Below are 138,947 nucleotides of genomic sequence, written 5' to 3' on the forward strand. Positions count from 1 at the left end.
GATTAATTATTAATTAATATTCATCATGTTAATTAGTTGAATAACCATCATCAAAATTTTTTGTTTTGTTTTGTTTTTCTATGAAAATGAATAATAAGATAAAAATTCTGTTTAAAGAAGATCAAAAAATATGAATATGAAACAAATGAATGCATTTATCATTTTTCTTTTGATTTATTTTTCTAGTTTTTTTTGCTGATGAATTTTTATTTTCAAATTAATTATTCAAATCATATTACATTATTGTAAAAATATTATCATAAAATGATGGCTTATTATATAACATTGACTTTCCTTTTTTTTCATTATTTTCTATTAAATTATATTCGAGCCCTTATAATGAAAGAAAAAATTTTCCTGTTGTCGTTCCAACCCGTCAATCATTGAAAAAGAAGAAGAAATTTTCATTCGATGAAATTCTCTTTCATGATGACAATGATGATGATTGTAAACGATAGTTACGAAAAAGTAATTTTCACCCTCTCTCTCTTTCATCCATTCGTTGTACCGGAATTTATATATTTGTTTTTTGTTTAATATTTGTGATTGTATTATAAAGAAGAAAAAAAATACATTCCATTTCACAAACGAATATACATAAAACATATTACATTTCATTTCATTTAAAATGTTTCATGTTTTTTCTCTTTCTTCCAAAAAATAGATTACAAAAAAAAAAAAAAACAAAACAAAATGAAAAACAATATCAATGTTCTTAGAATTTGAATATAAAATCATTGGCCAACTTTGGTGTGTAAAGGAAAAAGGAAAAAAAACATAGCAGAGAATTTCAATCGTAATGGAAGAGGGCACTATTCCGTTGTTGATGTCAAAGAAAATTTTGTTTATAACAGTGCTTGTTGGTTTGGTGTTGATAATGGTGTCAAATACGTCTGGTGTAATGATACTTATTGTCATTTAATTCAATGAAAATGATCATATTGGCAATGATGATGATGATGATGATGTTTCCCCAACGACAACGTGGCGTTTTCCTTCGTAAACAAAAAAACAAAAAGAAAAGAAAGAAATGGTTCCATTTTGAAACTTAACAAAACTAAGAATAAAAAAAAACTATAACGAATTTGTCAACAACTTTGATCATAGCTTGATGATGATGATGGGGAGAATGGATATGAACGTATCAAAAGTTTGATACAACAAACTATACAAATAGCAACGAAGACCACATATTTGATCGTGGTAACAATGATGATTACTATAGACATTTTCATTATTATATAGAAGCCATCATCTTCATTCAATTCTCGATTCTTTTCCTGTGTGTGTGTGTGTGTGTGTGTGTGTGTGTGTGTCATTTAATCATCATCTTTTCAAAAGATGATCGTCTTTTATGATGATAGCAACGATGATGATAACGTCATTGTCATTTTTGTTAGTTGTTCTTTTTTTGTTTTTGTTCGGTTGGATCGAAAAAAGCTGTTCGATCTTCCGATTACTTTCGATTCTTATCCATAATCATCATCAACCGATGTTGGGTGTTCAACGATTCAAATGTGATAACATTAGAGGCTCGAAAAAAAAGAAATACATACAAAAGATAAATTACGATTCAAAATGATGATGACAATTTTTTTAGGTCGTTCTTTATGATCATAAAGAAAATTGAATGGGGAAAATGAAAAAAAAATTCGTTTATAGTTGCTACTTTTTGTTGTTGTTGTTTCAATAATGATGATAATGGTCCATAATCGAACCGCTATCGAGATTGAATTGATTTGAAAACTTTTTTTTCTCTTTCCACCACTATGAAGAAATTGTTTTTGGAAAATAGATTACGCCCACCTGTGCAGTGTAAATATGAAAGTGTTCGAGAGAGCCTGTTTTTATATTTGTCGCTCTTCTAATCTGGATCGACATAACACATGACATTACTTAATGTAAATTGTCTTGTAATCCTATTATCAACATCACAGCCATTATTTTTTTTTATTCACCAATTTTTCTTTTTTACCCACTCATTTACACAGTTGATGTTTGGGTTCCAATTTCATTTCTTCAACAGAATGAAAATTAGATTGCTTCCAATTTCATATTATTATTATTATTATTATTATTATGCTGAATATTTTTCTTCTTTTTTTCGAATATATAAACAAGAAGAATATTCTTTATTGTCGATGTTTTTGTTGTTTTTTCAATTCTTTGAACCATAACCAGAATTCATTGTTCTCCCTTAGCCTTAGTTATGAATGCAATTAATGGCTTCACATATATAGTCATAATAATCATAATCATAATCATTGCTAGCAAATCTCTTTCTCCGGTGGAATATTCATGTTCATGTTCTCTAAGTATCTCCCTTCATTTCTTCTTTTTTTTTCATTATATTTAGAATAATTCCACATATAATGTCGGTTAATCATAGTATTAACTACATCTCATGTAAATATTAGTGTTTGTATGTTAGGCAACAAAAAAAAATGTAGTCATATTTGCATAAAATACACCACCGCCTAAGTTTGACATTTTTGCCTGTTTTATTTTCATTTTTAATCAAATTGTTGGTTCGTTGTCTTTTGACATTTTTTCTTTTTTTGAATCGGTTATTCGTATAATCACTCAAATCTTTATCATTGTCAAGGTTTTGAAAATTATTTATCCTTTTATCGTTGAATAGATAACATTACAAAAAAATCTATTTGATTTTTATTCCAATCGAATTGATTTGAATCGATTTCATCTTATTGTATGGCTACCATTATTTTATTTCTAATTTTGTGTTTTTTATTTGTCAGAAATTCAAAAAAACTAAATTGCTAACCATTCAATGTTTTGAATAAAGGTGAAGAGAAAAAAAATTGATCCAATTTAAACACTATAGCGTTTGCTCACTCTATTTATTTTTGGTATTTTTTTTCTATTCAAACTATAGATGCAATCAATTTGAAAATGATGATGATCAAAAAAAAAAAAAAAATGAAGCGAATTCCTAAGAACAATGAACTGTGGTAATAGTAATTTAACCCGTCTTTTGTTTTTGAATTTTTCATCAATTTTCGTTGACAGCAAATGAAGAAAAAAAACAAACGAAAAAAATTCAATTTCACCATTTTCCGTTTTATCAGTATTACCTTTTTTTTATTTTCATTCCTTCATTTTGAAACAAGAAAAATAGATTATAATGTAATGAATAAAACAAGTCGATTTGGATCAAATTGCGAAAATACATACACACTCACAAACAATATATCCATGAAAGATCGTTTATCTTCCAAAGAATGATAGTGACATTGGCCGGTTGGACATCAATTAATATCATAGTGTTCAATGGTTTTAATGAAATAAAGGTATCATATAGTCAATTTAATTAAAAGTTTCAATCGTATTCCATCATTGTGGGTGGTCTCGTTGGGATCAATTTTATTGTCCAATGTTTATGTTGATGGTAATCAATTTCCCCGTCCATATCAATGATGATCCGTTTTGGATACATTGAGCTTGTTTTTTTACAACTTAAATCCCAATAATTTTTAATTACATGGATGATTTCACAAGATGGAAAACGAACATGTTGAATTTTTTTTATTAATTTTTTTTACAACAAACTTAATAATTGATCTATTGTTCATTAGTTTTCACAGGAAAAATAAATTATTCACCCTAATTATAAAATTATTTATTGGATATCGCTCAAATACGGAGCATTTTGACCGATTGTAGCCAAAGCGATTTTTGATTTCAACATTCGGGAGCCCAAACTTTTAACATCAGCCATGGTTATCGAATCAACTTGTTTGAGATAATCATCAATTGAAAATTTTTGTCCTCCCATTAATAATTGAGTGCCCATTTCATATGCCAATGCAGCTTCATCATCCAAAGCGATCATTGCCGAAGTTTTCAAATTGTTTCTAATTTCAATCATGGCAGATATGGGTTAGAAACACAAAATACACAAAAAAGATAGTACTTACTTAGCATCATTAAGTTCAGCATCCGAAACCGAAGTCATTGTAGCACGGAATTCTTTTACTAAGGATTTGACCAATACACTCATGTCACAGGTATTTGGTGCTACTAAATTCACGCCAAAAAGACCAGTATTTTCATAGTTATAGTTGAATGAAGCCACTGAGATATTCTCCGTGGATTTTCCACTAAGTTGAGCTTTGATTGCTTGACTAAGACGTTGTGCCTCGTTTAGATCATTAGAGTTTTTGATTTGACTACCCGAACCAAGAATTTTCTGTAATAAGGCAGCAGCAATATAATCTTTGGGAGATTTGTTGATGCTAAAATAATTTCATTAATCTAATGGAAAGTCAAGATTATTTTAAAATGAAAATACCTGACACCTTCACAGGCTATGGCAACATAAGTCAATGGTGAACATGAATCTTGATGGATTTCGCCACCAATAAAATCGCTAGATTCTTTCGTTCCTGACGATGCTGGCAATATGAGATTTTGTCCGACCAATTCAGTAAGCTGTTGATGATCCATACCGAGTCCGACAACTACTGTATTGGATCCAACAAATGTTTCGCGATGAAATTTTTTCAAATCTTCCGTTGAATGTTTTCCCACCATAAATTTCGGTACATACAGGGAGTTTCGAAGACCGCCTTTGTATGCGACCTGATGAATTAATTCAGTCAATTGAATAAATGGCGTATCTTCCATCAGAGACCGATCGACCATTAGTCGTTCAGTGTTGTCAGCAACTTCCCAATGTTTGAAAGCTGGCCGTGCGACAGTATCTGCAACCATGGCAAAATTTTTCGGTAAAATTTCATCATCGTTATGTACTTCCAAAAGGTAGGCGATTGAATCACGAGTACCAGCCACTGTCAATCGTCCGCCGTGATATTCGATTTGACGTGTTATACCGAATGAGCTGAATTGTTCGGTCCCTAAACCGGCAGATGAACGAACGACATGAGAAATGCCCAATTTAGATTGAGGTTCATAACGTGCCCCAGCACGAACAACAACAGCTACGCGAGCTAATGGTGATTCAGATTCAGCTGAAGCCAAAACGATACCAGATGGAAGTGTGGAAACTTGAATCGATGATGATGATGATTTAGCTTGAGTTTGACCAGCAGACAAATATCGTTTCAACTGGACATTGATCGAACGGATTGTCTTCAAATTTTTGCTCAACATTTTATCAAGTTTGGGGTATCTGATGAAACAGAATATTATTAAGAATTAGATAATCTCAGAATAATTTTTATACCAGAAAAAAAACAATAAATCAACGTGAAAAATCGTCGAATTGGTAAAAAAAAAGTCAACGACAACAGCTGCAAGGTGATTCCGAACACTAAAGTTTGACGCATGCCTGTCTCAGTTCTTTGCACGACCGTTCATATATGTGATTTCGGTTTTTTGGTTTGAATTTCTAAAGCAAAACCGCGCTTCAATCTTATTCGGAATTGTTTTTTTGGTTTTTGATAATAAAACTTTATTTTTTCGAACATTTTTTTATAATTCAATTGAAAATCAATAAGCCGCTTGCGTAACTGTCAATTGCTTACTAGGTCAATGGATCGGCAACTGATTGAATCCTGAAGCAAGTATAAAAAACAAAGAAACAACGAGAAAAAAGGCGGCGGTTCATTCAAATAATTTTAACAGCCGTTTATAATTAACTCTTTCCACATCAACAGTTATTATTAGTTGGATGCTTTCTATAGAAAATCTATTCGAAACTTCTACAAAAAAAAAGATTTCCACATCAAACTTAGTTAGTCAAAATATAGGCATGGTGATGATTATTATCATCATCAAAATAAATAGCTTCTTGCTCAATCGTTTTTGTTATTTTCAACAGGATCGGATCATCATGATTTCGTAAATTTAATCCTTGATCTTGGACTTGAATATTTTTTTCATTATCATGGTCGAGGCTATTTTATAATTACGAAATTTTATTTTTATTATTTATTAAAATAAGCTATTGAATAAGATATATGGCATTTGTAAGATTATTTGATTTGATCACATCCGTTTTCAATAATAAAACCAAAAATGTCCATAATCATTGAAATTGTTGCATACGTGTATGCGATCACGTTGACCACATCCATTCATTTACAAAAGTGACACATTTTAGTATGCTTGTTTCAAGAATTTTTATGTTGGAAAGATGTGAAAACAATAACTACAACAATGTGATAATTGATGTTATCTTTGCAAATATTTGCATGCGACCGACAATAAAACGATAATGTGTTCCAAATACCATATACCTTGACCTGAAGAATTTCGGGTATTTAGATTACATTATTTATTTGGTATATTTTATGAGATAAAACCCAAAATCTCTGATATTTTGTCCAAATTAATATAATTTGATAGAAATCGATCTTTATGTATTACGTAATCGAATTATCAAACACATAATTATCATCGGTGTAAATTCACACATGTTTAATGATTACATAATTTGTTGTCTTAAACATCATCATCATCATGATGATGGAACACACACACTTGACAAAATGATGTTTTCCAAACAGTATTTGTTAGTGGTATATTTCTGTGTATATAAAATTACGCAACATGACATTTTAACAGGCGAAAGTGCTTTCAAACAACAACAACGAAAATAAAAAGAGAAAAAACAAAACATATGCATGAGATACGGCAATTTTGCAACAAAACATTTCTTAAAAAATTACATCATCGTAAACAACATGATTTTGATTTTGACAAACTTTAAATATTGGCAATATAGTAAACAAAAGTCCGCGACTTATTTTAGCTTCAGGCTTTCGCTTATGCAATAAAATGATTCGAATGAAATAAAATGATGAAACATGATCCGTATATATATAAAAAACAAGAAATAATTTTATCACTCATGATTGGCGATGATAACATTGATCTTGAAATTATTTACATAAATAGCTTGTTGCGAAATATAGCTACAAAAAAAGAAAACAAAGCAAAAAAAAACACGAGAAATTTCTTTCATCTTCAAGATCGAACTATCTCTCTTGCTCTGGACCAATAAGATAAAATATGTTGAAGAGTCAGAGAATAAGTTGCAACTACTTTTAGCCGTTATGATGGGAGGAGAATTTCTAGTACGATTCTAAATCTGACATCTAATACATGGATCACCTCCCTTGTGTCATAATCATCTGTCAATTGAATATTGTTTTTTTTTGTTGTAAAAATGTGAGCATTTTCTTCTATCAAAATATTGATGTTCCAACATTTTAGAACCATCATAAAGACATTGACATTGAATATTTGTGTGTTTTTTTATCGTCATCATCATCATCTTTAATTTGTAACTTGAAACCTTCGAAAGTCAATTGACCATAACATTGACAATGACCACTCACATTTTTTCTATGTTTGTCTCACATGAAATATATTCTAAAAACAACAAAAATTCAACAACAACATCAATCTTGGTGATAAAGAAAACAAAAACAACAAAAATATAGCTATGGATCAATGATCATAGTTCTTTATTACAATGTTCTTGTGCATCTTTGAATCATGATATACATCGATCGATATAAATACGACATTCAAATTAATCAATGTCAATTCATTCTTGTGAAAAACGCTTATGGTTTAATAATAATTCAACATACAATTGATCTACTATTGTTGTTTCATTTGTAGACGATAACTATTTATCGATATTATTTTGGTCATCATTTCTTCCATTGAGATTATAATCGTCAAAATCAAAATGAATTTTATTAAGGTGAGTTTTTCATTTGATAAAAATTCCATCATTTCAAACAACCAAATTAATCGTCAAATATTCAGTGTTTTTGTTGCTTGAACATCTCAACTATGCTGATGTTGATAGCATTCATAATCATTACATTTTTATGTCCACCAAGCAATCAATCAATTGGTTATTTTGAAAATTATGGCTGGCCATCATACGGCATTGTGAAACCATTTTGGATGGCACCATTTTCTACATATCCTACCGAACAAACAAGTGGTTATTCTCGTTCAGCCAGAATTCTTTCGGCTGGTGTTGTTCGTAATGCACCGGGCACACGTCGCAATGTTATGGGCTATTGAAAAAAATCGAATTTTTTGAAACTTGTAAATAATTCATCTGTAAATAATCATCGAATTGTTTTATCAAATTATTTATTTATTACATATTTTTACAATGAAATTTATTTTATTTTATTGAATAAAATGGAATTCAATCAAACATTTATTGCCAAATATTTTGTTACTATTTCTCTGTGCAATTCGAATGTCAACATCGACATCGCCTGATACGATGGATTCTCAAACGGCAGGAAGTTCTAATCGATCAATTGGAGAAACTCGTAGATTCTGTCTATGCGATGAAGAACGATGGCCGTTTTCAAAAGTTCGCAGATACATTCTTCGAAAACAACGCCGAAATTGTCCTGATTGCCATGAACCGTTCCGTTATATTACGATTAAAGATAAACCGATCACTTTGTATCGATATTTATTTTGTTCGGGTTGGCATGGTTTTAGTCTCATCATAAATTCATTTTTACAATTTTGGTTACTGTTTTACATTGCTTTTTTGGCTATCGTTGATTACCAGTTAAGTGGTGAAAAAATAGCCATGGAAAATATTTTCTCTAAGTCCAGTACCGATATCCGATATGTATTTATTACCCTCACCATTATATTTATAATGTCGTCAACGTATGCGACAATCAAAACAATTCTACAACAGTCAATGGAATTTCTTATCCGAACTGGATATAAATTAATAATCGATGTTCAATTAGCTAGATATTAAATATTCTGAATTTCACAATTGCGCTAAAAAATTCAAATTTTGTGTCTCGTATTTTATGAACTAAGCTCGCTTTTTCATATGTTGTTTTTAGTTGCAAAAGCAGCTGTCAATCTGAATTCCAATCGGTTGCCAATTTATCATAATAAATTCAAATTGTTGCTATATAGAATATCACAATAAAGCGATCATGTTTACGGTAACTGATAAATTTATTTATGATATTTAATTTTCTAAATGTTGTTTGTAATTTCAGAAAATATTCTTATCTGATCTTGGCTTTATCAATTTGATTTTAAAATCATCGCCTTACCGAACATCAAAATTTGGTTGTCCACATCTCCGACATCGTAGGCCATTGTCTAATCATGCAGAAAATTCAATTATTCAAACCGACGAGGCCTATGATATTGTCATTAACGGTGGTGGAATTGTGGGTTTTTCAATGTTTGCTGCTATAAAATCCTCGCCTTTTTTGTCAGCCAAACGTGTTCTGTTGATTGAACAACAATCGCAGCCTCAGCCATCTTCATCGGCAATGCAAGAGAATCGTAAATTTAGCAATCGTGTATCTGCCATAACTCTTTCATCAAAACAATTTTTTGAACAATTAAAGATTTGGAATTCTTTATTGCCTTATGCGAAACCAGTTCATGCAATGTATGTATGGTCAAACCATTATCAAAATGGAATCAATTTTGGACACGATTCACCATATGAAGATGAAATGTGTTACATTTTAGAGAATACTCGTATGCTTCAAGCACTGCACGATCAAATTGAATCAAATTCGAATCCATTACAAAAAATTTCCTACAAAACTTCGGTTGTCGATATCAACCAAGATGTTGATGTGCGCGATTCGCAAGCTACTACGATCAAACTCAAGATTGTCGATCTGGAAGATACTGAACAACAGCAAAAATCAATTCAAACCAGGCTGTTGATCGGTTGTGATGGATACAAATCGATTGTACGCTCAAAATCGACATTGCCTTATTTCGAGGCTGATCTTGACCAAATGGGCATAGTGGGAACTTTGGAAGTTGAAACTCTTAATAAGGATAATAGTATAGCATTTCAACGATTCGTTAGTGATCAATTAGTAATTGCATTGCTGCCACTTGATGAATGTCATTCATCTTTGGTACTATCAGTACCTAAACAATCTGTACAAGATTGGATGAAGCTTTCTGATCAGGAATTCGTCTCTCGGCTCAACAATGAAATTATTCGTGAGCCAAAAATACAAAACCCGCTAGATAAGCTTGCATCTACATTTAATGTCCGTCAGCTTTATGGTAACGCTCAGATACGATCACCTCCAACAATTCGCTCAATGGTTGCTGGATCAAGGGCCGCATTTCCACTCGGGTTTGGTACGACCATACCATTCATGGTCGGTACAATCCAGGCAAAAGTTCCTTTATTACAAGCATTAGTTAATAAAGACAAACGTGTCAATACAGCAATTATTGGTGATGCAGCACATCGTGTTCATCCATTGGCTGGTCAAGGTCTTAATCTTGGTCTTGGTGATGCCAGTACATTGTTCTCATGTTTGGAATCAAAATCCTCTGCCGGTTATGAACTTTTTGCATCAAGATCCGATTCCTATGAAGCTCTCAGTCAAGCCTTATTTGATTTTGAAAGATGTCGAGTATTGAAATTGATACCGATGATGGCTGCCATACATTCGATGCAAACTTTATTCCATTTCACACCTTCGGTATTATTGCCAATAGTTAATCAGATGGACATGGCCAAAAAACTTATCGTATCGTTCGCTAATTCACGATGAAATCGAATCTTGTTTTTGTTTACTATAAAATCATATAATTATACTGTAAATTGTTTTTCCTTAAACTCATTTCAAATAATGGTCATTGTATGTTGTCCTCAATTCAATTAGTTATTTTCTAATAAATGATTTAAAGTCAAAAATAGTTAACGGAAAATAGACCATGAGGATGAGAATTTTTCCTCTTTTTCAAAACTTTGATCAAATATTGACAAAAAAAAAAATCTATAGGCAGCATAAAAATTTCGGGTTTTTTTTGGGTTGTGATTCGATAAATTCCTGTACCCAAAAATAGCAGTTTTGCGAAAAAGTAAATATACTCAAGGATTTGAGTCGGTTATATATAAAAGCTTTTGTCCGTGATGATTCGATGATAATTTTTTTCAGTTTTTTTCCAAGTGTTGATTCAAATATACCTTATGCGAGATGATTATTTTACATTTTTGCCATTATATTTTCTTCGTTACTTTATTATTCATATTGTTAATCTTGGAAAATGTAAAAGTTAATGCGGACGATGAAACCTATTCTAGTCACTCAGAACATGAACAAAGCAGTTCACCTGAAGACATCGATCCATTATCAACCGTCACTAATGATACACGTCACGGAAGAAGTAAGGGTATTTGAATTAAAATTTAAATATAAATTTCATTTTATTATTGTGCTGATAGCATTCTTTTCCGACCTTGGTTTTCTTCGTCCTACTTTGTTCAACATTGTTCGATTCCCAAACGAGGAATGTTTGGATGCAAGCAATCAAAGTGGGACATGTTATACAGCTTTAGAATGCAAAAAACTTGGTGGTAATCCAAGTTCGAAATGCGCTAAAGGTCTTGGGACATGTTGCATCAGTATGTGTTTTTTTGATCTATAAAGATTTTGTCGTTCTTAATGAATCATAATTTTTACAGTGTCCAGAACTTGTCATAATAGTACTTATAACAAAGTTGTCTATTTCAAAAATCCCAACTATCCATTGACTGATTCGGAGCAAAATTTCTGCGATCTTAGCGTTAATATTGTCGATGCTGATATTTGTCAATTACGTATCGATTTTCTTGAATTTCAAATTGATCCTCCAACTGAAGGAAATTGTTTGGGCGATAAATTCACTGCAACAGCTTCCGGTATGACACCAACAGCTATTCCTGTGCTTTGCGGTAATAATCGTAATCAACATAGTAAGTGGCATCATGGTTTTATATAAGAAAATTTATTTAAATCTTATTTTCATCTCACCAGTTTACCTTTCATTGCCAACAAATCAAGAAAAACGTTCTGTATCGATTGTGTTCGAGACTAACGCTCTTGGTGACTATCGATTTCATTTAAAAATTACTCAAATCGATTGTCGTGTGCGACAACCTCCTGCTCAAACAGGTCCATTTTCGTCAATTTCAACCTTGGCTGCGAGACAGTCGCGAACCATTTATCAAAAGATTCCTAATCAACTAACATATCCTGCACCCACTGGTTGTCTGCAATATTTTACACAACCAACAGGAACAATTGAAAGTTTTAATTTTGGTCATTATCTCAACAACTTAGATTATGCTATATGTATTGAACGTCAACCTGATACATGTCGTGTTATTTATTCGGCGACCGATTTAAATTTCGGTATTGAATCATCACAGACGGGGACAATGCCAGCTGCCGGTGATCGTTATTGCAGTAATGATTATCTATTGCTTATTGGCGGTTCCCAAACCGGCGAAGGAACAACTCTGGATCGATATTGTGGAGGAAAGTTAGCCTATTCAAGTCTGGAAACTACCGAAACTCCTGTCATAACCAAAGCCAACGGACCGATTGTCGTTCGATTTCATTCCGATGCGACACATTCGGTTACGTTGAAGGAAGGTTTCCGTGTGAAATACGAACAAAGTCCTACTGAGTGTTCAACCGCCACTTCGGCTTCAAACAATCCATTATTGAATAATCCAAACAGCCCAAATCCATTCATATCACCTGTAGTAGTTGCTCTGATGGAATCCAATAGACCCAAACCAGTAAAATTACCACCATTTTATCACAGCAATCTGGACCAATCAGAAACGAATGATGTGGCCAGCACACGAAAACAACAATCACTTGAAAGCAAAGTGGAAACGGCATCGCTTGAAATAAAATCTAGATCCAATGGCAAGCAATTAGTTTTATAGTTTTTACTTTTTTTTTGTATGGGTTAATAAAATTTCAAATAATACAAAAAATGAAATCTACAATGTTCTTTGCATTTAGTAAGGATTGGCACGTTGAGGCCTAGTTGGATCGAACAATTTAGGGTCATTGTTATATTTTGGATCGCGATAAAACATGGACATAAGTCCAAATCGAACAGCGCGTGAATGTTCCTTTCGTACAGCCCGATGTTGACGTTCACAAAGTCCGGTAATATGTTTGTCATACATACGTCCTGTATATGGTGACACAAATTGACTTAACAAACGAACGTTCTGTAAGCATAAAATGACAATTAGCAAACTCTCGCGAAAAAATGTATTTACCTTGTAATCAATTTCAATTCCATAACGACATAAAATGCACTGTGGTTTTTCCTTCAGATATGGATTGGTCATATTTGGATCCGGCTATGGCCAAAAAAAAACTATTTAGTTTAATTAACTATTCGTAACTATTGACTTACTAGATCTTCATCGTGACAAGATTTTGGTTCGGATGATTTCGAACACATCAAGCGACTAGTATTGAATATTGTCGATGTTGTCCAACATTTTTGTCGCAACACTGGGAAAATTAATAATGTATTAATATTTTCACTTTTATATTAACAGTACCCAAATCAGTACACAAGAATGCTCACCGGAAAAGGCCAGATTAGTTAAGATTTTCATTTTAGATTTTTTTCCTCAAAACTAAATTGAAAAGCATGTGTAATTCATTTGATTACGTTATCTATGTGCGGATCGTGTTAGTGGTTGAAATTGTACGAAATGAAAAATTTTGAGTGTTATAAACAACATAATGCATTATTATTTAATGATGGAAAAAATCAGTTGTTTTCATGAATGGATGTCTCAAGTTTATGAATTTTTTTATTTTTTACCATCATTTGTAGATGATGGCTTATGAAATCGATAAACGTCTTATCACACTGGCTGTACGAGATTTACCTTTGAATCGACGGCAGCAATTATCCTCATATTTAAACGTCGAACAAATTCTTATGTCGGAATGTGGTCTTGCTCGTGATTATCGAGGTATAGCGCAACAACTAAATTTATCATATTCTGAGATTGCTAGATTGGAAAAGCTATGCGATCCATGTGGATCACTACTGAACTATCAACAGGTTGCTGAACTAAACGTATTTGACCTGTTCGAATTGTTAGTATCGATTGGCCGATTCGATATTCTTGATGACATGATTCCGGTGATTTTGGATGATATGGCCAATCGGATTAATCGAGAGCATAATCAATCGGCACAGAAACTTGTACCTATTCAACATGAATCGATCATTTGGTATGACGCTTATGTTTGTTATGCTGATTCAGATTTGGATTTCGTTCGTCGTCTAACTGAATACCTTGAATCACCTGCTGTCGGATTTCGTTTATTTGTTCGCGATCGAGATCTTATGGTGGGCAATTGGGTGTACGAAGCATTTGCTAGACTAATTGAAACACAATGTCGTCGTATGATCATCGTATTGTCGCCAGATTTTTTTCAATCTCATGATTGTAAATTTCAATCTATGTTTGCTGCTGGTTTGGCAATCGAGAAATGTCAGCGTATATTGATACCTATCATTTATAAGCGTTGTGAAGAGATACCATCAATTTTACGGTTAATGAGTAAAATTGACATGAGTAGTATGGCCAATTCAATACCCGATTGGTCAATGAAACGATTGATAATGTCGATAAGGCCGGAACAATCATCACCTCAGCATAGACAAATTGGACCGCCAAATCATCATCATCAATCTATTGAATTAAATGATAATAACAATAATGACGAAAATCCTTCCAATCATCAAAATGTTTTAATGCCATTAGAAAAATCTGAAACAATAACGATAGATTCTTCGATGGAAAACAATACTCAGATTAAAAATAACTCAATCATATCTGTGATATCGAACGACGAAAATTCATCATCAACTAGACCTTTAATTCCAAATGCTACTGTCACTGCATCTAGTAGTAAAACAGCAATGAACAGCGTTGATAAAAATCGCTCCAAAAATTGGATCAAAACAATCAAAAAGAAAATCAAAGTTGCTTTATAATTTTTTTATATTTTTGTTAAATTCTAAATAAAATAATATAATTTGAACTGCTCATTTATTCATAAATGTTTCTATATTTTCTACTAAGAAAAATAACATTCCAACATAAACAATGAGAATCTGGTTGATTGAGAGAAAAAAAAATTAAATAATTTTTCTCGTCAAATTCAATTCTTTTTTATACTTACATTAAGAATAGTTCGATTCGTAATTGTGCCGAAAGGTTCAAAACTAGGTCCATATTTCTTTCCATTATTTAATCGATCATGCCAATTTTCATAACGAAATTTTAATCGGCTGAATTTGATTGCAGGAATTATGGTCGATAAATATCTGGCAACACTGTGTAAGAGATGTGTTTGCACAGTCAAATTGCCAAGTAAACTGATTAATGATGAGCTATGAATGAAAAACATCAGATACACTAGTATTCGTTCGGAACCATTGCCTAGTGATCTTAACGATAACAAGCTAATCACATTGATTGGAACACTGAATGTAATGAAAATGAGAAAAAATGGACCCCATAATTCTTGATAAGCTCGACAAAAATACACGGACAATTGTAAATGTTCACGGTGCATCGCACAAAGTTGCTTTAGAATTTTGATAGACAACCAACGACCACAGAAGAATGATGTGCGTAAACGACCAACTCTAATTGAAACGTACATAGAAATATTGCGCAATTGATGTTTCATTAGATCTATCTGACCATTGACATAGGTAAGTATCAATAGTTGTATAATTACAATGAAAACTGTGAATCTTAATAACAACCATAGGAAATAAGTTATCAGACAAACTTCTCCGATGAATAGTGGCAATCGTTGCCATAGATAAAGTTTGAATGGTTGATAAAGAATTTGATAAGAATGTATGGTAATTTGTAAAGATAATGGGACTAAAAATTATCGGTTAACGATAAAAAGATTTGTTTCAGTTAAAATTTCGCTTACCTAAAGCAATTTTGATGATTGAAAAAATATGCTCATAAATCGTTTGTAAAATTATTAATCTACGACGGCAATTGATCGAAACTGTCGTTATTGTTTTGAATTCTGGCAAGGATGCAAATCGTTCTGGATCAACATGTTCAAAATTCAGCCATAATTTGAAACTGACCCAATTACGATAAAACCATCGTTTTATATTGTTCGAAGGAAAATCAGCCAGCATGACATCAATTTTTTCCCTAAATTCTTGTTCTGGTAACAAACATTGATTATATGATTGTCGATTAATTACAATCAAATCATATGGAAATTGAAAGGAAACGGAAAGAATATTTCGTGGATTATATATTAATTCATGAGCTCTGAACAAAATTGTCACGATCATTAGAATTAATATCATGAAATTAATATAAAGATTTTTATGATCTGCATAAATGCAATGACTATATGGATCTAATAGCCATAATTTGTGATGAGATGGTGTCGAATCAATCGTGTAGCTTATAATACACGACACTAATCGAATGAAAACTATGCTTATTACGCACGTATTTATACGATATTTAATTTTATATCGATGATCATTATTATTTTCGATAATAAATTTAAATTCATTATAACAAAAACCAGAGAAATCCATACTGGATCACAATAATAATGAAATTAAATTATTCGAACCGAATGATAAGGCTTCAGATGACAAAATGTTAGCGGAACAAAAACATTATTCATGAAGTGTTTTGTTATGATCTAAAACATTATTCATGAAGTGTTTTGTTATGATCTAAAACATTATTCATGAAGTGTTTTGTTATGATCTAAAACATTATTCATGAAACGATAGTGTTTTTATAATGAAGCTTTAATTGATTTTTCACACATAACATTGAAAATAGCGTAACAAAATCAATTTGAAAAATAATGTACAAAATAATAGTAATAATTAAAAATTTATTATTTGATTAGCAAAGAACATTTTGATATGGCATTAGAAAGAATAGAAATACCGTATACAGATAAGATATTGAAACAGAATCATTTTGGGCACATGATATGAATCGAAATCAAAGTAAATTTTTTTACGAATGAATAACACTATTAAGTACTCTATGTGTGTAAATAATGACATTTCCCTACACGAATAATTTCGATCAATAACTAAAATTTCATTCAAGATAATTGAAAATTACAAAAAGAACGATTGTTTAATCAATCTATAGCAGTGATTCTCAACCCGTGTGCCGCGGCACATTGGTGTGCCGCGAAATTCTGAAAATGCAACTGATATATATTTTGTGCCGCTAAAATTGTGCCGCGACAACAAAAAGGTTGAGAATCAATGATCTATAGATTACATACACTGTCTTGTGACTTGTTGGTTGTTTAATTTAATTATTTTTATTTTTATTTTTATTTTTTGATGATGATAGATGATTAATCAACGATGTTGTGTAACAAGGTAAAAGGTAGATATAATCGATTATAGTATTTAATTATCTGTAAAACTTGGAATTTTTAACGATGGGAACTAGACAATTCTCGAAAAACATATAGAGATACCTTAATTTAAAATGATGATTACCGAACAAGAAGGCCATCAACAAGAATCATTAGTATGACTTTTAGTAAATGAATATATAATGGAAAAATTCCATTCGTTTTGATTAAAAAAAAGAATTTTCCAAATAACGAATATCATATCTACATTCAGTTATGTAAGCGAGTTAACTGATTTATTAATATTCAGACATGGTCTCCGGATCGACCACCATCGAATCGATTAAATTTTTTAATTTTATGAATGATAAAATTTACTTTTTTTCAGATAACATTCAAAAGATGGCGTATTGAGCAAAGATATTGTTTGCCGTGGATAGGAAATTAATTTGATGCTATCCTTGAAACATTCATTATAATTATTGTTCGAAAAGAGTCGACGCAATTCAATTTAAATAAGATGGATCCTCTTTCCTTGGATACAAAATGATTGGATTCGAATCGAAAAAAAATCATGTACTACTACCACGACAAAAATACAACTACATATTGTGTTTTTTTACGCTTTTCCATTCATATCTATCTTTTCACTAAATAATCATTTTTTGTATATTCAATGATATACATTCTTATATGTACATGTATAAATGTTTCCATCCGATTTGGCGCGTTTTTTTTCTATCACTGACGATTTTATGGATGTTGGATATTGTCGTCATCACCATCATCATCATGATCGTCGTTGTTTATTGCCGTCAGTTGGATTTTGAATCGTATACAGTGTTGAACTAAGTGTCGTTATAATGTTTGTTTCTTTCGTGGATGAAGGCCGTTTAATAAAAAATACCGTAAAAACCAACCTAATAATTGATACCAAAGAATTTTTCGAAAAAACAGCCATAGTTTTATTTTAATTTTTCGAAAAAAATCCTATTGTAATTAATCATTTCTTCCAAATTCTAAATTTTCAAAAATTATTACATTGTGATTCTTAACAAAAAAAAATCTTATTATTTAATCATCAAATTGCAATATTCAAGTCATTAAAAGAAAATTAGATTTTTCAAATTATTCAACAAATCATCATTTATTTGTGTGTACTTTTTTTTTGTTCGAAATACTGCTTTAATCATCATCGTCATCATCAATAACATTTTCCAATCATAAATCACAAGAGAAAAGGTATTTGATATTCATAGAATCATTTCAATCGAATATTGTTATGTAAGAATATTGACAAACAGAAAGTTGAATGAACATTATTCAAAAAAAGATTTGATTCATAATCCTAGCATAAAAAGTATTAGTGCAAAAAAAAACATTTTCTCATTGCTACCAACAATTTTATTTAATACCAACGAAGAAATGTTATCAATATGTTAGATAGGTATGATCATTTTGGATAAAATAAATATCCAGTTGGCATTTTTTTCTAAAAAATCAAATATTTTACATATATCAATATACTAAACGATGGTGAAACTAGAAAAATTCCTTTCCATTTAATAACGATCTGATTTAATCAAAATTGTTAAAGTTTGATAGGATTTTTTTTCAAATTATTATTATTTTGAATAATAATTCTAAGATTTTTTGATTGATCATTTTTTTGTTTGTTTGTTTCACAGATTATTTTAAATTATACACTCACATCATGCATTTATATTAAATCTTTCAATGTGTGTGTGTGTGTATGTCTTTGATGTCAAAAAATATCTAATTCATTGTGAAGAAAATTCTTTTATTCATCATGTTATTTTATGAAACAAATGCAATGTGACAATGATAATGAAATATCAATAGTGTTTTTTTTCAATGTTGTACAATGACAAACAACAAATAAAATAACATAACGAAAAAAAGAAACAAAATTAAATTGAAAAAAAACGTCAGCATATATTATATCAATCGAATCGGTCGAAAATGTTATGCCAAAATCCATAATATATTTTGCAGCTAATCAACCAACCAACCAACAAATTAACTCAACTACCTACCTACCTACCTACCTAAAACATCTTATATTTAATGAATCAATTAAATTACGACAATTACATCATATTTCGCCAAATCGAATCCATTATCAAAACCATTTCACATCTTATCTAATTTTTTTTTAAACAAATTATTATTATTTTCAATTTTTGTTTTTTTTGTTTTTTGTTTTTTTTTTTTTTTTTTTTGATTAAAAAAAATTTGATATTTTACAAATCATTCTATGACAAATATACAATTATACTTTCTATCCCATATTTTTCCCGGTAAATAAATAAATTTAAAAAAAAAACGAAAAATACAATCTCAAATCAATAATCTCATAACATACCATTTTGACAAAATTATATTAGTCTTATCTTTTTTCAAATATTTAATGTCAATTTTACAATTGTTGTTTTTGTTTTGTAAATGATCATTTCCGTTTTTATTATTATTATTATTATTTAAATTCCGTTTGTTAAGTTAATTAAACAATTTTTTCGTTATCATATAATTTGTACAACACTGGTCTTTCAAATGTATGTTTGTTTTTTTTTTGTTTTTCTGTAATGATACGATCTTCAAATATTTTTCACACAAATATATAAATAAATAGGTAAGTTCAAATAAAAAAAACTTTTAAACTGAATCCTTATCTTATTATTCATTTGTTTTTTTCTTTTTTAAATTTCAAATTTTCATAATAGATATACCATTTTTTTTCTTTCTACATTTACTTTAGATATTTTATTTTATGAAATTCTTCATCTTTTGATCATTTACATCATTTTATTTTATCTCATTCAAATGATTGTGTTCTCTTTTTTAACGTAAACGATCGACTCATAAACAATATTGGTGTTTTTTTTGTCTCTATATATACAAATTCTTTTAAAACAAATAATATCTTAGTCAAAAAAATTTATTTACGAAAAAAAATTATGAAATTTTAAATGTACCAAAAAACCAAACAAAATTATGTATTTATCAAGTTATTATCATTATTATTTTTGATAATATTATGGAAACATTGAGTTTAGAATTAGATTATTCTTCACCAACCACAACATCAACAACAACAACAACAACAAAAACAATTAAAAATATGACGAAACATTCAAATGGATCAATAGCTATCATCGAAACATTTGAATCAAATCAAGATGAAAAATTGGATGGTCATCCAAAATATCATCATGAAACAACTAAAACAATTATTAAAAATAATACAACTAGTCAATTAATAATCAATGATGATAATAAAAATGATAACGATAATAATGATGACAATAATGATTATGAAGATGTTAATGTTGTTGTTGTCGATAAAACGAAATCGGCCACTATCAACAATAAACATCAACAGGACAACGACACGATTTCAATTTTGGCCACAATTAATAATAATACCTTGATGTCGCCATCAATGACAACATCGACAAATATACGTAAAAAAGAAAATACGAATAAAAATTTTACAATCATGATTGATGATCTATTTATTCGTAAATTATTACATCAAATGTAAGTAATTTTTTTTTGTATTTTTCTTTTTCTCCATCAATTTTTGTTTTATGCTATTGATTGATTTTCGTTTGTATATATCGTCAACATTGTCTACAATATATATTACATTGTGTTAAAATCCTACAACTCGTTCAGCTGGTTATTTTAGTATCATTTGAATGATAGTAAATTATAAATTATTTTGATTGACCTTCACTTGGTTAAAATGAAGTTTGAGTTTCTTCAAAGCAAAAAGAAACTTTCATTTGTGTTGTCTGTTGGTTTAAAAAGAAAAATTTTTATCATAATTTTCTTTATATAGACATTTTGGGATGCCAAATGTTTGTTGAATTTTGGCTAGTATGTTGATTGTCATTGTGTACCGCTTATTGATTTTGTTTGTTGTTGTAAATTTTCCTCTTCTCTTTAGATACTTACAAAAAAACATGTGTACTTTATAAAATTTAGGATTTTGGTAAAAAAAAATTATGATTGATTCCTATGAATTGATTGATTGATCGATTGATTATGTATCCATAGTATATTAGTGATAAATGATGACGTATATTATATTTTGTATATGAAAGTTATAATGATGATGATAAATTTATCAATTTATTTTTGTTTTCATATATCAAAATGCGGCATCATTTCTATGTATGCTTAAATTTTTGTTTCTATTTTCTTTTTATTTTCTTATTTGGCATTAAATTTCATAATTGATCAATCATCATCATCATCATTATAATGACATTGATGACATTTCAACAATTCAATAAGAATGAATGAATTTATCATTCACAATGAATGAATATACACACACAAATGAGACATGCACGCACGTACATAATATATGGCACCAGAAATTAAAAAAAAAGAATGAATTGTTCAAAAAATATATCATTATTTAAATGAAAAAAGTCAAGTTTTGATGATATCTGAAACCATTAAAAGAAATTAACAATACAATGAAAATAAAAAAAAATGTTCAGATTGTGATATTCAGTATTTGTGATGTTTTTTGCTAATCACATCGATATGACAATCATTGAAAATAATCAAGTCCTTATATACTTGTGATACAATTTTATGTATGGATTTTTTTGCCAAAAGAAATTATTTTTTATCAATGAATTTCTGGGATAACAAACAAACACAAAAGCTTTGCGTAGCTTCTTAATATCAACATTAATACCAATGATATACATGGAAATAGAAAGAGTGCATATTGTAGGACAATTCAATGCCAAGGAAAAATATTGTTTGTCTTTCTATATATAAAATGCTTGTTTCGGTGCATAAATGATGCGTCTGAATTAAATGTGTATGTGTTCATATATAACACTCTTATATAATATTGATGCTATATAATAATTAAAATAAGCAAATTTATGAATGGTCATTTGTCCATATATTTTATAATTAGAAATTAACAAATGGAAATTTCATAATGAAAAAAATTTGTTGGGAATATTCCATCAAAAAGGAAAGTTTTGTTTTGATGAAAAAAATCTGTTCGATCTCATTGATTCATGTGCACTATAGATACTATTGTTTAATTTAATGATCTATTTATAGAATAAATTGATTGTCGAAATAGGGTTGATGTATTATTAGATTTTTTTTTCACTGATTTTATTCCTAAAAATTCGTATCCAAATTTCTCACGATAAAATGAAATTATTTTGAAAATTCTGTTTACGTTTATCGGATATTCATTTTGATTATTATATTCTTAAATCTTCCACTGACATTTGTTAACAAAGCTTTCAAATATGACGCACATAAGATCAATCAATCAAAAGAAAATGTCATTACAAACTGGAACAAATTAAACAATATTGTTTCTGGCACTATGAACGCCAAATTCTAATCTAAAGTCTCCATTTAAGATAATTCTGGAAAAATTTTGATTAAAAAAACAACATCTACCAAACATTTCTATGTATGTCATTGCACAATAAGATTTACTTGCAGCTAAAGTTTTTTTCCTTCTCATTTTTATTTCCCACATTTTATAGGGATATTGCTTCATTGAAAAAATATGTATGTCATGAACTTGACACTGAAAACGGAAACATGAAGCCAACAAAAATATCCGAAAAAATTTCAAGGTCCACTTACATCCACATAATGATATAGTCAATAATCGATCGAACATCAGAGATTCGTGCGTAAGCGCATACCATCATCGAATAAAGAAATAATAAATGAAAAACCTGAAACAAATCTTGGATCTCTCTTGCAAAATGATGATGTGTTGTTCTTATTGGTGTTTGTTTATTTTTCCTTTTTTTCTATTTATGTAATTTGTGGATGTTTGGGCGTCATTCATTATATAGCAAAATCAAACAAACACATTCTACATGCTACCATCATTCGATTGGCATAACATTGAACTAGATTTCAAATATTCTGTATATGAAAATAGAATTTTGAAAACAATAACTATGAAGAATCTTTATTTCAGATAGAAAATTGTTGATTTTCATGCGCTGGCGATTGTCGTCAATGCCGTTGTTGTCGCTCTTTCTTTGTTGCTAAATGTTTGTTATGCAGGTTTTGTGGCTAAAACTATAATTTTTAATTCGCTTTCGTCATCGCGGAAAATTCGTTGCCATTGAAATTCTGTGCACTACCGCTACTTGGCCTCGACCTTTAAGAATAAATTTGAAGGTTGCTTTTTCTATTCATGAACAACATAGTAATGATATGAATGAAAGAAAAAATCAAAAATGAACAAAAGTAGAACAGTTTTCGTGGATCTATTTGAAGTATCGCATTGAATTTTTTTTTCATTGCCATTTGAATCTTGCATGGAACATAAAATCCTTGGCATTGGTTTGATTGACTCGAAAAAGACAAAATGTTAATGTTTTTCATTGATAAGCATCCAAAATTGTTGACTTGGATTCACAATTCAAAATGTAGGAACAAAAACCAAAAATAAATGTATGCCATAGTCACATGCATGGACTGAAGTGAATTAATTTCACGATCACTTTTATTAAGCAACAACAAGGTTTATTTTTTTACCATTTCGGAATTTGACGTCTCAATATTAGTGTAGGTGTTTATTGACAATATTCTTATATCTAATATCATAATGTAAATATCGAATGGTCTCGTCAAACGATTCAAAATGTTTGTTTTTCTTCAATTATGCGTAGGTTTTTTCTTTTCATTTTGGAACATAAAAATAAAAAACAAAAAATAGGAAAAGAAATCATGTTCAACTGAAAACATCATCGTCATCAGGATTATGATTATTATTGTTGAACATCATTTCGATGATTGAAACGGATATATTCTTTTTGTCGTTTCAATTAATTCTAATGATGAACAGATATTTCTTTTTAAAGCTGTTTTCTTTTTTTCTTTTTGTTGTTGCTAACTATGATGGTTACAGCTACATTTTATTTATTATCGATGTTTTACATGGAATTTTTCTAGGAAAATAGGAAATGACATAGTGAGATATGTAGGATATAGTCGCTGCATTGTCACTCTGAATATATACATACTAACATAGATTTTTTATCGCTTTGTTAATAAATTCTTTTTTTCTTTTGTTGTTGACTAGTTGTCCGCAAATATTTGATGAAAACTGGCTTGAGCGATTCACACAGCAATATTTACAATCCTTTCATGAGAAAAAATGTACATTGCGTGTTCGAGAAATTCTCGATCTAACATTGTCATCTAATTCAATGACTGCTGTAGATGAAATATTTGTCTATTGGCCAATTCACCATCAATCTACCAATAATATTGATGATGAAAATGATAACGACCAAGAAATTTATATTGATTCATCATCAACATGGCTACAATATCGAGATGCGATGACCTATTTATATAATTTCTGTGAACTATTAATGTCAATCGAAGCTAAATTCGTACATGCTAAACAAAAAGATATGTGCCAACAATTGGCAAGAGAAATACGTTCTTATCTTTATTGGATTACCAATGATGACCGATTTAAAGTTTGTGGCAGCAATGATAATGAAGAAGAATCACCGCCTCTTTTTCAATCATCACCAGTTGATTTGATCGGCGGCAACATTGACAACCATCCCAAACCACAACGAAAACAAGAAGAAATGTCTTCCAATGTCATTAGCCATAATTATAATGATAGTTATAATAATTGTCAACAACAGCACAAATTATTCCATTCAATTTTGCAACATTTGTTGAGGATTTTGTATGAAATTCTAATGAAATTAAATCAATCCGATGATCATGTTAATAGCATTAGCAATCAAAACAATGATATGGTCGTAAATAATAGTTTGAAATTTTTTCAAATATTCAATAAACTTTTCGAACGATTTGAATCATCATCAACCGATCATACATCATTGTATAATCAATGGATGAGACAATTGAATTCATTATTGATGATGCTGATGAAATATGGCGCTAATTATCAAATTCAAAATAATAATGATTCTGACATTGATAACAGCAATGTTCTAACCTACATAAATGATGGTCATAATTGTAATCGTCAATCTACTTCATCTCAACAATCTTCTCCTCTTGCTCCTAATCGATACATGGAAACTATAACATCAAAATTGTCGTCCAATAATGATTACAATAAAGCTGCTTTATTGAATATGGAATCCAACAACAATATCAATCATGCTAACGATGTTGATGTCAATAGTGATGAGGATGATGATGAATGTTCAGCCATAGCTTCAGCTATAGCTAACATTCCCCCTTCAAATGATATGATCACTACTAATAATGATCATCTAACTGCTGCATCAATAAAATATTTTGAAAATCAATCTTTGTCATCGAATCGTTTTCAATCCTTCAAATCACCAATACCAACTTTAACTAAACTCACTGAATTCGAACTGAGTGATGCAACAATTTCACCGGAGACAACGATCGATCCTTCTTCGTTTCAACAACAACAGTTGCAGACACTTAACAATTATCCAAATCAATCATCTGATTGTCCTATAAAGATGGCCATTATTAATAATGATAGTGGATCGCAGGCAAATTCTAATAGAAATACACATATCGAACGTAATACAAATTCAAGCGCTGCATCAGTTTCGAGTGGACCTTCAAGCGGAGTAGGATCTCTCTGTGATTCCTATCCTCGCAGTGTTGGAATAAACGGTAGTTCTGGATTAGGCTTGATTGAACAGAATTCCAACATTCTTATCCATAACAACTTGAGTCCAGCATCTCAAGAATCATCATTGTCACCAAGCAAATTTCTTCCAGCCGGATCTGTTTTATCATCATCGGCTTCAATGACACCATCACCAGCCGATTTCGCCCCGGTGTCTACCGGTAATAATGGTTCTACTACCAATGAAAATGCTCTTTCGATGTTACTTCAATTGAATAAATGTCAATTGATAAATGATCTTGTTGATGGACTTCCTAAACTGATAACACCACCACCATCAGCTCCGCAACACCAGCGTCAATTTCCAAACAACAACAATATTGTAAATCAATCAAAAGATTCACCAACATCGAATGTTTCCAATCAATTCGGATTTGATTTTAATTCCCTGAACAGTACAAATCATAATGCGATTAATCGTAATCCTCAACGTCAACCACAACAACCGATGTCAGATGAATCATCCAATTTTGGCTTTAATGATAGTGATAGTTCCAATATTCAGAATGCCTCATCATCGAATGTTGGCAATAATAATTTTTTCAATGATTTCAACATAAATTCGTTGTTTTCATCATTTGATGATAACGTTTCCGCAGTCGAATCTGGTGCATTTATAACAAATCATTTCACTAGTCAGCCACAAATTCAAACCACAAATCAACAATCGACATCCATTTTAAAACAGTATCCAGACAATGATCCTAATATCCAGCTACAGAATCAATGCTTTACAATGACTATGCTTGAAGGAAACGAATCTCAACAACATCCGCAACCACAACAACAGCAACAGCAACAACATCGTAATCAGGCAGCGAAGTTTCCTATAACCCAGTCCACAGCAAATAAACAATTGTCCATGATGTCGAAATATATGTCAACAGCGTCTACAATGCCGCAGCAACATCACACATTGACTACTCCACCAAATCTAATTGCTGGCCAACATCAAACATCTCCAAATATTCATTCGACAATTGACCAATCGCAACAACAAGAAGAGCAATTTTGCGAGCGGCAAACGTTGTATCGTTTAATTATTAGGTATTTTCAGGTTTTTTTTGAATTCACAAGATTTCTAATAAATTTTTTTCTATTTCCAGCCAACTTTTATTCGATGGTCATCGAAATATTGCTTGCCATATTTCAAATGCGGAACACATCAAATGCGATAGTTTTCTAATTGGTCCTAGCCAAGAGCTTCACAAGTTGGTCACTTTTGCTAAAGCTAAAAAGAAGGGTTTGTTTTCAAATTTTTAGTTTTTTGATTGGAATATAATTTGTCTAATCTAAATATAGAAGACATTCTCATCGATAAACCGATTCAAATGACCCTGTCGAATGCAAATAATGCAGGATTTTCCGTAGCGGGTCGTGCAACTACCAATTCCGCTACTAGTCCATTCTATGATATGATTGATTCTAACTGTACGTCGGCACAAAATTCATCGTTAGCAGGAAGAGCATCACTTCCGCAACAAGCATCTCACGCTCTTCGTATGGATGATTGCAATCAATATGTGAAAAATATTTTCGATGATACTTCGAATACTTTGACTGGGATCGGTTCATCAAATCCCATGTTTTCTGCTAGGAATGAAAGCGTTGGATTAGCTTCCTCATCATCAATTGTTACACCTCAGACATCACAATCTCAATCGATTTTGGATTCCTATGCTGACCTCAACAGTTCTACAACAGGTTTGTTTTCCAATTGTTCTCTTTTGAGATATTTTTATTCTTTTTCTTCACAGATTTATATAGTCCATCAAGTGGAACAATTGATTATTTTTCAGCTAATCGAAGTCCAGAAGTTTCAGGAATGAATGCAGCAGCTTCTATGTTCGGAAAATCATCTGATTTACAACAAAGACAATTGGTTTTGAGCAATAGCCGGGGAGCTGGTTCTGTATCAGCTGCTGCTACCGGTTCTAATGAATTGGTTTTGACCGAAGCATGTCTAAAAAACTTGAATCAGCTTGCCAAACTGAATTCTGGTAAAACAATCTCATTGATAATGAGATTATTTGATCTTAATTTGTAATTCATTTATTTGTGTAGGTCCTAATAGCACTGCTGCCATTAATCATCCGTCATTGATGTTTGGCCGTTCAGCATCGGCTATGGCCACGATGTCTTCGCTTGGAAATGGAAACGGTTCAGCCTCTGCTTCAGCTTCCAACAGCAATAACGGTTTATCACGATCTCCTTTGACCATAAAATCACCCACAGGACATTCTTCTGCTTCTCATACGACTGGTCAAGGAAAAAGCCATCAGATCATGCAAATTGTTCATAAATTTGGCAGTCTTGGTCAATTGAAATCACAATTTTCGTCGCCACATGGATTCTGTTTGGGGATGAACGATGAGATTATTATTGCTGATACAAACAATCATCGTATATGTGTTTACGATAAAAACGGTGTCTGCAAACAAATGTTCGGAAATCCTGGAAAAGATGAAGGGCAACTTTGGTATCCTAGAAAGGTAACTAATTATTATAATATTTATCATCTCAAGTTGATACTAATTACTAATTTTTTTTCAAAAGATCGCGATGATTCCTCCCAACTTTGTCCGTTCGAATGCTAACAGTCCTTATTATGTAATATGTGATCGTGGAATGGAACGTTCTCGAATGCAAATATTCACTCGGACTGGAAATTTTGTTCGAAAAATACCGATTCGTTATATTGATATTGTAGCTGGTATTGCAATTAATAATCGTGGACATATAGTGGTTGTCGATTCGGTATCGCCAACCATCTATGTCATTACAATCGATAATGGCACATTAATCGAATGGCGGGATTGTGGCAATTATATGTGCGAACCATCCGATGTAGCAATTTATGACGAAGATTATTATATTTGCGATTTTAAAGGTCATTGTGTTGTTGTCATCAATACGAATGGAGATTTCATTAGAAAAATTGGAATGGAAGGTTTAACTTCGTTTCCAAATGGTATTGATATATCACCAGCTGGTGATATATTCGTCGGCGATTCACATGGTAATAAATTCCATGTGGTCGTATTTAATCGTGATGGCCGTTTGTTGGCCGAATATGAATGTCCCTATTGTAAAGTATCACGATGCTGTGGTTTGAAATTGACCAAAGACAATAATATCGTCACATTAGCCAAGAATAATCATCATGTGCTGGTCTTGAATCCAAATTTTCAACAACAATTGCAATCACAACCGACACAGCTGCAACAACAACAATCCGTATGAAATGTTAAATTCGTCAAATTCATTTCATTTCATTAATATCAATAATGGATTTAAACATATGAATTCATTGCGATCATCAACAATTTGCTGCAATTTTTCTCACATTCTTTGAAATGATAATAGTGACAATACCATCTACTTAAACTTATCAATCATTGTTTGATTGTTATCACAATTTTTTCTGGCTTTTAAATGCAAAAATATACGAATGAAAATGTGAGACACATCGCTTTTCGCACATTTTATTCATCACAATTTATGAAATTTTATATGTTGTCATTTTCTCCTATCTGAATATGATCTGTTTTTCTTTTTCAATTTGTATTCTCTCATACAAAAAATGCTTTCCTTTTTCTTTTCAATTTTTACTCCGACTTATTCGAATCGTATCGATGCATTCCTTAATTCAATATTATTGTTCTGGTTGTTATTGTTTTTTCTATACATTTAATCCTTTTAATAATTTTTTTTCATTCAATCTTAACCTTTTATTTTTCTCTATCAATGCTGATCATTTTCCTGTGAAACATCTTGTCTTTATTCAAGTTTGTTTATCTTACACAGAAGACTCGAAAATAGCCATAGTTTGCACCAAATTTATTGAATAATCTTTTTGAGCCATTTTTTCTGTCATTATAATTGCTTTTTATCGTCAAAAGTATTCTTGATTTTATCTTTTTCTTTTGAAAATTAATGATTTTCTTTTCATCTCTAGTCGAGTTTTTCTATTGAACAAACGATTCAATGACACCAATTGAATAATTAATAAGTATCTTCAATGAATTACACAATAACACAATATTCTGCATGGGATATCAATTATTTTCGGATTTTGATTTATTTTTTTCTATTGATTTCTTTATATACTTATTCTGTTTTTTTTTATTTGTATAATTAAATAAATGTATCACGACAATTAGTATGTTGGAAAAAAAGTCGTGCCAAACAACTGAAAAAAATTAACAAAAATGCCACCATCAAATAGTAGGAAATGATTTTTCTTCTCAATTTTTGTTTTGTTTTTTTTTAAATTCATTGTATATGAGACACAATGTGTCACAATCTGTGTACTTCCTTTTTTTAAAAATTTTGTTTTTTGTTTTTTTTTCTGAATTGTTATATTATTACGTATACACTTATAAACAACATACAACTTATGTACAACGAAATACACATCCACCAGAGATAGATCAAACAAAAATTAATTATTGATAATAATTACGAGTTACGATGTTTTATCAACACAAAAATAATAACAGTGATTATATACTCACAAATCATGCACATCGAATATTGAATAATTTTTAACTTTCAATGATAATTTGTATACCTCTTCCTATACAACCATATTTTTTCAACATATGGACAAACTTTTTTGTTTCTTGAATTGAAATCATTCGTTCATTTTGTTCTGTTTTAGCATCAATGACCAATCTTTAATTCTGATTGATTCTGATCACTTGTTTTCTTGATCAATGTTGATTATTTTCTTCATCATTTTTCATGATTAGATTATTGATTTATTAGCGAATGATGATGGCGGTTTTAATTTTTTTTTGTGTTGTTGTTTTTGAATTTTCTCAAATCATTTTTAATAGTTTATAAATTTTTATTCGAATTCTTAAACACTTTTAATTATTATATAATCTGTTAATTATATTTTCATCGTGTTATCATCTACTATTCTCAGTCATTCGTCGAGTGTTTTGTTGATTTTTCTTTTTTTACCAATTTTACCACAGCTTCTATACATGTATTACTTTTTGAATGTTTGAATTGGTTTTTTCCGTTGATTATGATAAATTAATAAAACATTATTTCCTCATTATCACAACATTGATGAATTGAAAAATTTTAAAATTCATTTTCATCGATTTCATTTATGAATTATTACGACACATTTTGCTAATTAGATTTGATTATTCAGTATTTTCAAATAAAATTAAAAATTAATTTCAAAAAACAAAACAATTGATTATGATAAATTATAATATAATATAATTAATATAATTTCAATCAGTTTCTTGAATGAATTTTTACTTCAAATTTGAATTTATTTACGAAAAATTTATTTTGAAAAACAATACATTATATAGCATTTTGATATACAATCGGCAACAATTACAATTATTTATTGCTTAACATATATGTAGCCAAAATAATCGATTGTTTGCCATTATTTGCGTATGAATTTTTTTAAAATGATGAATTCTTATAAATTTCGTATGCTTTCAGATGAATGCCAAAATGTATTGAAACCACCATTGTAAATTATTTACCTTATTTTTCCAGTACATCAAGTGATTTACTCAATTGATACTGTTGTCGTTTAACCATTTCTGGCTTGACTGGCAATCGTTTTAGTTGTCCATCCCATTCCAAATCGATTAATCCACCTTTTCGAGCTATTTCACTCTTCACACGATTGGCAAATTCGATTGCATTTTCATCTTTTCTTCTGTACATCGGCGGCAGAAACCTAGTGTCGGATGTGATTTAGATTTTCATTTGTTCATTTAGGCATTTAATATAAGTTAGTCAAACTTACCATACATCACAAACGATTGCCCAAGAAGTCATCATCATTATCATATAGCGCCCATATCCATATTTACTTGAATTCCAGAATGGATCCCCAAATCGAGCATCATATTTGATCGCTACAGGATAGATAGGTGCATCAATTTCAAAACTACCTTTTTTGAACATCATTACAGCCGAATTATTTATACAAGTGCCCTCAGGAAAAATCAATATGGGCAATTTACTTTTATCTTCGGCATGTTCGCGAAGTCTACGTGATACATAGTGACGATCATTAGATTCGAAACGATCAAACCAAATATGATGTGTAGCTCTATTCAATGCTCTTTGAATTAAACCGATAACACCGGGTTGACGTTGACCGACCAATGCATAGGCATTGTTGCAATGTAAAATGATCACATCGATTGGTGATGTATGATTAGCCACACATATACCACCAGGTTTAGCTTTGTTCTGTGAATCATGATAGGTGATGACTGCTGAAAATGAACGGGATAGAATTCGAAAACTCATTACTGATATATAATGATAAATCAAACGTTTCATCCATGGGATAGGAATAAGACCAACTAGAAATGTACAAGTCACAAGCCATGAAACTCCAATTAAAGCTATCGCCAATCTTGAGGGAAATAAGATCACATAGCGAACAATTAATCCAGCCATCCAAATAAATGCTAATCGGGCTGATTTATAGTGATAAATTCCATCAGTTCTTGTCAAAAGATTCCATGTTTTTAGTTCTTCAGCTGCGAATCGTTTTGTAACTGAATCATCGATGATTGCTCGTATGCCCATCGTTGTTAAATTCATGACGGTAGTTAGATCAAGTTTATGTTTGGTTTTATCCATTTCTATCGATAAAGCTTTATTGTAAGCAAATGCAGCAGGAACTATGAAATCAAAGTTGAAATTGAATAAATATACAAATGTTAACATAAAAGAAGATTTACCATCTGAACTATCAAAATCTTCACAGAATGCTGAATCGGTATCCGATTCATCTGAATCTGGCATTGTTGCAGCTTTTGCAGCTAATTCAGCCAATTGATTGAGATCAGCATTAACCGACATAGCTCGACTTATTTTTCGTTGAATTTTTCTTTCTTGTTGAATGTTTTGTTGAATTTTTTGGATTTTTCTTTTGCCATAATCGAAAAGTTTCAATAATCGGCTGACATATAATTGATGCACAAAAAAACGATGACCAACACTAGCCAGGCCCAAATATAAAATTAATGCTATAAAATACAGGATGATCATCATTTTGTTTATTTTTCTTTATATTTCACTCAATGACTCAAAAAAGTTTAGACAATAATCAATTGATTCAACCGTTTTGAGCAATAATGATCATGGCTTGTATCATCGAAACCTTATCGACAAATGATGATTGTGAATATGCGAATGAAATATGATCATCAACAACCAACATCATATTTGTGGTACGGCGGCAATTCATCCATGTATCACTTGTTGATTTTCAGAAAAATTTTTTATAAGAACCATATTTATAGATGTACCAATAAAAATGAATTTGTCCGAATAAACTTATAAGAAGTGTTAACTCATTCTTATCATATTGTTCGTTATTTGTAATGATAAGTTTAAAACAATCTTATCACATTCTTCTTTTCATGTAGACTTCGATTTTTTTCTATGGATAATAATATCGCGTGATTTGTTCCTGTCGTCAATCAATGATTTTGTACCATTAATATCCAAACACTTGTTCACTGGTAGATTTTTCTTTTCTGATAACTCAAAGAAGCAAAAAAATTCGTCGGCAATCCATCGTTGGATTTACCAGGAAAGAGATGCTTCAAATGCACAACATACAATTTTTTTAATCGCTATGGTTTTTAGCTTATGTACAATCAATAATTGATGATCGAATCATAATATGAATAAATCTTTCAAAATAAATCGATTAGTACAAATAATTCTCATTCATTTTGGAATCTAATACAATGAAAAATGTATTTTATTAGACATACGATAATGTCAATCATGTTCATTGTGCACTTAAAATGCCATATCATACTATATAATTGTATTGATTTGGATATATTTTGATGTTCATTATGATCATTAATTATAAACAGTATGATTAGAATGATGATGGCAAGCATCCAAAAAAAGTTATGCATTTTATTATCATCATCATCAAAAAAAATGAGGTGCAGATCACAAGTTCAAGAATTTTTTATTTTTTTAACTATTATTTTGCTTGTAAAATATCAGTTTAAATGATAAAAACAATGTTAATATGCTTAGGTTGAATTTAAAATTTCCAACACTTTTTTGTTGACCATTTCGCCCGAATTCTTTGCCCAAAACAAATCCATATGACTATATGTTTGATCTGGTATTTCATAATCGTCTAAAAGTTTAACTATTTCATTTGATAAAAAAAATTAGAATGATGTTATCAGGTTTCCAAAGCCATACATACCATTCAGTTTGGATTTTAAACTCTGCACACTATTTCCAATAAGAAAATCTTTCTTTGCATAGATTAGGGCTATTTTTGTCGAATTAATCTTTGCCACATCATAGATGGGTGGTGTTCGTTGTCCATAAAATCGTAGATTTTCTGCTTCACCATAATCAAAATATTCCAATTGACACTCCTTTGTTGTCTCACTATCAATACTACTATTCATCATATTGTCATTTTTTAAAATTAGTTGCATAAGATGCGCTGTGACCCATGTAGATGCTCCCATCGTTTCTGCTCCAATATAAATTGGTAAACGTTCCTATGGATTGTATTTTAAGATAAGATTTTTTTTTGTTTTGCTGTAGAATTAGTTATTTTTCTTACCGGAAATATAGTTCGTTTTTGTGTACCAACTATTAAATAATTGAACACGAAACACAAGTGTTTAATGAAATAATTTTGACATAATGTTCGCAATAATGATGATATAATCAAAGGCGGAAATCGTTGTGGATATGAAAGAAATACATTTCGCATGCTTGCAGAATATTTGAATAAAGAATCAACTTTGGAATGAAAACTACAGAATGCTGGAGCCAAAGCAATAAAAGGTTCAATTTTCTCCGCATATGAATTATTCATTGACATTAAAGCAAACATTATTAATGCTCCTTGTGAATGAGCTATATATGATAATTTAGTATGTTTCGTATAACTTATAATATAATCGATTTGAACCGGAAGATCATATTTTATCAATTGATCCATTGAAAATTTCCAATATTCACTACCTTGAAATGAATATTGATGAGGTATAAAATATATCAAAAATCTGGAATTACTTGCTTTCAATATCTAGATGAGTATGATTTCTCGAATAGATGCTTCCTCTATAATTAGCCAACCAAACATCATAACCTCTTGCTGTCAGAATGAAACCCAATGAATTTCCCATCTGATTACTACTGTTTGTTAAAATTTGTTTTTGTTCATCCATTTCATAATAGTTTCCATTATGATCTAGATGACCATTCATAGCAACAAGCCATATTGTTCCTGAACATTGATAACCATGATGTAATAGAATGGGACGCAGTCTGATACGATCTTCTATTTTGATGAATGGATTTACCATGCGCACTAATTGAAGAATATAGCCATCTGGCGTGGTAACAAAATGTTGTTCATATATGAAGCCTCTAGATTCAATTAATTCAAACTTTTAAAGTGAATTGAAAAATTTTACTATAATAAATGGATTAAATTTTTTTCTGTAAGGACAAACATACAATATTTCGATAAACATCATCACTGATTTGATATGTTCCAGGAATATTTGTAACATGAAACATATATTTATAAATTGAAAATTGTAAATATTGGATCATTGCGGCCAGCATCGCTACAGTTAACATCATAACCAAGCCAAATACTTTGATGAGATGGTTCATGTTTATTGAGTTATGTTATGAATATTGATTTATAGAATTGATCTGCAACCCAACTAGAAAAATCAAATAAATGTGAAATGTTTTTCCTGGATGAGTGAGATTTCAACAATGATTAACAATAAAAGGCAAGCGGATGTCTGTAATTTATGATATCATTGTTTTTTTATGATTATTTAAAAAAATGGCAATGATGATTTCAAATCTATTTTAATAAACATTTTCTATGAATTATTTCATTTTGTCAATTGGGAAATTTTTTGATCTAAATAAATGATGATCATTATTGTATTGATTGCAGTAATTTTAATACTCTTGTATTGACTAATTGACCAGAATTGATAGCCCATAAGAAATCATTATGATCGTATGAAGGATCAGCAACTAAATAATCATCCCATAATTTTACTTTCAATTCGTTTTTAAATTTTTTCACATTTTCGATATGATTTAAGCAATCGATTTCTGAATAGAACAATGCAATTTTAGTGGAATTTATTCGACTAAAATCATAAAATGGTGCTTCAGATTGGCCATAAAGTTTTTGGTTTTTCTCTTCTCCATAATCAAAATATCGTAACCAAAGTGGTTCACCATACAACTGAACAGTATTCCATGGGGATGAACCCATCATTATTGCATCAATGTAGGCGGGTATTCGTTCCTATTATATATTATGAAATCAGATTAATCAGATGTGCTCGTTTTGGATGACTTACATGAATCATGTTATGTTTTTGCATTCCAACAGATAAATATATTAAATATTGACAAAATGGCTTTATCAATATATTCTGACAAAGGTTGGGTATCAGAAGTCGAGTTGGATTTTTTAACACAATCAAATTGGGATATGCTCTGTGATTGTAAATATAAGTTAATTAATATTCAGTTAAAAAATTCTATCAATTTAGTACTTGAGCAATCCTTTTAAGTAATAAAGTAGTCGAAGAATCGATGTATTCTTAAGGCCATGAGTCACTGGTGACAAACCGATGAAGGCATCAATCTTTTTCATATAATCATCGCTTAACGACATCAATCCATACATCATAAGATTGCCTTGTGAATGACCAATGTAACTTAATGTAGGACGATTTGTTCTAGCTAAAATATAATCAATTTCTGCTGGTAAATCATATTTAATCATTTCATCAATCGAAAATTTCCAGAATTCAGGATCTATTTCATACGAAAGCGATATTTATGTAATATAGTTTGATAATCTATATAACACTTACCATCAGTATTTAGTGTGGTATGATTGGTCGAATAAATATTACCACGATAATTAGCAAGCCACACATCATAGCCATATGCAGACAAAACAAATCCAAGACTGTTTCCCACCTGTTGACTGCCATTTGTCAAAATTTTATTATCAGTATCGTAAAATTCGTTGAAAAATCCCAACTCATCAAGTGAACCATTTGCTGCTGTCAACCAAATTGTTGCCGAACAAAAATATCCATGATGAAGTAATACTGGCTTTAAAACAGTTTGATTATCTTTCAAATATGGATTGATTAACCGAACCAATTGTAGAATGTAGCCATCTTGGGTAGTAATAAAATGTCTTTCATATCGAAAACCTCTTGATTCAATTAATCCAAACTATTTGATCAATATCATTAATAAATTTAACCAATTTACAAAGATTCTCACTTACAATATCTCTATCAACATCCGGATGTAGTTTTGTACCAGGCATCGCTCGAACCACATTGATCCAAAGATTGACAGTTGTGTAGTAACGAACTAGGTAGAAAATACCAACCATAATAACAATAGAAAAGTTGAATTTATTGAGAAAGACATTTTTAGTTTTTTTTATTGTCTTTCGTTTTGTTTCTAGTTTTGACTCCATCAAGATCACTTATTTAACCCAATAACTTTATAAATGATGAAAGTTTGGAAGAATATTGATTCAATTGAAACGATATTTTTTATTTTTGAAAAATACGAATTTTTCTTAATATTTTATCACTATCAACATTGAATATCAGCCGAAAACGATCGATAAATGCAAGATAGCATTCATATCATTAAGTTGTCCTTGAATGAAAATTCATTAACGCGTTCGCTACCGGAGATTTCGAAAAACACATAGAACTACAGCAAATAAACGACGCATATATGCGTCGCTGGTAGCGAACGCGTTAAGATGATAACAATTAACGTCAACATCAATGATTGGTATTGAAAAGAAGTAGCAGAAAAAAGTATTGAGAAAACCTCTTTTCAACATAATTAATTATTTAGTAATTTATTTATCAAATTGTATTCAACGAATCCATCATTCAGGTAGCTTCTGTTAAATATTACAATCAAATAAAAACAAATCAATCAATTAGACTACATCGAATGTAGGTACATGTCTCTATCAAATATTTTCTGAAGTTTATTCAAATTAAACTGAAAAAAAATAAAAAACATTAAGCTGATGATAATATTTTTAAAATTCTTCTATTGACGACTTGTCCGACATCTTTTGCCCAGATTAGATCAAGATGATTATAACTTTTATCTGGTACGCAATAATCGTCCAATAATTTTACTATAATTAGAAATTTGTCAGAAACTAAAATCATGTTACATTGAATCATTCAATTACCTTTAAGTTTTGATTTTAGGAATTCAATACTTTCTAAACTATTCAACCAATCACCACTCGTATAGATTAAAGCCATTTTTGTCGAATTAATGCGGCCAGCATCATAGACTGGTGGTTTAAGTTGACCATACCATTCTAGATTTTTCCATAGTCCATGATCAAAATATTCTGGTTGTCCATTAGGAGCTTCTATCATTTGCATAAAATGTGCCGCATTCCATGATGATGAACCGCCTGGTGAGGATGATAAATAGACGGGAATACGATCCAAAATCATATTTTGTGTGAAAGATCCAAAAAATGGATAAGTTACTTGGAAACATAATTTTCGTATGTAGATATTCTGACATATATGTGCAACCAATGATCGAGTCGTATTTGAATACGGCACCATTCGAGGAAAAGCTCTTTTTATCAGAAAAATGATTATCAAAGAAACATTCTTAATTTATTTTGAAAACTCACCTCAAAATGGTTTTTATTGGAGTAATAGCTCTTATTGCCGATGACATATTTAGATTATAGAATACTGGTGATAAAGCTATGAATGGATTAATTTTACGTGCATATCGATCACTGATCGACATTAATGCCAACATCATTAAATTTCCTTGAGAATGGCCAATATAGCTAAGTTTTGTGCGCTTAGTATGTTTCAAAATGTAATCGATTTCAGCTGGCAAATCGAAGTGTATCATTTCATCCATAGAGAATTTCCAGAATTCTTCATCAGTCATATTTAATGTTGTATGATTGGATGAATAAACACTGCCACGATAGTTAGCCAACCAAACATCATAACCACGTGTTGCTAATACATAGCCCAATGTATTCGCAACTTCTTTAGTACCGTTGATTGTAATCGGACGATTTTCCGAATCTACAATGTATTCAATGTAGTTTCCATAACGATCCAATGTTCCATTGGCTGCAATCAACCATAAGGTCCCGGTACATTGGAAACCATGCTGAAGTAATATGGGTTTCAATCGTCTTTTTTTGGTTCCAGTCACGAACGGATTGATCACACGTACAAGCTGTAAGATATATCCATCTTGTGTTTGTACAAAATGAGATTCATATTTGAATCCACGTGATTTGATCAATTGATACTAATATAAGTATGTTTGTACATTAATCAAAACAAAACTAATATCAAACAAAATATAATCATTCATTGCTTACGATATCACGGCCGGTATCTTCATTTTGATATGATCCTGGTAAAGTTTTGTACATTGAATATGACCATAATGATAGGGTCATATATAATTTCCACAAATAATCATCCCAAAACATTATCGATGTATTTTTTATGTTTCATTCAATCACTATCAATGTACACTTATTGATCGTTTCATTAATATTGGTGAATTATGTTTGTTTTTTTATTTCATTCAGATTCTCTTTCAACGTCATTGATTATTTTCCTCATGACAATAATAATATTTACGTACATATGTGCTGCATACATTCGTTTCGTATTTATTGTTTTTTTCTGCAATTTTTTGCAAAATGCTCATTCAAACTATTATGATAATCGGATCCGATTATTATTATTATTATTCGAAGACAAAAAAAACAACAAATTCCTACAAACAAATATTTTTTTTTATGACAAAGAATAAAACCTTTGACAATGTAGCAGAGCTGATATCATATAGTTTGTCAAGGTCAACTTTTCCTTTTTGCTAATTGTAAAACAATTTAAGCAAAACAACAATTTATGAATGTTCATAGCAAATTTTTATTTCATATTAGATAATGAATAACAATGTTTTGGTTATAATGAGAAAAAATATATTTTTTAAATAAATTCTTTCTGAATGTTTCCAACACAATATGTGTTTCAGCCTTTTTCATTCAAATTGATTTTTTTTTATTTTACAAGTACGTTCATACAAATACTGTTCTTAAAAAGTTTGTTTTGACAAAAACTGATAGCTCAGATCGATTGATTAATCAATGCGAACAAAAATAATTAGAAATCGAAATTGAAGAAAAAAAATCTACAAAATTTATCAACAAAAAAATAATAAAAAATTCATTATATTTTGATATGATAATTTTCATTTATTTCAACAACTGTACAATTTTATCAACAAATTTTTCTAATTACACAATCTAATATAGAACAGTATTTAGGTGCAAATTGCATACGGACATTTGTTCAATCATAGCGTGATAAAAGTTTGATAATTTTGTGATTAACCAGTTCACCTAGTTTCTTGGCCCAAATAAATGACAAATGATCCCATCCGGGCTCTCTAATTAATAATTCGTCCACTAAATCGTATCTTAATTTTTCTTTTATTCCATTAACATCTTCCAAACTATCATAGCTATCGAATTCCGAATAATATAATGCAATATGACTTGAATTTATTTTTGATAAATCATATTCTGGAGCATCTTTCCTTCCATAAATTTTCATATTTTCTTCTTGTCCATAATCAAATTGTTTAACAATACCCAATGTTCTGTCTATTTGTTGAATAGCATTCCAGGAGGAGGCTACTTCTGGTAGCATTGAAAAATACACCGGCACTCGATCTAATCGTAAAACATTTGGATCAAAACCAATCATCAAATCTACAAACCATCGAACCACCCAAACTAAATATTTATTCGATGCTATGTTAGACATTATTTCTCTTGATATTTCCAATCCTCTTGGGGTTAACAGAAATGGTTGAGGACGTAATTTCCTTTTTTAAAACAAAAAAAAAAAGAAATTATTAATAAACAACATTAATTATACACATTACTTGAAAAGTGGTTTCAACACTGAAATATAAGAAATGGGAGCACGCAATTTCACATGAGTCCATGATGGAGCCAGAGCAATAAAAGGTCGAACTCGATCTTTGTAACTATCAGTGATGGACATCAAAGCCAACATGAGCGTATTTCCTTGTGAATGTCCAACAAAGCTTAATGATGAATGTTTTGTATGGCTAAGAATATAATCAATCATAGCTGTTAGATCATATTGAACAATGTCGTCGAGTGAATATTTCCAATATTCATCATCTGTGATTTAGTGAAAATTATTGAAAATTTCATTTTTCTAAAATGAAAATCTTACCTTCAGGCGTGTATAAACTATGATACGATGAATATGAATTCGCTCGATAATTTGCTAACCAAACATCATAACCACGAGCTGATAATACAAATCCCAATGTATTTCCCGCTTGTTCGGTGTTATTATTAGCATGACCATGCTCATCATATTCAATATAATTGCCATACTCATCCAAATGACCAAATCTATTACTAACAAAGACTCCGCATGAACTGACAAGACCATGAAACAAAAGAATTGGACGATGTTGTGTTTGGTTCTTGTTGAAAGGATTCACAATTCGTACCATTTGAATGTGAAATCCATCTTTGGTGATGACCATGTGCGATTCATATTTGAAACCTCTCGATTCAATTATTTCGAACTAGAAACAAAAAATCAATATATTAATCTATTTTTATCAATTCAAATAACTTACCGCATTACGCCCATGATCTTGATCTAGATTATAACCGGGCAATTTTCGCAAAATATTCACCAAAAGTTCTGCTGTGAAATTTGCGTATATTAAATAGAAAACGATAGCATTTATCACAGTTACTACAAATAAAAATTTGAAACGATAATTGATTTGTGATATTTTTGAATCAACTCGTTTATTGTCACTAATATTGACATTTTTGTCAACACTAGTAACATTTTTGAATCTCTGCATTTTGTCTTTTTTTAAAAACCACAATAATTAATTTATTTAATTGAAACTTTTTATTTAAATATTATCCATTTTGAATTGAGAACGGATGTTTTGTGAAATTTTTTATCGTATGTATTGATAAAATTCTCATATAATATGTAAAAGGAAAAACATACAATTTATAAGGATATGTAGTGAGGTTGGATGTTAGTATGAGGAAAATATGTTCTCAGTTGATAAATAATTTCTTGTTCTCAAGAAATACTATTATTGGGTACCATAAGAACAAAAAATGTTTGACATCAAATTCAACCCAAATGATCGTAAGATTAATTTTGCACTTTTATTCATTCGATTGATAAAGTAAATCAAATGATTACTGGATTTATTTCGTTATCTTTAAAATGTACCATTTGTAATAATTATTCACATACGATTACAAAAAAATTTCATTTATCAATCAAACCATATTTGACAAATTTTTATATGAAAAATGAATTTTATTATGTTTATTTATTGAATGAGGATTATAAAATGATGAAAATGCATTTTTACAATGAAAAAAAATCACTAATTTCATTTAAATAGAATAAAATGATTGTCATTTGTATATCATTCAGTAGATTTTTCATTGTACAATGAAAGAAGGCTCAAAATTCTCTGATTTACGAGAACACCCGAATATTTGCTCCAAACAAAGCTCATATGATCAAAATCTGGCTTATCAATAATGTAATCATCTAGTAATGGTTTTGATAAATGTTGCTTCAATTGTATATTGCCTTCAATCGAACTAATTCTATCATTTATCGCTTGGAAGAATGCCATATGTGTTGAATTGATACGTGAAACATTGTAGACAGGCGGTTCGGATTGATTATATAACAGTAAATTTTTCTCTAAACCATAATCATAATGGCTGACTTGACCTTTAGAACGTGTTTGCATATGATGTATAGCGTTGTCATTCGATGCACCCGATGGTATATTATAAATCTGAACGGGAAAACGATCCACTCTTATATCCGAAGTTTGATATCCAACTGATAAATCATAAATATTATAACAAATCCATCTTATCATACGATTTGAGCAAAGTGTTGACAAAACTGAACGAACAGTTTTCATATCACGAAAAAACAATGGACCTGGTGATAACCTAAAAAATAAATTACATGGAAAGTTATTTATTGAAAATGAGTTTTTTGATTATAATACTCACTTTAGATAAGGCTTCAATATATGAGAGGAAACTAGTATGGTGCGAACATTAGTCAGATACCATGTTGGTGAAAGTGCTATGAATGGTTTGACTAATTGCTGATAATGATCACTTTCGGACATCAAAGCTAACATAAGAATGTTTGCTTGTGAATGTCCAATATAGCTTAATGACGAATGATTGGTATGATTCAATATATAATCAATCATTGATGGTAGATCTATATGAATCATTTCATCCATTGAAAATCTCCAATATTCCGGATCATCGATGTCTAATCGTGTATGATTCAATGAATAAACTGTTCCACGAAAATTCACTAACCACACATCATAGCCACGTGATGCTAAAGTAAAGCCCAATGTATTCGTTATTGTTTCCGAACCATTGATTAGATTTTCATTTTCATTCCATTCCAAATATGTTCCATCTGAATTTAGATATCCAGGATTATTCATAAGAAATTCCGAACCTGTACATTCGATACCATGTGCTAAAATCACCGGACGATAAAGTGTTTGATTAGGTTTGATGAATGGATTTACTAGACGAACTAATTGCAATATATAGCCATCTTTGGTTTCAACAAAATGGGATTCATATTCAAATCCTCTTGATTTTATCAATTCAAACTAATAATAAATAAATTTAATGATATCAAGAAGAAAAAATAGATAAATTTATTTATTTAAAAAAAAACTTAAATTACTTACAATATCGCGACCAACATCGTCATCGAGTTCAATCCAACCAGGTATGCGAGGATAAATAGTATTGAATGTTTCTTGTATAGAATATTTTGATGCAGAATAAAAAAGAATCGAACCAATCACTAGCAATATAGCCAAAGTATTGATTTTATTTGCTAACAGAATCGATTTATGTTCAAGCATTATGAAATAACTATTTAGAAAAAATACATTCGAAAAAAAAACAATGAATGATTTCAATGGATTCATGCCTTTTTAAATTAGAAATTTGATTGCTGATAAAATGTATTCGAAAACATATTACGTAAAGGAAATATTGATACAGGGAAAAATTTGCAAGTACATTTCGTTAAATATCATATGGGTTTTTTTATCGCATCCATATACATCCAAATGACGATTAACCATCATTTAATTTAGATTTAAAACATGCGTACGCAATTTTTCTCAATGAAATGATCAATGAAATAAACAATATTTGTCATTAGTTTGACGTAGTGTCTAATAGTGTCAAAGACCAATGTTTTTGTTTTATCAAATCAATTCGTTTCTTAATTGAATTTTTATTTATTTATTTTTTTTTATTTCCTTATATTCTTGCGCTATCATTCATATTATAATGATGAATTTTGTTAAGATAATAAGGAAAGATTTTCAAAGATTTGGCCATAAATCAAAATGAACAAAAACAAACTTGTTGATATGCGTTTCGCCAGCCACCGGATGTAGGTTTTCATTCTTTTAACAATAACGCCATCTGTGATCGAAAAAATTTATCAATAATTGTTGCTTACATCAATTTTTTCAGAATACTAAATGTTGTCATGAACAATTATTTGTATTTCAAAAAGAAAAATCGGTTGATTTTTTTTTGACAAAAATAAAGAATTTCAATATCATATTTGAATCATTTTGTCTAATCGATTTGTTTATTAAAATCTTTTCAAAATCTTTTTCTTTATGTCTAATAGATGGCAATATGATAGCATTTTTCTTAATTTTTTTAGCCAAATAATCTCGGTTAATGATGATTATTATCATTTTCATAATAGCAGAAAAAAAGTGAACGGTTGATTGCATATGTTTTATCATTATTTTCTTTTGTCTTTTTTTCACGATTGAATAATAAATCTTTGATGGATACATCTTTATATGGATTTTATGCACATGGAAATCCAATCGAATTTTTTATTTGCGATTCAAATTAATGATTGTCTATATTTTTTATAACTATTTTATAAATGGATGATTTTTTTCATCTTATGACATTCATCGATTCTTCATTTGATATCGTTTATATCCTTGGGAGATATGTTTTGTTTTTTGTTTTTTTTGTTCATTTTGGTTGTTGTGCGTTTCGGGACGATTGAAAATGGAAAATTGATTGATTTTCAAATCGAAATTTTTGTTTCATTTTCTGCAGTAAACAAAAAAAATATAAAAAAACATGAATCAATTGAATGCAGATTCCGAAAAAAATGTGAAAGATGAAAAAAATTCGGCAAATGTTTTGAATTTTTTTTACAATTTTATTCTCGACGTAAACCATGGAAGGAGAGAATCATCATCATCAATGCCAGTAATGGTCATGATGTTTGTGATGGGCGATGATTTAATCGAAACCAAAAGAGAGAAAGAAAAAGGAGAATCAAAATGATGCACCAAACGATAATGATGATCATGGTAGCCGTATTGTGTCAGAATATCCGAACAACAACAACAACAACAGCAAAAATTCTCTTTTCATTTTCATCGGGTTCGCTAACATTAACAGCCTGAGACATCAAAAGTCATTATCATCATAGTTTCATAGAAACGATTTTGTTGGATAAAATGAATTTTGTATATTATATGTACGTTCCAGGAACATTCAACATAACAAATTTAGTCTATTTGTATGTTTGGGTGTGCATATTTTCAATTTAGTTACAGAATTCTACAGTCAATATATATTCTATAATTTTCAGAGATAAACTGAATTAACAATAAAAAAAATTTAAATCTTTATATTCTTTGCTTATAAAACAGACTCATCATCATGGAAAGAAGAGAGAGAAAAAAAATCAAAATAATAATAAAATGAAAAAGAATATAAAAATTTCCTGTCAATGGTTAGATAACTATACACCACATATGTAAATGTAACCAGTGCATCAAGTTCTCAGGAAAAAAATTTATAAAAAAAGGAAATTGACAAAAAAACTCACACGTTCATGGAATGTGATAATGTTATTTGTAATCACTGACAAATGAATGAATGAAAAGAAAAATCAAAAATTAAAATTAAAAACCATATTGAAATCCTCAGTTTCATTTTGTCATTCTTTACTATTCATATATGATAATTTTTTTCTCTACACTTATTTAAACCTTTCTAGTTTGGATGAAAATGATATTTTATTTATTCATTTTTTAATTTCAAATCTGTGAAGTAAATAAGAATTTTGTTTTTTCCTTCGTTTTTTATAGTTTAAATATTCCAAGTAAACACAACTAAAAACTGGAATTGAAACCCAATTTAACGATGAAATTAACCAAAAAAAAAACAAAACTGAATGAAAATTTACGATCATCGGACTATCGATATATCTTATGTATAAATAAATATATCGTATCGTTACAATTATTCGTTTTTTTCGATCAATGTATCATTATATCAATGAAAATGAAGTGAAATAAACGCGTGAAAACAACGTTATGCAACATAGTGATATATCACAACGATAAACGTTTTAATATTCGTATATATCTTTGTCAGCCCTCATTTTGTTTAGTATGTAGCAAAATAAATAATTTATTCAAACAAACAAATAAGAATCCAAGTAAAAGATATTCTATCCTATCCTATTTTCAAAACCATCATCATCATCATCATCATCATCATCATTTAAGAAGACCAGTGTTTGTTTGTGTTTGTTTGTTAGTTAGCTAGTTTGTTTGTTTATTTGTTCGTCATCCATTCATTTGTTCGTTTGAAAAATATATTCGTATTTACTACTATTTTTTTCTGTTTACAACAATTCATTCTTTGCTATCATCATCATTCTTGGAAACTTTGAACGTCGACCATCATAGACAAACATATAGATGTAGCAAACATTTACAATCAACGACCAACCAACCAGCTAAAATGTCTTGACAAACATTGTAAAAACATTCAAATTGTACATATGAGGATACCAAAAAAAAAGAAGAAAATTTTTGTCAACTACGACAATGATGAAAACGAAAATTCTAACAAAATAGATAAATAAATAAATAAAGAATGGAAAATACATTAGATTCACTAATTTGAAACTATTTGGTTCTTAATTTCGACGGATTCTTAGAATCAACCAAACAACAACAACAAAAAGGATATAACATGATGAAGATCCAAGAACATACATCAGAATTGATTTCATTTTGTTTTGACCTTAAATATTCGAAAGGGTTTTCATATGATTATAATTAAATTTGAACAAATTTAGCAAATTGAAATTAATTAATATAATCGATACATAAGAGGTATTATACAATACAACAATTAATTCGTATGGTATCAAATTTGATTGACAACAACAAAAATATATTATTTAAAGTAGAAACAAATTATCTTTGTTGTTGTTGTTGTTTTATCAGAAATTTCATTTGTAAAACTAAAACAAAATGAATAAGATAAACTCGAATCTTACTTCTAATTCTTTATCAGCAAACATAAGAATCTTGATGTCATGATGATGATGATGATGACTATCATGAGCATAATGATGAAGACTCATCGTTTTTTTGTTTCATTTAATATAATCTATTCTTGTTGTTCTCATTTAGTCCATTTGTCCATGTTTTTTTTTCTTCAATCATCTTGTTTTCTATTTGTATTTGTTTATATATGTTTGATGTTTGCATTAGAATCGATGGAGAATAAAAGTAATCGTATTATCCAATAAGAGCAAGAAAAAAGAATTTTTTTTTGGTATGTTAGATTCCAGTGTATCGAAGAAATTCAATGCATAATGATGATGATGATCCTGATGATGATGATGGAATCGATATGATAATCGCATACACCACTCACATGAACCATTGAAAACGATATGATAAATTTAGCCACAGCTAAGTAAATATATTTCTGTTTGGAAACTCCTTCTGTATGTTTGGAAAATATCCTCCCATCATCATCGTATCAATGATCATTGATAAACTCATGATGGTCCTGTAGAAACTGAAAAAAATAGAGAAGAAAATAAAATAAAATTGAGTACTCATCGGAAAGTTTTGTCGTATATTATCATTGTAATAATATTATTTTATTTTTCTTCAACCAAACAAACAAAAAAGAAAACAAACCTAGATGAAAAAACAACAATGACGAGAAAAAGGACGGAAATGAGTTAAAAAGAAAAATGTGAAGAAAGAGAGCGAAAAAACGTTAATTGAATTCAAATTGTGTACACTGTAAAGAATGATATATTCCACCCATCCAAACCGAAAAAAAAAGAAAACAGATACCAGAAAAAAATAAACAAACAAGCACAAGTTTTTTTTCTCTCTCTCTTTTACCTAACTATCATAACATCATCACAGTTGGATACTTACTTATTTCGGTGTATAGAAAAATTCTTTATTAGATCCCGATTCTTGGGTCGATATGAACCGATACAAACGGATCCAAATTGACACAAACTCACATACACACCAGGAGCCAATGATGGTAATCAATCAAAATGGCAACTAAGTAACTTATATAAAGAAAATGATCAAAAAAAAAATATCTTACACTGATGACAAGACAATGGAAGAAAATGATATTATTTTTTTCCCCAAAAAATCGAACAATTACTTATTGATGGTTATTTATTTTATATTTGTGACAAATCCACAAATAACATTAATCCATTTTGTACAACCATATACAGAATTTGTTAAAAGGTCAAATCATGAACTTATTCTCAGGGTGAACTAATAAATAAGAAAATAGTTCAACAGATAATTATAATAACAATCATTGGTTGTATGTTCAATTAAACGATACCCAATGGTTTGGGTTGATTTATTCAATCTAATCTAAACAGTAAATAAATAGGAATCCATCCCATCCACATCAAATACAAATTTATATTTGAAATATCAGCAATTTTCAATGTTTTCTTTTTATCTAATTTTGACCATGTTTAAAACTACAAACATACATTGTTATCAATGTGAAAAAAAATTGAAAACAATTTTACAATGTCAACAACTTCGTTTACAATTCTAATTTCGATGTAATTTTTTCTCTTTTTTTTCGATAGAAAAACAAAACGGAAACAAAAAAAAATTGTTTTAATTTTGGCTTATTTGGTGGGTAGAGAGCAAGAAAAAAACTGGATTGTCAAATTCCTGTGAGTCAAACAAATAAACAAACAAAACAAAATTTAAATTTCAAAAATTTTCAATCGAAGAATTCAAAGAACACAAAAAAAACGACAAAATGAATTTGAAAAATTCCTACAATTTTTTCTGTTTTTTGTGCTTACAGTGTTGTCTTTACTTCGTCAAAAATAATTTCCCATTTCCTATTGGTTATTTTTCTTCTATTTGGAACGACAGTTTTTTTCTCTCTTTGCATTTTTGACGATCACTCGATGAACCAGCAACAACTTCTTGATGGCTGACTTGCTGGTTGGTTGGTTGGTTGATTTCGTTCGATTTTACAATTTGATTTTTTTTTGTTCTTGGACTTTTTTTTCTATATTCGCTTTTCATTATATTGTTACAATGTGTGTTTGTACGAAAAAAATTTTCAAAAAAAAGTCACATCTGGTTACTGGTTCGTTTCATATGGAACACACACACACACACCGTTTTGGTACATTTGCTTGATTTGTTTCGGATTGTTGTTCATGTCGATGTTTTTTTTTCGTTTGGCAAATGAGAATTTGAATGCCAAATTCACTAATGCAAGTTTTTTTTTGAAATCACTAAACTATATTTCACCGATTCTTCCTTCATTCTCCTTGTATTCGAATCGGGTTGGAAAAAAAACAATGAAACAACATAAAGATAAAATAATTTTTTTTTCTCTCGATAATTCTAATCAATTTTAGTCAAATCAAATGACGAACAAAACATTTCAAACCAACCAATTCGTCAAACACACATTTGAAAAAGTATTAGAAAAATTATTACTATTTTTTTTTTTTAGTTTTAGTTTTCATGTATCAAACATGTTGGGCGTATCTCTGATTTCAATGATTACATTTTGATAATATTCATCTTTTTGATCAACGATTTTTATACGCATAATATATCCAATATTGAAATTTGTATTACATTTCATTTGTCACTTGCCTAAATTATTATTTTTATATATTCCTTAACGATTTATAACATTAGCATTAAATATCAAAAAAAAAAAAAAAAAAAAATCAATAATCAAGATTGAAATGATATTGTTTATGATGATGATTTCAATAACAAATTCCTGTTATGTTGACAGCCAAATATTCATTCAGATGGATAAATCAGAGAAAGTAATTTTATATGAATTTGATTACAAATGAAAAAAAAAATGATAGAATCGATTCATATTTGCAATCTATCTGCATGATATTTATTAAAATTGAAATCAAACAAAACGAAACAAAAAAATGACATTTTTGTTATTATTTTTATATTTTCATCATTATTCGATCGATTATAGATGCTTATGGCTAAAAATCATTCCTTTTCATTTCATCAAAAAAATATAAGAAAGGAATTTTCTTGATTCAACTAGATTGTCTTAGGATTTTTAATATTTGTTGGATTGTTATACACCAGAAGAAAAACAAATGATCAAACTAGGAAAAAAATGGTAACATCTGAGCCATGTACTATGATGATACTGATGATGATTATTATGATGACGACAACAAATTTGGATCAACATTATCATCATCATCATTGATATATTGAAATCAATCACAAACATCACATTCATTCATTCGAATGAATGAACAAACGAATTCAAAAATGTTATAAATGAATCACAAATATCAAATTTGAAATAAGGAATAAAAAAAATGGAACAAATAAAAACGTTTTTCTTATTCATTCATCTCTTTGCAATGTGTTTTACATATAAGAAGATCATACTAACAAACAAACAAAAAGATGGATAACCAAACAAGAAGAAAGTAAAAAAATGATGCCGCAAATCGTAACGGCTGTGTTTCAAACTTAACTTCAACATAAGATCCGAATGAATCGGAATGGGAATCGATATCCGCTTCATTTCATCCGATCTATAGACATTATTTTTTTCCTTGTTCCATTTTTCTTTTGTAAAGAAAGAAAATTTTAAAAATCTTTCAGTCTATCTATCTTTCCATCAGAAAAAAAGTTGATCGTCCGAAAATTGGTGATGAAATGAAAAAAATCCGAAACCAGAATCTTTATCATTGTCATCATCATAAAAATAATGATGATAAAATATTTGAAATATGCTGATTTTTCTTTAATAGAGAAGAATTCATCATCATATAAGAAATAAGGACAGAAATGATAATAAAATCTGTAACAGCTGTGTTTTAATGAAACAAATGAACATGTCCATTTTTGACAAAAAAAAATAGTTTTAGATAAAAACTAACAACAATGATATTGTTTTCATCAATGAAGAATTGTATCTATCTGAATTCTTAGAAATTGTTAGATTCTTTAGGTATACCTATCAAACATACCTATCGAATCAAAAGTCATTTGTGAAATTTTGTTTGACTAAATAATAAAATTGATTCGGTTTGGATTCAATTTCAAAACAACAATTTCTTCTGTTTTTTATTTGTTTATATATAACTGTCCTATGTTATTTCGATGATTATTTTGTCTCAAATCAAATAAGCAATACAATATATTTGCTACAAACTAGACAATATTCGGATATTTATCATTCAAAAAGTAAAATTCAGAGAAAAAAAATGCTTTTGTTAAATTTGTTATCTAACATTTATTTGGTAGCAAAACAAAACAAATAAAATTAGTCTGAATGCCCTTTGGAGGATTCATTTCTCAAGATTTTTTTTTCGTCTTCTTCAAGTCACACATTTGATCTATTCGATCTAGCCGAAGAAAAATTGTCAATCAATGCCTGAATAGTCAACTAAAGCGAAAAAAATTCTTAGAATATTCACACATTCTTGGATATTGACGAAGATTTAGCATTTTTTTCTATTTCCCATCAAGATATTATTCTGGACACACACACATAAGCAAAATATGTCAAGATTGAAAGTTTAGCTAAAGTGATTCTAAACCTACACACACGTACCCCAAATGAAACTGTTTTGTAAATTGTTTCCAACATAACTTTGTATCGGACACATATACACATATATCACTGTTTTAACAACATCACAACATTTATAACGACGAAAGATGACAACCAAGAACAAAATTCTAAGCACGTGACTTGAATGAACAAGAAAAAACAAAACAAAACAAAAAGTTATGGAATTTTCAAAATTCTCAATATAATATGTTATATGCGTGCACAAATGTTATATATAACTTTTTTTTTGTAGAACCGAATTTCCAAAAAATTTAGGATAATCTTCTCTTGGTTTATTGGCTCTTATCATCGTCAATGATCTTCTTGGTTGTTTTTTCTTATTTTTCTTATGAATTCTTTTTCGCACTTTTGTTACTCTCCCCTTCAAAAAAAAGTAAAAATTTATTAGTAGCCATTCATTTTATTCATCATTCATTCAACCAAAATAATAATAATTATATATAGGAAATGTATTGTAAAATCTATGAAATAAATTCTATTTCATCTAAATGGTTGAATGTAATTGTCGAGAAATATATTAAACACACACAAAAAAAATAATAATAAAACGAAATGAATGTTTGTGGGAAATGAATTTCGACGAATACGAATGATGAGAAAAAAACATCTTTTGAATTTCTTTTTTATTGTTCGTCGATGTTTCCGATGGAAATACACACTCATCATGATTACGTATCCAAAATATTATTGATAAGAATCGGTAATAATACTTATCAAATTCAAAAGATTTTAAGAATAAATGTGTATTCCGATTCTAAAAAAATACAATGCTTCAATATTCAAATTGATTTTATTAGTCAAACAAAAATTACTAATATAAGACATTTGTATGTGACAATTTTATACTATTGTATCATTTTATTTCCCATGTATTCTCCTTCAAATTCATTCAAATAGATTTATGACATTCCTAATGTTGATGATGATGATGATGAAAAAAATCAATCTAGGAATATTTCAATAATAACAACAACAAAAAAGAAGAAAAAAAGGAATTGAATATTCTACATCAGTGGTTTTCAACCTTTTTAAAACATTTGCAAAATCTTCCATCTCTCTCTTTCTTTTTCATTTTACATTTTCATCGTTTCTTTTCATCAGATTATAATATCCTGATTCTATAGATTTTACGAAACTGAGGTTTCCGTTAGGAAACCATTTTTGATTATATTTATTTTGAATGAGATGATGAAAAGTGAATGAATTTTGATTGAAAAAAATAGTGAAAAGAAAAAAAACATGTCCAACAACAACAACAACAAAATGTGAAATCAGTACAAAGAATCTTGTATTTTTTTGGTGAATGTATCGGTTTTTTTCACTGTTCGAATCGAAAAATCAAATCGGATATGTAATATCCGACCATGATGACAAACAAAATCATCAAACATTTCACAAGTGTCGACAATATGAAAATGAAAATCGAATCAAATCATACAAATTCTGCCATTCTGAATCAGTATATTTGGAAAACGGAGAGAGATAAATGAAAAAAAAGATGAATTGTAACGTACAAATTGATTTGAATCAGAAAAAAAATTCGTATGGGAATCCATATGAACGAATGGAATTTTCATTTTTTTCTCTACATTCATCGTCATAGAAAACAAAACAAATCATATAGATTGGAAAATTCTTCAGAATCAGAGAAAAATAATAGAAAACAACAATGATGAAAAGTGAAATAAAAACAATTTCATATTCATCATCATAAAATATTTTAATTGATTGAACAAAAAAAAATCTGAATATTACAAACAAACGGAAATTTAAACTTGCAATCACATGAATGAATCACGGAAACATGAATTACAAAAAACTAAAAGTAAAATTAACAATTGAATTTTTCATCAAAATTATCCAAAAGCGGAAAGGCCATGTCAGATTCGAGAATAAACCAACTCCAACGATTCTATATTCGGGAAAATTAAAATGAAATTTTAGTGACAAAGAAAAAAAACGGGCGTCATGCCGGCCGTTTTGATACCAATAATTTTTTTTCACTCATATAACCCAAATACTTTGTCACTTTGTTTTATTGAAAAATTATGTTTGTGTGTGTAGGTTTTCATTTCATTAAATGATAATTTAGCAACATTCGATCTGCCACCACAAAATTTTTGTTTTCACTTTACTGTGTCGTTTTCAAGATCCAACAAATATTGTTTTGAACTATTCAACCAGACCAATGAAAACAAAAAAATAGCCAAAGAACCAGAGGAAAAATCACAGCCAATGTCAATCCAAAAAGTGGAACCAATGGGGAAAAAGAAAGAGAAAAAAAATCAACCAGCTATCGATCGCACGACAACAACAGCAGCAGCAAGAACAATAACCATTGTATAATCAACATTAACAGCAACAACAACAAAAAAGACAAAATTGGAAAATGATCGTTTAGCGCCCGTTGCCATAATTCGATCCAATCTATCGAATATCAAACCAAAAATTCAAGACAAATTTAACATTGTTACAATGTCCACGCAATGATCCATTGTGTTAACCAGAAACAAAAAAAAAGAAAGAAAAAAAATGACATATGATCGTGTATCATCACGCCATAGTTGTTGTATGTTGCAGTATATCATATGTTTCTGAAAATATAATAATAAATATGCCGCCTATGATCAGTCTTTTTATTTTGTTTGTCCTATTATTTTAGACATAGATCTAATCGCCGGATCGTCTTTTTTCCCTTGTTGTTTATTAAATCAGAATATTATCAATCTTTTAAGATATATTCACTGGCATATTCACCTTGGGATTTTTTTTAATGCTTTGTTTTAAGATTGATCTATTTTGAAAGATGATGATGATGGTAAGTGAGCGAAAAAAAACAAGCAAACGATGGCAACATTTATAAAAATTCATATTAAATTAGTCAATTCCATGATTATATAATGGTGTCCATACACACAACAACACATATAAAATTCATGTGTGGTTAAATTCAATTGAATTTTCATCGAATTGAATTTATATGAATAAAGATTTTTAGTATATAATATATGAAACCATGACCAATTTCAATGAAAAAAAATAAAATAAATCGAAGTTGAACCATGAAAATAAAAAACCAAAAAAAAAAACATAATAATAATAAAAACTCGACTAGATCACGCAATCAAATTTTCTATTTTGGCGATTTTTTTTCTTGCTTCTCTTCATTTTGTTTCTTTTCGTTGTTGTTGTTATTCACATTATCTATCAAATATAGCTAGAAAAAAGTAAGAGAGATTATTATTGTTATCATAGAAGACCAGAAAAACTTTGAATCTTTTGGTTATAGTTATAAATCGTCAAGTAAACGTTGCATATAAAAATAACTATAGTGAGAAAATCGGGTTCAAGATCGATTAATTCTGGATATAGACAACATGTTTTTTGTATGGTTATGATGGTATATTAATTTCTATATGGGTAATAACTAGATTGTGTATATCAATAGTGGCTACCTAGCTGGGACCATTTTTTTCTATTCAATTTGGTTGATCAATTTCCGTTTTTTTTTCTTATTTTTTGAAGAATAAAAGGTGAAAGAAATAGCAGATTATATAAAGATTTTGAAAATGTAACTTTTTTCATTTGATAGAAAATGAACATTGAATAAACATATTATGAATGGTGCGATAAATCTATTCCAAATTGAAAAAATCCGCATCAACATCAAAAAAACAAACATTCTAATTTGATAAGGTGTATGTATGATTTGTATCAGTTGTGTTTGTCAATCAGTTGGTCCAACGAAAAAAAAATTGTTATTTAATCATCGTTATAATATGGCTCCTTATAACTAACTAATCAAATGCTGCTAGGACTTTTTTTTGTTAAACCACGCCGATATTTTGTTTTCATCCGATCGTCCGGTTATAAAGATAATTTTTTTTTGCTAGTGGTGTAATGTTAAAGCTATACGAATTATCCAGTATATACATAAATAGAATTGCGCCGACACAATGTTTCGAAATACCCGGTCTTTTTTTCCTACGGATTTCAGATTCGTTGTTATTGTTATTTTTGTTGGCAATAATTCTATACTATAGTTAGGTTTATTGGCGCCTAACGTTTCAAGAGAAAAAGAAAAATATTCGTTTGGGCATATTGAATGTTCAGTTTATGTTTGGAACATGAATCATGATGATATCATTTGTGTGTTTCTTCATCATGTATACACACACATATATAATACCAAACACTTGAAAAAAAATTTTCTTTATGTTTTGTTCATTCAGTGTCAGTGTTCAATGATTAATTTTACCTGCAATCATTTTTTTTGTTATGTGGTTATTCACGGCAAAGTGAAAATTTTTTTCATTGTTAATGTGTATGCAAATAGCGGCCCACATATATTTTAATAATCCAAATGATCATCTCTCTCTTTCTCTTTAGATAGAGTTCATTCCGTTTTCTTCGATAATTCAAGCAAATATATCATCAGTATATTTCCTTATTCTTTTTTTTTTTTTTTTTTGATAAATTGAATTCAGCGAAAACATGACCGATTCTTTATTTGACCTATAGAAAAAAATAACTATATTACATTGACGTTGTATCAAATGTTATATTTCATAAATTAACCAATAAACTTGTTTTGAGAAGCTTGTTATTAAATAATACACACAACAACACACTACCAACATTCAAGATATGATGAATAAATAATTTTTTTTCACCAAATAATTGAAAGCACCAATTCTAACAGTTGAATTCTTGTTGCCAATGATTGAGCAAAAGGTTGGATCGCTAATTTTGCCTATCCTGTGTATGTGTGTGTGTTTTGCTTCAAAAACCATCCATCTATTCTATTTATATCTATTTTTCATTCAATTTTTTTTTGTGAAAAAAACGTCAGAATTTTTTTCCTATTTATTTATTTATTTCTATTTGCTTGCCATGAACGGAAACCAGGTGGTGGTTAAACATTCCGGTCACATTTTTTGCCGCCATCGCTTATTTTTTCTTTCTTCTTCCTACTACCTATGTTATTAATATTATTTTGTTGAAACCGAGAGTGTTTTTATTCAATCATTCAATTCCGAAAAAAAAACAACTCTATCCATCTTTTTCAATCATATTCAACTGAATTTTATTCCTGTTGTAAACATTCACTGGGTTCAATAAAGGTACATTTTTATTCCTGCATTTTTTCTTTTTTGATAAATTATGCAAAAAAGGAAAAATTTTACCACCAACAAAAAAAACCATCATCATCATTATTATTACACGGCATCAGCATCAAACGACAATTAATTTATAATGAAATTTTAAAATTCTTTTTTGATTGAGAAAAAAAATGAATAATTTCATTATATGAATGATGAACGATTGAAATTTTTGTTGGAGAAAATTTTCATCAAAAAAAAAAAGGAAAAGGAAGAAAAACTATCCAAAAATGAACAAATATAATCAAATATTTTGGCAAGAAAAACAACATCAAATACAAATAAGTAAATATTTATTGATGATGTTAATAATCTCTGCAACGGTCATTCATATTGGTAAGAATAATAATAATTGAAAATTGCATGATATGATTATTGATTCTGATACAAAGTTTAACAAAAAAAAAAATTGAAATGAAATTTTAAAAAATTGAAACAAGGCAATCGATCACACTCGCATATACATCTCTCTCTCTCTCTCATATTCTTTGATATGAACATGACATCCTCATCACTTCTATTATTATCATCATCATCATCAGACGTTTATGTAATAGGCCAATCATTGAATTGAGACAATGTTTTTAAAAAAAGTTTTGCAAATTTCAATTTTTTTTTGAAATTGAAAAAAAAAGTTCAATTCTTATTAATAGTGAGAGAAAAAAAAACTTTCCAATAACAATGCTTTTAAAGAATTCATCCATTTGGATGATTACCCTCTCACAGCCGCTGCTGCCATATGATGATCTTCGATGATTATAACACAAAAGGAAAAAAAATTCCATCAAAAAAAGCCAAAGCCACAAATATTTTGGCATCATAGTGAAAAAAAATCAGACAAAACTTACAGAAAAAAATTAATTGAATTTTTATGTTAATGGAAATTGAGAAAGAAAGAGAAAAAGTGAGTTAACAATGTCATGAAAGAATGAGCCAATTTTTTTCTTTTTTTTTGAAAATCTTTGTCAAGCATCACATAAAATTGTCAGGTTAAAATTGATCAACAAGCTTACCGCAAAAAAGTGTGCATATGTGTGTGTGTATGTCATTCAAAGATTTTGATTATAACGCTTGGTTGAATTCTTGAAATAAAACTTATAAAGTGACAATGAATGAATGAAACTTTTTTTTATTGAAAATTCAATTTGATATTAAATAAAAAAAAATTCCGTTACGTCATTCATAAGCGATCGATGATGTTGTTGGATGATGGGCGTTTTGATTATCATAAATATTCTCTTAAAACTGATTCATATTCACATCCATTATTTTTGTATCAATATTTAACAAAAAAAACAGGAAATTTATTAACCCATCGTATTCATACAGCAATAATAGTGGATTATCGAATAAAAATAAACAAACAATCCAGTCAAGTACCGTCATCTATGATGGGTTGATAGATTATGGCAATATTTTTTGTTGTTGTTGTTGTTGTTGTTGTTGTTTATGTTTAACTGTCTAAAAAAATTATTAAATTTAGTCTGTTTACATTTATATATCCACATTTTTATTAAATGTCAACAATTATTATTTATAAGCTGTATCGAGGTTCCAGAATGTTTTTTTTTCTCGTTCGTTTTTCGTTATAATCAATTACATAATAGTAAGGAATCAAATCATACTCATCATCATGCTGAAGAATAACTCCATCTATCCAAACGAATGTTGTTGTTGTTCAATGATGATGATGATGATGAAATGAAAATAGCAATCGTAAATGTAAGTATAAAAAGAGGAAGAAAAAGAAACGACCGTATAGAAATAATCCGCTTATAACGGTAAAATTATCTTCTCCTTTTTTTCATCATCATCATCAATAACAACAACAACAACAACAAAAACCGTTTTCAATCGAAACAAACACAACATAAAACATTCTTATTGAAGGGATATTCAACAACAACACATTGAATAGAAGAAAATTTACAGGGTGAAATGGGGAAAGGGTGTATGATGATGATGATGAAAGGAAGTGGTGATGATGTAAAATCCTCTCCTATTGGTTGTTGTTGACGATAAATACCCGAATAGTAACTATTCCAAAGATAAAAAAGAAATAAGCTTAAATATTATTTATTTACGTCGTAAATAAATATTTTTTTCCTTTTTTGTTTGTTTGTTTGTTTGTTTGCTTGCTTGTTTATTAGATGGTATATGTTACCATTCCATATATCGTTCAAATTCGTCGTCACAATGTTTGTTTGTTACAATAATAATAATAATCATATCAATAATATTAATCGAAACGTTAATGGTCTATCATGGTTGAAAGAATGATACACATACACATGACCAAAAGAAGAAAAAACGAACGAAACGATCTAAATAATAAATTTTGAAAAGAAAAAAAACAATTTTGAAGAGAAATAAAAAACCAATCCCGTATCGGATAGAATCAATGAATTTCATATTATAATTCTTTATAATAATAATAACTTTGTTTACACATCAGTGTAAATGGATATTTTATCTTTATTTTAAAAAAAATCATTTTTCTTATATAAATTCTATTATTTTTTTTTCAAAATAGCTCAATCAACAATAACAATAGCAAATAGTTTGTCATCACAATCATCGTCATCATCATTGCCTTCACCATTAAAATCAAATGAAAAAAGTGGACCAGAATTTCTGGTTGAACCACCTAGTTCGGTGATATTTTTAAATGATACAGGCAGTGTTATAACCTGTAGTGCCAAAGGTAAATTAAATTTGAAATAAATAATATGTTATATTGAAAAAAATTTTCGGAATTGATTGAATTAGGAATACCAGCACCAACAATCACATGGACACGTGCAGATGGAACACCATTGATACAAATACCTGGATTACGACAGATACGTAAAGATTTGCTTACAACACAGCTTGTATATTTACCATTTTCAGCTACATCCTATCGTCAGGATGTTCATTCGGGTATCGTACGTTGTGTGGCAACAAATCAAGTTGGTTCCATTCAAAGTCAAGATGTCAATATTCGTGCTAGTAAGTGATAAATTTTCATTTTTTTTCTCATTTTGAGGTTTGGGAGTGGTTTATTCGACAAATAAAAATATAATCAAATAACGATCTGACTAATCTGACATTAAATCTTTAAACAAACAAAAAATTTGAACAAATAAAGAAAAAAATGATCAAATAAAAAAAGAGTTAATCATTACTGTCAGAAAAAATGGACCATTTTTTAGAATTGTAATAAGAAATTGGTAATCGAAATTATTATTATTGCCCAAAATTCTAGTTTTTCTTGTGATAATTTATTTTGGTAATGGTATTACAGTATACAGTGCAGCATGAAATTGTAATAAATGTTGCAAATATGACGGAATTCTATAGCTCTAATAATAATAATAATAATAATTCTAGGTCATCTTGAACCTGACGTCGTTTTTTTTCCCAAACCAATATTAGACTTACGGATGACGAACGACCGAGCGACCGACAGGACTTATAATTATGATCGATTTTTCACATGTCGACAACTATGGATTTCGACTATTCGATTTTTCATACATTTTTTTGCAACGAGAAAACTTTTTTTTCATTTGTTTCTGTTTCAAACTGCTAATATTTCATAAACACTTATTACATTCTCTAGTTATGCTGTTCGATTCTGTATCGACACCAGCCGTCGATGATGATGATGATGATGATTATGGATGAATAAACGAAAACCGGTCGAATCAATTGGATTCGAAACAATCGACCAATCAGTTAACCATATAGTATATTGAACAAGGAATATTTTTTGACATGTTCAACATTCATTCATATGAATTGAGATTACAAAAAAAAAAATAATAATAAAGATTGATCCTTTTTCCTTGGGTATTCTTTATCAAAATTCATTGATAGATTTTATGTGGAAAAAATCAAACATGCAGTAATGGGCGTATGCTTAAAACAAACGTAATGAGAATAATTAACCTATTGAAAAAATATGACGAACAAAAAAATTTAGATCAAATTAGTATATCGATATCGCAATTAAATCAATGAAAGAAGAAAAAAATATAAAAAGCATATAAGAAATATAAAATGAATTAGATAAAGGTTGACAATTTTTTTTTGTTGTTCTTTTGAAGAACTTTCTTTATCAACATCCATATGAAATTTCGATCATTTCTTGAGTTGATCCAGCATCGTTTTTTTTCATTTCGTTCTGTATCTTTATTTTTCTATCATCATCCTTGTTATTGTTGTCGTTGTCGACAGAATTGTAATATACGAAACGAAAATGAGAAACAAAACAAAATAAAGTGAGAAAATAAATGAATAGAATGAATGTATACGATGAAATGAAACAAAATGAATGAATGAATGAATGGATGGATGGATGATGTGAAAACTAACCAAAATTTCTTTTTATAACAACAAAAGAAAAGCAAAAACAAAAAAAAAGATAATATCCCACCATACTTTATTCCCCTCACATAAATAAAAATCTACTATTGTCCAAGGGAATCCAAAGGCGTCATTTATTCTTTGTGTGTGTGTTTGTTGTTGGAAATGAAGTAATTCGGTGAAACTAAATTAACACATCTAAAGTGAATGAATGACTGAAAGAAAATAAAACAAGAGATTCTAGCAGACGACTGACTGATGTTGTATAAAAACATAGAGCAAAAGGAAGTGAAATAAAAAACAATTGAAGCAGCTGACGCAACACATATGAAAATTCAATGTTACAAAATATAAAAAGAGAAAAAAAATATTCGAATTATAGACATATAGACCTCTCTCTCTCAGAATAACTATTGTTATATGGTGTTTGGTTTGTGTTTAGTTGATGACATATATAAACAACAACAAAATTTATTTACTATCTTTGTATTATCATCATTATCATCATCTCATTGTAATATATCAACCTAGATCATTTTGTATTAATGATAATATTTATGTATTTATTCACAATAATCATAATAATGATGTAAAGTTATTCAAAAAAAATCCACTTATTAAATGAAAAAAAGTAACAATATTTAGCTAATGATAGAATTTTCATGAAAAAAAATTCAATAGAAAAAAAGAGAATGAATGAAATGGACCCAAGATCAGAATATTCCAAAAAATTGAAAAATACAAAAAAAACTATTTTCGTCGGATTTTTTTTGGAATGAAATTGTGAAAGACCGAAAAGTTTATAACGGTAGTTGTAGAGTATTAGTAGTAGTATAGTAAAAGACAAAAAAAAAGAGATTTACTCATTTATTCTTTTTTAATTTATGAATCAACGATGACAACAACGACAACAACAAAAAATTGAGATGAAAATGACATCGACAATAATAAACAATATACTAATGATAATAATAATTCCAGCCTGTAATCAACGAACCAAAACAGTAGCATCAATTTTTTTCTTTTCTTGTTTATATTATTTTTTGGCGCCTATAGTGTTAACAAGGAGCTTTGGCTTTAAATCAACTCGTTTTTTTTGATAATTCACTTTAATATACTTTCATAAATACTACAGCTCTGTCTATATCCAGGACATACTGTGTGAGACACAATATAACAATATAATCTAGATTCTTGAATCAAAACAAAACTAGAAAAATATTAAAGCCTAACTTCGTTTGACTTTGTTGTTGTTGTTGATGATGATGATTATGAACATAATATAATATTATCAAACAATAGTAAATTCTTTTACCAAGAATGAATGAAAAATTTTCCTGTTTTACACAAAACAATTTTCAAAATATATGAAAAAAAACAATTATTTTGCTATCTCAAATTTTTTTGAAATGATGTGATGTCTGTGTGGGAGTATATAGTGAACGGAATAGATGGATGATGGGTTAATGAATGAATGAATGAGTTACTGTTGTTTATTATTATGAGTTAAATCTTGAAATAATCTCTTCTTTTTTAGTTTCGAAACATTTTTTTCCCATTCTGTTTGTTGAAACTATGGTCGAAGTAACAAAACAAAATCTCTATGAACATTATCATCATCGAATTGTAATTTATAATTGATTTATAAGAAAAAGAGAAAATGCTAGTTTTTTTTTGTCTTTTGTTTCAGAAACAAAATAGAAAACAAAATCAACCTAGATATAGTTAGAGAAATATTATTAATCAATAAAAAAGATAGATAACCGGATAAACGAAATGGAAACTTTTTTTCCTCCTTCTTTTTTTTCTCTCTGTCTCCTTGTCATAATCTACCAAACTCAAATTTTTCATTTTTTGTTGTTGTTGTTGTTGTTGTTACTGTTGTAACAGGCTTATTTCCTCGAATCATTATTGTTATCATCATCATTTTTTGTTTTGTCTTTTTTTTCTTTGGATGCAAAACAAACTTTAAACCCACAAACTAAACAATAAACGTATTCATTTGTTATATATTGTAAAAATGTTTTGGATGACAGAAAATACACACAGCACATACAACACATACATTGAACGTGACCTCACGTTCTAATCTGGCTTTGGGCTACGGTTACCGAAGAAAAAGAATAAAGAGAAAAAAAAAGACAAAACAAAAAAAAACATTGATCATAACGGAAAAAAACAGCCACCCACGCACACAAGATGTATCTTGAACAAATTTGTCTCCCCACAATGAAAAAGAAAATTCGATCGACATTAAGTTGACATAATTAATCAATACAAACAATATCCAAAATATAAGATGGTTGGTTTTTTTTTGAAAAAAATAGCCGGACCAATATGAAAAATGAATATATATTGCAATAATTTGTAGTTCTTGATTGAACCATCTAGGAAATTTTTCTTTCTTTTTTTTTGCTATTTCATTTGAAACTTATAAATTACAAACTTATTTTGCTTTTTGTTTTCATTTTGAAAAAAAATATTTTTTGATTCTTCTATTACATATATATTCGGAACGAAAAAAAAATCCATAGCCCGGAAAACCCGAACAAGGCAATAATTAGATTAAGGATTTTTTTTTCTTTCCTGTGTCGGTCTCTTCGTTATCATTGACTATTTTTATATGCGCCAAACATATATTGTATATATTGTCAATTGTATCAAAATCAAAATGAAATTCTTATTCGTTTTTCCGAAATAGTAGAGCGAGTGAGGGTGAAAAATCAAGAAAATTTGCAAAGAAAGATTCCATTTTTTCCCGTGTTTCTGTATGTAGATAAGTATGGTATCGAAATTCAAGATTGCGTAAAAAAAATAAAACGTGAAAAGAAAAATCAAACCCGACAAAAAAGCCAACCAATCAACCAAGCGAATAAATGTGCAAGAATGAAAAAGGGAAAAAAAAGAAATCAGCAAGAAGAAAAAGACTAAATTAGTATCGATCAGTTGCGTGATTAATCAATCAATTCAATTAGAGCGTATATATGATATATATTCGTTTCGTTTTTTCTACATTTTTTTCAATGCTTTAGTGTAACCACATACAAACACACACACACAACTAGAATTTTCAATGATTATCATCGGTTAGCGCCCATTTTCGTACCAGGAGGCCAGATCGACAAAGATCGTTCATCATCATCCATATATGATGAAAGTGGGAGTTGTTTTTGTTTTGCTTGCTTGCTTTCCCCATACAGGACAATTGATTATCATCTATGATGATTATGATTATCATCACCACCATCATATGGTCTTTGGTTTCATATTATATAATAACGCTTCATTACATGAAATTCAATGTATTTTTTTGTGGATACATGAAACCAGCAAAAAATTGGCCAAAAAAAAGTGAGAGAAAAGTGAGATCATATTAATTTTTTTTCTTCTTCATTTTTTTTTGTCACTATAAAATTATCGAAAATATACAATGTTAGAATGGGATAAAAAGTTTGTTGTTTTTTTTCAATTTTACTTTGAATATTCCTATTATGCTGAATGTCTGCGTGTGTGTGTGATGATAATTATAAATATTTGTAACCAAGTGGGGAAAAAAACATCCCCATCCCATATCTATCATCACTGTTTATTGTCATCATCATCATCATCATTTTAATTACGCCACATCATCAACAACTATTATTATTACAATGATAATGTAAATGAGTTGAATTTATTTATTCATTTGAATTTTTTTTTTGTTGTTGAATATTTAGTTAGTTTGTTTGTCAGTTCATAGTATTTTGTTTGCCCCTATATGTGATTAGGACTGAATTGAATTTTGGGAAAATAATGGGTGAGAGAGAGAGAGAAAAAAAAACCAGAACATGACACGTTATATAATAATCATCATCACCAACTATGCTATGTCCGGTCGAGTATGGCCTGTAATTATCATCATCATCATCATAACCATTTGAATATTTGAATTAATAATTTTGTCTTTCACACTGGGAAAAAAATAAAACGGAATACTAAAAAGAAGAGAAAAAAAAAGGAAAAACGTCATTTATGTATTTTTCACTGAATTTTAATACGAAAAAAATGATGATGATGATGATTTATTCTCATCTTTCATATTGATCAGTTTTATTTTCTAAATGAAAAACAAAAACAAAATAATAATCCTTAAATCAATTCTCGATCCGAATTTAATATTCAAAACATTATTATATTATCATGGAAAATCTTTGAAAAGAAACCAAAAAAAAAAAAAAAAAAAACAATCACAGTAATATTTTTTGCTGAAAAAAACTAATAATTTCGATTGCTTACAAATAATGAAAATCGATGATGATGATGACAGGATTGAAAGAAAATATTATTCTGTGTTTATATATGAAATATGAAAAAGAATAAGATGACTGGACAGGAGAATGACAATTTTGGATCAATGATTTTGCTTACTCATCATCATCATCATCATCATCATAGAGAAAAAATATATATTCAATACACTCAAACAAATATCTTCTATTATCTATCATTAGTTTCAAGTGAAAATTCTGGGCCATTTTTTTTCTTGTCTCTACTTTAAAGAAATTCTTGTTTGTATCCCCCCAAATTACTCTTGTCGATTGATTTTCATTTTATTTGATCATTCAAATATTTTTGTTTCCCCCACAAACTCCTTTTTTTCATATAATGTCATGTCATCCAAATTGTCAAACATTTTATCGAATCTTTGAACCAAAAAAAAAAAAAAAAGTTACGAAATGTTTATTCAATGTTGATGGACATTTTGAAAATGAAAAAAAAATTTGTTGTTGTTGTTGCTGTCATTTGTAAGTTTTTTTTTCATAGTTTCATTTAAAATGATTCTGTTGTTTTATTTTTTTTTTTTGTTTTTGGTCAAGTTTTTCTTCCCCAGATTTTGATATACCATCATTCAAGTGTTTGTTGTTTGTAAAACACAGGAAAAAAAGTTTCTTTGTTTTTTTTCCTATCGTATAAAACAATCATCATTCGCTATATTGTTTGTTATTATTGTTGTATCAATTGATGATGTTGACACTTAGTGTTTTTTTTCACTTTATTCTGGAAGAATCAAAAAAAATTGAAGAAAAAACACTTATCACATGTGTGTGGGTGTGTATGTGTGCGAACAAATGAAAAACACTTTAATCTAGAATCTATCTGTTTGTTCGATGACGAAGAGAGAATGTAAATGGAAGGGAATGAAAAAAGGATATAGATTTCTAAATTATTGAGATCTATCAGAAAATTGAAAAAAAAACTACAAAAGATGACAAACCTTATTGTTTTACTCAAAAATATATTATAAACAAACAAACAAATGAAAAAAAATGATGGCCCCAAAAAAAAAAGTCAAACCGGTCAACCAAATGAAAATAATAACGAAAAATTTTCGGGTTCCATCTTCTGGATGAATGATTGAATGAATGGATGGATATGGGCCAGAAAAATTATTATGGAATCTGGAATTCAATGTGTAGTTACAGCTGTTGTTGACGAAATCAAAAAAAAATCTAATCGAAAACGAATGGATCGGATGAATGATTCAAATGAAAATCTCTAACCTTCTTCACCATTATTGTAATAAATGATGACGATCGTTGAACGATTGAACCAAATGAAGCATTAAATATAAAAAAATCTTTCATTTTAATGATAAAAAAATATTTTTTTTTTCAAATGTCGAACATCACGCTGGTGATTGCATCCACTAGATAGAAATAGCATCACTCATCATCATCATTTGAAAAAAAGAATTTGGAATATAGAATCCAAAATCATCAATGAACAACAATGTTTGATAAATTTTTCTGATGATGTTTTTGATATTCAAACATTTTGATAATAAAAATATAACTATATGGAAAATTTATTGTATAAAAGTTTATATTCATTTATTTGTGTTCAATAATAGCCCTTCGGGTATTTAATAACTTGAATAATCATTTTGTTTTAGTAAACATGTTTACATCTCTTATAAAGATAGTAAAAGGAATTGTAAACACCTTGACAACCAATACAGAAAAAGAAAACAACAAAAAAAAAAATATTCAAACAAACAATTCGCCCATCACATCGATTGTCATTATACATTGTTATTATCTTAAGTTTCTTCTCTCTTTTTTTTCTGTTTGTTTCATCTCAATAAAAACATTTTCAGGAAAGTATGTTTGGATATTTTGGATGTGGATGTTTGATGTTGTTGATTATATGTGTTGGCAGAAACAAAAAGACATAAAATCAAATGACAATTTTGTTTTCGTTTTTTTTTCTTGGTAAAAGGGGAAAATAACTCATCATCGTGTTGACGATAATGACGTTTGTTGATATCACTTTTCCTTTCCCTTCTCCTCAACGCACTTTTAAAAACTTCGTAATATAGCTGAAAAGAATAAGAAAATAAGAATTGTAACCATTTTTTTTCGTCAAGCTTTTTCAAAGTCTCATCAAATTATCATCATCATCAGCAGTAACAATAATAATAAAAATAATAATCAAGCGAAAAAAACCTAATAATGATGATGGAACTCGTCAAAAAAAAATTTCAATGTAACACCAAAATGTTGTAAACAATGAGCAAAAATAAAATCTTTTTGCTTCAAAAACTTTTTTTTATTACATGCAAAAATGATACTGATGACATTTGAGAGTAAAAGAAAAAGAAGTAAAAAAAAAATTAAAAAGACAAAAAATTCAAGATTCTGATCATATTTTCCTAACTTTACTTTTCAAATACCGGAAAATGAATTTTCATACATAAGGATGAATATGATGATTATTATTATTATTATTATTGCTTCAACTTCCTTTTGTCAACTTTTTTTTTCTTGTTGTTGTTGAAAATTGATATAAAAACATAAAGCGAGTATCTTATTTGACATTCACATTGAATTAATCGAAAGATAAGAGAACTAAATAGTTTTGGAAGCACTCCGGTTTTTAATAGCTTGCAAAAAAAAGAAGAACGGATACAAAGAATATGAAATACGACCTCGAGCATATTAGTAAAGAGAGGAAAGAAAAAATCAAATCTTCTGAAGAGTGGATGAAGAATCGGAAGTTTCTTCTGCATATCATTTTGAAAACACGCAGAAATCTTTCCAGAATAATGATAATAACGCGCATATAGAATTAAAATATTTTTTGTTAGATCAGAAAACAATCATGTGCAAAATGACAAAAACAGTGGAGAGAAAAAAAAATCATGATGGAAAAAAAACTTTCTGTATTGATGATGATTGCAATGACATATCAGAGTTAACTATGTACAACAAAAGAAATTCATGTGTCAATTGTAATAAAATCATCAAACGAAAAAATAATTATGACGATGATGATGATCATCATGAACTGATTCGAATGAAAGGCAAATTCTACTCTCGATTGTGTACATATATTCTCGAATGATGATGATGATGATGATATCTTGACGGCAGCAATTATCATTATCATCAAATGATTATATTATTTGAACAGAAGAATGACGCAATTCAAAAGTCAAAAGTTACAATATTAAAAAAACCAGAATTTATATTATCAACTGAACACACACACACACACATATACGAAATGTTTTTTATTTTCATTATCGTATACAATCGAACACATTAAAGAATTTGCCCACAAATCGAATTGAAAATTGATATATCAATTTCAGAATCAAGTTCTACTTTTCTTTCATTTACTTCTTTTTGGTATTGTCTTTGTGAAAAATAAAAGACAAAAAACAAAACAAAACAAGAAATGTAGAAAAAGAAAAGACGGACATTGTCATTCGTTGTCATCGTCTTTTGTTTGTATCAATTCAAAAAAAAACTTTGGATCACTCATTCTTTGTCACAAAAATACGTATTTTATTATAATAATAATAATAATAAGTACACCATAAATATCATCATCATCATTGTGAAAAATAACAAAAACAAAACTAAAACGGAAACGGAATGTTCCTGAACTTTTTTTTTCATATATATTTCTTTTTGAATTTTGTGTTGTTGGTCCGATGTAATGAATGAATGAATGAATGAATGAACCAATCTTCATAATCATTGAGATCATCAACGAAACACAATGAATGACTGAATGAATGAATGAATGAATTGGAATGAAGTAGAAAATAACATGAAACGGAAATTTCCAGAAAAATGCCAGAAACAAATCGAAACTATGAGAACAAAGAAAAACAGATCAGAAAAAAAAGAAGAAAATTGTGATACATTGACCATCATCATCATCTTAATTGCAAGTGTAGAGTGAAAAGATCATTTCATTTCTGTAACAAATGTTTTACCATCAATGATCATCACATCAACAACCAAAAACGAAAGATAATGATGATTAGAACAAGACAAACACCCCCATTTCAAAAAAAATTCTCATTTTCTTCATCTCACACATTTTGATAAATATTGAGGCAATTAGTTATTACATACATTTTCATTCATTCATTTAATATCTTCATTCTCGATTGTTTGTTAGCCGTACATTTGTGTGTCTGAGCCTTGTTTTTTTTTCATTTCTTTCTCGAAATAAATTATAACTAGCTATAAATTATAGATTTTAGCCTTTCATTGAACACACACATTTCTATTTGGAGACAAAAAAAGCAAAAGAGAAACATAGAATCAGAAAATTATTAATTTCCTCAACAAAAAAAAATTCATTTAAAACTAAAGATTCTATTTTTCCAATTTATTCCATTTCAAAATAGGCGTTCGTCAATCATATGAGATTCAAGTATATGATGATTTTGCTATCAAAGGAAATACAGGCGTAAGTATTTGATTGATTGATTTTGTTGTTGTTGTTGTTGATACATTTATAATTTGAATTTGAATTTAGATTTTACGTTGTCATATTCCAAGTTTTGTACGTGAATATGTTCATGTAACAAATTGGTTACGTTATGGTGATGATGATGATCGTCCAATTATTTCCGATCTACTTAAGGGTAAGTTTGTCTTTCATTTTCTTTGCTCTAAATTTCATGCGAATCGAATAAAATCAATAAATAAATAATAGTGAAAATTGATATTTTTTTTAATGAAAACACACATACGGGTTAATGACGCTATGAGAGAACCATCAAAAAAACTAGCCAACCGAATAGGCGTTTTTTCCCTTACTTCAAACGAAAAAAGTAAATCATTTCATTCACAACTTATTTTGATAGTGTAAATAAAAAGCAGTTATTAAAAGGCGTTAAAATGATAACTCTACGGACACGCCTTTATAATTTCATATTTTTTTCTCATTAAATTCCTTATCATTTTGGTTGACATTTCATTTTTCTCATCTTCTTCTTATTATTATTGATTTTGAGTTAATTGAAAACAACAACAACAAAAACTTGGCAAACAATAGGAGAAAAAATTTGAAATGAAAACATCAACATCCGCATAGGAAAAAAATGTCTACTGTATCATGATTGCACAACGAAAGAAAAAAAATTGATTTTTTACTTTTTGATAAACAAAAAAAAAAACAAACTCGGTTAACCTAACCAACAATCGAACATAGTTGGAGCATAAGACATGATACCATATCTATCCAATCAATCTTGATTGTTAGCATTTCATCTCACTATTCTATTCTATTTCTTGGATTCTGTTTCTATATTTTGTTTTCTTTTTTTCTTTTTTTTTTGAATCACCATACGTCAAGACAAGACAAGAAAACCAGAAAAGTAAAAAAAATATTGCAAAAAAAAATAAAAATAAATAAAAAACATTATAAGATGTATATCGCATTAGGATCTGGTTTTCATGTATCAAACAGATTGTCATCAAGAATTTTTCATTTATAATGGCAGTGTTTTTTTCAGATTTATTTGTCAGACAAATTCTAAAAACACTAACTTTTTTGTTTTCTTGATCTTAACACATGTGTGTGTTTAGGTGGTCGTTATAGTGTTATGCCGAATGGTGAGCTTCATGTACATCGTATTGAAAATGATGATAATGATGATGACGACGATAGTGATGATAATGTCCATATTATTGATAATAACAAAAACGACCGTCATCATCATCATCATAAACAGCAACAAAAACAACGCAATCAGAATAGCCATGAACAACCTAGGAAATTAATGTTTCGTTGCCAAACTAAGCATATGCTCAGTGGAAATACCAAACTAAGTGCCAATTATGGACGTTTAATCGTCACAGGTATGATTTGTTCCGTTTATTCTATTTTAAAATTTGTAAATTCCTTTTTAAAGAACCTCAAACAAACATGCCTCCAAAAATTATCACTACGGCACCAACTATATCTACCAATAGTGGTAGTGAAAGACCAATAGTCATAGCCAATGTCGGTCAGACAATCGAGTTGTCGTGTGTCGCCCAAGCTCAACCTTGGCCATCTTTTACATGGTATCGCATTAAATCAACATCAAACGATTTGCAATCGTCTTCTCATCATAGCCTACTTTCACCGTTAATTGATGGAAACAAATTGCAGCGGCTTCAAGTGTGGACATTTCAGGTTCCACCAAACAACAGATCTATTGACATGCATGATAAGAATGAATTGCTCAACGGAGAGCAGTACATCACACCATATCGTCTTAGCCGGGCCGGTCGATTCGTTCAAGTGGATAGTTCACTTTTCATTCGTGATGTGGCCATTGCCGATTCCGGTATTTACGTTTGTGTTGCCAACAATTCACTTGGTGAAGATCGTATTGAAATGGAACTTGTTGTCAAGGCACCATTAAGTGTCACTATGACCCCATCATACATATTAGCTTCCGATGGTGATAATGTAGCATTCAATTGCACGATAACCGGCGGTTCGCCAATTCAACAAATTCATTGGCGCCGGAACGCTAGACCATTAATGGCTGCGCAAGCAATAACCGCAAGTAATCGTCAGCATGCAAACCATCGTGTGCATTTATCGCACAATGATAGATTGCTTCAGATTCGACAAGTTCGTCGTGAAGACCGTGGCATGTTTGTAAGTATTTCAATAGTGATAAATCTGCAAAAATTAACTTTTAATTCGCCAGCAATGCATTGTCAGTAATGAATTCGAATCGGTCCAAGCGAGCGGTGAGTTGGCGTTGGCCGATGATCCGCCAACATTCATCACGGTTTTCACGATCACTGAACCATTGCGACCAGGTGTGCCTTTGTCGATCAAGTGTTCAGCTACTGGCACACCACTGCCGCAAATTGTTTGGACGTTGGATGGCGCTCCATTACTCGAAAATGGACGAATTCGAATCGGTGACTATGTCAATGGCGATGGTATTGTCAACAGTTTTGTCAACATAAGTTCTCTTCGTACAGAAGATGGTGGCATGTAAGTCGGATCAATTCTATCAGATTTCAATATCAAATTTGCTTTTCTAGATATTCTTGCACAGCGTCCAACGATGTCCACTCAATCAGCCACTCTGGTCGCATTAACGTCTACGGTCCGGCGTTTGTCCGTCAAATGAAAAACTTGACAGCCATTTCTGGCCACACAGTTCATTTACATTGTCCGGCAGCTGGTTACCCACTCGAATCGATCGTTTGGTTCAAGAAATCATCTCCTAACGATCAAGGCAGCCGCTTGCCACAGAACCATCGTCATAAGTCGCTGTTGAATGGCACGCTGGTTATCGAAAAAGTTGAACGCAACACCGATGAAGGAGCCTACCGGTGCGTGGTCACCGGGCCCAACGGTGCTAGCTCTGCCAGTGCTGAATTGTTCATTCGAATACTTGTTGCTCCGGTTATCAGTCCTTTCAATCCCCCGCCAAATCTTCGCGAAGGAATGCGAGTCATGTTGACCTGTTCGGTTGTCGAAGGCGATTCTCCAGTGCTCATTCATTTCCTCAAGGATGGCGAACCCATCCACGACACTCATAGCACAAGTGCCTCGCGTCGAATAAAGTTGGATGTAACTAATGAATTTTCGGCCACTTTGTACATTTCTTCAGTGATCGCCGAAGACTCGGGAAACTATACCTGCATCGCTTCCAACATGGCAGCTGTAACTACATACTCAATCGTAGTCAAGGTCAACGGTAAGGACATCAAAAATTGTAAGTGTATTTGACTAATATGAATTACTTTTGATACCCAGTGCCGCCTAAATGGAAAATTCCACCCACCGATACCGAAGCCATTCAAGGTCAAAACGTGGTCATCGATTGCTCTGCCAGCGGTGAACCTCGAATCTGGTGGGAACGTGCCCATGACAAATCGTCGAGCTTAGCCACCTCTTCCAAACTATCTTCATCATCGATAGGTCCGGCTGATGGAGAGCCAGCGTCTATCGTTCATTTCTTCCGTACTGTGGTCAGCAATTCGCACATGCACACCCTGGAAAATGGCAGTCTCATGATCCGTGATGTGAGTGAAGAGGATTCAGGCGTCTACCTTTGCCAGGCCAATAATGGAGTAGGCTCAGGATTGAGCAAAGTCATCACGCTCAAAGTCCACGGTAAGATTTGAACACGAAAAAGTTCTCATTAACCTCATAACCTCATTAACACAGTGCCCGCACACTTCAAAAGTAAGTTTTCAGCTCATACTGTTCAACGTGGAGAATCAATCGAATTCGCTTGTGAGGCTTATGGTGAATTTCCAGTTTCGATGCAAGTTGCCAAAGATCGAATGCCACTCGATTTTGGTTCCACATTCGACCGGTTACCATCCGATCCATTGCTTGAACAACAGATACTGCACACAGATAATCGGTATCACCTGCTAAGAAGAGTGACAGGTCAGTCGGATCGAGCAATTACCTCATACATTGTCCGCATCGCAAATGTTGATCGTCGCGATTCTTCCCTTTTCACATGTCTGGCATCCAACAACTTCGGCAAGGATGAATACAACTTTCAGTTGATAGTTCAAGGTAATTTTGATCAGAAGCTAGAACAATCATTGAATTTTTTTCTGTTTCAATTCCAGAACCACCCGGGAAACCAGAAAATGTTCATGTGTTGGAACTAGATAGCAGGTCCGCTGTTGTCGCTTGGTCACAGCCATATTCCGGCAACAGTCCCATTATCGCCTATCATGTCGAATATCGCCAGTGGTTGGAAATATTACCCTCATGGCATCATCTCGACGCAACAACCAACCTGCAACAGCAAAACATCAATGAGCAAAATGGGAAGCTACACCAGCCATCATCTAAGCCGGCCGGCACTATTTTCCGACAAACATTAATGGGAACTGAATCTTCAATCAGTCTGCGTTCTCTTAAACCGATGACTACGTATGAAGTTCGAGTTCAGGCAGAAAACAAGTTGGGACTCGGTCCATTTCAAATGCCACCGCTCAAAATCACGACTAAAGAGGAAGGTTAGGATGGACTGTTTAAATTGGACTGAGACAAAGATTACAAATTTTCTCTATTTCTAGCGCCATCTGGTCCTCCGTTAAACATTCACGTCTACCCATCAAGTGCACATTCACTGCAGGTCACATTCCATCCGCCACGAATAGAACATCAAAATGGCCAGATTCTGGGTTACTACGTTGGCTATAAAGCCATTGATCTGGACGAACACTTTATGTTCAAGAAGGTTGTTGAGGAAAAATCCTCACAACCATCGACTCAGAACAAAGAAGTAAAGATTACAGATCTTCGACGTGCGACCAAGTACTTGGTCATTGTCCAAGCCTTCAATAGGTTCGAATTCCATTGATTTTATGAAACCTGAAACTTATGTCGCTTTGTTATAGAATTGGCCCAGGACCACAATCAGAGGAGGTGATTGGCGAAACTTTGGTGAACGATCCACCACGAGCACCAATTTTGACATCGGTCAACGTTAACTATGATTCAGTCGAACTAAGTTGGTCGATTGAAGCAGCCGACGATTCATACGCTGCAGAGCAACAAACATCCAACTCGGACGTACCAGAGATAACCGGCTACTTTCTGTATGCAAAATCCTCCCAATCAGGAGAATGGAAAGAACGACAAGTTGATTCTCAACAGAACTCATACACGTTTACGAATCTGTTGTGCGGCACGCAATATCAATTCTATGTTATTGCTTACAACAACGTTGGCAAAGGCGACCCTAGCCAGGCAATTGCCGTTCGCACCAAGGGTTCTGGTAAGATTTGCAAAATTATATGGATTATTAACAATTTATCTTCAGTACCAATAGCCCCGAAGAACTGGAATTCGTTCATCACTGTCAACTCAACCGTAGCACTGATTCGTCTGGATGCTTGGCTTGTAAATGGGTGTGATATCAAATACTTTGTACTTAAGTATCGGCCGCGGATGGATTCCGAATGGCTTGTCGCTTCATCAAAAATCTCGCCCCGTGAACAACGTTTTGTTGAATTGGTTGATTTACGACCTGCCACTTGGTACTTGCTAAATATGGCTGCCTTAACCGACATAGGCACCACTGAAGAAACCTACATGTTTGCGACCTTGACCATGGATGGTGAAACGATCCCACCATTGGAAACCATCTCGCGCACATTGACATCGGAAAATTCAATCTTGGCTTCTTCGGGCTCTATGGGTTCAAGTGGCGGAGTTGGCGGATCAAACACACTTAGCTCGATGCAATCATTGACCATTGTCATTCCGGCAACATGTTCTGTGATAGTTCTTACTGTGATCATTTTAGTCGCTTGTTTTGTTTTGGGCACCAAACGGTCATCTCAACAATTTGAAAGTACAATTTTGTCAGCCATTGGTGCACGAAACGGTAGCAGCAATTCTCATAATCATACGAGTATTAATGGAACGCCCTCGCATATTCATGCCCATATTTCTGATCAATTATCCACAACATATTGTCCAACGACAGCAACCGGTGATTCAAGTAATGAACCACGTTATAGTACTGGATTATTGAGCAACAATCTTGACAATTATGGTTTCTGTCCTGGAAATAATAATTTAAACAATGGTATTGCATCCGCCAAATGTATGATTAATGGTACGCCAACAATGCTGGCTGCTAATAATTCAACAAATTCAATCGAAATGATACATTCAGCAGCATTAGGTTATGCAACTTTGAAAAAACAACGTACAAATATTCAAACAATGAAATCAATATTGGACTCTGATATTAAAAATTTGGATCTATCTAAACCATTATCGTCGGTTGATAATTCAACATCTACTGCGAAAACTATAGTGACATCAACAACAACATGTTTGGATTCAAAATTATGTGATTTGAATAAAATAACAGATCCATCCGGTTTATTGACCGTTCAGGCAACATTATGCTGTAATAATTCTAACGAATCGAATGACAACACAAACACTACGGTTCATTATTTTCAAACACCATATGCCCTATCACAATTACCTAATAACAATAACAACACTAACAATAATAATAATGACCAGTTCACCAATCAATTTAATGCTGTGAATAACGATAATAATAATGATATGGAAAATGATCAAATAGCTGAATTATCATGTTTAAATGCTGCATACACTGCCAATAATACCTGTACATTACGTCCAAATATCAAAAATCATCAACATCTTCATGGCGATAATCATCACAGCCATGTATATGATTTGCCATTCCCGCCAAAATGGGTTTGAAATAGAACATTAGTTCTAATTATCAACTTATATCTATCTATATACTAATCATCTAATAAATTTAATGAGAATATTTTATAATGTTGATAATTTTTGTTTTAACGCGAAAAAATTGTGATATAATTTTTGTTATTTCTAATCATTAATAAAAAAAATTTTGTGCAAAAAACTTACTGATCATTCATTGAAATTTGAAACGTACAGTCGAAACATTTTGTTTTTATTGATATTGAGTGCATTTTTCTCAGAATTGATAAGTTATGACATTCGTAATCAAAGCTTGTATATCAACTAGCTCAATGAGAATCCGGTCCATGAGCGCACATTTACACATATATACGCACCCAATCAATCTTCATTTGTTATTACGAAAATGCATAATTATACAAATTATTTTTTGTTTTTGTTTTTTATAAACTTGTCAATTTATTTGTAAGTATTGAATTTAGAGAAAAATTAAGATCAGGAATAAGACTTTTTAATTTTTAAATGACAATCTTTCAACAATTTCTTCAATTTTTTCACAAGCTTTTTGCTTAGAATTAGCTGAACGCATACGTTCCCCCGCCTTTTTACACCTTTGAATCATTTGCTGATCGTTTAGAATTTGATCAATCATTGCACATAATTCTCCTTGTTTGAATAAATATCCATTGAAACGATTACCATAACCTTTTTCTAGGATACGTTGAGCATTATCATACTGATCGGCAAATAACGGCATGACAAGCATCGGCTTGCCGTGATAAAACGCTTCCGTTACTGTATTATTTCCTCCATGCGTTATGACCAAATCAACTAATGGCAAAATCTTTGTCTGTACTAAATAAGCTTTGCCCCACATATTATCGGATAATTGATATTGTGAATGAGCTACTCCCATTGAAACAATAAATTTATGTGGTGAATTCGATAATTCGGCCACTATACGTTTCATTAAATCGACATCAATTGAGGCCATTGATCCAAGCGAAACATAAACTAATTTATCATTTGGCAAAAGTTTTGATCGGAATTCCTTTGGCAATTCGAATTGTTCAGATGTTTCGAGACAAAATGTATCCATTCGAATGTAATTATCTGGTAATTGAGCAATATCTCTATAGTCCAATTCTTCTGGATAACCATAGATATTCATATATGGTGATATACGAAGAATTTCGTTTTCACTTGTTTCAGGATATCCGAATTCTCGGTTAAGGTTATTTTGATGATATCTTATTTCAGTTGGAAATCCTTCTCGATGTTTTTTGCGAAATTCTTCCCAACCAGTACGATCATTTGATGGATAACCTTTGTCAAGAAATAAAATCAGTGTTGAAATTCGATTTGTACTATCAATGTTCATCTTACCTGACGAACGTGGTGGAACATCAGGTGAATCATACAGATGTAATGGATTACCACTGAACAATGAAGCCCAAGGTTTTGTGCCATAAGCAATACATGGTGGGATGAAAAATCGATCGATTATGATTAAATCTGGATGTTCCTGTTTTATTGCAACTTCAATTTGTGGATGAACAGCTCTTAATTCCTCATATCTTTCCAGCAGAAAATCATGCGGTTCATTTGGATTGAATTCGAGAATCTTTTCATACGATGATTTTTCACTGAGCCAATTAGTTTTTCTTATTCGTTCTAACCTGGCCGCAATAGCTTCAAGGGGATGTGTCGCTTCTTTTTTAGATTTTATTTTGGCAGCGATAATTGTCTGATGATTTTCATCTCCAATCAATATGATTTCATTAAAACCAGATTTCTCGAACGTTCCAGCGAACGATGGATTTGTAAGGAAATAGATTAAATGTCCACGTTTGGCCAGGGCTTGTGCCAATCCTACGCAGGCATTAATATGGCCAACTGCATCCAATGACAGGAAAAATATTTTCAATTTTTTCTTTTGTTGAACCATTTTTTTTCATCCAATATCGATTGTTGATTTATGTGCTGAATTTATTGTTGAAATTTAAACGAAATTTTTTTTTGTTTTTTCGCTGTATTTTTATACTCAAAAATCGTTATCGGTAAGCAAATATAATAACTTGTTGTCTGAAACATATTGACAGCACACACATAAACAAGTGAGATTTGTAATGTGACCAACGAATCGATTTGACAATAAATAAACTGATGGCCGAACTCGTAAACATAAACATAAACAATTTGATATGTTAAGTCAATTTTTTCCATATACTTTCAAAATAAATCGAAAAATAATACATTCGTAACCTTAGCGTCATTTTTTTCCTGGTTTTTTGCACTGCATTTCACATTTATTGATCGATTTATAGGAAATCACAAACTCATCGATATATTTGCATATTATCACGGAGCTTATCAGAAAGATCAACTAATTACACATACATGATCAAAGTACAGAACTTATCAAATTTTTTGACTTGAAATATGGACGATAAATTGAAATTTATTTCATAGTAAAACATTTAATTACATCTATATATGTTGTAATTAAAATTTTCTAATCAAAATTCAAATGTTTCATTTTGATGATAATTGTTCCACAATTTGCTCAATTTTTTCGCATGCTTTTTCCTTTGAATTCGTTGCACTTAATCGTTTGGCAGCAGCTAAACATCGTTGTTGCATTTCTTTGTCATCAAGCATTTTGTCAATCATTTGACAGAGTTCTCCTTCTTTAAATAGATAACCATTCATGCGATTTCCATATCCTTTTTCTGTGATGCGCTGTGCATTATCATATTGATCACCGAACAATGGTAATACAATCATTGGTTTGCCAAATGAAAACGTTTCCGTTACGGTATTATTACCACCATGTGTTATAACCAAATCAACTAATGGCAAAAGTTTTGTCTGTGGCAAAAATCCCTCACCCCACATATTATCTGCCAATTCATATTGATCATGAGCGGGTCCCATTGAGAAAATATACTTATGGGGCGATTTTACTAGCTCAGCTACTAATCGTTTCATCAGATCAACATCAATCGATCCCATCGAGCCCATTGATACATAAATCAATTTATCTCCAGGTTTGATTTTAGCTTTAAATTCGGTTGGTAATTCAAACGATTCAGGTGAATCTCGACAGAATGCATCAAGACGAACATAAGTTTCCGGTAAAGTAATCAAATCAGTATAATCTAATTCTTCCGGATAACCATATATGTTTAGATATGGTGATTGAAACAAGAATTGATTTGAAGGAACATCGGGGTAGCCAAAATCTTTGTTTAGCATATTCTGACGATAACGGATTGCGGCTGGAAATCCTTTGTTAAATTTTTCACGAAATTCATCCCAATGAGTGCGATCATTTGTTGGATAACCTAGTCAATGATAATAGATATAAGCGAATATGTATTGAAACTTGAGTTTTTTAAGTTACCTGATGATATAGGAGGTAATTCTGGGTGATCCAAAATAAATATAGGATTACCACTAAATAAAAACGCCCAAGGTGTCTTTCCATATGCAATACAAGGAGGTACCAAAAAATGATCTACGATAATTAAATCAGGTTTTTCTTGCTCAATCAGTTCTACAATCTTTGGATGAACTTCTTTCATTTCTTCATATATTTTTGCCATCAAGTCTACTTCTTCTTCTTCATTCGGGTCGAAAATTTTGATTTTTTCAAATGGTGTTTTGCCGGACAACATGCCACTCTCGCGCATTTTTTGCAACATCGGAGCAAATGCCTTGATCGGATGCGCTTTTTTGTCATTGTTTTCTCCATTTCCAGCAAGCATTTGTTTTTTAACATCACTTTGCAATACAAATTCCTGGAATCCATGTTTCGAATATGAACCAGCAAACATAGGATTCGTGAGGAAATAAATTTGATGTCCACGTTTGGCTAATGCTTGAGCCATTCCTACACAGGCATTGATATGACCAACTCCATCCATCGGCATGAAGAAAATCTTCATCAATTTTTTCGGTTGTGATGCCATAGTACTTTTCAATTAAAATTAGTTGGAAATATTTTCACAATTTTAAAAAAAACTTGAACAGCAATTGTGGATCGAGCTAGAACTTCACAACATTTTATGTAAAAATAAATTTCTGATTTGAGGTGATAATGATATACAGGGCGTTTGATAAGTCCCTGATGAGTTTTTTTTCGATCTCATTCAAAAACTATAAGGATATAAGATATGATGTTTATGATGAATTTATAGGGAATTTATTAAGGTTTTTTGAGTTATCATCAAAATTTTCCATCAATGATACTTTTGATGAAAACGATTTTTCCGAATCAATGTCTAAAATTTTCATCAACGCAATGGCATTTTCTCTATGGAGGCATAGCCATACTTTCCAATGGAGAGTATGCTATGATCGCGTTCGAATTTCTGTTATGTTGTTGAGCTAAGTGAAAATTGTGTTGAATGACCAAAATTGTGATTTTTTCTGAATTCATGGATCATCCCGAAGAATCATAACTTGGAAAATCAAAATTACCAACTTAACAAAAAAAAAAAAAAATTATCAATACCATATTATCGTCATCCATTTTTTAAAGTAATCTTGTCATTGTTGTTTTATTGTCGTTATCATATCATTGTTATTTTTTGTTATAACCATATCATTGTTATCTTTTTCTTATTATCATATTATTGTTATCCCCTTCTTCATTATTCATATTTTAATTTTTATAAGAAAATGTTCGTAAACCGGTCGGTGTTTGCTTTCGAGCCAAAGAATCTTTTGCTTGCTTAATTGATACCATTCTGTGGTAGATGGTTAGATTGTTGTTTTAAATAATTTGGATTTGTCAAGTGATGATTCTTCTGGATGTTTGGCCGATTCAGAAAAAATTGAAGTTTTGCACATTCAAAATAATTCTCACTTTGCTTAACAATTTAGCACACATTGGAGTTGTGCTAATGTATGGCTATTGCCTCCATAGAGAAAATGCCATTACCTTGATGAAAATTTTAAACATTGATAGAATTACCAAGTGATGATTCCCGACAGGTTAGGTTAGTAATTTGAGTTTGTTCAAATGATTCTGGTCATTTTAGGTCAGTCAATTGGGATATGTCAAATAATGATTTGTAAAGGTTAGTGATTTGACTTTGCCAAGTGATGATCCTGGTTAGGTTAAGTTGATAATTTTGATTTTCCAAGTTATGATTCATGAATTCAGAAAAAATCAGAATTTTGGTCATTCAACAGAATCCAGAAGAATCATCACTTGACAAATCCAAATTACTAACCTAACATGACCAGAATAATCAGACCGATCGGTTTAAGAAATTTTTTCTTATAAAAATTAAAATATGAATAATGAAGAAGGGGATAACAATGATATGGTTATAACAAAAAATAACAATGATATGATAACGACAATAAAACAACAATGACAAGATTACTTTAAAAAATGGATGACGATAATATGGTATTGATAATTTTTTTTTTTTTTTTGTTAAGTTGGTAATTTTGATTTTCCAAGTTATGATTCTTCGGGATGATCCATGAATTCAGAAAAAATCACAATTTTGGTCATTCAACACAATTTTCACTTAGCTCAACAACATAACAGAAATTCGAACGCGATCATAGCATACTCTCCATTGGAAAGTATGGCTATGCCTCCATAGAGAAAATGCCATTGCGTTGATGAAAATTTTAGACATTGATTCGGAAAAAATCGTTTTCATCAAAAGTATCATTGATGGAAAATTTTGATGATAACTCAAAAAACCTTAATAAATTCCCTATAAATTCATCATAAACATCATATCTTATATCCTTATAGTTTTTGAATGAGATCGAAAAAAAACTCATCAGGGACTTATCAAACGCCCTGTATTTTATGATTTATCTAATTAATAATGAAATCTGTTTATCACTATGATAATCGACTTGTCGAAAATTTTTCACTGTCTATTGCTGGATACAAACATGACTATCTCATATCTTTCAGCTCAATGTTGATTGCAGATCCAGTTCTATCCTGCGATGAGCTCAAAAATCAAAATTTATATTTTTGTAAAACTGCAACGTTCATCCTCAGTACAAAATTTGTTTCCAACAGTTATTATCAATTGATTAATCATTTTTTTTCATTGAAGTGTCTTTTAGATAAGATAATGCAGGTTTTTTAAAATCAAAGTTTATATCAAAGTAAATCAACCAATTAAATTGGTTCAGTTTTAAGGCAATTCTTTTTTAATATAAGTCAAATCTATTATGAAAAAATTGACATTGTAGATTAATTAGTTTTTGAAAATTTCTCGGCCAATTCTTCAATTTTTTCACAAGCTTTTTCTTTGGAATTGGAATTCTGGATTCGTTCGCCTGCTTTTTTGCATTTTTCTTTCATTTGCTGATCATTGAGTATACGATCAACAGTTTCGATTAGTTCTCCATCAGTGAATCCATAGGTATCAAGACGATAACCATATCCCTTTTCAGTGATACGTTGCGCATTATCAAATTGATCCACAAATGACGGCATCACTAACATTGGTTTTCCAAATGACAATGTTTCGGAAACTGTATTGTTACCACCATGTGTTATGACCATATCGACAATCGGAAGAATTTCTGTCTGTGGAACATATGGCCCACCCCACATATTATCAGGCAATTCATATTGGTCATGAAGGATACCTTTTGAAACAATATATTTATGAGATGTTTTTCCAAGTATTTTGACTAATCTTTTCATCAATTCAACATCGAATCCAGCCATAGAACCTAATGATAAATAAATCAATTTATCTTCAGTCTGAATTTTCTTTTTGAATTCGTCTGGTAATTCAAATTTTTCTGCAGTTTTTCTACAATAAGTATCCATACGAATATAATTATCTGGTAGTTTAGCTAAATCAGTATAATCCAATTCTTCGGGGAAGCCATAGATGTTCAAATAAGGTGATAATAGTAAAGGTATTTTTTCATCGACTTCTGGATAGCCAAGTTCTTTATTGATCAAATTTTGTGCGTAACAATGACTTTCACAGTAATCTTTTTGAAACTTTTCGCGGAATTCTTTCCAGCAAGTTTTGTCATATGTGGGATAACCTGTTGAATTCAATAAGTTAAAAGCAATTACTTTAATCTATGTTGTTTACCTGACAATGGTGGTGGAACATTTGGTGAATCAAACAATGACAATGGATTCTCAGAGTACAAAAAGATCCAAGGAATTTTTCCATAAGCAATGCATGGTGACAAACTAAAATGGCATGAATCGGCTATGATCAAATTCGGTTTTAGTTTATCAATAGCCGTTACCATTTGCGGATGAATTTCTTTAAGTTGTTGATGTCTTTGATAGCCGTGTGAAGTTTGATCGCGAACATCTATCATTGCACGATATGCGTCTATTTTGTCAATGGATGATCGATGTGAAAAGATACCAGCATCAGACATACGTTCCAATGTTTCTTTACTTGATTTCAATGGATGATCTTTGTCGGCATCTTTCTTGTCATTTGAATCATTTTTCTTTTTATTATTCTCTTCATTCGTTAATTGAAGATGAATTTCATTAAGTCCAAACTTTTTAAATGTTCCGATTTCGTTGGGCAAGGTGAAAACAAATACTTGATGACCACGGTTTGCAAGTGCTTGAGCTAGACCGATTGCAGCATTAATATGACCTATGCCATCAGCAGGCTGGAACAATATTTTCAACGATTTCGATGACATTGTTGTCTCTTTTCTGGCGTTGAACGATTTTTAATAGCCATATTTTATACTCATTTCATCAATTTTATTATAATTTGAAAATGACAAAATGATAAGCGGTGAAATATATCCTGATTTTTTTATCATTTAAATGATTGATATATTGTTGTTACTATAGTAACATATACTAGTTTTATGATAAATCAATAAATAAATAATATAGATATTGATGATTGGGATAAGAGCCAATGAATTTTCAAGAAGAAAAAAATGGCAACATTTGTGAATCAAAGAATTGTAATTGTTAATACAAATAAAAACTGATTATATTTCCAGATTTTATTGATTTAATAGAATTCATTCGATTATCCAAGTTTTTTTCCATTATTTGATCAACAATATCGATTTATGTTTTGTCAAAACACTAATATTTACACAACGGTTTGAATCAAGTGACAACAATTATATACAGGGAAGCTACACTTTTCATCAAAATTTCAACATGCTTGTTTAACAAACATAGTCATGAATTTGTTTCGATTAACACAAACATTGGAACATATACCAGGAAACAAATGGCTAGTCATAATCATCATTATCCTCATCCTCATTGATCATTTTGACACAATCATCGATCCAGAAATGAATGAATGAATGAAGATTTCCTTGGATTGAAATCATTCATTTTATTCTCACTTTGTGTTTTTTGTTTCTTCCGAAACAAATTGTTTGTGTATTGCACAGCTTGAAATCGAACAGCCAAATATTGGAACATTTAAAATTAAAGACCGTACCAGATTTGATTCATAAAATAGTTTCAAATCATTTTGAATGTATTGTGTATAGAAAAAAAAACATTGTTTTTGTTGTAGTAAAAATTGTAATTGGCTGATGTTTATAATAATCCAAATAAATGCTATGTTGTCTCAATCACTGTTGTTCAATCATCATCAGAATAAAAAGATTAATTGTTTTGAATGTACCGGTGATTCGAAGATTAAAAAATTTGTCAAATTTGTGATTGAATAGGGAAATTATCACAGTAAAATAAAAAAAATAATTCCAATAAAAAACAAAAACAACCAATATGTTGTTGTTGTTGTTGTTTTCATGTTTGTATGACTATAGTAATACCGAATTATTTGCCTCCTCCCCCCGGAAATATGATCGATCAATAACTTCGTCAACGACTTATTGCATCTTGAAACCCGATGATGAATGATTGACATAAATGTGGCGATATTGTTGATGATGATGAATAGCTAGTTCAACAAATATCAACAAGTGGTTCAACTGATCGAATTTTATCCCGAATTGAAATAATTTCGGGAAGTAAATATTTTTTAATGACAGCAATGTTACCGGCCGGCTAAAATCTTTTTTTTTTTTTTTTGTTTTCTTTTTAATTCATTTACATATTTTCCCGTTGTCATTCGGTAAACATTTGGTTTAGTTTAGTTAGTGACTGATTTATTTATTTTTCCTTCATATATTTCGATGTTGTTGTTAAGCGCCTACGCTGCGGTTATCATCATCAAATAATTTGGTCGCAAATTATTTCCTCTTCTTCATTTGTCCAATAATCCACTTGAATATTTCACCACTTAAAACAAAACGAAAACGAAAATCTTAATGATGATGACCCGAATGGATGGATCAGTTTATGAAGAAAAAAAGAAAAAAAATCTTTTGTTTGTTCATCATTTTATTCAATTTGATGATATTGGTCTGGTGGTCTGTATTGTCCGAACAGACCGGCACTAACCCGCGAAAAATTTTCCGAAAAAATGTCCATATCTCCAATTATCACATCGTTTGTTATAAATTCAAAACAAAAACAAAACAAAAAAACCCGACAAATGACTGAGTGTTTTATGTCATTGTTATTTGTTGTTCTACACAAAGCTATTGATTATTATTTTGCTGGATGTTATTGATCAAACCTTTTTTTTCACACAATTGAGACATCTTCGATCATCTTGATGGAAGTTTGTTTGAACGAAAAACAGAAAAAATAACCGAATAACCGACGATTTATTTTCTCTCAGCATCATCATCATCATCTTGATTTTTTTTTCAACTCGCCGGGATATTCTCAGTTGATTTAGTTGAACTCTTATCGGGTGTGAACAATACAAATGAGAGATGATGAACAAGGTAACCTGAATTTTCATTTTTTTTCAATTTCACAAGCTTCTTACCCAAAGTGTGATAATGCTTCGGATTTGTTTCTCTTTTGTTTCATTTTAATTGTTCTTTTTTCACTTTTCACTATATGATTACCACCTTTTTTTCTACAACACTTTCGATTCGTATGGTATGAATAATTTTACAATGAAAGGTTATAGATTTGTGGTTGACCACAAATTTGTATATAAAATGATCGTTCCAATCGAATGAACAAATCATATCGCAATCAAATCATACATTGATCGTTTGTGTGTTCATTTGATCGTTTAGTTTGCCATCCTCATAGCCATCATCATCAAAAAGTTTTACAATGTTGACCAGAAAAACTGCCATCACACCATTAAGGTGCCTTATGTCACCTGGATCATTATTGCTCACATTGATCGTATTGGAATCATTTCTTTTGCTTAGCTTTCAAGTGAACGAAGCTCAAGCATTTAAAAAATTGAAAGCCAAAAAAATCCTGAAGAAAATTTCGCCACTATTAACATTGTTGACATATTTGAAGACGAAAAAGAAGATCATTCCACTCCCTGTACCATTGCCAGTTCCTTTGCCTGTAATCAAAAAGGAACCCGAATATATGCCATGTCCTGATTACGTAAGTTATGCATAATTGATTCATTAATCGAAATAAATGTTTGCTTCAAATCACAGGGAGGTGGTTACGGTGGAGGTGGATACGGAGGAGGCAATTACGGAAATAGTGGTTATGGTGGTGGGGGTGGTGGAGGCGGTGGCGGAAATTGTAAGTATAGTTGATTGCATTTTCAAATCAAAAATAAATAAATTTTTATTTTAATAGGCAATACAGGTGGTGGTTATGGAGATATGGGTGGCTATGGCGGAGGTGGTGGTGGATATGGAGGTAATAGCGGTGGTTATGGTGGTAATAACAATGGCGGATATAACAATGGTGGTGGGGGTAAATATTTTTTTTTGTTTCATTCATTGAATAAAACAAAAATTTACATTTTTTTTTTGATTCTCTAACACTAGGTGGCGGTTATTGAGGATAAAGTTTTGAAAAATGATTTATAACAAAATGTGAATAACGATGGCTGGATCCATCTACAATTCAATTCTGTTATATAATATGCTTCATTCCATTACATCAATTTATTATAGATGATGTCAATGAGAAACAAAAAACCTCAAAATTAATATATTTTTTTCCTTTGTTTGTTTGTTTATTCGTTCACAAGAATTTATTATGATTTTATTTGTTTTTTTTTCTGTCTTTTTCGTTGCCATTTTTTCATCATTTTCAATCACTCATCCTCATTATTATTATTATTATTATGATCGTCATCATCATCATCATCATCATTATTATTATTATCATCATCATTTATCAATGCTTATCGTTCTTGTCTGTTTATTCATTTGTCTTTGCATCCCCTTCCTCATTTTCCTGAATATAAAAATCTCAGTGTCTTTTTATTTCTATTATCATCCAATATTTTGTCTTCATCCATTTTCATTCAACTCATTTCGTTTCCCATTTGACCATCAATTTTCCTACCGATTTTTTCACCTTTTCCAAATATTATTTGTCCCATCCATACTTTTCAGTTCTATCTACCTTCAAATTCATCCCTATTATTCTATCAATTCAAACCAAAATTTTCCTTTTTTCCCATCCCATTGTGTAACCAAGAAAAAAAATCTGCCCCAAATCATTTATTCCAAAAAATAATCAAATCCAACTTTTTTTTGCACCCAAAACCCTCTACCTCCTTCTATGCTTTTCCTTTGACCAATTCCATTCCTCGATTCAATTAGTATGTCCAAACTATTTTTAAATTTTTCATTTCATGCCAAAAAAGATTTCTTTCCGTTATTTTGTTTACAACAAAAATTTTTTCATTTACCGTCATTTTTATTTTTCCCTCTTTTCTGATCTATTTCGATCAACAAACTTTCCAAAAGCTACAATAGTCCTTTTTTTTTCTTCATTCGATTCTCTTTCTCTTTTTTTCTTACCGTGCCAATTCATTTTTCCAATTGTTAATTATGTATTGTCTGTTTTTTTTTTTGTTGAAAATTTTTAATTCTTTATTCAATCTAATAAATATCTTAAATTTGAACTTTATATATTGAAGGTTTTTTTGTTAAATTATTTTAATAAAATATTTGAAAAAAAATTAAAATTGAACTTTTTATTATCGATTATAGATGGCGTCATTGATCAATAAATTTTTTCTAATAATTAGCAGATCTGATAAATTATTATCAATTTTTATTATAATCAATTGAGATAATAATAAATTTATTTTTATTGAAAACCTTTATTGAACTTCATAGTAGATGATGTTAAGCACTAAGTGATCGATTTGATCAATGAATGTATTTAGGAAAAAAACCCTTATCATTTTTTGATTATTCATTGTTTGTCGAATAATTTTTTTATTATTATTTATTTCCGTCGTAATTTGACAGTCAAATATTGTTGTTATTATAACAATAAAAGTGAATAAGAAAAAAAAATCTATCGCGTGTCCATCTACATGTCCGTCATAATCATCCGTTTGTTTGACAAGTTGCTTGTTCAGTTGTTCAGTACTTATATTTTATTCCAACAAAAATATGATAAAATAACGGAAGAGATTTTTGTTTTTCATTCGTTCTTTATCCGTTTGTTCTTCACCTTTTGCATTTTTTTTTCATCAAATATTTCATGCCTTCATTTTGTTTGACCAATTGTTTATATGAAAAAGTTTGAGTTGATGGTCAGTGAAAAACGAATTCATACACGGTTATTCAAGTCTAGGCCAAATATGATTTTCATTTTTTTCCTATTCTCTTCTCGATAAACGAATGAACGAAAAAAAAATAATTCAAAAATTGGTCAATTTTCTTTGATACATTCATTCTTAAGAATGATATGACTTTCTCACACATTCCCACTTCATAGCAGGCAATCCCGTTTTTACGAGAACAATCCCGAAAAAAACATGATGATGACGAGCTATATGGATAAATGCCATTGGTCGACATACGATCATATGATCAAACTGAAGAAAAAAAAACTCAATTTCCTCGACGATTCATCATCATCATTATTGATCTGTTGAAAATTTTCCAATTCATTTGTCTGTATGCAAAATATTATTATTCATAGTTTTCGGATACAAAACAAAGCAAATAACGATGATCAGATGAATTATGAATCATAATTTGGACAGTTCGATCATTATTAATTATCCTTTATTGATTACATGATTCCCGTTTGTTTGTTGTTTCTTTTTCTTCAATATAATGAATGAATGAATGAAGAAAAAAAATATCCAAAACAATTATCATTACTTTTTCTAAACAATAATAATAATACTAATTTCAATTTACATTTAAAAGATTTGATAGACAGGTTATTTGAAAAAACAATATGTTTATGTTTATTCACAGATTCATTTGATGATATACGGATATACCGTGTATTATACTAATACTCATTATTGATGTATGAATCCTGATTCAATGATTTATTCAAAATCTATTCATCTATTCAGTGGTCATATGTTATTGTTGTTGTTTTTATAATTATGATTTGATCCTAAAAGGATTTGTATTTTTTTCCATTTCAGTCATATAATAATGATGATGAAGATTGAAATCTGATAATTGCAATCATACACATATCACGAGAACGAAAGAAGAAAAAAAAATACATAAATCATATGGACAATAAGAAATAAAAACGGAAATAAATGACGAGTAAATAAATTTGACAATGACTTTGCCAATATAAATGCCATTACAACAACAAACAGGTCAAAATAATTTCGATCTTGATCTTATTAGAGAAATCATTATTATTATTTTTTCTTCTGTACATCTTTAAAATCCATAGAATTTTAAAATTTTTCAAAAGGCTTTTGTAAAAATATGATTACTTTTATTGAAAACCATTGTAAGCATCGTTGATTTTTCGGGCAAATTTTTTTTCAAATAATCATCTTATTAAATAAAAAAAATTTGATGATTCGAAATGTTTGTTTGTTTGTTTGGGGTCAAACACACGCACACACACACACAGGAAATAACTTTTTCTTTTTGAATAAATTCATTGTCATTCATTGAAAAAAAGATGATTCAAGAAAAAATGATAGATAAATTGTTTCGTGATAATGATAATAGTTAATTAAATAAGTATCATTTCATGGCCATCATCGGCTATCATCAAACTTGAACTCAATAATTTAATGTTGTTTTGTTTTCGTTATTATCATCGGATAATAATAAAAAAAGATGGTGAATCTTCCGGTCGAATCGATCAATGTTGATTCATCTTTTTCATTCAAGTTGCGTGTGTAAGTGATGTTGTTTTTTTTCATTTTTCCGATCGGAACAATCAAAATCGATTGATTATTTTGTAATCATAATCATTATCGAAATGATGAACTTTGATTATCATTTTTTTCACACTACTCCTTGTATAATCATCAATTCAAATCAAAATTCATTCATTTCAAATATTCTCTGAATCGTTTTTCATCATCATCATTATCATCTTCTCACCATTTTACATTGATTAAAAAGAAAAACAATGAAAATGATGATGATGATGATGATGGCCACGACCACGAACACTGTGTTGACCAGTCATCAACAAAGATGATGATTTGAGAAAAATTGCCGTCATGATGATGTTGATGATGATTATGATTACAATTGCCATGATATAATTTTATATATATTTTTTCCTCTGCTTTCTCGTTGTTTCGAGGTTGTTTTCGGAAAGGCGGAAGCTGATTATTTCAGCGAAAAAGAAAACTATTTTTTCCCTTATTTTATTTTCCCTTATTTTATTTTCCCAATTTCTAAGCTAAAAAAATTTTTTTCCGAAGAAAATACTGTTTGATCTGTGCTATTTTACACTGTTGTAAATAATTGAAAATGAATGAAAATCCAATGACCAATATCGTATCTTTTGGGTGTTGGTTGGTGTGTGTTCCTCATGTGTGCTTTGTTTGTTATAGTTGATAAGAAAAAAAATCCCAAATAATTTAATGGCAATAATAGTTAGAGAATAAATGATGACCATTTTCTTCCACTTGACAATGATGGTGATGATGATGATGATTGTAGTAAACAATGGATTTAATTCGGAAAAAAAGAAGTTCAAATATCTATCAAAATTGAAAAACTTTTATTTATTTCAGTGTCTGATGCTAGCATCATTCGTTTTTTTGTATACAATTGTATGTCGGACTCAAACTTTCTAAAGAAAAAAAATGAAATCAATTTTTTCGATCATTTGGAATAATGTCCGATGATGATCCAGATAGCTTATTTTCTACATTCTATTATATTTAATATCCATTTTCACAATAGAGATCAATTGGCACGATCACTTTATTTAATCGTATCGTTTTATTTTTTTTTTTTTGTTTGAAAACAAATCAAAACAGTTATGATATAGGAAAAGAATTGTTATCATTACCATTGTGTGTAGGCAAACAATACGTTTTAAACTTTAAAATTTGATGTATTAAAAAAAATGAAATGTCAAAATTGGTCATTGAATGAAATCATTTATTATTATTGTTTTGTTTTTGTTTGAAGGTTCATCCTGTTCATAATTGTAATCAAGCATTTTTTTTTGCATCGTTGTTGATTAGAAGCAATCGATTAGATTGACTTCCGTAACCGTTAAACAAAACAAAAAGAAAAAGATTGAAATTTTTATCTCTTCATCTGATGATGATGATCAACAACACAAAATAGCCAGATATTTATGAAAAATTCATATATATCTGATGATTGAAGATATTCATGATTTTTTTACTAAACCTGAACAAACCCAATCAATATGAACAATTTTTTCCTGTTTGATAAATCATGAAATCAAAGAGTTTTCAATTGATTTTTATGATATGAAAAAAATCAATTTATTTTGAATTTCAATTTCAATTCTATGATTATGATGGCAAAGATGTCTTTATCGATTAGGATTTTCTATTGAAATAAAAATTTTCAAATTATCATCATCAACATCATTGGAAGAAAAATAAAATAATAATCTTCAATTGAATTTATTTAAGCTTATCGAATCGTTAATAATAGATCGATTGATTGAAATGCATGATGATCACAAATATATAGTTTGTTACTACCTAACCAGTAATCATTATCGATCAATTCAAACAAATAAAAAATTTTGATTCGAATCAATTCTAATTTCAATTCATCAATTGAAAAATTATACAAACGATTGAATAATATTAAATATTGAATATTTGTGATTACAATTCTGCTTTCCGGTTCTTTTTTTTCAAACAAAAATCAATGTTATTTTTGATATTTCGATTATTCATGATGATGGCGTTACCAATTTATAATTGACAGTTCAAACTAATCGATCCTTAATAAGGATGAGGATATAAAAGAAGAAGAAAATACCATCATCACCCAATATCCACTATTCAGGTGAATGTATTGATGTATGGTTGAATGATGATGATGATCATCATCAGGAACAACATACACATTGTAGAAATAACAATGATTTTCGATTATAAATTATACAATCGAAAGTTTTTTTAGAAACTTAAAAAAAATAAAATAAATTCAACAACCAATTTTGGATTTTTTTTCTTCGGTTGTTGATCATCATCACATATAACAAATACCAGACTAGGTTATTGTTTTGTTTTTTTTTTTTGATGACAGTAAAAAAATTAAACAATCTGGGTGTGATTATTTGTCGAAAGAGAAATACAGGTAGTTTGTTTCTTCTGTATCGATCAAATAAATCAACATACCATCATTGAATCATTTGGTCAGAGGAATATAGTGGCTTAAAATGTAGAGAGAGAGAGCCAGATTTTCAAATAATAGAATGAAAATAAAATTGAGCACAAGCTAATATTTGATGATGTTTCGACCAAATTTCCATCCATATTCATTGATGATGATTATGATGATTTTAAAATTGTCTTGTTTGGTTAATTTTCGTTTTCGTTAGCTGTTAAAATGTTGAACCGAATCAATAAAATGTATAAAAAAGCAATGTCTATGGTATTTATCAATAAATTTTACAACAACAACAAAATAAAATGGAAAACGGAACAAGAAAAAAAATTCACTTGTTTTTCCTAATCATTTTCATCGTCGGTTATCATTTTTCTTGTGAATTTTCTTTAAATTTAAAATTTGACTATGAATTTTTGGAAAAAAATTGATTCACACCTGTATGCGAAAAAAATAAACGATAGATCAATGAATGAATGTAAAAATCAAAGAAATTTATTCATCATCGTTATGATGATTGAAATGAAATGAAAAAAAAACAACAACAACGAAAAAAATTGTCCAATATCTACCAATGTAAATCTTTCATTTCATTTATTGTTTCGGACATTTTCATACCACGAAGATTATTTCATTTTATTTTCACTATTTTTTTTTGCATAAAATCATTTTCTCATTTCAAACAAATAATAATTTAACCGGATCTAAAACGGAAGTAGAATTCCATTACGAATTGTTGGGAAATTTATGTCTCTGTCGAAAGTTGATGATAAACGAAAAAAACGATTTGAAAATTTTCTGATATTGATCTATTGAACCACAAATACAATACACATACATGAAAAGATTTTTTCCCAATGTGGTGTGTGTGTATGGGAAATATGACTGGAGAATATCATTTGAGATTTTTGTTGTTGTTTTGTTTTGTTTTCAATTTTTCTTCTTCATTTTTCATTGTTTACGATGGAAAGATTTTCTTTTTTCTCTTGTAAATGATGTGATGATCGAATGTCGGGTATTTTTGGATACTTTAACTATTTGATATAAGACAGGGATAAAATATTTATGAAAAAAATAAAAATTTTAATTTTTCTTCATCTCTGAAGAATTTTTTTTCTGGTAAAAAAAATTAACCCAAATATAGATTAATAACTTGTTTAGACTGATTGTAATAATGTTTGTTTGTAAATTTTACCAACATCAATTGTCATCACAGTTTTTATTAAAAGTATTTTTTTCCTACCCGCTTTTCAAATTCAAAATGAATGAATGAATTACATTGAATCGAAAAGAAAAGTTCTGAAAAGTTCTTTTTTTTTGTTAAATACATCATTAGTATTGGACATATATCATATCAAGGGATTGGTTAACCAAAATTATTTTTAGAAAAAAATGAGCAAACAAACAAATTTTTTCGGACATTTTTTCTTTGTTTGTTCCATATTATTTTCATTCATTCAACAAAAAAAAACTAAAAAAACTTTGAATTTTTTTCCATTTTTATATTTTGTCTTCATTCATTTATTTTGTTTTCACATTCATATAGTTGATGTGTTCAATCATTATTCAATCCATATGAATGAATGATAAAAGCAGAATTACTTCATATCCATCATTTTTGGTTGTTGTCAACAAATTTGTTTTTGTTCCATTCATTCATTCATTTGTTTTGTTTAATTTTCCTATGAAAAAAAACAACAAAACAAAACAATATTAATGATTATTATAATGAGGTTGATTTTTGTTTGATTATTAAAGCCAAAAAAATGAGATGAGCAAAACAACCAAACTTTTTTTGAAACAAAAAAGAAAAAGTTTCATTATAATGAATCTTCATGAACAACAATGTTTTTTGTTTTGTTTACAGACATTAATTTCCGTCTAATTTTGTGGTCATTTCTCTTTTGTAGATTTTATGTAAACAGAAAATTCATAATCTTTGATTATGATCATGATTTATGATTTCAATTTAATAACATCTAATGTGAAATAGGCTTTTTTTAATTAGAATTTTATCAATGCGTGGGACCACAATGTCCATGGTTAAATGAGTGTGTACAATCTTATTCCATGAACAATAATTATTGCTAAACAATATTCATTGAATGGAGAATTCTCTTCAACAAATTATCGATATCGATTGATTTGGTTTTTTTTTGATTTTTTTTGTAACCAATTTTATTATGACCAATGTCGTTGTACAATGTATGATCCCAAATATGAATCGAATGATAATTGAAATTTTATTCATTTGATTCGTAAGTATTGTTTATAATTTTTTCTAACTTATTGACCATATATGAATCTAATTAATAATTAATATAACAGTATTTCATATTATGATTTAATCGGAATGAATTTCAACAAAATTCGGAATGATAAACTTTTACTTCCTTCTTTTACAGACGCAGTTAGATCCCAGTAATGGAACAATAAGAAATCCTTTGTAATTACTAATGAAATGTGATGTGAATTATGATGATGATTGAATGAATTCACTTGAAAATTATCTATTTTACCAAATAAAGATGTAGCCTTTTTTTCATTGCAATCCAAAATAATTCATTAACATTTGAATTGATTTATCATGTCTTGACCATTGGTTTTGGCTTTGATTTTTCTTTCAAAAAACATTGTTATTTTTATTATTCATTCATGAAGATGGTTTTTATACAAAAAAAAACATGTTTTATTCATAAACATTAATGGTTATGAAAAAAATTATAAATTCATAACAATTGAATTTACAAACAACTAATTTTTTCGGAGAATCGTTGTTCTTTACCATTAATTAAATTTCTGTTAACATCAATCAAATTATAATGATCCTAATGATGATGATGATGATGAACGAACAAGTCAACAACAGTTGGTTAGTGTAGTTTTCAAGCTATAAAAGTAAATGACACATTCATATTGTGTATACAGTTATCCGTTATGTTATTCTATTATAATAATAATGATAATGATAATTTTGTTTTGGCGGGTAGAAAATTACTATTTCATCATAAATTCATTCATTCATTCATTCGGATATGAATCCAATACGGAAAATTGTTTTCTTTTTGTTGTTGTTTCATTTTCTTCCTTTATAACACAGATATCATTGAACGGTGGAAAAAAAACAAATCCAAATTAAGATGATGAAACATTACATGTGAAGCTCATAAGGATATTTTATATTGTCTTGAATTTTATTTTTATCATTTTCTCAAATGTACATAATAATAATATACCGCTATATTAATCCCCAAACGAAGATTGGTTGTTGCTTTTTTTCACAGAAAATGAACAAAAAAACCGACCGACAACGAGCTTGTTTGTGAAATTTAAATTTAAGTTTTTTTCAGCAAAGAAAAACTGTCCATTGCTGCTCATTTATTCATCATCATCATCATCATCATCAACATTAATCAACAATATAAATGAAAAAATGAAAATCTTTACTCTGATTTCTTTGGTGAACATTATTTTACTCGAAGAAAAATCTCAATGAACTTCCTTACTCCCCTCAATTTTCATAGAAGAAAGACAGACATTCAAAAAAACGAGCATTTCGTTACCCAATTTATACTTTAAAAGTATTACAATGAGTATTTGCGGCCTGATGATTTCTTTCAGATTTAATTGGAAAATAATTAAGAATTCAAAAGAATTATATATAAAAAATTGCAATTTCGATAGCCAATGTTTATCATAAGGAAATAGCAGATTATACTAATTAAAACTAGACAATTATAATTATGAAAACAATGATGATAATTCTTCAAATTATCCACAACAACAACGACAACTCGAAAAAAAATGAAAAACGATTAAGCAAACATCCTTCATTTCATCTTCATTTCACTGCCTGGTTTGACCTGGAATTTGAAACTGAAAACAAAATGTTCATTTATCGTAAGAAGGCAAATTTTATCTGATCAAATATTTTGCGAGGTCAAATTTCACATTAAAAAAAATAGTTATCATTTTTTTCACATTCCGTTTGTTTGTTTGTTGTTGATCAATTGTTTTTCTGGCCCGAAATTTTTTTCCGTAAAATATTTTCGGGCCACACACGCGTTCAGGCTTAAGTGTCATCCTTTTTTTTTCTAAATACTGATTTGAATCAACATGTTAAAAAATTAAAACGAAGAAAAAAAATTCATGCAAAAACAAACGTTTCGATTATTATTTTCCAAACCTATTCGACCCGAATCATTTACAAAACAAAACAAAGCAAAAAAAAACGATAAAGATTTTTCAGTTATTGCAAAAGAGATAAATTGAGAGCCACGAATAACACACAATACGAAAAAAAAGTTCTTTTGACTCGGGAAAAAATCGGGAAAGAGAGTCGGGTAAATCCTATTTCTTTCTTCTTCTTGTCGTTGATGATATTGAGGATTCACATGATGATGATGATGATGATAGCGTGATGTGACGATCATCACGACAACAAATGAAAATGAAAAATTTAAATAACCGAATGTTAAAAAAATGTTATTGCCTGAATTCGAAAGTGAGAAATATTGAAAGAGTGAAAGGAAGAGAGAGAGAAAAAAAGAAATTCAAACAAGAAAGTTCTTCATGACAATACCGAGAGATAATGAAATCATCATCATTCGCGGGATATAAAAACTTGACCATCACGATGATTCGGGCACCATTCGTTTCCATTCCATTATCAAATTCGTGTCATCACTAGTGTATTAGTGGTTATTTTTTTCAGTGAGCTGTATTTCTGTGTGTTCATCAATTTTCATTTCATTTAAATTATTTGAAAAAATTCTAAAAACCCAATTCAAAAAATCAAATAAATATGGCTTCATCAACGTATCGTAACCGTATGGCATCGGGATTATTTTTGCTTGCCATCATTGTATTGGAAATTGTATTGATTTCCGATAATATCACATCCGTTCAGGCTGGTAAAAAGAAGAAAATTATGAAGAAAATCAAAGAAATGTTACCAATGATGATGATGATGATGGTATGTATTGTGTTTTATTTGAATTTCTTTATAAAAAAACTTTTTTAAAATTTGAATTCTCAATTTTACAGGGCAAAAAGAAAATGATCATTCCAGTTCCCATACCTATTCCGTAAGTTTTTTTTTCTGTCAATTTTATTTCGTTTCCTTTAAATTTACTTTACGATCGATTACAATGAATCCCTTATCTTTCCTATTTATCCTGGTCATTTTGTTTGTTTATTTTTTTTCCTACCTGGTTGATGGTTTATTTATTAATTGTTATTGTTTTTTATTTCTTATGTTTTTTCCCGGTTACTTTATTCCCACATAACGATTGCATCTGTGTGTATTCGTGCATTTTTTCATACATTTGTGTGCATACTTTTAAATGGTTATGTGCTTTATTGAATGTGTCCGCAAAAAAAACAAACAAACAATATTTACCCAACCAAACCAAATAATTATCCTCCTGTTCTTCTGCTTCTTGTTCTTGTCCTTGTTATTCACCAAAAAAATCCTCCTCGAAATCTTACTTCTTCCAACTTGACCTTTTGACCATCTATCACTCTACTATTCTTCATTTCGAATGAATAAATCCTAAACAAAACAAAAATCGAATTATCAATTAATATGATCAGAATGAAAGAAAGTGGTGGTTGTTGTTATGGTGGTGGTGGCGATTATGGCATGGGAGGCGGAGGAGGAGGTTATTAAAACCAACGAAAAAATTGGTACCACTTATCCACAATAATCAGATCATTTAAAATCGTTAAATTTTATTTAGTTAATCATTATTAATGTTTTATTATTCATCAACCAAAACCTCATCATATTCCATATATTACCTTTCCTCATTTATTTTGTCTCATTTGTTTTTCTATTCCTCTCTTTCACTTTCTTATTCATCAAAACCAAAAAACATCAACAAATCAATGATCAATTTCATCGCGATCATGTTATTGATTTTCTCTCATCCTCTCCCTTCTTCTCTTCCTCTTCTTTCCATCTTACCGTTGCTTCTTTTTCTTCTTCGCTTGCTACCTTACTTCAAAATTTCATTTCTATAAAAAAATACTATCCTGTCAATCATTGATTGAAATGATTAAAAAAATCAAAACAAACTCATTTAATCATGTCTGAACAAACATAACATAATTAATTGGTAATATAATTATAATTTTAATTATTATTATTATTTTCTCGTTCAATCCAAACCGTGTCCATTTAATCACATCTTTCCCAAAAACCCTTTTATCCAATATGTTCTTTGCATTTATTCTTATCAATCCAAAAAAATTTCACATCCTTCATATTCTTCAATCATTTCAACAACAAAAAAAAACAAAATAAACAAAACAAATCAAACAGAATGAAAGATGAAGGTGGTGATAGCTATGGAGGTGGTGGAGGTTACGGTGGTGGAGATGATTGTGGTGGCGGTTATGGCGGAGGTGGTGGAGGCGGATGTGGTGGCAAGGTAATCATTTATTTGCAAATTATTGATTTTGATTCTAATGAATAATAATTTATTTTTATTTTTCACTATACTTTTTAACTTTTTTTTAATCAATTGCAGAAAATTCAACTAACATTAGATATGCCTGACATGGGTATGGGTGGTATGGATAAATTTGGTGGAATGATGGATGGTATAAAAGATATGATGGGCGATATGATGAACAAAATGCCTAAAATGAGCATGAGTGGTAGTGATTGTGGAGGTGGAGGTGGAGGTGGATACTAAAATTAAAATGATCCAATTTCGCTAAATCCTGAAAATTCAGAAGAATGTCTTTTTTGTATTGTTTCAAACCGAATGAATCGATAATAATTCAAGCTCACTTATGAATGAACACCTCTCTCTCTCTCTCGATTTTCTTTCATGCTCATTATCATTGTCATCATCATCATCATTACCATTTTTTTTGGCCATGCTCATCATCATTGTCCATTTCGCCATCATCCTAATCATTATTGTCAGCGTTTCTTGTCCTCATCATCATCATTTATCATCATCATCCTCATCAACATCATATTCTTTTTTCACTATCAAATAGCTGGTTTATTTGAGTCCTAATAATTACGCAAATGTTCATATTATCAATTGCAATGTCTTTGCCGTTTTTTTTCCTTCACTCTCTCTCAATCGAAAATCCTTTCCTTTTCCCTTTCATCTGCTTTTTCCAATTCCCTTTTCTTTTTTTATGCTGTCTTCCCATTTCAGTGGCTGGACTAAAGATGAAGAAGTTTTTTGCTCATCCTTTTCCTATTCCTTTCCCATTACAGCTTTAAAAAAATTATTTCGGTGACCTTAAATTTCTATCTAAATCATAAATTCTTTATAACAAAATATCCCTACTCGAATTCCCAACACATTTCCTTCTTATTTTTTCCCTTCTGAATCCAAAATCTCAAACACACTGTGGTATCCATCAAAAATTTTTCCAATCCGATCAAAATTGAAAAATTTTCTAGTGCTTTAAAATAGTTAATGTTTTCTTTCTTTTTTTTTACAAAATAATTTGTGTCAAAAAATTTGTTTTGTTTCATTTTTTCAATTCTTATTCCTTGCCAAATGTAATAGGTTTCTTTGCTAAGGAATCTTCTTCTTCTCCTATAAATCTATCTATCTGAATTATGCCAATTCATCATTGTCCTCTATAAATTATTATCCCTTTTTCCTTTTTCGTCAAATAAAATAGTCCCTTATTTTTTTCAATTATTCAAATTTTCACCCCCTATCGAATTTCCATTTCCCAATAAAAAACGTCTCATTATTTTTCATCGATGCTCATTACCATCATAATCATATACATCAATGATCCATCAATATAAATCCTCATCTTCATCAAAATCGTCATTGTCATCATCATCATCATCATCCTCATCATTCAATCATTTCCTGGTTCATTGTTTTCTTTTCCTGTTTTTTTTTCAATCATTCATTTTTTCTGTTGTTGTTGTTCTGTTTAAATTTGCAAAGAAATTGTTGAAACTTTTTTTCTTTGAAATTTTTTTATTATTTTTATTTTTTATGGAAAATTGTTTTTTCTTTACATTTTTTTTCTTCTTCATTTGTTTGTTCTGTTTGTTTTGTTTACTGTGGAAATAAATAAAATAAAATACATTTATGTATGTATGGAAAAAATACAGTATTTTTTAAATAGAAAACAATTTCTTGATTCACCCGAAACGAAACGGAATTTTTTTTATTATTATTGTTTTTAATAAAATTTTTTTTTCATAGAAAAAAAGTAACTGTATCCGAAAACGATATCCAAACAATGAATATTGTTGGTTATATAAAAAAATAAATAACTTAGAAAACAAACAAACCAAAAAAGAAAATTCAATTGGTTTTTCAGCATCATCATCGTCATCATCATTAATATTGGTTGTAGATTGATGATGAACAACAGAAACAGTAATAAAACAATCAAATCTAAGAATACTTTTCCATATGCAGGTAAATTGGAATGATCTAGAAAAAACTGATGAAAAACGTGCTTAAGTGTGTCGATCAATTACTATGATGTTGATATTTTATGTCATTCAATCATTGTTCATCATTGTATCATCAACTATTGTTGTTTGAGTATGTGAATTATTTGTTGAATCATTTATTGTAGATGTTGGTGATGATAAATTATCATCCAAATGAATTGATGGCCAACATTTATGTGCATGTTTCAATACAGCTTTTGTATTATGTTTTTTTATCGTAATTAAATCATTATTCAATGGAGATTGAATTGATGATGGCGAAACTATCAACGACATTGATGATGAATTTGATTGATTTGATGATGAATTTGAAGTGGATGATGTTGTAGATGATAGTGATGATGATAATGAACTATGGAATTCATTTTTAGCTTTACCATTCGTAATGATTGCTGCACAAGCTGATTGTGAACGTTGAGTGAAATGTTTTTCATTGGGAATTGATATTTGATTTTCGTAAATAATTGAATTTTCATTATTTCCAGCTTCACAATCATTTTTTTCTTCAGAAATTGATAATTTATCTGGCATCGATGCGATACTACCTCTTTTCAATCGGGAATCATTTAATCTAAGCGAATGATTATCATTATTTTTTGGAATTGTTATATTCATAGATTTCATTGATATTGCAGTCAATGCTGTTGTTGTTGTATCAATATCTGATGATATTGAATATGGTTCAATCATTATGACTTGTTTATCATTAAAATTTGCACTGCCATTACAATCAATATTGTTGATTGTCATGATTGTTGATGTTTCATCATTAGATGCCATCATCATCATTTTTGAAGTATTTGTTGAATTTTTGATCGAATTACCATTCGCAACATTGGTGTTGATATCGATATTGTTATTGTTTTTATCATGATCAATTGTTTCATTAATCATTGCTGTAATTATTTGACCATCGGTACTAGCTGTACTTGGCCGTGAAGAATGATATCGTTGTTTGGGCATTTCATGACTGTTACTTCGATGATGATGATTATGATTATGATTATGATGATGATGGTGATGATGATGACGATGATGAGCTACTGGCATATTAAAAACCAAAGATCGATGTCCGCCGCACATGACAGTTTCACGTGTATTTTTCTCCGGTTTTAGCAATGCGATATACATCTACGAACGTTTTTTTATAAATAAAATAAAGATATATAAAGATTGAATTTGTTTTCTATTATTTACCTTAGGCACAAATAGGCAGCATAATTGTACGGCACCTGACACACTCAACAATGATGATAAAGTGATAGCCCGTAATGGTGTAGTTGTCGAAAGCATCACATATAATGGCAAAAATGCAAACCAGACGACACAGGTTGTATAATTGGTGAATGTTATATATCGTGCTTCGTTAAAACCTTCGGGACATTTTCTCGTTTTGAATGCATAAACAGTACAAAAACCAATCAATATGAATGGATAAATCAGACTAATCAGATAGCTAAGATGATCAGATCTACTACAGATGAGCCATGCAATTTCACGATTAGAATATACTAATTTTATATCTGGTGGTGTATGAAAAAACCAGAATATATTGATTAGTATCTGGACTGATATTAGCAAAAAGGTGATAACCAATTGCGATTGCGGTGAAGTGAATTTGGGTTTTTGACAACTACGATGTGTGAATATTCGGCTAATGCGATTCGTTTTGGTAACTATGGCCGCATAACATATGGTATAACAAAATCCGAGAAAAAATCTTGTCAATCCACATGTTAATGGTGTTGGTTTTGCCAATATCACAAATGTAGCAGCAAACGAAAGAAAAATACCCGACAAATGTAGATTACTTAATTCACGGCCACTGGCTTTTATGATTGGCGTTTCGGCATAACAGAAAAAGACAATCCACGTGCTTATTGTTGCTAGCATGCCAGTAATAGCAAATATAATTGCTGATATGGTCCACCATTCGGTCCAGCTCAGATAAATAGTCGGTACCAAATGACATTTTGTTTTATTAACATCCGGTATCGTTCCCAATGGACATTCTTCGCAATGAAATTCATCCAATAGGTATTGATATTGCGAACAATTTGTACATAGCCAACAGCATGTATCACCTTCAAGTTGAAGTTTTGCCTGACCCTTTGTACATGGTTCGGAACAGAATGATTTTGGAAATCGATGCATATCATGCTTGAATTGCAATAATTTCATCTCTAATTTCAGTCTTACTTTATTGTCATTCTCGTTAACTATATATTTAGTTATGAAATAAAAAATTATTCAAATTAATTTGTGAATATTCATAAACAATTTTACTTACTTATATAGTTACCGACTGGACGCCATTGATATGAACCATTAGAAAGCCGTTGAAAATTAACAATTGTATAACGAGGTGGTGCATCCCCATTATTTTGGAAACGAAATAGTCGTCCTCCTTCATCTAATATATCATATGGGAAAAGTTTTCATCATCGTTTGACAATGGTTAATGATTTATCGATAAAATCTCACCTCGAAACTGTACTTTTTTCAGTTGTTCAATCATATATTCACCACTGATAATTAACTCTTTCATTTCATCACATAATCCAGCAGTACCATTGCAAACATTTTGATGAATATGATTCAATGTCATTGCAAATGAATAGAATGCATCACGAACAAAATGCAATGATGGTGATTGTTGAAGGTGTTGATAATGTTGATGTTCAGTTACATCTAATTTCAACGATTGATTACAGTAGGCCATATCGGGAGATTCTTTTGATTCCGATTCTGAATCCGTTGACAAGGTTGTCGTACCACTATCAATATTCATATTATCTAATGATTCATCAATCATTAGTTTACATCTAAAATGACGTTCCCAGAATTCACGAAACCAGGGATTTAAACGATTACGTTCAGCTGGAAAATCCGGACGTAATGAGCGAAAATAATCGGCAAAACCGCCAAGTGGATAATGTAATGGTGTAACTGATATTGTTCCTTCGACCACCGGTTCAAGACCATGCACAACAAAATCACGGCAACACCAAGCATCGGATGCAATCCAAATAAAACGATCTAAACGGCCACCATTTTTGTTCAAACGTCGCTTTGCTGCTTTCATAATCTTTCGGGCTACATGTGGATCGGTGTAAACAATAACAACTGATAAAGAAAAAAGTTGAAAATTTTTGAAATGATCACAGGAAAGCGATTTTCTTATCAAAAATAAAAATTTATGTTGCTCAACTGTGAAACTTATGAAAATGAATAATTCTCATCAATCAATCATTATATCATGACGGCAATAATTTCGAATAATGTGAATTCATACATATAACAATGATCATGATATACATTTCTCATCATAACAAATTCAATAAAATTAGTTGATACTAATGTTTCCAAACATCGCCCAACGAAAATTAATCGATGATCGTATCAATCATTCAATATTTAGGCGGAAATTGTTGATGTTTTTTTCGCTACTGAATAAATTATTACTTGTATATCGACTATAGAATTATTTGTGGGCTCAAACTTTTTGTTTAGATAAAAAATAATACAAATTCTCTTCTTGTGTTTGTTTTTTCTTTTGATCTGATGTAAGACTGTAAGTTTGTTTTTTTTTGCATTTTTCAGGCTACTATGTATTGTCGATTGAAAAAGTTTCTGATTTTCAAATAAATCACATAAGGAAAATATTTGGATAATTTGATACGAATCATATAGAATATTTGGCGCTAATGATGTTGGGCGCGATTTTCATTCTTTTTCAAATTATTTTCTGAAATTGAAGTTTTAATATAGTTTTTTTTTGTTAAATCAAATGGAAATCTTGTAGATTTAGAAAATAAATAAAGATAGAGATTTGTTTTAATGTGAGGTAAATTGAATTTTGTTTTTTTATTTATGGGCTTGATTTGGAGACTTTTTTCTCTTTTATTCTTCTGATGAATCGTAATGATGTGCAAGATGATACTGTGTACTTTATGGTTAAACAGAACAATTCTTATATACTTTAAAATTCAAATTGGAAATTCTATTAGTTTCCCTCCCAAATTCTGTCAAATATTGTGTCGGTAATATCATGTTTTTTTTACTTAGATTTAATCATCAATTCAGATATTTGAGAAACATCAAAACTTTTTTGAGAAAATAATGATAAGATAGAGAAAAATTTTATTTTGAAGAATTTTCTTTTTCTTTCTGTATTTTATCAACGACAAAAACAACAATAACAACAAAAATTCCAAGACTTTCAATTGCAACTTGAAAAAACTGACTTCAATTCAAATTACAACATACCTCTGGCATTTATTTTATGCATCAATGTTGTTATCAAATTATCATAATCAATTTGTCGAAAACGTTCAACATTGATTGCCTGTGGTGATGATAAACATATATTATATCGTGCAGCTGCTGTTGTCAATAGATCATAGCCATTATTGCCATATTCCGTATCCGAATAAACAACCGAAACGTATGTCCAATTGAATTTTCTATAGAAAAAAATAAATAATAATCAGAATTTTATTCCATGAATTTTCAATATTAAAGTTATGTAATCGTCAGACTGGATGTATGTATAAATTATAGAAAATGTTCCACAATTTTGTTGTCATTTCAAAAAAAATCTGTTTAAAAAAATATTCAAATTAGCATCTAGCATCTGTTATGGAATTTTCAATTGCAAAAAAAATCTGTCATTACCTTCGTTAAATCGATGATTTAGGCAAAAACCCACTCACATGTGCACAAATAGATGTTTAGTTTCCGTATACAAAGATTTTATTAAAAACTTCAAATTTATATGAATCGATTGTGTAAAAATAAAAACTCATAAATCATGAGAAAATAGACATTTTTTTCTTTTGTTTGTTTGCCTAATGTATGAATATTTTCCATAGTTTAGTAGAATGTTCTATGAAGAAAAGAAAACCTACGATCTGATATTTGAGACATTTTTTTCCTCTCATGGTTCCTATGAATTTTATTTTACCAATTGTTGTTGTTGTTGTTCCAATTCTAATGAAATTGATGCCATATCTAAATCTAAGAAGCTTTTCGTTAATAACGTTAATGCTTTGGACAAACAAACAATAACAACTAAAAAAAATTCTTATGCTTATGAAGATGAAAAGACATAATTTTTCGATTAATAACAATACAACAATCTTTCATCATCATTAAACTTGATACTCAAAATCTTAACTGTAATAAAAGATAAAGTACCATACTTTTTCATACGAAACTTCTATTTGCATAAATATTCAATGAACATTATTGTTTTTTTTTGTTTTTGTTTAGAGGGGAACAGATGGGGAAAGAGTGAGTAAGAGAAATCAAATAAAAATACAGTAGTGAAAAAAGCTTGTTCATACACACTTCTTGTCCGTTATGATATATGTATCAAGTGTACTGATTCTTTTCATTTCCAATTATGAATTTTTAATTATGAATATTCAATTTTTAGAATAATCATCATTTACAAATATTATGTAAATATTATTAGTTATTTATTAATCATTATCTAATGTATTGTAAGAAGAGAAAAAAATCCTAATAATAAATTATTGATTGGATTGCATCATCTTGTTGAACTTTTGATAAAATGTTATGTTAAGATTTCAATAGTTTACAAAAGAAAATATTAATTACATTTTGTTGATGATAATAATTTTATAAATAAATGTCTATTGATTGTACAAAAAAAGATAAAAATATATTATGTCGATTTCATCAGTACTTAATAAGTAAAGTATATTTGAAAAGAAAAGAGAAGAAAACATCGCAAGGTTTCGTATATAAAATACATGACCGTATTTACTTTTTTAATGAAAAAAATAATATTCATTTTCATGCATGAATCGTTTTAATTTTCATCTTTAAAAAAATTCCATTAAAATGTGAACTTATCTCTTATTCTGGTAATTGTAATTTTTAATCATGTCTTGAAAAGAATTATACTTGGGATCCTCTTATTTTAAATTCCAACAATTCTTATGACTTGAATTCCTTCATATAACAACAGATAACAAAGCCATACAATTGATATTCCACACAATGTTTTGGTAGAAAACAAAAATCCTATTGTCTTAATATAGCTGACTGTAATGATTGGAATCTAAATCATTTTTTAATGATAAAAAGGGAATGTTTTTATTTAGCATTAAGTCAACCAAACTATTGTTGTTGTCAAATGTTTGACTATGAATAAATCAAGGTTTGATTTCGAAAAAAACCACAAAGGAATAATCATTCGATTGATATACTAAACCAAAAAATATAAAAAAAATCGATTAATGAAAAAAAATAGCAACAATCTCTTTTTTTTGTCCACAAGAGAATTGATCTCAATGTTTTCAAATTCGCAATCGATAATGCATTGATCCATATAATAAAATCGATACAAATCGGAATCAACAAAATCAACTTGTCGCCGGAAACACACATATATCATTGCATTCACGATGACAATGTTTCACATATTGTGCCAACATCAAAAAATAAATAAATAAATTGTAATAGATTTATCTATAGTCATACTGATAACGATTTATTCTATAAAATTCTCCAATTTGTTTGGTTTAGAAGAAAAAAAAATACAAATGATAATGATTATTTGTTTGATGTATATATGCCATCATGACGTATGCAATGATGATAACAATATATTATACATGGTTACTGTTCCAAATAAAATTCCTGTTCTTATTATTAATGTTGAAAATTAAAGAAAATTCTAACCTAATCAATGGTTACTGTTAATTTTATGATTATAACTTCGTAAATGTTTATTGATTTTTTTTCATGCTTCTTCTCTTTCCCATCTTATCTCTTTCTCTCTTTTTAATCTATGACCGATTGAGTCAGTAAATTGATAATTGTGTCAATATAATAATAATAATAATAATTCTTTGTCATATAAACATCAGATAAACACCAGAAATGAATTCACAAAAAAAAGTTAATTCATTTTTTTCTATATAATCAAAAAATTTATTACTATTTTTGTATCTGGTATGTCATTCGTTATTAAAATCGAACATTGATAAACTTTAATATGAACGAGAAAAAAAAACACTTTTAATTGAAAAAATTTTTGACATACATTTACTATTCCATTTAATTCAGTATATGCTACGGAAAAAAATGTTTCCATATTGTCCGAATAATATGGCCCGAAAACTTTTTCCTTTCGCAAGAAAAAATAATCCTTGCTAATATTTTAACAGCAATATTTTCAACAACATCAATATTGTTATTATTATTTGACATCAGAAAAAATTGATCCCATCATTCAATAATCAAGATAAAAAAGTTTTTTTTTTGACTTTATTCTTTCGTAAAAATTGAAGCTCAACATTGGCAATCGATCACTAGCCTAGAATCTATAATGGTTGCCTCTTTTTTGCCCAAAATAAAATAGATTTGTCATTGCTTGTCGAATCTAATTTGAATTAAAATCAATCAGGTTGATGTCATATATAGTATTATACAAAAAAAAGTCAAGAATTTCTATTATTTATTTCCATTCATTTTGCTAATGTATTGCACTTATATGTTTTTTGTTTTTTTTGTCAATGATTTGACAAGTGGAATCTCAATTATAATTGAGCTGAATTTTTTTCATCAGAATCAATATCCAATTGTTCTATATTTTTAATGATGAATACAATGTCATTGGCCCCTTTTGTGTAAATTTATCATTATTGATCAACTAATAAACTCATGAATATTCAAGTTTGAGATAAAGAATGAAAGAATATGAATAACTTGCCTTAGTATATCGATGATGGCATCTACTTGATTCGTATCTGATGGTACTGTGCGAAAAAAATATTGATAAAGTCGTTCATCCGATAATGTTGAACTAGTCGACATGTATGATACTTGTGGTATATGAAAAAGTCTCAATAGATTTGCCAATTGTAATGATATTTCACTTGATTGTCCACCAATAATACCAACTATACGATCTAGCTCACCATTTTTGTACAAAGCAGCCGAATGATCTTGACAATGAAATTCTGGTCGAATAAGACGTCTATTTGAACGAGCGACAAAACTCTGTTATATGTTTATTCCGAAATAATGATGATGGCACAATGTTTGTGTACACGAAGCAAATATTTGTATACAACAGAAAAAATAAAAAACAAAATGAGGTACTGTCAGAAAATAATTTACACATCATATATCAAATATTGGATTTGTAATGACATAATTGCTATTGAAATTAGCGATCAATTGAAATGATGAAATTCTGTTCATCATCATCATCATCATCGTTACCGAATTCATTATTAAAAAATGACTGAATTTAAAAATTTTCATCATTATTATTATTAAAATATTTGTAATGAAAGTGTTAGAAAACACCAAAAACAAACATAAAACCACATACAGAATAATAAACGAAATTGAAAAAAAACATGACTAACCTTGATAAAATCAATTGTCTGTTCCAAGGCATGATGAGGTGAATCACATGAATCCACAGCCAACGCTCCCAAGCGTATACCAGGCAATATCTATAATGTTGATGATGATGATAATGATAATAATGATGACGATGACGATGAAAATAGACAATGAATAAAATTATTGAATATAAAAGTAATAAACAATTTTTTTCTCATTTATAGTGTATAATTCTATCATTATTCTTTCATTCTTTATCATGTTTGTATGTGTAAATATTTCAACATATATTTACATTTTGGATTAAATCACAAATTTCAATTTATGTGTGTCAGGTACAATAACAAAAAAAAATCATATATTGCAAAAAAATGGAAAACTGGTTGCAAAACTAATTCGGAAAATGAATCCCACGTTGAAACGCAAATGTATGACGATTGAAAAAAAAGAACATTCGTTTTTCATTTAAATCATCACTGAATATTTTCACAGAGATTTATTCAGGATTTCCTATTCGATTTTTTATTTTGATTTTTTCCCAGATATTTTAAACAAAAAAAGAAAATATTTAAATGAAAATTGCAATGTTAACATTCGAAAGAAAAAAAAACGACAATTTTATTCAAACTAAAAAATATATACCATAATCCAGCCAAATAATTTCAATTCCAAAATGATAAACTGACAATCATTGAATTTCAATGTCAGTTGAATAAAAACATTAAATTATCATTAGTCTCAAAAATAGAGGAATATTCATGCTTGACAAATGTTCACACGTACTTGCATTCTTTGACCTAACAGAAAAAAATACCCCGAAGGAAATTTTATTTCAAAATTCACATTCGAAAACATATCTTTTTTAACAAAAAAATTCTTGGCGGAAATAATGTTTCATTGTTTCTATTAAAATCACGATTCATAACGAATTATTTAGACGATTTTTCTTTCTTTCAAATAACAGTAACATCACAAAAAAAAATCTAAAAATACATTCAAATGGAAAATATATGTGCAATCATTAGCAGCTAAATTTGGTATCTGGTAAATTTTAAATTTTTGTTTAAAAAAAACAAACTTAAAAATTGAAACAGGCATTCGACGAAGAATATAGTATCATATTTTGTTTGTATATTTGTTTCGAATATAGATTGAATGAAAGCAAAAAAAAAACATCAAAACAATTTAAATTTGGCAAATAATGATAAAAATCTTTAATTGAATGTTGTTTGTTTTGAGCATTTTTTCTTCTTCTTTTTTTTCGGTGTAATGTATGATCCGAAATCGTACAGGATTCTTAATCCGAAAAATTTTCCAAAATCAAAAACAAATAAGTCAAGATCATCTCTCATAAGTTAAATGTTATTTTATTGTATGATTGATGACCAAGATAAGTCGATCGATTTTAGATTTTAACTATTTCATAAGCAATCGGTTCTCGAAATTCGAAAATTGATCAACAATATCAATTTATCATTGTATCGGGACAAGTATACTTTCAAAGTCGATTCTATATTCTTCAACCATAGTTTTTAATTGTTTGTTGCGAATTGTTTGTTTGTTAGTTACAGTTTGTCGGTTCTGTACTGAAAATGTTTTGCAATTTTTTGTTATATTGGAATTTGAAATCGAAAAAAAATAGCAAAATCAAATAGAATTGGCTTAGGAATTTTTTCAAAATTGTTTTTTATAAAAAAGATAGAACATAGAAAAAATGATTGCGGCTAAAAGTTTTAAAATCAAAATCTTATACGGTATTATTTTTAAATTATTGACTTGGTCGATTTAACAGCATTAAAAATTTGAAATGAGAATTTAAAAAAAATTCAAGCATAAATTCTTTCTTTTTTTCGCAAAAATGGTGATTGTCATAAAGCTCGGGTATATAGAGAATCAAAAAGTTTTTTCTTTTTTTTTTTTTGGTACAAATTTTAAAATGAAATAGCATTTAAATTTGAGCAAACACAACCAATGTTTATTTCGGCCAATTTAATTCATTTTGATTTTTTAAAATATAATTTTTGACTACTTTTAAAAGTAATTAAAGTTGGTCTTATTTTTATGTGTATTCCAAGGGTGAGAAAACCTTGAAAATTGTTGTTATGTCGATAGGGGAAAAAATTCGTCATCATCATTAATTTCAATCCCCGTGTGTGTTGGTTAAATGAATGAGAATGTTTTTTATGTTTCACTAGAAAATTTCAACAAAAAAAAATTGTGCTACGATCAAAACAACAACAACAACAATTAGTTGCATAGAAGTTCTGGAATCGACAAAATTTATCTAACCAATTTCAAACACTTATTCTCATAAACTATTTTACATTGTTAAACTTTCCAGTTTTTTTTTTTTTGGTAAGGCGGCAGATTCGGATGCCATGTTTTTTCTCTGATATAAAAAAATCTGCTTATCATATTTCAATGTCGATTTTGTTTTTTTTGTTTGCCATATGATAATGTAATTTCGTTGCAGGAAAACATACAACCAAAAAACCCACAATTTTTCCAATCTCATTATTATTCAATTAAATTGTTTTTTTCATTATAAACTTACATTAGGATCATTATTGATTCGATCAAGAACGAAAATCATCGCTTCTAATTGTTGAATACCTTCTGACTATACGTCGAATATGAAAGAAAGCTTTAGATATTGATGATATTCATTCCCTTATAAAATCATACCTGCAAAACTCCACATGAATAATTTGTTGTATCATGTTGATGGATAGGGAATACAGCACCAAGCATAATATCACCCGGATATTCAGCCATTTGATTAGTTTTTTTTGGTTGTCGAGACAGTTCATCATTATTATTGATCGATCGAAGTAATCGTTTTGATTGATAATCATTCAATTTTAATGTTGTTTGTTTCATTTTGATTATCATTGTATTATCATAACAATTGCTCAATGAAGATGATATTAATATCATCAAAAATATGAAAACAATGTTTCCAAAATGGAATTTGTTTTTCACATTCATCATCAATACTGTTGATCGTCACAAAAAATTTTATTATTGTATTTATCATGATTTGCAAAATTTATTCAATAAAAATGGCCATAAATTGAGGAAATCATTCGATGAAATTATAACGGCCAATTAAAAACTTTAATATGTAACACATTTCTTTCACAAACTAATAATAATAATATACGATTTCAACCAGAGCAATTCTCCATAAATTAATGATTAGCATTATTAAATCAAAGCAGATTAAAATCGAAAAAAGAAGCTTTTCAAACGTTCAAACATATTAACAATGCATAAAAATAATATAACGAAATAATTTGTTAAAGATAATGCAATGAAATTAATATTATCATATCAGAAATATAATCTTTGATTCTCATCACAAACACAAACATAAATGCACAGAAACTGATGTTATTAATAAAACCATAAAAAATTTTCAAGTTATTTTTTCTTTGCGCCACCAAGCAAATAATATTTTGGTCCTGTGTTCTTGATCAGGACTGGTCGAATATATCGGTTGTTTTAAGTTCCTGTTTTAGATCCACGATATTGTGCCTATCTCTATTTTTTTTGTTGTTGCTTCTATACAGTGCAGAATTTTCTATCGACGCACGAATCTACATACTAAATGAGAAAAAAACATGTTCAGTGGGTTTATATGATATGATATGGCTGTCAAGTTTTTTTCGATTATGGCGCCCGCGCCAGAATCGAAAATTCAACTATTTTTTTATTGCCTTCGCCATGCCCAAATAATAGTAAGTATGACAGTTGGCCATCATTTCAGAATGATTCAAGATCTCAAATTACATTTTCTTCATTTCTTACATTTGATTTATACACAACATATAATAATCATCAAAAAATATTGATCCAAAAAACAAACGAGAATCTGGAAAAAATTTCATACTTTTTTAAATATCATTATTTCAAATAATCATTTTTTTTACTCTTGTCAACAATCTTGTAAAAATCATGAGTTTCGAATTTCAACCGAATAAATTCGATTCGACAAATCAATACGTTGAATTTGTTTTCAGAAATAGTAAATTGAATGATTTCACATTGTTTCAATATGTTCATCATTATTTTGACATTATATTAAGATTTTTGATAAAAAAACTGGAAAAAATTTATTCTGTAGTGCTATTCATTCGATGGAAAAAATTCATTGTTATCATTTAGAAATCCATAGCTTTTTTTCGGATCTCTGTTATGAATTTTTGTTATCAAAATCAAATCAATAATAAATTGTCAACAATTTGAAAGGAAAAAGAATTTGAAATAAACAACAATGATGATGTTGCCATTTCAAAATACACATTCAATTCGTGCAAAGAATTTCATGAATAGATAGAGAGAAAAAATGAGAGGGCTCAATGAAGCCAAAAATTGATCAAATCGATAAATCATTCGCTTTCTTCGGGTTTTTCGAAACATTTGTTGGAATTCTTCTTTCATTACATTCGAAAAAAAAAGTTCAAATGTGTATACACAGCTCCGTTTTTATTTTATACCATTTTTTTTGTCACATTCTGGTCCCACAGATAACATAACCGGAAAATGAACTTATCAAACATAAATCATTAGGTTTACAAAATGGAAGCAAATTTTAGCTGCCATTAAACAAAACGTGAATATTTCCGTCAATTTTTTTTAAAGATATTAAGTTTAATCAGTAGAATTTTCCTTGTGCCACAGGAGGTGCCATTGTTCCCATTGGTGATTGCATTGTGGGTGATGGTTGCATTACATTCATCATCGGTGGTTGTTGTTGTTGTTGTTGTGGTAATGGAAGAATTCCTGTAAATTTTATTTGTTGTTGTCCCATAGGGATTTGTGCTTCATTAAATGCCATTGGTGTTACTGTTCCCATTGTTGCATTCTGAAACGGAGATTGAGCTACAGTTTGACCATATGGAGTTATGACTTGTTTTAATCTTTGATGTCTTTGATGTATAGCCAGTAACGTCCTTATTAGTTCTTCTTCGTCTTTCCATTTTATCTTTCTTGGCATGAAGAAATATCGAAAACATAGAATCAATGATAGCATTATACTACTTGTGGTCATTCCAAGCATAAATACTTGAATGTGTTGAAAAAAGCTTAACAATTTTAAAAAAATATCATGATTACTATTATACTTACAGTATACTGATGTACTTATTTCCCCCATTTTTCAAGATTTTTTCTTTAACTTAATTCAATGATTAAATAGAATTTTACATCTTTATTAGTTGTAGAATTGTATTAATTTAAGAACTTTAATTATAAATCAATTTGTCGAGATCGTTTCTGGAACACATTCTCTATGAACGGTCACTTGTTTTGATTCTAAGAAGAATATTCTGTTTTTATTGACACACTAAACTTTTGCTAAGGAAACTAAAGAATTATCTTATGAGATATAATTCCTTTTCAATTCTAGTCATACAAAAGTTTTTTCATAAATTATTCTATATATTGATGAACCAGACAAAATTGAATATCGTCAATCAAAGAAAAAGAATGATATGGGAAACATTTTACTTCAAAATTCACGATTATCATTGAAAACATCATCGATGCCGAATTCAACAATGAATCCAAGAATCGTTGAAAAATTGAATCGGATAAAATATTATTTTGCATCACGTACATCAGCTTATGATGACATTTGGAACATATGCTATCGTCTTTCGGATGAGATTCAAGAACAAGTCCTGGATGTGTTTATCTTGACATTGTAAGTTTTATATAAACTGTGAATAATTTAAATTTTAATCGCTTAATTTTTTAAGTATTGATCATTGGGATAAAGAATTGGAACGCTATGTTCTACTATGTGAACGTAGCCTTATTCTAATGGATTTTGATTTCGAACGTCTTGAGATTCGACAATTATTCATCTATGATTATGCTCGTTTCAATTCAATACGTATTGGTCCATTGATTTATCCACAAATGGCATTAAATTGGTATGTTGATATCCTTATTTTGCGATTAATTTATCTTATGAATTTGTTTCTTTGTTAGCTCTAATCATCGGTTCAAATATGCCATACGATTTCAATGGGACTCACATAAGCCGTTACACAATCGTGACTATTGGAATCCATGGTCCAAAGAAATACCTTGGATCACATTAGCTCAACATCCCCTAGTCTTTTATATTGATGATTTATTGAGCGATGAATATATTAACCACGATGTTTCGAATGGTTCCTCTTTTATTGAAGATCAATATTTTACCGAAGAATACCTCCAACTAATTCGACGACGTTTTTCCATTGAAACCTTCCATGATAAATTGATGGAAATTTTGAATTCGTTTCAAGTACAACCTGTACTCAATTATCCACGACTTATAACTATATCTGGATTGGTTTTATCATCAAATTCAAATGATGATGAAAGTCAGCCATTGATGTTGAACACGGCGCTAGAGGATGCTGTCCGCCGTAATGTTTTATTTGAAATGTATCATTCATCTAATCAATCTCTTACCATCATACATTATGCATGTATAATGTGTGATAATTATTTCAATATACCGTCTATGCTATTTAATCGAATCAATCTTGGCTATTATCGCCTTCGTTTATTTTAAAACGTTTGATCTCATGTTGACACTACTGTATTCATTTTAATTATTGTTAATATTGGTTTTGATTGAGAAAAAATCTAAATTCATTTTGCTAATAATATGAATAATATATGTACAAATTGGGTGCCTATCATGATAATATTTATTATATTAAATATTCTAATCAAGCATATCGATCTCTTTCACTATGAATGAACCTGTGGCGGGTGGATCTCTTGCCAAACGTATTAATGCTTTAATCAGGCTTTTGACCAGTTCTCGTTGTGATTGCATTAGTCGAGCTCTTAATTCCCATGGTTTAAAATAGCCATCATTAAAATTAGGTACATTTTGTCCAAGATTTCCGTCCAATACACGACCGTTGGGCAATTGAATAATATCTCCAAGTATGTCTAAGCCACCATGTTTGGTCACCAATCTTCGTTGAGCCTCGTGCCAATATTTGCCCGGTATTTTTTTCCTGTTAATGAAATTAATTATTAAATTATAATGTCAACAATATTATTTATTGCTTTGAAATAATCGGCTAGCACTTGTATATTTCGCTTTGATTTGTTGAAAAAATTGGTAACTTATTCTGATTCAATCATTGAACGAAAAAAGAAATCTTCATTTAAAAAGGCAAAAAAACATAAGAAAAAACGTCGTCGTCGTCGTCGTTCTTCTCCGTTGAATCAACGACGAAAACAGTTGGAAAGTAAACTTGATCAAATGATTGATAAAGATCTGGAAGAATTTCGTAAGATTCCAAAAGACCAACTGCAGAAATTCATGGCTACATTGTTACCCGAAAAACTAAAAGAAGAAAGCCATTTCGAAGAACTTCAGAAAAATTATATAAATCCTGTACGTGAAATGATACAAACATCACTGGAATCTGCTGGTCAATTATTGAATCAAATAAAGCCAGGAACATCAACTGAGAGTTCTTCTAGTGAAGAGGATGAGGAAAGTACGGAAGATGAAGAACAAAGTAGCGAAGCAGAAGAAGAACAAGAAGAAGAAGAAGAAGAGGAACAACAAGATAATGATAGCAAGACAACATTAGATATTCAAGAGACAACTAAAAGTGTGAATGGAATCTTATCCAAACAACCAAATCCAAGCATCACAATATCAAAAACACTTTGTGTATCTGATCAAAAAATTAGCAATAATGTATCTATAAATCTATCCGAAATGAACAGAATGATAAAAGACATGGAGAAAATGACAAAGATTGTCGATCTGAATCAAAAACAAATGAATAAATTGCCACAAAAACCAAGTAATAAATAAGTCTTTAAATAAAAATGATTTTGAATCAAGCACTTACTTTTTATACAATATTATTGGATGATAATGATGATGTCTGACTTTTTTGTATGGAAATGGCGGCTGATGAATGGACGAATAATGTCCGGCAATTTGTTTCAATGAATGTGGAACAGCTTGTGGTGATTCAGGATACATTTTATGATATTTAGGTTTTTTATACGTATATTGTTTTGCGGATTCTTGTACTTCAGCTTCAGCAATAGCTGCTAATGTATCTGCTGAAGCATGTTCTTTGATTAATGGTAAATATTTGGCTGTATCAACTACGACGAATTTGGTTTTGGGTCGAGATTTTTTCGATTTACTAGGTTTAGCATATGCAAATATAGTGTAATCCATGAGTATGATTAGACAAAAGCCGATAATGATCAACCATATTGATGGCACTTTGAACTGTAGTTGAGATCTTCGTATGCAAAACATTTCAATAGTTAAATTTTTTTTGAAAACAACCCTATTCCTATGAATGATGAACACAACAAAAACAATATGTTCATTTGAATCGAATGTTTTTTTCGGTAGTGATGATGATGATGATGATGATGATGGTTAAATGTTAAGAAATTTCGAAGCGAAACTTATTCATGTGTTTAAAGAAAGAAAAATGTTCATATGCGGAAAATAATATTTCCAATGACGGTTATATCGAACACCACGGTTGAACGATCATTGGGTTTATCATTTTTTAGAACTCAAAGTTTCTGAGAGAAAGAAGAGTTAGTTTTTAACGTGTGGCGGTAACATGGTAAAAACAATTATAACAAGGATATTGATAAATATTTTTATTCAGCTAATTTAAGCGTTTTCAAGTGATAAAAACTAAAATTATAACCAAATTGAAGAGAAAAAAGTCAAAATATATTCCAAAAACGAGAGTATTTTCGCCGAACAGTTATGAATGTGAAAGTTTTTCATCTTATATCTTATCCGGTTCGAAATCATCTATCAATTTGAATTTAAGACATATAGCGAACATTTTTAGCATTATTTTGTTTCAAACCTATTATATAAATAGGTACATGTCATAATATATATGTCAATTCATTTATTGATCTCTTTCAATATCGGTGATTATTATTCATAATGGAAAAAATATTCATTACTCAATGTTTGTATTACTTGTCACTTTGATTTTTGTGGCAACCCTTCGTTTAACTTCCGTTAACTTTTGTTAATTATGTTTAGCTATTTATCCTGATCAATGATGAAAGCGTTTCCATAATTAAAATGATCTAGTCTGATGATGATGAGGTTTTTATTTTTCTCTCTTTATCTTTTTTTTACTCTTCAAAATAGATTGTCGAGTTTGTCGACGATCTATTTTCGATATTTATTTTTTTAAATTGAAATCGAACAGACTGATGTATACATTCGAATAATCTTAAACCTGGTTATATAAGGAAATTATCAAGGAAAAAAACTTAACGAAATATTTCGAAATGATATATTGATGGAAAAATGACGGATTTTATGAAAATTTTATTTTTACCAAGAAAAAAAATTATTCATTAATCTTGAGAAGAAAACTAATTTTGGAACAACGTATAAAGGGATGCAAATATGTTTAAATTTTAACTTAGCAATAACTAAGTTAAGAAAATTAATTAAAATCCATTTTTTTTGATTTTTTTATTGTAAAATTTAAGATATCATTCGATTAGGAAATAGGGACAAAATATAAGACAAAGATTGAATCGTTTTGGTAGTAATCGGTTTACATATCTCTTTTGATAAATTGTCAATTTTTCAATAACAGTCATTGATTTAAAACTTTCGCTTCATGTCTTCAGATAACTAGATGGGCAGGATGTATAATGATAGTATCATTGTAAGGATGGGATCAAAAGAAAAATTGTGAAACTAGTTTATTTTTGGGTTGGGTAGGATGAAGAGCTTCTGGAGCTGTAGCTGCTGTAACCATAGCTGGCTGGTTGGACCGAATATGAGGAACCATATGAACCACCACCGAGCAAACCAGATGAAATGCCGTAACCGGAACCTTGGCCGGAACCGTAACGAGCACTGTATCCTAAACCGTAACCAGAAGTAAGGCCGGAACCGTAACCTGAAGCAAGGCCGTAGCCTGAACCGTAACCGGAACCGTAACCAACGACACCAGCAGCTGGAGCAGCGATGACAGCGTAGGTAGCTGGGGCAGCGGCAACTGTTTGGACGGCTGGAGCGGCTTGGACAGCATAAGAGACAGCTGGGGCAGCGGCAACTGTTTGGACGGCTGGAGCGGCTTGGACAGCATAAGAGACAGCTGGGGCAGCGGCAACTGTTTGGACGGCTGGAGCGGCTTGGACAGCATAAGAGACGGCTGGGGCAGCAGCTTGAACAGCAACGGCGGCTGGGGCAACGCGTTGTTCAACTCGAGCTTGTTGTTGGTAGTATCCTCGTTCTTGGCCTCGTGTCAAGACTTGGTGGACTGATTCTTGGACTGGTTTCAATTCTTGAGTGATTCGTCGGAATGGAACAATGGTTTCGTGGACATCTTGAACAACTGGTTTGACGATGTCTTGTCGCAAGACGTCTGGTTGTTCTTCGTATGATGCTTGTTGTGGTTCAGCTGGGGCAGTTGGAACGTGGTTCTATAGTGATTTGAAAAGGATAAAGAGATTAAAATTTGTCTAAAGTCTTTTAAAGATGAAGTTATCCTTACTTGGGAGGCAGCCAATGGTGAGGCTTGGGTTTGGAATTCCAAGTTGATTGGTTGGACATTTGGTCCAATGACAACGGTGTGAGCGACTGGAGCTTCTTGGGTGGAGGGAGCATCGACAACTTCAACTGTTCGTCGTGATTCGATGGCAGCATGAATTGGACCGGAAACTTGGGTGCTTTGGGCATGAATGGCTGGAGCGGCAGCATATGAGTAAGCTGGGGCAGCAGCTTGAACAGCAACAGTTTGAACGGCTGGAGCGGCTTGGACAGCATAAGAGACGGCTGGAGCAGCAGCAACTGCTGGAGCGGCTTGGACAGCATAAGTGACGGCTGGGGCAGCGGCGACTGCTGGAGCAGCGGCAACGTAACCGATAGCTTGAGCTGGAGCCAAAGCGATAGCTCGACCATAACCGGCACCATAACCTAAACCGGAACCGTAATTAGCTCCATAACCCAAACCGTAACCATAGCCAAGACCACCAAGACCGGCAACACCAGAGATACCAGCACCTCGGTAGTATGAACCACCTAACTGACGTACACCACTTTGGTAGTATTGATAATTTGCTGGTTGGCCGTAAACGGCAGCAATCAAGCTGGCAACAACGAACAAGGCGAACTAAATAAAATGATAAATATTAGAATATGTACAAATAAATTGGGTGATAAGGTTAGAGAGTATATAGAAAGATATTCGAAGAATTGAATCAGATCGAAATTCATTCAAATTACTAACTTTCATGTTGAGGGTTTTGTTGTATCGATGTTTTTCCAAAAGGGATTTAATCGAATGATGATTTTCAAATAGTGATTCCATCCATTTATATACGAAATGAATCCCATTAAGGAATTATGGCACAATGCAGAGCAAAGCTTAGCCGCTATCGTCAAAAGTCGGTATCATAAATCGTCTTAGAATTAAAACAACTAGTTGGAAATGGTACGATAATTAGTATGGAGGATGGAATTTCAACATTCACACACATTTCAGGTTAAAATTTCAATAATGAGGCAACCTTTTTTTCCCCAATGATTCGTCGATTATGTTGATCATAATGGTGATTTATATGAGCAGGCATTGATTTCAATGTACATGAATGAATGTATGAAGATAATGGCTTTTCAACAAAGAAAGATACACCTCTTTCTTTCCAAAGCCATCTAGTTTTAAGCATACGAAGGATATTATCAAATAAGAGAAGATGTTTTGTTTCAATCATCATCAGGATCATTATTCGAATTGAAACGTGTTCCAGCAATTCACGTACGAACGTATATTATGACAAATCAACTATTGATCGATATTATTTTCAAATGAATACCTATGTACAATGATAGAGAATAGAAAATTGAAATAGAAACATGCACTATTTCAAATTCTAAATATTCAATATCTATTAGTCAAATTATTCTTCACTACTATAAGATCATCATTGATGAAATATCGGAATTTGGCTTTTTTTAATTAAAAGATGATCAATCAATAATTGATATGACTAAATTAAGGGTTTCAAGTTTATCAATTAATTTGTTAACTAAAATGGAAATTTTAAAAAAAATTTCATATACATAAAGCTTCACTAAGTTTTTTTTTGCTTTTAATTCCATTAAATGATGATGACAATTTCGCATTGTATGACAAGAATGATAATATTTAAAGAGAATTTTTTTTGAAAATGTCAATTCAAGGTCAAAATTGTCATCATCATTACAGATTGAATTATGAATTTCATTCTTTCTACGTAGGGAAAAAACGCCGCAAATTCATGTCTGAAATTGAAATGAATTTAGTTTTTTTTGAAAAGATCAAAATTTGATGATAAACATATATACGTTGAAGATGAAAACAACAATGTTCAATACGACGAGCAAAACAAAAAAAAAGATGATCTTGAAATATTTGTCGTCAATGAATGAATTGCTTTGTTGGAACCGACAGAAAAATAAAATGATGATGTGTAAGTTCATAAAAGGATTTAGAATTTATTTTCCTGTTTTTGAATTATTCTTCAGGCATTAAAAACAAATTATTAACAATTTTCAATAAAATGATTTCATTGTTCACTGACATAATTTGAATGAAAATTATTAATCATCATCCACGTGAAAATTAATTAATTTGAACATTTATTTACAATCTTTAAATGATTCATCCGAATTTGAAATAAGAAATTTGAATTTTTTCCAAATAAATTCATTAAATGTTAGAATTGTTGTTTTTTGTTCGAGAATGTCAATTATTTCAACAACAGAAATATTGATTGATCGATTGACTGACCAAATTCTTGTTGATCTTGAAATGGAATTAATTTTTATTTTTGCAAAGATAATTTGAATTAATTTATTTCAAATCTTGAAAAACGAGTAAATTTTCGATACATATCAGTAAATCAATAAACATAATGATGATGATGAGAGTTTCGAGAAGGAAAAAGGATTTCAAGATTGAAAATATCGATTTGAAATGTATGATAATGTTCAATACTTTGAAAAAATATCCTTTTGGAAATTTCAAAGATTGTAATGAGAGTACCAAGTGACCTTGTTACATCTTTTAATTGTTCTACGATATTGATAGACGTCATCATCAACATCATCATCATCATTATACAGTTGTATTATTCATTCTGGATCGGGTACGTGATTTTTTCAAATTTTTAATTCGGAAAAATTTGTAATAATTAAAATATTGAAAATAAAAAAATCCTGATGAATTGATTAATGGTACGATTTTGAAACAAAAATGAAAAAACATTTATGCAATAAATTCATTAATTCTCAGAACTTTTTCTTGAAAAGAAGACTTATGCTCAAACGAAGATTGTTACCTCAATGAATACGTCAAATAATGTGCGCGAGGCTTTTGAATAAGCGTGAAATTTAGATCCTGATCAAACAAAAGAGGCGCTAAATCTTTTATAATTTAAACACAAAATTGGTAATGAAAAAAAACAAATGCGAAACTGAATTTTCAATTGACAATCAATCAATAATATGGAATTATGTTTATAAAACTATTCATTGAGGAACAGACTTTGTCTGACATTTCAATGCCAATATCAATGATGTTCAACCGACCACTCACGAACACTCGATAAAAACCACATTTTCAATTTATTACTTTTCATTAATTTATCAATTGTTTATCTTTATAACTAAAGATTGTATAATAATCCAAAGTGATGCAAAATTTTTTCCAATGAATATATCTGAGACAACAAAAAAAAACTTTCCGCAATTGAATCGGGATGGCGTTAGGTTCGGATTTTGTTCTTTTTTTTGTAATAAAATACAAATTACCATAAAAATAAATTCACACAAAGATTTGTATTAGATTTAGTTTTTTTTACAAAATATAATCAGATAGTAAATTGATGATGATCGGATTTCCCATCGGATTTTTGAATCTAGATATAACCGGACTGCAATTTATTTCTATTTTTTAAAAAGCATCATTATTCAGAATTTTTATCATTGATCGATGATAAGAATTATTTACGTCTTTATTGCAAACCACGAATTAATTCTAATTCAAAAAAAAAAAAAAACGCTTGTTAAATTATTATATGAACTTTTTATCAATTGTTTTTCATTATATCATATTCAGTCTTCGATGAAGATCACTGCTAGCCTTGAAAATGTCAAACCGTTTTTTTCTTCAACAACATCATAATGTTATTTTTTTTGAAAGTTAAGAATCATAAATCTTTTATTTATATTTTCAATCATTTTAGTTCCAAAATTGAATATTAAGAACAATTAATGTGTTTTTTTTTGGGAAGAGCATCGATCAACAACAGTTGTTTACTTTCGAATCTCATCATTAAATGGAATTTTTTTTAATGATTAATGACATCAATATGAATTCTCGATTATGTTTATCTTAATTGATCGAATATTTATCTGTAAAGAATATTTTTAGCAAAATTTTATCGATGACATACATAACTAGTTTTATCTATAAAATCATTATATCAATGTGGTTTAATCTAATAAAATGTTTTATGTAAATAGTCAGGAATTTTCATTGATAAACAGCAAAAATAATTACTTATTTTTTATTCATACTATGGAAAAACCCATCATATTGACGACAAGTTAAAACATTGATGAATTGAATATTAACAAAAAACAAGATAGTGAAATGAGCATCATCATTGATTTTAATTATTATCAAACTTTTTTTCAAATTTAATCAATAAAAAATGATGACTGCACACTGGTATCTGGAATTAACAATCATCCATCAATAAATCCTTTTAAAATTGTCATTGAATGCAAGATGGTCAGATATTTTTTTTCTTTCTACAGCAACATTTTTTTGACGAAAAAATATCACATTGTATTGAAACGGATTAAAGACTTAAGCTCGATTTTTTTTCAATCATTACCAAAAACGGGCACATTTCCACGTGTACATGATGATGGAAAAGATTTTCCTCTTTTAAATGTTTCAAGGTTTTATTTTTCTCATCATTATCGACATCATCAATCATATTGAATGTGTTAAATGGGTAGAATTTTTGTTGCTTCTTCATTTCAGAAAATTTAATATTTTGAAAAGTTTCAAACTTCTTGATGAAGTTATCCGAAAGAAAAAATTCCAATAACTAATTGCCATTATCATTCAAAGATTTTTTTCTCCATTTGGAATGGTTGTTTCAAAAAAAAACATAAATAAATTCATCAATGTTGATTATGATTATGATATCGACGTTTATAATTTATTCAATTTTTCAAGATTTTTTTATTACTTTTTTGTGTGAAAAAGAAAAAATTGTTTTTCTTTTTCATTAAGACAATGATAAATATGGGATTATAAAATCTGCTTGTATTTTTTTACTGAAATTGAAAAAAAACTGTATTGAAATGTCTGGAGTTCTCATTGCGGTGGAAAAGACAATTGCGATAAGGTACGTTGTTTGATTTTGGTCAACATGGCCGGATTTTTCATTAAACGATCCTGTATCAATTTTACTTGTCGTTGACGAATTTTCGTAATGAAATGCATAACGATAAACAGTAACAAGGCAAAATTGGAACAGAAAAAACTTAGATATACAAGATACAATGGTTTTGAACAGATTTCAGCCAAAAGAATAGGAAATATTGCCGTACCAGCTCCTCCTGCAAACAAAAATATTGATCCAATCACATTCGTAACATTAATCTGATGTTCTAGAAAGGTGTATGCAGTAGCATAACATGATGAAAATCTACAAAGATGTAAGAAAAATTTTATAATCTAAATGAAGCTTAATTTCAAGGATACATACCCAAAACCGATGACAATGTTACCGATCCAAAACCATAACAATGATGATTCAGAACAACTCAAAAGAATATAGTTACCAATGTTCATTAAAATAAAATTCAGATAAATCATGTGTTCTGGATGAAAGTGGAAAGAAGCCCAAGTTGCCAAGAGACCACCAATTGCATACGCAGAACCGGTTGCTGCTTCCAGATTGGCTGACATTGTGCCATGTATTGGCAATGGAACAGCGTTCGAAAATTGTGCCAAAAATTGAAAAAACGTAACCTCAAGTCCATAGTAAGACCAAAGCATGACAGAGCCAAGAATAATAATCGATATTATGTAGAAGGATGGCAATGAACGCTTCCAAAGCTCAATCTTTTCCGATCGTGTAAGCTGCTTAGGCATTTGCTGATCAAATGAAGCTGGTAATTTTCGCTCCTTAGGTGGCACATAACGTTTATATAAGAACAGTCCAAGAAGAATAATCCCACCAGCAGATACAATTAGACCGGTAATCAAATATGGGATGAAAAGTGTCCGCCGTCGGTGTTCAATTTCATCATCGGACAAAATGCTTTCTATTTCAACTGATTCACTAGATGAACATCCTTCGGAATCGCCTGAATGCAAAAACTGAGCTGATATTAATGGAGCAGTAGCAACACCAAGACCAAAGGAGAAATGCAAAGCTTGAAGTAATGGTCCACCACCATTCTGAAACATTTCAAGAATCCAAACATGAAAACCAACATCGCAGGCACCGGCAGCAAAACCGTTTACAACGGCAATCAGAAACAGCCACAGAACATCTGGAACATATGGAGTGACCATCAATGATGCGCCAGACAAAAGTAGTAAAGCAATCAAAAATAACTGCCGATTTACATAGTCAAAAGCGATGCCACCTATTACGAAATAATAAAACATGAATCAGACATAAAAAGGAAAAAGAATCCTACAATTACTCACCCAATGATCCAAACGTATAAGCCAATTGACGATAAACAACAAAATAGGCAATACGATCGAATGGAACGCCCAATATTGATGAAAGATCATTAAATGTAGGACCAAAAATGTAATCATTCAAAGCAAGTGAATAATAACAGAACCAAAGAACAGCCGAGGTAACCAATTTATAACGTTTAGTCATAATCTGCGTTTGAACTGGACCAGAACCCCATGATACCATTGAAACAGTGCGGCGAAGATCTTCACGTTGGTATTGATGAAAAAAAGCTTCATCACTACTTGCAATAGATCCGGCAATCGATATTGCACCTAAACCATCACTTGTTGATCTTGGACAGATATCAGGCTTCCGTTTAATACGTTCATCTTCTTCGGATGGTTTGAAAATGTTCATATTGCCTACGATGCCAATCTGCTTATTATGCCGAACAAGCATACGAATCATCGATAATTCATTTCGTTCCGCTATTTCTCGTTCTTCACGTAACCGACGTTCTTCATCAGTTTCATCAAAATTTGAACCATTTTCTCGTTCCGTTTTGGAACATTTTTGTTCACTAATTGTTAATGGCTTAGTCATCATGGATGAAGCAGACGGTTGTGATGATGATGGTGGTGGCTTTGTTTCATCCACCATGTTGATAACAGGTACAGTAGATTTGGATTCGTTGTTATTTTTATCCATTGCTCGTATCTAGATCAATAGCATATATTTTGAATTCGGTCCAATTTTTTGGATAAGGTGTATGATATTTAAAACGTTGTTTACTTAATAACCAATCAACAATACGATCGAATATAAATTTAATATTCACACGACCGATAATACATTGATCAATTATGATAATAGGGTGACAGGCTCCACCAAAATTTGTTCTTAACGGAACTATTAGGATCGATTTGTTTTGATGATTCGAACGTTTACGAGTAAATTTTCTTTTCCACTTATTATAATTATTAATTTTAATATTTAAATTGATTGTTGGCATGAAATGTAAACGATAGAACAAAAATTTTTAATGAAAAAAATAAAAATTGCAAAAAAATCAGAAATAAAATGAAAAAAGGATCATGAAAAAAATACGAGTGTTCTATAAACAATGGTCGAAACGAGTGACACCGATCGGATGAAACTCGATTATGACCAAATTTGTCCCAATTAGACATACATAAATACTGTGATAAAAACCAAAAAAAAGTGAAAAACAGAAATTTAATTGATATTATAAAAAAAATCTTATCAACAACAACAAAAAAAAAAAAAGAAAGAATTAGAGATACTAAAATGTAATCAAACATAAATTGGGTTACATAAAACAATAGAAAGTCAGGATTTCATGCTGCCTGGATCCATCACAACTAATGATAATGGGCCATAAAAAACCAAATACATCTTTCTAACATGTGGATCATGTGTTTGATATACATCACTATATTTATATGATTTTTGATCATTTTTCTCCATGCAAATATATTTCAAACATATTGGCCATAGAGAAATTCTATATCTGATTCTTATATTGAGATTGATGAGTGAAGGAAAAAGACAATATTCAAGATCAAGAAGACTTTAGACTTTCATTGGGTTCGCTTCTTTCTAAATCATAATAATATGAATGAATCATATCAAACAAAAAAGATCAAGATCATACTATGTGTTTTTGTTGTTGTTGTTGTTGTTTTGAACGATATCCTAACCTTGAATATTAGAAAATTTCAATAATTCAATTCAATCTAATCGAAAACGTTAATCAATTAAGCAAAATCTGTGAAATTTTTATCATTTCCTTTTTTTAAAAATTAATAATAGAATATAAATCGTTAAACCAGTCATATTGAGAATCATTGATTAAATATTTTTTTTTAATCCAGATAATTTTTTTCTAAATGACATTGTTAACTATAGTTCACTGGAAAAAAAATTGTTATTCGATTAACAAACAAACCAAAAACATCCTTGGATCATCATTGATCATTACCATCATTATCATTATTATCATCATCATCATCAAAATAAGACTCCTACACATTTAAGCCTTTTTGAATGAAAGACAACAAAAAAATAAAAAATTAAATTTCGCACATCAGAAAAAAGAATACACGTGGATTGATATACATATGCACACAAACAAACAAATTCCACGTTGTAACAAATTGAAAAATAAAATTTTAAAAAAACTGTTCAATGAAAAAAAAATTTCTCATACCTGCCCTTTTCTTTAAAAAAAAATTTGAATCATATTTTTTCCAAAAACAAAAAAAAAACAAAATTATTATTTGTCACTCGGACATCGACAGGTGAAAAAAAAGATCTAGAAAATAATAATAATAATAATTTATAACTTTAATGATCTTGAATTAAAAAACATCATCATCATCAAACAAATAAAATTTTAATAAAAATCTGTTGTTTTTTTTTAAATTTCGGATAAGATCATTTTCTAACGGCTTTTTGTATTAATGTTTTTTATTATGGCAACAAATAATAATGATTGTACAACAGTATACTGTGGTCATAAAATAATTTGAAATTTTTTTTTACCAATTTAATGACGATGTTTTTTTCCTCTTTTTGTGTGCGTGTTTCCATAGTTTGAATGTAAAATAGGATTGTTTTTCTCCGAAATTTTTCTGTGTAAATGTTTGGTCAATTGTGAATTATGATAATCATTGATACTAATAGAAAACAATTGGCGAAAATTTCCAAATTTTTATCAATTAAACAGAAAAATAAAAAATCAGAATAACTTACCCAAAAAAAAATATTAGGATGTTGATAGTATAAGATGATATAGATAACAGAAAAATAATATTATCGGAAAAAATGTGTACAATGATATTGGTTGGCCTGATGATGATGATAATTGATCAAATGTGTTTAGTCTAAATTTTGATGTCAAATTAAATGGGAAAAAATCATGTGTGTACTTTTTGATTTGTTTGTTCGTTTTGATATTTTTCTTTCTGGTTTGCAACAAAAGGAACTTGACCCAAATTTTTTCAAATAAAAAACATTTAATAAAAGTTAAATGAATTGATGTTTAAAAATCAATTTTAAATATTTATTCATTAAAAAAATACAAATCAGCAAAATTTTCTTAACAAATATAGTTGAATGTAAAAGCTCCATTCGGATGACAATAGTTTCAGGAATTCTTAACGTCTTCGTCCTAAAATAACAGTACCATCACCAAATGCACCGAATAATGAACCCAACGTTAGCATATGACCGAAATGACCAAAACCATCATGTCCACCATGTCCATGACCACCGTGACCAAATCCACCAAGAATGATAACATCACCACCACTTCTTGCTTCGACTAATGATTGAATCAATAATGATATGATGAAAATGATAGCCAATATGAATCGTAATCGAAATTGATTTGAATTCATTTTTGGTAACAAAGTAAATGCTATGAAAATTATTTGACAAAAATCTGTTCAAATACAATGATATGACAGTTGAAATGATTAAAGGAACGATTGGCGGTTTTTATATGAATTTAGTGGATTAGATTTCACAACTTAAAACAAAGAAAGAGAAAGTGAAAAAGCCAAAGACCATCGAACCATATCAAAGATTATTGATTTTTATTATATTTTTTTGATATCAAAGAAAATAAAATGTCCCGGACACATTTAATATGTCCGTGAATTTAACAATCAAATAAATTGATTGAATAATTACATTCATTTACACTTCTGTATTGATTAGATGATGATTAATGATGTGTGCGTGTGTTGTACCGAAATCATCATCATTTTTTCCATTCAGCATCATTAAATTTAGATTTCAAAATTGAAAATGATAATTTAGATAATCATTCAATCATATTCGAATTGATAATGAGTTTTATTTGCATAATCAATGGCCATGAACTCGTATTGTGAAAATAATTTTAGCTTTTTTAATTTTTCGAAAACAATCTTATTTGAAATAAATGTCAAATGATCCAAATCAACAAGTGTTGCGTGTCAAATTACACTAGGGTGTGCAAAAATGTATCGAAATTCATGAATCAAAAATAACAAGGAAAAAAACGTTGAGGAAAAAATTCGAAAAATATCTGACCTATGAAATATTTGGTCAATTTTATTTCTGGTTCAGAATTAATAATGATAATGATGTTTATTATTCGAATTCGAATCATTTTGTAAATGTTGCGATAGATGGCGATATTAAAGCGAAAAAATTGACAACATTCTTCGAATAAAACGAGAAAAAAAGAATAAAGAACGAAATTCCGCAAGATAGTTTTCCATAACATGAAAAAAATCAAATCAAAAACATCTCATACCAAACCTCAAATAATAATAATCATAAAAAACAATGATCATCGATAACCGAAAATAAAACCAAATATAAACCAAACGAAATTGATTGCGTATAAATAAAATAAAAACAACACTGAAAAAAAATAATACAAACGACAAACAAACCATAATTCCAAACTGGAAATTGTTGAAATCAAACATAGAATCCAGAAAAAATCGAATGAATTCAAACAATAACAATTGGTATTATAATAATAATAAAAAGAAAAACGAATAACAGAAAAAAAAGAAAAGAATTGTAACAAATTGTTGTTTTTAGATTTGAAATCTATATACAATCCACACATATCAGATGTCATTTCAGTCAGTTTGTCATTGTGTGCGTGTTTTAGTGATCCAAAACAATAAGACAAACGATGTTCCAAGCTAAACCAAAAACAAAAACAAAATATTTGACCAAATTGCCAATCGTTATTGTTTTCTGGATACATATACCTCCTAAAATGTGGTAATTCACTTGGTTTTTCTTAGTCAAAAGTTCTTTCATTTTTTCTTTTTATTTCTTCTTCCATTTTTTTTATTCACTCACTCTATGGTTATATATGTTACTATTGTTCAAGAATATTTTCTTTTCTTTTTTGCTTTCACATTGTGTTTATTATTACGAAAACGAATGAAAAATTAAAAGAAAACATTTCGGAAAATACAAAAAAACAGAATTGAAAGAAACAGAAAAAATTTCTTTTCTTTTCTTTTTTTTCACAATATGTGTAATGAATGTATGTATGCGATCGAAAGAATAATATTTGTTTGCAGAATCGGAATGAAAATGAAAATAAAAACAACAAGAAATACCAGAACCTGCACATGACAATGATGATGATGATTGTGGTTGTGGTGATGATGAGAATCAGAATCGTCGAACCAAAGAGAGATCATTAGTTTAACCAGAAACGGAAAACAAAACAAAAAAAACGAAACAAAACAAAGCCACAAGAATTTGTTTCTTTCTTTTTTTTCACTCTCACAAAAATTGTGTTTCGATAGATGTTTCTGAATTGAATAATGACAAAATAAAAAGAAAATGTACATTTTTTTGCTGTTCTGGTTATAGTGTACAATCCAGTAACAGCAGTATAATTGAAACGAAATATTTTCCATATGAATATGATGAAAAATATTTCAATGTGATAATATAAACAACAAATCAGTACAAAACATTCAAATGAAAACAAAACAAAACAAGGCAAAAATTTTGAATCATTTTTTTCAAAAAAAAAAAAACAAAAACAAAAACAAACCGAATTGAAAAATTATTATTCAAAATAACAAAAGAAAAGGAAAAATTTCCTATTCAAAAAACACCCATATATATCGATTATCGTTACTTTTTTTCGGTTTTACTTTCTTTCTAACGGCAGATTTTTTGTTGTTGTTAAATTTTATAAAATTGTAAAATAATAATAGGAAAAAAATTCTGAAAATAATGCTAATGATTATGAAATTATGGATCGTTTCTATATGAAACGAAATAAAATGAAAAATCAATAGATAAAAAAAGCGACCTACAAAATAGAATTTAAAAAAATGAGAAAAAAAATTCTACTGTCCGGTTCCAACAAGTTTTTTTCAAACCAGCGATGATAATATATGTGTTTTCCAAAATGAAAAATGTTTTTCTGTTTTGTTTGTACAATAATCATAATCGCGAATATAATAATAATCATCATAATTATCATCATAATCATCATCACCATAATCGTTATTAAATAGCCATATATTTCTATCGACCAAACTAAATGACTATACCAAATGGTGCCATCATCATGATCATAATATTCCTTTTAGGTGTCTTTTTTTTTGCTTGTTTTATTTGTACCACTACTCATTTCTCCTTTATTAAATCCAAAGTAGAAGATTCGATCGTTTCGATGTAATTACTTATGGCGTCCGATAATATTCGTATTTAACAAATGTGTTATTTTATCATTTTTAGTCTTGTTTTTTTTTGTTCAACTACAGTGAAAATTCAAATTCAGCCAACCGAATAGGCGAAAAAAACCACAATAAAATTCATCATCATCATCATTACCACGCTAGATGCCCATTATCATCATCATTTTTGGAACATATCCACACAACATTCGTTCAAAAGAATAGAATACCGAAAACTAAAAAGTCGAATCATTATTTCATGACCATGTATTCATGCATTATATCTATGTTTATATCAATACTAGAACTTACTTATATTGTTGTTGTTTACAATATTCTTTCGTACCCAAAATATTCGGTATAAATTGAATTTTAATTTTTTGTTACATTTTTTTACGGAATTAAACTAGATAGTTTTTTTTATTTCAGTAACGCCACCAAGCTAGATATAATGCTGAATGAATGAAAATTTTATCGATTATTTTTTTTATATTTTTAAAGATTTCCAAGATAGAAAGAGAAAAATATTAATTTTTTTTCCTTTGGTCATCATTTGGATCGAAAAATGTTTGTGCTTTAGCGTTTGCAAAACATTGTAAAAGAAACAATCATTTCGGCATCTGGGTTCATCATCGTTGTGTAAGCATCCAAAAAACAAGAAAAAATAATAAAGATTCCAACAGGATTCATTTAGACCGAAAAAAATACGATTCAAAACCAGATGATTTAGAAGATCAATAATAACATATAAATAAACAAGCATCATCATTGTTGATCAATACAAACACACAGAGAGATATTGAAAAAGCAAAAACGGAATCCGTTTCATAATATTTATCGTTAATGTTGAATCGAGAATCTTTTTTTTCAATGTTTTATTATTTTTGTCGCTGCTTTTTCACATCGAATGTATATCATTGTTTTTTATAGACTGCCATCATCATCACTGCTAAGAGAAAAAGAAAAAGCAGAAACATTTTAGATATAATAAATCAACGAATGTCACTTTATCGTATGTTCAGTTCATAGTTAGTTAGCTGTCGGTCGGTTTTTAAATGTATTCCAATATCCGTAAGTATAATATTGTTGAATATTTTCGACCATTCGAATAGAATATTCGAAGAGAAAATAAATTAATCATTCAAGTTCGTGTCGATACTATCGTCATTTATACATACTTGATTCCAATTCGAAAAAAAAGTTTATATCAAAGGAAAAGTCTATGAAGCTATATTTTAAATAATTGACAAAATTAAAATTAATTGATTTTATTTGATCATCATCAATGTTTACAGAATAAAATTTCAAAAAATACCTTTATTGTTTTGTAGGATTGATTAGTCGTGAATCTTATAACCAAAAAAAAAAAAACGATACAATGATCATTATTATCCTTATTATTACCATAAACATTTTGAGAGAAGCATTGTTAGTCATTTTTGGATGAATGAATTTTTTCTTCGAACCGGAAACTAGTCCCGAAAAAGAAAAACAACAACAACAACAAAAAAGTTGAAGGAATGGATGTACGAATGAACAACGACAACAACAATTCAAAAAAATGATGACAATGAACCCTTTTTTCCTTGTTTAAAACAAAAAACGGAAATATATCCTTCCTATTCATTATGACCTTTTGGCCATTGTCGAAATGACCTTATTGTTGTTTATAAAAAGAATTAAAAAAATTCTACCAAATAAATGATTTCTAGTGTGTCGTGACAAACAAAAACAAAACAACAAATGGACTAATTCTCTCATACTCCGGTTATATATCGAATGATATCGAAAATTTCGATCAACAACAACAACGACAAAAAGCTAAAAACTAATGATTGATTGTCACATTTGTCACATCATTCATTGTATACAAACAAATCTAAACCAAGTATTTGATAATAATAAAAAACCAACAGGCAAATTGTCATCATGAATGGTATAGTAATAATTGATTAGAGTAAAACAAAACAAAAAAAATCTAACCATACTTATTCTTGACACCTAAAACTTTTGAGAAAAAAACAATAGGATTACAATATATAAAAATGAATGTCGTTCACGGTAGGGAATAAAAATTTATAAAAATCGTTAAATGGTTCCAACAACAACCACATTTGAATTGAAAACATGGTTTTTTTTTGTCTTGTGTTTTCCTCTTTATTGTTAATAGATGTAAAATATGAACGTGCTTCGAATTAAAATTCTACTCGATGAACAAGAACAAAAGAAAATTGAAAGAAACAAAAAAAACAGTGAAAATATAAAATCGATGCCAGAATGTCAAATACACACACAGACAGACACGAACATCAAATCAAATCAAATGATCCTGGAGCGTTTTTTTATTCAATGTTCAAGAGAATGTAAAACTAAAATTGTGATCCGATTGTGGTAATGATAATAATAATATAGGAAAGAAAGCAAAAAAAAATGTCTTCGAGTAAAAAAATTGATTGTATTGACAATTGATTTGATGCTGAGAATCAATTAAAAATATATTTCCTTTATTCGAACGATCCATTCAAAAATGAAAAAAAATGAAAAAAATGAATAGCAATCATAATCATTCCTAGCGGCTATATTTTTTATATGGTTGACACTATTGATTATCACCAAAGACAACAGGAAAATTCCATACAAAAAAAATGAATGAATGTTGAAACAATGATCCAAAGAAAAAACATGATGATGATGATGGTAAATTCGATTCAAACATCATAGAGAGAATAAAAATAAAAAGAATAAACTTTATGATGGAATGTTGATCATCACCGTGATGATGATGATAAATAAAAACTGTTCAAAAGGTGCAAAAACTGTTTTCACTATTAAATCTGAACAAACAGAAAACAAATAATACATTACATTAAATATAAAGAATCATAATAAGAATAAATGAATGAATTCAATTCATAATGCACATGTAGAACAAACATCTTTTGTGATGTCATCTCATCAAATTAAACAAAACAAAAAAAAAACGACAAATCAGAGCCACACACATCAAATTTATTATTATTATTTACAATGATGGCTATAGGTGGGCGTATATTCTATATATAGAGCTAATTATTTGGCAATTTTCTTTTTCTTTTTTGATGTTGTCACAATTTTTCTTTTTCCGCCAATTTTCACTATTGTTTTGTATATTGCAATTTTTTTTTGCTGTTTTTATTATTATTTTGATTTTGATTTACATTCTGTGTGGTTCCAAACAAAAAAAAAGAGACGAAAAGAAAACATACATTTTGCATGATGATGACGTTTTTTTTGTCTCTATTCATCTCATTTTTTCTTTTCTTTTCTTTCCATTCTAAATGTCATTGTCTCATGTTCATTTTGGTGGGTTCCAACACCAAAGTTGATTAATTTTCTTTCATTTTTTCCATATATTCGAGACTTGTCTTTGTTGTTGTTGTTCGTATGTACATCCACATCTTCATCTTTTTTTTTTTTTTTGGTGAAAAAAAACCTAGATTCTAAACAGCAACAAAAAAGACTTCATTATATCCAGTGATGAAAATAACAGTGAAGAAAAAAAATCTTCAGAAAAAAATAATAATAAATGATGAATGTATGCATGCATACAATATGCATCATCATAATAACATTCGATATTGAAATGAGAAATCACATCCATCCAAAAAAAACATCCCTTTTTTTGTGATTCGGAAATTTTCGTTCAAAGTAGGTGTTAAAATAACAGTTGATAGATAGAGAAAAATAAAGAGACTTATGCAAGCGAAAACAAAACAAAACAAAAATTCAATCACACAATGATAATAACAAAAAATAAAACAAGGTATTGTTAAAGTTCATACAAAATGATGATGAGAATTGAATTTTCTACATTTCATCATCATAGCCTAGGCTGCAACAAAAGACAGTGAATATATTTTGGATTAAATAAGAAAATTGTCACCAACAGAGATTCTATACGTTTGTCTTTTGATGGATTTTTTTTTGTTGTTGATTGTTTCTATTCGTATTTTGGATCAATTTTTTCCTATTTCCAAGAAAAATCTTAAACATTTTAAACAATGTTTTTTTTGCAGAAAAATCTGAACATTAAATCTGAATAAATGTTAATAATGAAGAATTAATAAGATTGTCGTGGATCATGGTTCATTTTGCGATAATTTTGTGAATGGAAAGGGAACATTCTTTTTTATTGATGAACATGAACAATAAATTGATTTTCTATCTTTTCTTTTTTTTCGATTTTGAAGAAAATGGACTCGAAATATCATATACGAATATAATAAACTGGAATGAATGGGATACAATGATCAACGAATTCAATATACAAATGTCCGAGAGAAAAAAAAAGAAATATCATCATCAAAAATGAATCATTATCATTACGAATAAATTTTTGTTTGTTTTTCAATACTATTTTGATGATCACATTTTGTTCATTTTATATATTATCATCATCATTTCGATAGATATCGATGATTTTGAACAAATAACCATTCTTAAGATGAAATCTCATCAATGGATAATGGGGAGAAAAAAATGGTAAATACAAATGACTATGTGATTCTTAATAGATGAAAGTTTACTTGGATGGATGGATAGATGTTACAAATACAATATGTGTGTCTGTAACAAAAGGAAATCTAAATCATCATTGTCATTGTCATTATTGGCATTTAAACATTGCAATCATCATCAAATATATGTGGCTATAGATGTGATACTCATCTCGTTGATTCATCTAAAACCATTTCGTATTTTGAAATGAACATGATGAGTAAAGAATTCTCGAAAAAAAAGAAACATCTCATATCCACTTACACAGAGAATATTATTACTTACACGAATCAGACGCAAGTTGAAATGTTGTTTCGGTCGTCATCATCATCATCAATTCCATTATTTGTCGTCCAACTTGGAATTTTTGCTCGGTTGATTTTTCAATGTTTTGATATGAATGTTTGAAAAAAAAGAAATAAAAAATAAAAATAAAAATGACAACCGACCAACCAACCAACCGATCAACAATCTACAAACGATCAGAATCATGGTGTATCACTTTGAGAATGAATGGGCAGGAAAAATATTTCTTTTTCTAATTTCTATTCTGTTTTTTTCTTGCCCTTGTTTTTGATCCATCATTTTTATGCTGCCGAAAGATGTGAAATAGGGGAGAGATGGGGAGAGAAATTGTTTTTTTTCATTCTTTCATAAAAAAATGAATTTAAATGTCGCTCGTTTTTTGGTTGATTGTTGAGAAAAAAATGTTACTCGGTTTTTTCAACACAATAACGGCAGTGTAGCTTTTTTTTGTTGTTGTTAAAACCGAATACTATACGAAATATTTTTTTAAAATGACA

The 138,947-nt window shown here is 29.6% G+C and overlaps 27 protein-coding genes and 1 long non-coding RNA gene across 33 annotated transcripts; 10 read left to right on the forward strand and 18 right to left on the reverse strand.

Moving 5' to 3' along the window:
* Positions 1 to 3,510: 3,510 nt before the first annotated feature.
* On the reverse strand, positions 3,511 to 5,363 carry UQCR-C2 (Ubiquinol-cytochrome c reductase core protein 2). Of its 2 annotated transcripts, XM_027349384.2 has the most exons (4): positions 5,207 to 5,363; positions 4,313 to 5,152; positions 3,939 to 4,256; positions 3,511 to 3,875 (listed from the first exon to the last, which is right to left on the reverse strand). In XM_027349384.2, exons 2-4 carry the CDS (start codon positions 5,131 to 5,133, stop codon positions 3,641 to 3,643), a joined length of 1,374 nt encoding a protein of 457 aa, XP_027205185.2. In that variant the 5' UTR covers positions 5,134 to 5,152; positions 5,207 to 5,363; the 3' UTR covers positions 3,511 to 3,640. The 2 variants fall into 2 exon arrangements, with proteins under 2 accessions (XP_027205185.2, XP_027205193.2); XM_027349392.2 differs by lacking the exon at positions 5,207 to 5,363 and having other exon boundaries at positions 4,313 to 5,196.
* Positions 5,364 to 7,441: 2,078 nt separating this feature from the next.
* LOC113792382 (uncharacterized) lies at positions 7,442 to 8,170 on the forward strand. The gene is made up of 2 exons (XM_027342275.2): positions 7,442 to 7,699; positions 7,765 to 8,170. Exons 1-2 carry the CDS (start codon positions 7,685 to 7,687, stop codon positions 8,029 to 8,031), a joined length of 282 nt encoding a protein of 93 aa, XP_027198076.1. The 5' UTR covers positions 7,442 to 7,684; the 3' UTR covers positions 8,032 to 8,170.
* Positions 8,171 to 8,782: 612 nt separating this feature from the next.
* On the forward strand, positions 8,783 to 10,686 carry Coq6 (ubiquinone biosynthesis protein COQ6, mitochondrial). The gene is made up of 2 exons (XM_075824674.1): positions 8,783 to 8,939; positions 8,997 to 10,686. Exons 1-2 carry the CDS (start codon positions 8,931 to 8,933, stop codon positions 10,539 to 10,541), a joined length of 1,554 nt encoding a protein of 517 aa, XP_075680789.1. The 5' UTR covers positions 8,783 to 8,930; the 3' UTR covers positions 10,542 to 10,686.
* A 151-nt stretch (positions 10,687 to 10,837) lies between these two features.
* LOC113792336 (uncharacterized) lies at positions 10,838 to 12,741 on the forward strand. The gene is made up of 4 exons (XM_027342254.2): positions 10,838 to 11,157; positions 11,216 to 11,395; positions 11,456 to 11,725; positions 11,787 to 12,741. The coding sequence occupies exons 1-4, from the start codon at positions 10,968 to 10,970 to the stop codon at positions 12,707 to 12,709; spliced, it is 1,563 nt and encodes a 520-aa protein (XP_027198055.2). The 5' UTR covers positions 10,838 to 10,967; the 3' UTR covers positions 12,710 to 12,741.
* Positions 12,698 to 13,524, reverse strand: mRpS18C (mitochondrial ribosomal protein S18C). The gene is made up of 4 exons (XM_027342265.2): positions 13,372 to 13,524; positions 13,195 to 13,295; positions 13,055 to 13,138; positions 12,698 to 13,003 (listed from the first exon to the last, which is right to left on the reverse strand). Exons 1-4 carry the CDS (start codon positions 13,400 to 13,402, stop codon positions 12,785 to 12,787), a joined length of 435 nt encoding a protein of 144 aa, XP_027198066.1. The 5' UTR covers positions 13,403 to 13,524; the 3' UTR covers positions 12,698 to 12,784.
* A 102-nt stretch (positions 13,525 to 13,626) lies between these two features.
* Positions 13,627 to 14,856, forward strand: LOC113792353 (myeloid differentiation primary response protein MyD88-like). Its single transcript, XM_027342264.2, has one exon. It carries the CDS (start codon positions 13,627 to 13,629, stop codon positions 14,800 to 14,802), a length of 1,176 nt encoding a protein of 391 aa, XP_027198065.1. The 3' UTR covers positions 14,803 to 14,856.
* Positions 14,841 to 16,398, reverse strand: LOC113790615 (uncharacterized). The gene is made up of 3 exons (XM_027340308.2): positions 15,762 to 16,398; positions 14,991 to 15,706; positions 14,841 to 14,922 (listed from the first exon to the last, which is right to left on the reverse strand). Exons 1-3 carry the CDS (start codon positions 16,396 to 16,398, stop codon positions 14,854 to 14,856), a joined length of 1,422 nt encoding a protein of 473 aa, XP_027196109.2. The 3' UTR covers positions 14,841 to 14,853.
* A 3,541-nt stretch (positions 16,399 to 19,939) lies between these two features.
* LOC113789074 (uncharacterized) lies at positions 19,940 to 33,082 on the forward strand. Its single transcript, XM_027338597.2, has 7 exons — positions 19,940 to 20,756; positions 24,322 to 26,952; positions 27,012 to 27,148; positions 27,208 to 27,609; positions 27,663 to 27,905; positions 27,970 to 28,397; positions 28,462 to 33,082. The coding sequence occupies exons 1-7, from the start codon at positions 20,254 to 20,256 to the stop codon at positions 29,146 to 29,148; spliced, it is 5,031 nt and encodes a 1,676-aa protein (XP_027194398.2). The 5' UTR covers positions 19,940 to 20,253; the 3' UTR covers positions 29,149 to 33,082.
* LOC113798520 (glycerol-3-phosphate acyltransferase 4-like) lies at positions 31,182 to 33,201 on the reverse strand. The gene is made up of 3 exons (XM_027349078.2): positions 32,649 to 33,201; positions 31,697 to 32,588; positions 31,182 to 31,627 (listed from the first exon to the last, which is right to left on the reverse strand). The coding sequence occupies exons 1-3, from the start codon at positions 32,959 to 32,961 to the stop codon at positions 31,429 to 31,431; spliced, it is 1,404 nt and encodes a 467-aa protein (XP_027204879.1). The 5' UTR covers positions 32,962 to 33,201; the 3' UTR covers positions 31,182 to 31,428.
* A 675-nt stretch (positions 33,202 to 33,876) lies between these two features.
* On the reverse strand, positions 33,877 to 37,598 carry LOC113799331 (uncharacterized). Its single transcript, XM_075824692.1, has 9 exons — positions 37,256 to 37,598; positions 36,828 to 37,200; positions 36,504 to 36,768; positions 36,306 to 36,444; positions 35,912 to 36,250; positions 34,985 to 35,357; positions 34,523 to 34,929; positions 34,151 to 34,457; positions 33,877 to 34,090 (listed from the first exon to the last, which is right to left on the reverse strand). The coding sequence occupies exons 1-9, from the start codon at positions 37,451 to 37,453 to the stop codon at positions 33,969 to 33,971; spliced, it is 2,523 nt and encodes an 840-aa protein (XP_075680807.1). The 5' UTR covers positions 37,454 to 37,598; the 3' UTR covers positions 33,877 to 33,968.
* A 238-nt stretch (positions 37,599 to 37,836) lies between these two features.
* Positions 37,837 to 39,659, reverse strand: LOC142646264 (lipase member J-like). The gene is made up of 4 exons (XM_075824680.1): positions 39,386 to 39,659; positions 38,666 to 39,312; positions 38,201 to 38,607; positions 37,837 to 38,143 (listed from the first exon to the last, which is right to left on the reverse strand). The coding sequence occupies exons 1-4, from the start codon at positions 39,497 to 39,499 to the stop codon at positions 38,022 to 38,024; spliced, it is 1,290 nt and encodes a 429-aa protein (XP_075680795.1). The 5' UTR covers positions 39,500 to 39,659; the 3' UTR covers positions 37,837 to 38,021.
* Positions 39,660 to 40,194: 535 nt separating this feature from the next.
* On the reverse strand, positions 40,195 to 42,055 carry LOC113799230 (gastric triacylglycerol lipase-like). The gene is made up of 4 exons (XM_075824679.1): positions 41,707 to 42,055; positions 41,289 to 41,652; positions 40,969 to 41,233; positions 40,195 to 40,908 (listed from the first exon to the last, which is right to left on the reverse strand). The coding sequence occupies exons 1-4, from the start codon at positions 41,941 to 41,943 to the stop codon at positions 40,371 to 40,373; spliced, it is 1,404 nt and encodes a 467-aa protein (XP_075680794.1). The 5' UTR covers positions 41,944 to 42,055; the 3' UTR covers positions 40,195 to 40,370.
* A 346-nt stretch (positions 42,056 to 42,401) lies between these two features.
* LOC142646263 (gastric triacylglycerol lipase-like) lies at positions 42,402 to 58,626 on the reverse strand. 3 transcript variants are annotated; one of them, XM_075824677.1, is made up of 4 exons: positions 58,323 to 58,626; positions 43,858 to 44,047; positions 43,145 to 43,776; positions 42,402 to 43,081 (listed from the first exon to the last, which is right to left on the reverse strand). In XM_075824677.1, the coding sequence occupies exons 1-4, from the start codon at positions 58,337 to 58,339 to the stop codon at positions 42,535 to 42,537; spliced, it is 1,386 nt and encodes a 461-aa protein (XP_075680792.1). In that variant the 5' UTR covers positions 58,340 to 58,626; the 3' UTR covers positions 42,402 to 42,534. The 3 variants fall into 3 exon arrangements, with proteins under 3 accessions (XP_075680792.1, XP_075680791.1, XP_075680790.1); XM_075824676.1 differs by lacking the exon at positions 58,323 to 58,626 and adding an exon at positions 44,198 to 44,277; XM_075824675.1 differs by lacking the exon at positions 58,323 to 58,626 and adding an exon at positions 44,159 to 44,214.
* On the forward strand, positions 57,488 to 77,257 carry LOC113799129 (cell adhesion molecule Dscam1-like). Of its 2 annotated transcripts, none has more exons than XM_027349756.2 (15): positions 57,488 to 57,645; positions 59,843 to 60,013; positions 60,079 to 60,300; positions 70,346 to 70,407; positions 70,477 to 70,585; positions 71,532 to 71,804; positions 71,858 to 72,597; positions 72,650 to 72,945; positions 72,996 to 73,657; positions 73,717 to 74,076; positions 74,131 to 74,493; positions 74,550 to 74,945; positions 75,006 to 75,276; positions 75,330 to 75,709; positions 75,755 to 77,257. In XM_027349756.2, exons 1-15 carry the CDS (start codon positions 57,540 to 57,542, stop codon positions 77,182 to 77,184), a joined length of 5,841 nt encoding a protein of 1,946 aa, XP_027205557.2. In that variant the 5' UTR covers positions 57,488 to 57,539; the 3' UTR covers positions 77,185 to 77,257. The 2 variants fall into 2 exon arrangements, with proteins under 2 accessions (XP_027205557.2, XP_075680781.1); XM_075824666.1 differs by lacking the exon at positions 57,488 to 57,645 and adding an exon at positions 58,744 to 58,915.
* On the reverse strand, positions 59,832 to 61,884 carry LOC142646267 (uncharacterized). Its single transcript, XR_012847229.1, has 3 exons — positions 61,730 to 61,884; positions 60,193 to 61,504; positions 59,832 to 60,138 (listed from the first exon to the last, which is right to left on the reverse strand). It is a non-coding gene; the product is annotated as an uncharacterized LOC142646267 (long non-coding RNA).
* Positions 77,258 to 77,581: 324 nt separating the features above from the next.
* Positions 77,582 to 79,456, reverse strand: LOC113799436 (NDP-glycosyltransferase YjiC-like). The gene is made up of 2 exons (XM_027350096.2): positions 78,538 to 79,456; positions 77,582 to 78,477 (listed from the first exon to the last, which is right to left on the reverse strand). The coding sequence occupies exons 1-2, from the start codon at positions 79,097 to 79,099 to the stop codon at positions 77,663 to 77,665; spliced, it is 1,377 nt and encodes a 458-aa protein (XP_027205897.2). The 5' UTR covers positions 79,100 to 79,456; the 3' UTR covers positions 77,582 to 77,662.
* Positions 79,457 to 79,592: 136 nt separating this feature from the next.
* Positions 79,593 to 81,289, reverse strand: LOC113799627 (NDP-glycosyltransferase YjiC-like). The gene is made up of 2 exons (XM_027350330.2): positions 80,558 to 81,289; positions 79,593 to 80,498 (listed from the first exon to the last, which is right to left on the reverse strand). Exons 1-2 carry the CDS (start codon positions 81,123 to 81,125, stop codon positions 79,687 to 79,689), a joined length of 1,380 nt encoding a protein of 459 aa, XP_027206131.2. The 5' UTR covers positions 81,126 to 81,289; the 3' UTR covers positions 79,593 to 79,686.
* Positions 81,290 to 83,326: 2,037 nt separating this feature from the next.
* Positions 83,327 to 84,901, reverse strand: LOC113799534 (UDP-glucuronosyltransferase 1A6-like). Its single transcript, XM_027350215.2, has 2 exons — positions 84,258 to 84,901; positions 83,327 to 84,207 (listed from the first exon to the last, which is right to left on the reverse strand). The coding sequence occupies exons 1-2, from the start codon at positions 84,835 to 84,837 to the stop codon at positions 83,393 to 83,395; spliced, it is 1,395 nt and encodes a 464-aa protein (XP_027206016.2). The 5' UTR covers positions 84,838 to 84,901; the 3' UTR covers positions 83,327 to 83,392.
* A 1,558-nt stretch (positions 84,902 to 86,459) lies between these two features.
* Positions 86,460 to 89,038, forward strand: LOC113797975 (uncharacterized). Its single transcript, XM_075824686.1, has 5 exons — positions 86,460 to 86,973; positions 87,158 to 87,607; positions 87,664 to 87,754; positions 87,812 to 87,931; positions 88,006 to 89,038. The coding sequence occupies exons 2-5, from the start codon at positions 87,317 to 87,319 to the stop codon at positions 88,017 to 88,019; spliced, it is 516 nt and encodes a 171-aa protein (XP_075680801.1). The 5' UTR covers positions 86,460 to 86,973; positions 87,158 to 87,316; the 3' UTR covers positions 88,020 to 89,038.
* A 9,266-nt stretch (positions 89,039 to 98,304) lies between these two features.
* Positions 98,305 to 101,453, forward strand: LOC113789069 (uncharacterized). The gene is made up of 4 exons (XM_027338560.2): positions 98,305 to 98,737; positions 98,809 to 98,849; positions 100,088 to 100,196; positions 100,296 to 101,453. Exons 1-4 carry the CDS (start codon positions 98,567 to 98,569, stop codon positions 100,461 to 100,463), a joined length of 489 nt encoding a protein of 162 aa, XP_027194361.1. The 5' UTR covers positions 98,305 to 98,566; the 3' UTR covers positions 100,464 to 101,453.
* Positions 101,454 to 101,774: 321 nt separating this feature from the next.
* Positions 101,775 to 114,356, reverse strand: LOC113791182 (metabotropic glutamate receptor 2-like). Of its 2 annotated transcripts, XM_027340924.2 has the most exons (9): positions 113,300 to 114,356; positions 113,169 to 113,234; positions 110,635 to 110,724; positions 109,971 to 110,260; positions 106,493 to 106,689; positions 104,708 to 105,349; positions 104,514 to 104,636; positions 103,421 to 104,442; positions 101,775 to 103,354 (listed from the first exon to the last, which is right to left on the reverse strand). In XM_027340924.2, exons 1-9 carry the CDS (start codon positions 113,603 to 113,605, stop codon positions 102,272 to 102,274), a joined length of 3,819 nt encoding a protein of 1,272 aa, XP_027196725.2. In that variant the 5' UTR covers positions 113,606 to 114,356; the 3' UTR covers positions 101,775 to 102,271. The 2 variants fall into 2 exon arrangements, with proteins under 2 accessions (XP_027196725.2, XP_027196732.2); XM_027340931.2 differs by lacking the exons at positions 109,971 to 110,260; positions 110,635 to 110,724; positions 113,169 to 113,234; positions 113,300 to 114,356 and adding an exon at positions 107,428 to 107,499.
* A 727-nt stretch (positions 114,357 to 115,083) lies between these two features.
* On the reverse strand, positions 115,084 to 115,895 carry LOC113791227 (uncharacterized). Its single transcript, XM_027340976.2, has 2 exons — positions 115,745 to 115,895; positions 115,084 to 115,681 (listed from the first exon to the last, which is right to left on the reverse strand). Exons 1-2 carry the CDS (start codon positions 115,770 to 115,772, stop codon positions 115,272 to 115,274), a joined length of 438 nt encoding a protein of 145 aa, XP_027196777.1. The 5' UTR covers positions 115,773 to 115,895; the 3' UTR covers positions 115,084 to 115,271.
* A 77-nt stretch (positions 115,896 to 115,972) lies between these two features.
* LOC113791207 (tumor protein p63-regulated gene 1 protein-like) lies at positions 115,973 to 117,352 on the forward strand. The gene is made up of 3 exons (XM_027340955.2): positions 115,973 to 116,321; positions 116,377 to 116,553; positions 116,612 to 117,352. The coding sequence occupies exons 1-3, from the start codon at positions 116,110 to 116,112 to the stop codon at positions 117,183 to 117,185; spliced, it is 963 nt and encodes a 320-aa protein (XP_027196756.1). The 5' UTR covers positions 115,973 to 116,109; the 3' UTR covers positions 117,186 to 117,352.
* On the reverse strand, positions 117,202 to 119,179 carry LOC113791217 (uncharacterized). Its single transcript, XM_027340965.2, has 2 exons — positions 118,498 to 119,179; positions 117,202 to 117,642 (listed from the first exon to the last, which is right to left on the reverse strand). The coding sequence occupies exons 1-2, from the start codon at positions 118,920 to 118,922 to the stop codon at positions 117,342 to 117,344; spliced, it is 726 nt and encodes a 241-aa protein (XP_027196766.1). The 5' UTR covers positions 118,923 to 119,179; the 3' UTR covers positions 117,202 to 117,341.
* LOC142646265 (uncharacterized) lies at positions 117,729 to 118,492 on the forward strand. The gene has a single exon (XM_075824684.1). It carries the CDS (start codon positions 117,894 to 117,896, stop codon positions 118,458 to 118,460), a length of 567 nt encoding a protein of 188 aa, XP_075680799.1. The 5' UTR covers positions 117,729 to 117,893; the 3' UTR covers positions 118,461 to 118,492.
* A 924-nt stretch (positions 119,180 to 120,103) lies between the features above and the next one.
* Positions 120,104 to 122,054, reverse strand: LOC113791195 (uncharacterized). The gene is made up of 3 exons (XM_027340944.2): positions 121,897 to 122,054; positions 121,162 to 121,779; positions 120,104 to 121,090 (listed from the first exon to the last, which is right to left on the reverse strand). Exons 1-3 carry the CDS (start codon positions 121,975 to 121,977, stop codon positions 120,365 to 120,367), a joined length of 1,425 nt encoding a protein of 474 aa, XP_027196745.2. The 5' UTR covers positions 121,978 to 122,054; the 3' UTR covers positions 120,104 to 120,364.
* Positions 122,055 to 125,856: 3,802 nt separating this feature from the next.
* On the reverse strand, positions 125,857 to 128,547 carry LOC113798787 (sodium-dependent glucose transporter 1A-like). Its single transcript, XM_027349373.2, has 3 exons — positions 127,390 to 128,547; positions 126,437 to 127,325; positions 125,857 to 126,376 (listed from the first exon to the last, which is right to left on the reverse strand). The coding sequence occupies exons 1-3, from the start codon at positions 128,075 to 128,077 to the stop codon at positions 126,043 to 126,045; spliced, it is 1,911 nt and encodes a 636-aa protein (XP_027205174.1). The 5' UTR covers positions 128,078 to 128,547; the 3' UTR covers positions 125,857 to 126,042.
* A 1,879-nt stretch (positions 128,548 to 130,426) lies between these two features.
* Positions 130,427 to 130,873, reverse strand: LOC113798510 (uncharacterized). The gene has a single exon (XM_027349067.2). The coding sequence runs from the start codon at positions 130,789 to 130,791 to the stop codon at positions 130,549 to 130,551; it is 243 nt and encodes an 80-aa protein (XP_027204868.1). The 5' UTR covers positions 130,792 to 130,873; the 3' UTR covers positions 130,427 to 130,548.
* Positions 130,874 to 138,947: the final 8,074 nt, after the last annotated feature.

The sequence above is a fragment of the Dermatophagoides pteronyssinus genome, unplaced genomic scaffold (assembly GCF_027571235.1).
Source record: "Dermatophagoides pteronyssinus isolate colony J.1.1.1.1 unplaced genomic scaffold, Derpt_VIB-CSIC_2022.12 sq0002, whole genome shotgun sequence".
Lineage (NCBI taxonomy): Eukaryota > Metazoa > Arthropoda > Arachnida > Sarcoptiformes > Pyroglyphidae > Dermatophagoides > Dermatophagoides pteronyssinus.

Coding starts and splice junctions, on each gene's coding strand:
- LOC113799230 (XM_075824679.1), bottom strand. CDS start 41,943: ATGCAGAGATTCAAAAATGTTACTAGTGTTGACAAAAATGTCAATATT. Junction 41,653..41,706: donor AAGATCATGGGCGTAATGCG/GTAAGTTATTTG, acceptor TTTTGTTTCTAG/TTCGAAATAATTGAATCGAG. Junction 40,909..40,968: donor GTGTTGAAACCACTTTTCAA/GTAATGTGTATA, acceptor GTTTTAAAAAAG/GAAATTACGTCCTCAACCAT.
- LOC142646263 (XM_075824676.1), bottom strand. CDS start 44,265: ATGATGGTTAATCGTCATTTGGATGTATATGGATGCGATAAAAAAACC. Junction 44,048..44,197: donor CATATGATATTTAACGAAAT/GTACTTGCAAAT, acceptor TTTTCTAAATAG/TTATTTCATAATGCTTGAAC. Junction 43,082..43,144: donor ATATTGAAGCCTTATCTAAA/GTGAGTATTATA, acceptor TTTATTTTTTAG/GTTATCACCAGGTCCATTGT.
- LOC113799436 (XM_027350096.2), bottom strand. CDS start 79,099: ATGGTTCAACAAAAGAAAAAATTGAAAATATTTTTCCTGTCATTGGAT. Junction 78,478..78,537: donor TGTTCCACCACGTTCGTCAG/GTAAGATGAACA, acceptor TTCTTGACAAAG/GTTATCCATCAAATGATCGT.
- LOC142646265 (XM_075824684.1), top strand. CDS start 117,894: ATGATTGATAAAGATCTGGAAGAATTTCGTAAGATTCCAAAAGACCAA.
- mRpS18C (XM_027342265.2), bottom strand. CDS start 13,402: ATGAAAATCTTAACTAATCTGGCCTTTTCCG. Junction 13,139..13,194: donor CTTGTCACGATGAAGATCTA/GTAAGTCAATAG, acceptor TTTTGGCCATAG/CCGGATCCAAATATGACCAA. Junction 13,004..13,054: donor GAATTGAAATTGATTACAAG/GTAAATACATTT, acceptor TTATGCTTACAG/AACGTTCGTTTGTTAAGTCA.
- LOC113799534 (XM_027350215.2), bottom strand. CDS start 84,837: ATGTCATCGAAATCGTTGAAAATATTGTTCCAGCCTGCTGATGGCATA. Junction 84,208..84,257: donor TGTTCCACCACCATTGTCAG/GTAAACAACATA, acceptor TGAATTCAACAG/GTTATCCCACATATGACAAA.
- LOC113798787 (XM_027349373.2), bottom strand. CDS start 128,077: ATGGATAAAAATAACAACGAATCCAAATCTACTGTACCTGTTATCAAC. Junction 127,326..127,389: donor TTATACGTTTGGATCATTGG/GTGAGTAATTGT, acceptor ATTTCGTAATAG/GTGGCATCGCTTTTGACTAT. Junction 126,377..126,436: donor AACATTGTCATCGGTTTTGG/GTATGTATCCTT, acceptor ACATCTTTGTAG/ATTTTCATCATGTTATGCTA.
- UQCR-C2 (XM_027349384.2), bottom strand. CDS start 5,133: ATGTTGAGCAAAAATTTGAAGACAATCCGTTCGATCAATGTCCAGTTG. Junction 4,257..4,312: donor ATAGCCTGTGAAGGTGTCAG/GTATTTTCATTT, acceptor AAATTATTTTAG/CATCAACAAATCTCCCAAAG. Junction 3,876..3,938: donor GCTGAACTTAATGATGCTAA/GTAAGTACTATC, acceptor GATTGAAATTAG/AAACAATTTGAAAACTTCGG.
- LOC113789069 (XM_027338560.2), top strand. CDS start 98,567: ATGGCTTCATCAACGTATCGTAACCGTATGGCATCGGGATTATTTTTG. Junction 98,738..98,808: donor CAATGATGATGATGATGATG/GTATGTATTGTG, acceptor TCAATTTTACAG/GGCAAAAAGAAAATGATCAT. Junction 98,850..100,087: donor CCAGTTCCCATACCTATTCC/GTAAGTTTTTTT, acceptor CAAATCAAACAG/AATGAAAGATGAAGGTGGTG.
- LOC113792353 (XM_027342264.2), top strand. CDS start 13,627: ATGATGGCTTATGAAATCGATAAACGTCTTATCACACTGGCTGTACGA.
- LOC113791182 (XM_027340924.2), bottom strand. CDS start 113,605: ATGATGAATGTGAAAAACAAATTCCATTTTGGAAACATTGTTTTCATA. Junction 110,725..113,168: donor GAATCAATAATGATCCTAAT/GTAAGTTTATAA, acceptor TCAACATTATAG/ATATTGCCTGGTATACGCTT. Junction 106,690..109,970: donor GCCATCATCGATATACTAAG/GCAAGTTATTCA, acceptor TTTTTTCTATAG/AAAATTCAATTGGACATACG.
- LOC113791207 (XM_027340955.2), top strand. CDS start 116,110: ATGGGAAACATTTTACTTCAAAATTCACGATTATCATTGAAAACATCA. Junction 116,322..116,376: donor GATGTGTTTATCTTGACATT/GTAAGTTTTATA, acceptor TAATTTTTTAAG/TATTGATCATTGGGATAAAG. Junction 116,554..116,611: donor CCACAAATGGCATTAAATTG/GTATGTTGATAT, acceptor TTTCTTTGTTAG/CTCTAATCATCGGTTCAAAT.
- LOC113792336 (XM_027342254.2), top strand. CDS start 10,968: ATGATTATTTTACATTTTTGCCATTATATTTTCTTCGTTACTTTATTA. Junction 11,158..11,215: donor TGATACACGTCACGGAAGAA/GTAAGGGTATTT, acceptor TTGTGCTGATAG/CATTCTTTTCCGACCTTGGT. Junction 11,726..11,786: donor TAATAATCGTAATCAACATA/GTAAGTGGCATC, acceptor TCATCTCACCAG/TTTACCTTTCATTGCCAACA.
- LOC113791227 (XM_027340976.2), bottom strand. CDS start 115,772: ATGGGGGAAATAAGTACATCAGTATACT. Junction 115,682..115,744: donor AATAAGTACATCAGTATACT/GTAAGTATAATA, acceptor AACACATTCAAG/TATTTATGCTTGGAATGACC.
- LOC113798510 (XM_027349067.2), bottom strand. CDS start 130,791: ATGAATTCAAATCAATTTCGATTACGATTCATATTGGCTATCATTTTC.
- LOC113799129 (XM_075824666.1), top strand. CDS start 58,759: ATGTTTAACTGTCTAAAAAAATTATTAAATTTAGTCTGTTTACATTTA. Junction 60,014..60,078: donor TATAACCTGTAGTGCCAAAG/GTAAATTAAATT, acceptor TGATTGAATTAG/GAATACCAGCACCAACAATC. Junction 72,946..72,995: donor CGTACAGAAGATGGTGGCAT/GTAAGTCGGATC, acceptor TTGCTTTTCTAG/ATATTCTTGCACAGCGTCCA.
- LOC113799627 (XM_027350330.2), bottom strand. CDS start 81,125: ATGGCATCACAACCGAAAAAATTGATGAAGATTTTCTTCATGCCGATG. Junction 80,499..80,557: donor ATTACCTCCTATATCATCAG/GTAACTTAAAAA, acceptor ATCATTGACTAG/GTTATCCAACAAATGATCGC.
- LOC113791195 (XM_027340944.2), bottom strand. CDS start 121,977: ATGGAATCACTATTTGAAAATCATCATTCGATTAAATCCCTTTTGGAA. Junction 121,780..121,896: donor ACAAAACCCTCAACATGAAA/GTTAGTAATTTG, acceptor CATTTTATTTAG/TTCGCCTTGTTCGTTGTTGC. Junction 121,091..121,161: donor CACCATTGGCTGCCTCCCAA/GTAAGGATAACT, acceptor AAATCACTATAG/AACCACGTTCCAACTGCCCC.
- LOC142646264 (XM_075824680.1), bottom strand. CDS start 39,499: ATGTTTTGGGATGATTATTTGTGGAAATTATATATGACCCTATCATTA. Junction 39,313..39,385: donor AAGATACCGGCCGTGATATC/GTAAGCAATGAA, acceptor TACTTATATTAG/TATCAATTGATCAAATCACG. Junction 38,608..38,665: donor CCAATAAAAACCATTTTGAG/GTGAGTTTTCAA, acceptor TCTGATAAAAAG/AGCTTTTCCTCGAATGGTGC.
- LOC113789074 (XM_027338597.2), top strand. CDS start 20,254: ATGGAAACATTGAGTTTAGAATTAGATTATTCTTCACCAACCACAACA. Junction 26,953..27,011: donor TTGTATCGTTTAATTATTAG/GTATTTTCAGGT, acceptor TTCTATTTCCAG/CCAACTTTTATTCGATGGTC. Junction 27,906..27,969: donor GCTTGCCAAACTGAATTCTG/GTAAAACAATCT, acceptor TTATTTGTGTAG/GTCCTAATAGCACTGCTGCC.
- LOC113797975 (XM_075824686.1), top strand. CDS start 87,317: ATGTTGACCAGAAAAACTGCCATCACACCATTAAGGTGCCTTATGTCA. Junction 87,608..87,663: donor ATATGCCATGTCCTGATTAC/GTAAGTTATGCA, acceptor TTCAAATCACAG/GGAGGTGGTTACGGTGGAGG. Junction 87,755..87,811: donor TGGAGGCGGTGGCGGAAATT/GTAAGTATAGTT, acceptor TTATTTTAATAG/GCAATACAGGTGGTGGTTAT.
- LOC113790615 (XM_027340308.2), bottom strand. CDS start 16,398: ATGGATTTCTCTGGTTTTTGTTATAATGAATTTAAATTTATTATCGAA. Junction 15,707..15,761: donor AATCATCAAAATTGCTTTAG/GTAAGCGAAATT, acceptor GATAATTTTTAG/TCCCATTATCTTTACAAATT. Junction 14,923..14,990: donor CGAATCGAACTATTCTTAAT/GTAAGTATAAAA, acceptor TCAATCAACCAG/ATTCTCATTGTTTATGTTGG.
- LOC113791217 (XM_027340965.2), bottom strand. CDS start 118,922: ATGTTTTGCATACGAAGATCTCAACTACAGTTCAAAGTGCCATCAATA. Junction 117,643..118,497: donor CCAATAATATTGTATAAAAA/GTAAGTGCTTGA, acceptor TTTCATTAACAG/GAAAAAAATACCGGGCAAAT.
- LOC113798520 (XM_027349078.2), bottom strand. CDS start 32,961: ATGATGATCATCCTGTATTTTATAGCATTAATTTTATATTTGGGCCTG. Junction 32,589..32,648: donor AGATTTTGATAGTTCAGATG/GTAAATCTTCTT, acceptor TTGATTTCATAG/TTCCTGCTGCATTTGCTTAC. Junction 31,628..31,696: donor GCAATCGTTTGTGATGTATG/GTAAGTTTGACT, acceptor ATCCGACACTAG/GTTTCTGCCGCCGATGTACA.
- LOC113799331 (XM_075824692.1), bottom strand. CDS start 37,453: ATGGAGTCAAAACTAGAAACAAAACGAAAGACAATAAAAAAAACTAAA. Junction 37,201..37,255: donor CGGATGTTGATAGAGATATT/GTAAGTGAGAAT, acceptor TTGATCAAATAG/TTTGGATTAATTGAATCAAG. Junction 35,358..35,911: donor CTATCAATTCTGGTCAATTA/GTCAATACAAGA, acceptor TCACTTTAAAAG/TTTGAATTAATTGAATCTAG.